General features: G+C 38.4%; 1 protein-coding gene across 1 annotated transcript; it reads right to left on the minus strand.

The window, feature by feature from the left end:
* Positions 1-4994: 4994 nt before the first annotated feature.
* INSC (INSC spindle orientation adaptor protein) lies at positions 4995-108846 on the minus strand. Its single transcript, XM_062608919.1, has 13 exons — positions 108789-108846; positions 102387-102480; positions 71186-71531; positions 70641-70693; positions 68917-69040; positions 66376-66489; positions 55122-55247; positions 26016-26187; positions 23155-23333; positions 11652-11718; positions 8628-8783; positions 7894-7970; positions 4995-5931 (listed from the first exon to the last, which is right to left on the minus strand). The coding sequence occupies exons 1-13, from the start codon at positions 108844-108846 to the stop codon at positions 5803-5805; spliced, it is 1695 nt and encodes a 564-aa protein (XP_062464903.1). The 3' UTR covers positions 4995-5802.
* Between the last annotated feature and the right edge of the window lie 35333 nt (positions 108847-144179).

Below are 144179 nucleotides of genomic sequence, written 5' to 3' on the forward strand. Positions count from 1 at the left end.
TTTACCAAGACATTGTAAATATCTTAACCCTTGTAGATACAAACATTATTTTAAACAGAACAGGCCAGACAAGTAACATTCAACAGAAATGATTCATGTACCAAACACACAATAAAATGAGAACAAATTTATACTATGAATGAAACATCTGGGACACTAATACCTGTAAGCACTTCTGAAGATGAAATTTGAACACACTGTCCAAAGTCAAAGGAATGTAAATTAAAGTTACAAATAATCACGCCGTTCACTGCACATTTGTCTAACATTTCTAATCTCATACAAATTCCAAAGGGTTCTGAAAAATTTAAATGAAACTACAACATTTCTGACAAGAATAACATTCAGTTTTCAGAATGATTCAGCTAATTATCTAACCTACATGCATCTCCATAGCTCAACGAGTCCACATATATGAATTGATATGTAAACGTATTACACATACTGTCCTGGGTTCAGCAGTAGCAGTCATTTTTCCCCTTCTTGGTAGCTGGTGCAGTGCAGTGTTTTGACTTTCAGCTCGGGAACAGAGCTGATAACAAGCGATGTTTTGGTTTGGCCAAGGACTTTGTGAGCCTCATGCTCTGCCAGGGAGGAGGGGGAGCCAGGAGGAAGCAGAGACAGGACACCTGACCCAAACTGACCAAAGAGGTATTCCATACCACAGCACGTCATGGCCAGGATGTGACTGGGAGTTAGCCGGAAGGGCTGGGAGACTGCAGGGTTGGAGGAGGTATCGGTCGGAGCTTGGTCGGGCTGAGGGGGGGCAAGTTATCGGTCGGCTGGTGCTGAGGTGTTGTATTCTCTTCCCTTGTTATTTCCTTTATCATTATTATCATTGGTGGTAGCAGTAGTGATTTGTGTTATACCTTAGTTACTAAACTGTTCTTATCTCAACCCGTGGGAGTTGCATTCTTTTCGATTCTCCTCTCCGTCCCTCCGAGAGCAGGGAGAGGGCAAGAAAGGGGGGGAAGTGAGCGAACGAATTACCTGACTGGGTTTAAACCACGACAGTTCTTTTTGGCGCCCAACGTGGGGCTCGAGGGGTTGAGATAACGACAGATCTGACCAGATTAATAGTCACTCATCACAATGACGATTTATTGGCTCTCAGAGTTGTTCTTATTGATCTCACAGCTTCAGAATGTTGTAACTTACGTAGAGCCGGTATTTGCTGTGTTAGTGTTTATCAAGTGTGGGGCCTGGGCTAAGGTTCTTGTCTCACTGTGCTTTATGGCAATGGCTTGTAATACGGGCGGGCTCCAGCAGCAGGGCGGGACGGACGTGGCCGTGGACTTGTACCTGGCCGTCCGGCTGCTCTTCACCGTCCTGGCCCTCGCCCTACTCTCCATCTTCGTGAGGCTGCGGGGAGCCGAGGGGGAGCGGCCCCGGGAGCCGGCGGCAGCCGAAGCGGCCCGGGAGAGCGGCCCCGGCGACCAAGCGGCGGCGGGAGCGGGGCCGGAGGCCGCGAGGGGACGGCTGCCGGTGGAGGAGGTCGGGGCGGTCGAGGAGCAGAAGGAAGCGGCTGCCGAGCAGCGGGAAAAGGCGGCGGAGGAGCCGAGCCCCGCGGAGGAGCCGAGCCCCGCGGCCGAGCCAAGCCCCGCGACGGCCGAGAGCGTTTCCCGGAAGCCGCCCGCCGAGCCCCAGGAGGATGCAGGAGACCACGCAGCATTTCCCAGCAAGGCAGAGGAGGAAGAGCTGGACTCAGGAAAAGAGAAGCTGGCGGTGGGAGAGCCGGCAAGCACAGCAGCTGCACCAGCCCCAGTGACAAGTACAGCAGCATCGTGTGAGAGTTCTGAAGGTTTTGAATGGCCTTTGGGTATCCTTGGGACCTGCCTGCTGATTGTGATGGGGATCAGCATGTTGGCACACACACAGACTGTGTTCTACCCACCACCATTTTGTCTGATCTCAGAAGTTAAGCAGAGTCAGGTTTGGGTCTTGTCTGGGGTTAGACGACGATATGGGGGGACCAAGAGATTTTCCCCAAGGCTGGACAGTCATGAGTGGCAGGGTGTGTGGGACAGTATGGGCAAGTATCTAGTCCACTGGGCCCCTCCAGTGCTTTGGAAGCATCGGAGATGGAAGGCAGCTGTATGGAGTCCCCAGCAACAAGCTGCAGAAACTGCTTAAGGGGACAGTGAGTTATTTTAAGCCTGGTGGGCCCATGGCACTTCAGGCCATCAGAGCAGAGATGCAACACAGAGATGGACTCATGATCGAGGGGTGGACTTAGCAATGGACACTATTGCCCAGGTTATTCACGAGTGTGAACACTGCACACAGTCTCTCCTGCTCTGGAAGACTGTTACAAGAGATGGAGCCTGATATCATGGACCAGATGGACTCAGCAGCTTTATAGGGACTGGTCCATGCACTAAGTTAAGAGTGCACTGAGATAAGAGTGATGGTATATTGAAAATGTGGGATCTGAGCATGACGTGAATGGTATGGAATAAGGGGTGGATAATGTCCTGGGTTCAGCAGTAGCAGTCATTTTTCCCCTTCTTGGTAGCTGGTGCAGTGCAGTGTTTTGACTTTCAGCTCGGGAACAGAGCTGATAACAAGCGATGTTTTGGTTTGGCCAAGGACTTTGTGAGCCTCATGCTCTGCCAGGGAGGAGGGGGAGCCAGGAGGAAGCAGAGACAGGACACCTGACCCAAACTGACCAAAGAGGTATTCCATACCACAGCACGTCATGGCCAGGATGTGACTGGGAGTTAGCCGGAAGGGCTGGGAGACTGCAGGGTTGGAGGAGGTATCGGTCGGAGCTTGGTCGGGCTGAGGGGGGCAAGTTATCGGTCGGCTGGTGCTGAGGTGTTGTATTCTCTTCCCTTGTTATTTCCTTTATCATTATTATCATTGGTGGTAGCAGTAGTGATCTGTGTTATACCTTAGTTACTAAACTGTTCTTATCTCAACCCGTGGGAGTTGCATTCTTTTCGATTCTCCTCTCCGTCCCTCCGAGAGCAGGGAGAGGGCAAGAAAGGGGGGGAAGTGAGCGAACGAATTACCTGACTGGGTTTAAACCACGACACATACTCTCTATCTTGCTTTACTAACTGTATATGTATATACACGGGGAGTACAAAGATCAATCCACCAAAAAACATACTTTAGTCAAAATCTTTTGTTATGAAATATTTTGGTTCGTATTACCTTGAAATCAAACATGTTTTTTCTGGCTTAAAATATTGTGTTGTCTTTTTAAAAAAAAAAATAGCTGAAATTTCATATTCAAAATTAACATAAATCCAGAATACATTCAAAAGTAATGAGAAAATAATATTTCAGTATTTTTAATACCTCTTTATTTCTAAGTTTATTAAGAGGAAAGGAAGTTCTCATAAACTTTAGCATATACAAAAATAAAGTGAATGCTCGGGTAATAACAGGTTTGAACTGGCTCTTCTCAAGATATATTTTTCTACTACAGATATAAGATCCACTTCAATGGATTTTGCTTCTGTAATGTGAACAGCCACATACATAATATGTCTGCTTGTAAATGGACAATGTGGGCCTAGAATTATGGCCATATGTTTACAGATTGAGAGTATCTGTAGTAAAATCAGCTGATGTTGATTCACATTATTCTAAATGAGAGCAAATTAAACTCATTCATTGCTACTGGCCTGCTCACTGAATATTTGACTGACCTGTTAGAAATGGTTTTATAATATTATGGGTCATAATGACATTTTCTTAACAGATACTTCAGTCCATTTTACATGTGTGAACATTTTTTTTAAATGAGATTTTAACTTTACATATTATGGGATAAAACCAGCCACATCTACAAATTCATATCTCTGGTGTTGCAGTTATCAGAACAAAGTTCAGTACAGCACATCCAAAACAGAATTGGATGTGTTGTATTCTATTAGCAATTATCAGACTATAGCATGATAGAAAGGGGGCCTTATTGAATTCATTTTTTTATGAGATTTATGCGTTCATTGTTTACACTTAGAATGTTGCTTTTACCATTTAAAGCCTCATGGTTCATACGTGTATTTTGGCTTAGTGAGGAAACTGTTAAAGTCCATCACTTAGTATAATATTTTTAAAGCTGTATAGTACCATATGTTTTAGCAATCACAGAAGTTTAAGGAGCTGTCTCAAAGTAAGCAAACAAAGCGGAATTAATCTCTGCTCTTAATACAAAATTACATCTGTGAAACATCTGAATCCGAGCTTATCTTTGAGTAACTGCTTATGACAGAGGTCATTTCTAATGGTTTAAAACTTCAGTCAAGATAGAGCTCACAGTTAAATGACAAGATCACAAGGAAGAAATGTTTAAGGCAGAAACTTCTTAACTCATATGTTCAAGGGGAGAATAAAGTAGCCACCATGTATCACCGGTTGAAGCAGGACAGATTTCTCAGACACAGAAAACGCAGAAGGCAATCACAGCTTAACAATTTCCTGGTGCCTTTCATCTAAACACCACTTAATACTAAACAGTAATGAATTAAGCTGGTTAGCATATCTACAAAGTAAGTACAGTAAAGAAGAAATGTACTTACGTTTTTGGCAGATGTCCTGGTACCCTAATGTTGACAATCATTTTAAGATCCAGAGCAACAGTTGCACGCTATCACAAAAAAAAAAAATACATATACTTTCCTAACCTAGAGTGCTTTGTGAGAAGCTGGAGGGAAAATACACTGAAATACTGCTGGTTGAGTAATTTTTAAGTTATACGGTTTTCTGAAAGAGGAATGTTCATGAAAAAAATAAATGTATTTTACAATCAATTCTATTCCTTCTGTTGATATACATTGGTAAAATCTCCATTTGTCAACTTTATGAGCTCCTGAAAGTCTCATTTCACAGTTTTAGAAATAAAGGACTAGTTAGAAAAACAGAAAAATGGAAATGCAAGTTGCAATTAATCTGTTCTGATTATTTAGTGTATGTATGCGCAACTCACAAAAGTAGTAGCTTGAATATTAAAAACATACTTGGACATACGTCCATTTCTTGTAAGGCTTGTAAAGAAGGAAAAATTATCAGCTTGTAATGAGTTTTAAGTCTTATGTGGATACCTTCACATTGATGATGTGTATTTGATTTCATAAAGATTTTTCTAGGATTCCCTTAATTTCTTTAGGAAATTTCAGTAAATGTAAACAAAAGAGTTGTCTGCAGGTGTGTATGCTCTAATGAAGCCCATCTTTACATGGTGTAAGAACGTCCTCTAACATCATTTCAAGCAAGTATGGAAAACTTTCTGACAAATTCTCTCAGCTAATCACAGTTACATATTTTCATAATTCTACTAAAAAATAACAACATTTAAGAACTGGACTTGGTCTGTAACATCCCCTTCATTTCAAAGTATATACCATCAGCTTGAATGATTATTTTAATTCTAATGCAGCAAATGCATGAGACTAAAGCATTTCTTAAGAAAAAAAACCTGCAAAATATTCCAAGGGTAGAAAAATATCAGCAACAAAAAGCTATTAGAAGCATTTATCATCAGAGAACCAAATTCTTGGCTTTGTTACCTTGATTCAACTATATTAAACAAGACAAGAACATTTTGTTAGATCTCAGCAATAAGATTTCTTGATGTGTCTTGGCAGGAAAATGAAATAACAAATTACTTTTGCAACTCACTGACACAAGTTCGTTCATTCTGTTTCTTTGCTCCTACAAACCACATGTTTATGGTTTTAAAATAAATAAGTCATAAATAACAACAGAACTAAAACTAAATAAGATCGTATATGTATTATCTCATTGTATACCTATCATCTTGATTATTTTTAAAATGTTTTTGGCTCACATTTATACAAAGCTCTCTTCCATATTTGTGCATAGCAAAAAGGAATCCACAAGTCTGGGCTTCACTAGCTGCTGAAAATCTGAATCTTCAAGTCCATCAGGACTCATAACTGCTAGTCTCCGTAAGGCTGCCTAAAAAACAAAATGACACAATTGCAATACTGCTAAGGTTTGACAAAGTCTTCATTAAAGGACTCCATATAATTATTTCTAAATAATTGCCAAGACTCAAAACTGAATGCTGCTAGTCTATAGACTCTTCTGATTTGTTGATCTCCCATTACAGTCTTCATCTGCAAGATTAATTTCCCCTCAAATACAGCTATTAAATGACAGTTCTTTTTGGGCACATTACTCTTAGAACAAAGCAGCAGGGACAGCATGGTGCCAAAGAACACAGAGGTGAGAGTCAGAGCACTTTGATTGTAAACCTATCTCCAGTCTGCTGCACATCTCATGCTGCCTCTTTGTATCTCAGCTCTCAGCTTTTGTCTTATTTATGAGAACTATAAGCCATCTGATTCAGAAAACATCTGCTGCTGAAGTTTTACGCAATGCCTGTAACAGAAATCTTTTAGATACTAGTTTAGTAGAAAGAAGCCATAAATTTCAAACCATTTGGGAACAAATAAAACTGCCAGTTGTTCTGATTATGAGGCTGCACAATAAAAATCACATTGATGTTACTATTATCTTCATAAAATCTCCCCTTCTAAGAAGGTTGCATTTTGTTGTTTTTCTTTTTTCTCACTGGTAAAAAATATACAACCATTAGATGCCTTCTAGGAACCTGACACGACACATGCAACTGAAAAGCAGGCTGGCTTTTCTCAAGAATAAAAATTGGCTTCTATTAGCAAGATCTGATAGTTGCAATCAGCTTATCTCTGTGCTGGTTGTCAGTGCAGCACTAACACAAGAGTTAATTATCTGCTTCAAAGAATACAAAAAGTAAACAACTAAGCTAAAAACACCAAATACTACAATCCCTCAGACTTTAGTAGCAACACTTATCAAAGCCTGAAGCAGCCAGTGTCCCAAGGGCAATGTTTGTGTCACATGTTTATCAGAAAGTGTCATCAGGTAGTTACCAAATACCAGGAGAAGCAGAACTGGTGACACAGGCAGGCAGGTAGCATCTCAAGTGACAGGCATAAATTCAAGGAATGTGCAGCAACAACTTCAATGAGACAGAAAAATCACAGCCTGGTTTGCTGCAATCACTCTGTGGCCTCTGCACAATTAACATGCCTTCTTGGCAGGTATGGAGAATAAACACAGCATTTCTTATGCTCCCATACTCTCTTCATCCTGAATGAATCCTACTTAAACAAGCAAAACTTTTCATGTGCTGGTACAAAGTCAGCAGTCAATCAAAGCTGCAATAACAAATTTGTACTTTTACATTAAAAATAAACAAGCACTGTCAAACAATATTCTTCAGTCTTCATTCATCAACGCCTATCTCCTAACCCTACATCACCCATGCCCACAGAACACTTTTGTCTTGCAAAATGCTAGATGAGATTACTCAACTCTGAGAGGTGACTGGGGCTCACAGTCCATACAGTGCAGAGCCAGCAGCTGGGATCTTTCTCTCAAGCACAGAAAGTGTTAACCTTTTGTTGGCTACTTCTTGGCTGAACACTATATTGTCTTGGAGGCTCGAATAGATAAAAAGGAGGATTGTAGTGAAAGCAAGACATGTCCTTTCCTCTACATGTCCTTTGGCCTCTACATATTTTCATCCATATGTGTGCATGCAGGTAAAGGGCTTGCTACCCCTGTGATTCAAGGCTTAATGCAGCAAACATATCATCATCAGAGAATGGAATTTAAGAATTACAGAAACATTGAATTCTGAAGTGTTCCAGTGCTCACTAATGTGAAGATGAAGCCATTTTTCCTTATGCGCTTAAATCTTCAATCAGAGGATAAGTAATTGACATCGTACAGGACTACACTTCAGGGCAAAATTAAGAGACACTAGTATGAATTCATTCCTGAAATACTTATGCCTTTTGAAATCTAAAGGACTGGGTTTTTTCTGCATTTTTCAGGATACGTATGAAATAAAAATTGAAATGTACCTACCAGACATGCCACTAAAACAGAATCACTGTTGTTTCTTTCGGTTGGTGATCTGCAAAGTTTAATTAGGCGAGGAATACCTGAGTGCACAAGAGTATCAGGAGAAATAATTTAGAAAACAAAGTCCTTATTTTGAGATGAAGTCTTGTTTTCTTTAGATGTTTCGTATATATCTTTCTTAGCAAATATGATATCTAATGCAAAGATGATACCTAAATACTCAAGGGACTGTCCACAGAGCTATGCAGTTCAGAGCAGACATAACTAATAGTTGTAATGTATAAATAAATACATACATTGTTTTTACCCACTATTGCTATTTCAGAGCGGAGGTTGTGACCTCCATTTCTTCCCTATGAAAAAACTCCAGCCAAAAGAATGTGTTCCTTCTTGTCAGGTTTATCACATCCGAACCTGCTGGGGTCCAAGTTTTCTGTCCACTAACGATGCTGCACAAGGGTTTAAATAAAGAAATGGAGTAGGCAGCACTATCAGTTGGCATAGTCTGCCACAGCTATGTGTTGGGTGGATGCTGCACCTCAGGTTTCTCTGGGAAATGAGCCAGAGGTTCATTTAGTGCGACCTCCTTAGTCACTCTCCGGACAGATTGTACAGTAATTTCTATTGCAGAAAGCGTACCAAAGGAAGCTAAAAATTAAAAAAAAAAAAAAGCTTCTCAATGACTGGCAGTTCCACCCTCTTTTTCAGTCTGCCATTAAGCTAGGAAACATCCTTACAGCTAAGTTTTACAGCTGCATCTGCCACTTCAGGATCTCGGCTGAGTCGTGCCAGTGTAACTGCAGATTTCTGCTGGACCCGCTCGCAAGCAGCAACTTCTGCTGAATTTCCTGAAGATGACTTTTCAAAGAGCATTTCTATTAAAAGTTGAACACCTAGAAGGATGTAAGAGCCATTGTTATCCTCTCTCCAACAAAAATACTCAGTTCAAAAAGGTAAAAGCAAAAAACAAGCTACGTAAAATACACACAAAATAAGGCATGACAAAAGCATATATATGGATGGTAATTTGGCCATCAGCATTCAGTCACATCTGCTCTGTGCATAAGTTTGCCTTCAGGAGGAAGTTACAGAATTCCTGGAACCAGAAAATGCACTAACTTCCCTCTTAACTTCTTGACTCTTCTACAATTTGGTATTTTAGATTTCACAAATTTATTTCAGTCAACTAAATGCAATTTTTTATTTACTTCTAAGCTAACCTGAAGGTAATCACTAACTTTAAAATATGTATGTTTCAGATGTTTACATGAAATTTTGAGTTGAATTAAAGGAAAGCAAAACTTTCTATTGCAGTTTATGCATATTTAAGCAAGCCTTCAAAAGTTCCTATCTCAGAATGTTTTAAGGGCATTTTAGGATGGAGAATCCTTTAATGAAGGAAATGATGACATTCTTCTTGGAGTTTACTGTGCAACTAACTCTTCACTTCAGAGGCCATAGTCATCTATGTCAAAATGGTTTCATTAACTTTCTGTTGCCTGTAGAAGTTGATATTCTTACTGTAGCACCACAAAAACAGGTGAAAATGTGATGATTTCTATTTTCTAGACTATTTAAAATGTAAGGAAAATTATGTGCTATTAGACTCCATATGCTATTAGGCATTCAGATTACTTCAGGTAGCATCAGAGGATTTTAACAATTAGAACATTTGCATACATAATTAAGAGAATTAGCATCAGAATCATGCAGCTAGATAATAATCAATCGACATACAAAAAACGTCAGAGTTGGGAAGAAAATATATCTAAACTCTCCAGGATTCAAGGGCCCTTCTCAGTTCGTGAATCTGGCTTCTGACCAGCATCTGATTACCGCAACATCAGGCAGAAACAAAAAGCCTTTCTACACAAGATGAGTGTCAACCCTTCTCAAAAGCCTGGAGGCAAATGCCTCTGTGTGAGCTTCCATTATAGAATGCATACACAAACTTTATTTCATCACACTGTGCTTGACAATTCATATGTACACCTCCACATAGTGCAGTATCTAGCATGAATTAGGCCTAGTTGGCAGAGCTGTTAGTATAATTTTATGAACTTCAATCAAGTTTCTGCCGTAGTAGAAATAAATATGATCACATACCTGTTCCCCCAGTAACAAAACATGTTTAGGTGTGCTCAAAGAAATAGCATTTATGGTTAACAAATAAATAATCTGTTAACCATAAAGGAGTGCAAAAGCTCCCAGGGCATGTCTGGATTGTGGGTATTAACAGCAAATCAGAAAACAACAGTACAAGTCAAACAGACTAACAGGGCATTCTCTACCCAATCCTACAATTACAGGCACCTAGGGTCTTGTCTGGGAAATGTTAGGGTCCTGCTAACAGTTTCTAGAAAATATTCTGGGTTAGGAAGTCCTACGTGCTTGCACCAAAAGGTCCGGGGCCCGCTCTTTAATGTCCAGGAACACAGGGAGCTTGGACCAGAGGCATTGCAGGAACCAACATGAGGACCTGAGCAGCCTCTCTCTGGGGCTGCCCATCCCTCCCATGTAACAAGGAGATCATATAAGAAATCACCATGCTAACCTGCCTTGCTCCTCCCCCTCACTGCACTGTCTTCTGCATGGGACAGGGAAGTCTGGTAATTTGCAAAATTACCTGTGATTAAATTTCTTCAGTATCCAGATCAATCCAACCTCAAGATTGTCACTTGGTTTCTAACTTCAACACCTATCCACCTTAACAAGGACATCAAATGCACACTACCTCTGTGCACACATGGATCACATCAAGCAAATTAGTTGTGCCTGATCCTTGAAGCCATATTTGTGCGCATAGACCTCAAAGTTTCCATTGAAATGCGGGAAGTTTCTAAATCCAATATTACGTGAGAATTGGCCAATTCTATTTCAAGACCCACATCTATGTAGATGCTTTCTGAAACCCTTTCTCACCTGTAATCAGCCATGTCTGAGATTCAAATGAATACAAACCATTCCTACCCAAACCTTAATTTAAAAAGTCTGGATGGGATATTCCTAGGACAGAAAAAGCAACATGTGAAGCTGCACTGTAAGTTAGAATCTCCTTCTCCTTCCCCAAGCTCCTCCACAAAAAACAAACAAACAAAAAAACCTAAAAACTGTCTTACAATATTTCTTGGCCATGAATTTGCTGTATTAATAAGGCAGTTATGTCTTCCTTTATCCCTATCCACAGATTTATCAATGTAACTTCTCAGACTTCTGGTGGACCTGTAACACCTAGGGTTTCTTTTTTTCAATATAACAAATTTGTCATAATATAATATTTAAAGAAGTGTGGAAAAAACCTGATAACATCTGCATAGTAATAAAAATATAATGTGTCAAAATTTATACTACTTCTAAATATGAAAAAAAGTGGCACAAAATGCAGGTATGCATGGCTCAGGATCAGATGACATCTTTCAATGTGTAAGAATTGCCAACTTATACAATGTCATTACCAGAACAAAGCTTGCTAAAACACTTTGTACTACCTTGCTTTATGTCTATGAATGTCACACACACAGAGAACATCAGCAGTATGGTCATACATACAAAGTTTTCTAAAGCAGTGGTAATTTATTTCAGTTACATAGAACTATCCCAAGCATTCATTTTGCATACTGCAGCAGTGTGTTATGTCCAGCAGAGATAGGATGCAAAACCACCTAATTAACGAAGCCTTTCTCCTTTGCCTTGTAACCACTACTTTCCCATCTACGCACATTCTCCACAAATACAGAATGTAATTCAGCTAAAATACATACCATTTCCTTGAATGATTTCTGAAGCACACTGGTCCAAGACAGACATGTTTGCCAAGATTGTTACCACCTGTTATTAAAAAGGGAAGAAAATATGAAGTATAGCCCAACAGTTCAGTAATATTAAATAGCACTGTGGCAGAAATGTGGCAAGCCCAATAAGATTGAAAAGCATTCTTGTAGGTCAACCATCTATTCCCACCTTTGTGATTTCTCAGGAGTCTTTATCTTACATATGACTGCTAACTGAAATCCAAACAAGAAAAGTAAAACCTCTTTTTCTCATGCTCCTATACTCGTGCATAGAAATCTGTCATATAGAGATCTACACAGCAGATTTGTTCGCTGGTCAAATTGTTAGAAAGAGGAAGGTAAAAATTTATAAATACCAACCAACTGAAAAAATATGGAGTCCTACAAAGAATTCAGCCAGGAGCTGCCCACCCTCAGGAAACAGTCCTGTAGTCACATTTCAGCTCGGGCGCAGCACAGCAAATGGCATATATTAGGAAGCATCAAGCTATTGCTAAGTTTCTGCTTCAGGGTTCAGCTGAAATGCTGAGATATCCTCACAACTGATTTGGAGTTTTGAGCTTTGATTAAAAGGAGAATTTAAGGAATATTTTTCCGTTCTATTGAAGCCTTAAGTTGTGTGTATGTCAAAGTATTGTCCCAAAATGAGATGGATTTAAAAATCCATTTATAACTTTTCTGAGCTAAGGCCAAAGCACATTTTGAGATCCTTATTTACAGAATTTCTTATCTAAAACTGCACTGTTTTCAAGACTAGGTGTAACTCAACCTGCTTACAGTCATGCAGCGAGCTGTTGACAGAGATAGGATCATGTGGAGCTGTTGGCTTTCAACCACCCATTTCCTTCATTGATATCATATACTTTCTCTCATACATCCTGCAAGACAGTCTTTTTAACTTTATCCTCCAAATAACTTGCTTTCTGCATGTAAAACACATCTCAGTATTAACAGCATATGTGAGGGACCAAATGATAAATGTTATAGAGCATTAGAAAACAAAATATAAATAATATTATTTCTTCAGAGGTTTTAATTTCTCTGTTCGAGTTAAGAAAAACTGACCAGCCTCAATGATCAATTTGAGACTGGTTATCAGCTTTTTAACAGCACAGTGTCAGTTCAAAAACAAGCAGACTTCTCAGACATAAGTAGGCATGAGATCAAACCACCATTCTGACCTCACTTTGCCATTTTAATAACAAGGATGACTCATTTTCATTGCTGTGACATAAAGGTCTTCCAGTTTGGAAGGTAGTGTTACAGTGTCATCTCTCTGAATAAATATACTTACTTAGGATGCAAATGAGTTGCTGAAACTCTACAGAGTGACAGGTAGAAATATGGTAACTCAGTGCATGTCTATGTATTTATTCCATATTAATTATTAGCTGTGTTTCAGGCAGAGTGTATATGTTTTCTCATTCTAAATTATATCCTGTTAATGAAAATTGCTTCCTCTATGCAGAATCTGTACCCCATGTGGCTCTCTAAGCCACAGATGAAGAATTCAATTAACCACAATTTGAATACATGCCAATTATTCCACTGCTTCAAGTTATTTTGTCTAATAAGTATTTTCATACATAAAAATATTTTGTGTGTGTCTTTTGACACCAAAAATATTTGAAGTTATATCTGTACTTCCTTTGCGTTGATTATGTGGCCCCTATATTTTGCAATGTATTTATGGACTAGCCTAACGGGTTTATATGCAACTTTCTCCAGAGGGGTTTATAAAAGACCCTTACCATCAATAATGATCAAGTTCCACCTATATTATCTTTTAGAAATCTTAATAGGACTTGAAAGGCAGTTAAAGCATAGATAGCTCTCTCAATATGGATACATTTTTCTTTCCTCAAAAAAAGTCACATTTTCCTGTGATTCAAACAAAGTAACATGAAATAGCAGAACCTAAACATGTAACAGACAAGCTGAACATGAGTTGTCTTTAAATGCTTTATTTCCCCTATACTTGCCTATTTTAAAATTCAGTATACATCTTCCATAAAAATTTCTTCTGCAATACAGACCAAAGTTTGAGGAAGTTTAATACTAAGGATGAACTCTCTAGAGGAAAACACAAACTTAAATGTAGATTCAATTTGCTTTGAAAAGTAACACTTCTGTGAGCACTGGTATTAATGAAGTCTCATTTCTCTTGGATTTAGAGTTGATCAAAAACCATAAACAGAACTTTTCCAGTGGCATCTCTCCCACAATAGATTTTTTTTTTTTTTGGTCTAATCATACCTAGGCTCATGATGCAGTTTTTATCTCTCTTTTCCCACTGTTTGGCTTCAAATTTCATAAAACCTTAAGTAGTCTCTCAAAAATAAGTGTAGTCCTGTTGAATCTGCAAACCAGTTCAGATGTTATTATGAGACATGGAGCCCACAGATACAGATGAAAGTGACCGCCTTAAGCCTCATTTCCACCAGGAAAATAGGTGAAAATTATTGGGAAAAAGACATTCCAAAGCCTCTTTTAGAATTTTAATGATTTTAAAACCATTGAGACACTTGAAAATATTTAACATGGAATCTCTCCCATTCAACTGCAGTATTTAGTGTCAATTTCTTTAATGCTTCAACTGTTCGAGACATCGCCTGTAAAAATTACACTCCAAGATTGTGAAGGACTGGCACCTTAGACAATTCAAGATTCTTGCAGGTTTTCTGAATTCCTAAACTATTCAATGAACTTGTAGTCAGCTCAATAAAAAAGAACATATTGTGAAGACAGGACACATGAGCTCTGATCATCTGCCAGTGCTATCATACCATGCAGAAAGTCTGTGCTGTAGCCACCCACAAGTTCCAGTACACTAGTGATATCTTGATATGTGGCATCTGCAGATGTACTATTAAGCAAAGACTGTCAGGGATTTTCCAGAGGAAAAAAAAAAAATACCAAAAAATGAAAGAAGTTGCTTCATCATATGTGGAATTTTTTAATGAAACAACTACATTACATTCTATTGTCAAAACTAATGAAGTATTTTTAGTGGACTGCCTTAGAAACTGTGTCTCAGGTGCTGCAAGGGCTGATCCCATTCAGCATAGTTCCCTGACTCAGTGCCTGGATGTCTGCTGAACAGATCTGTTCTGGAGCTAGATCTAGATCCATGGATCTCCAATATCTGTATTCTGTGAGAGCTCTTCGATAGACTAACCCAGGCCAGTGCACACTCTAGTCTCTGTCCTCCAGATCCATCAAAAATTGCAGGTGTTTCTCTATGTCAGGACTCTGATAAACGTGGTACCTGGTTTTCTGTGAGAACTGGCAGCCCTAAAACCACTGTAGTAATGTACACCATAGAAAAATAGACCTGATCAACAAATAATGAACTATATACATTTTTTGACACCAGATGAAAACCAAATTATTCAAAACAACCACAGGAATAGGCCTCTGGTGTTTATCCCTGTGTTCATCACCTACCTGATAACAATATGTGCTATGCACTATTTACCTAAACCACGTGGTAGTGAGTCACAGTAAAACACGAAATGCCAGGAAAAGAATTCTGACCAGTTTATGGTTTAGCACCTTTTGAAGAGGCACTAACTTATCAAAATAATAACATTCAGACGGTTCCACTGGGACTACTAAGATTTTTCACAAGACGAGGAGACAAAGTAGTTAACTTTCAGAATGTAAAAACCATACCCAAATTAAAGAAGCTTTAAAAGTTCACCTTTAAATCACCTGTTGGTACACAAAGTATGCAGATAGATTTGAGGGGAAAGCATCCCCCTTCAGATCCATAGGAAAATTCCCAGCTTAATAAACCTAAAAATAATCAAGCTATTTCACACTTTTCAAATGTCAGTACAAATTCATGTTGCTATTCTCACAGATGCCCTGGAAATTAATCTAAAACCTAACTAAAAATTTTTATTTTTATGGGCAATATAAGTAAACAGGTACCTCCTTGTAGTGATGTTATCATCCATTATTATAAAATTGGCAGCATTGATCTTGTTGGGTACTCCAGTAAACAAAATCTATTTTTATAACTTGGAAAGTGATTTTAGTTCCACATAGTTTGCTTTCACTCACCCAGCCTTTGAAACATACTGAATTTGTCAATGATGAACCTTCCTTTTCAGTTCTGTAGTCTGCTTTGCACTGAACCATAGGAATTTCAGTTGTCAAGAGTGATTTAAATTCAAGAAACCATGGTTAATTAAGAACCTTTAGAACAGTTTTGTTCAAAATCCCTAAAACAACAGTCAACTTGGGAATTCTCTTGCTAAAAAAAAAAATAAATTAAAAAATAAAGTGATCACTAACACTATAGTAAGGCTTTTCTTTCTAAACAAGTGATCACTAACACTGTAGTAAGGCTTTTCTTTCTAAACAACTGAGTAATGCTCACTAACCAGTCACAAAGGTACTGAACTTTTGTTGCAAAAGTTAAAACTGAATGAAAATGCTTTGTTATAAACTAAGATACATACACTGAGATTGTAAATCTCAAAAGCTTTATTTATCAAAGCGAAAGCACATAGGAAACAGAAGGCTTCTTTGGTAACTTTCCCTTAATGGGAGATTCAAGACTATGTAAAAGTGTTTCTCATTATTGTGAAACCAGCTACTCAGGAAGAAAGATGCAATAGGATTTGAAAGATGAAAGCACACATTTTAGCCAGTTAAAGGGGCTCCTGGAGGACAGGTTGGTGTCTGCAAAGCTGAAAGATGTGATGCTAGTATACCTTTATTGATAATACAGGCATACCGTTCAGTAGGCTTTCATTGACAGTTTCAACATAAATAGAAGGACATACATAAAATGAGACTTAGCAAGTAATTTAACTGAGTGGCAAAGTAGATCAATATAGAACTGCTAATTCTCTTAGTTAATTACTCCTTTAATGCTGATTCAATGCTAAGTAAAATTCTTTTTCTAAATATTATTAGAGTATTTTATAATTCATTCAAATAAATGACATAAGGATAAATCAGAGTGTGTCTGTAAAGCTCCCAAAAGGGCATCTGACAACTAATCGGAAGCAAGATGGAGCTTTTGTTTCTGAATGTAAATTCAAAACTTCTGAACTTCACAATTCGAGATCAATCCACACAGAAACAGCAAAAGAGCACATATCAACAGGTGTTTCTGTCACCTGATTGAAAGATGCAAACATCTCCATAAAATAATACTAACAGAGACAGAATCAGTTTGCTAAGTCTAGGTCTATTCTGGCACTGACAGGGAATGCTGAGGCTGAGAAGTGGAGACTACAACTAAAGGAATCTTCGGAATGGATGTCTTTACTACATTTTTATTTACTGTACTTCATATTGCTAATCTGGCTAAGAAATAGGCAGAAAAAACAGATTCCCTCATATTTTGTTTTGAAGAAGTATATAGGAAATGAATCCTGCATGGGTCTCCTCCCTCACTTCCAAGGACAGACTTTTCCGTCTTTCAGATGTAAAGTGGGGCAGGGGAAGAATAATTATCTATCAAACTTCCTTCACAGTATTAGAAAGCTTCTTAGATTTTGAAACTGACTCAATCAACCAAAGACACCTAAGACGTCTGGTCTCCCTATAGCCAAGCAATTCTGGCATAAACCAATGCACAGTCATAGGAAACAAGTCTAATTGGAACCAGGGTTTGAGTACGTGGGAGGAAACTTAATTACTACCATTTTAGAGGAGGCAGAAAGTGCAGAGAACTAGTAATTTCTGGTGCCTTCTGAGAAGAAATAGCTTTCTACTTGTGGAGGATAAATAAACAAGAAACTCTAATCTGTAGAAACACTGTTTACAAGCACACTTTCTCAGAACCAAGACCGAAATCACAGCCTTCACCTAGGAAGTGATTCTGCCTAGTTTTGGAAAAAAAGATCAGCAGCAAAACTTCGCAGCTGTTTGAAGTCTGCTCTCTCGTATCCTAAAGGACTGAAGACAAAAAGATGAAAAATGCAGCAAAATGCATACATAGTCATCTCTGACTTACAGCTTCATGATTGGTACAGCCTGCAATGAACTCTCTTGCTTATAGTTTCCGCAGTAAACAGCCCAGCACCAGCCTTGTTATACTGTGAATGTGGCAGGCAAGGGCAGAATATAACTGCAATTGTGCTGACAAAGGATTCCCCCCCCCCCCGCCGGTGAGACTTTACACTGAGTAAGTGCAATGTTTGCCCAACTTTACAGGTGATTAAACAAAAATGCAAGTTAAACTCCTTCTTCAAAATCAGAGCAGCAGCAATATTAGGAATTGATCCCAGGAATTAAAACCTCACCACACTAAGCTAGGAAAAAACAGCTGAGTTCTTCAACTCAGATGAGATTTTACTCTTCCAACAGACTCTCTTGCTTTGCTAGTTGGAGCACAATGTCTTACCCTGCATCAAATCTAAATGCAAAAGGCATAATTGTAACGAAACAGGCATTTTGTCTCAAAAAAATGTAGTATTGAAGAGAGAAAGTCAGTTTTGGACACCTGAGATGTAATGATCTATAACACTGACCACATTAATTCTAGTCAATACTGTTACTTGTAGTTTTATATTGTTCAAATGTATATGCAAAGACTGAGATAACCAGTTAAAGAGAAAGAAAGGACATCAAGGAAGTGATCACACATAAAATTAATTAGGATATAGATTATATAATGGCATGGTTAAAGTTCAGATACAGTCATGTGACTTTTGGCCTAATTTTCCTTTTCTGCATCTGTTACTGGGTGTCTTGTTTCTTGTTTAATTTCTTAAGCTTTTTTTAATAACTTACGTTATTTATCACATCTCTATCAGTTGAAAACATATTTTCTCAGTGTGATCTAGTCAATACTGGAAAGGATCGAATAATTTTAAGTGTATAGTTTTCCAACCACAGTTCACACTGAGAGGGAAGGCAATTCTAACCACACATTTAGCCATCATTATACTAACATCAGAGCTGGATATTAATGGAGACCTGTGGAAGAAAACTGAGCAGATCCCTTTATGACCTAGTTGTTCTTATGTAAAGGCTTTGTGTTGCATTTTTATCCGCAGTATGTAAATCTAAAAACTGTGTTGAATTGCAGAAAGGATGTGTGAGCATGCATTTGAACCGTTTGAGACTATCAGATATTACTTGCTGCTGATCTTGAAAATAATTTTCAAGAACTAGACAGGAAACTTAAGTCTACTGAAGTGAGACCTTTCAGGGGCAGACAGCCTGACTTTGCTCCTGACACTGGTTGCTCATGTAAAATGCTGTAAGTGATGGAGTCCCAGGGTGTCACAAGCATTTCTTCCCTGAGAAAGACCAGCTGATGATGACCCAGCAGTGGAAGGGATATCCCTCTTCCGATCCAACTGGGAGATGGAGTTCCTCATTTCACACTACTTTTGTTCCAAGAAGAGAGGTTTCAAAAGCACAAATGAGGACTTCTCATCAGCTACCTTTCCCCTGACCTGCAGTGACTTAGTCTAATACTTCTTGTCAGATGTAAGGAAGACAGGCACCTAACATGACCTGCACTGCTCAAACTCTACTTCAAGATTCCTGTTCTTTTTACCCATACTGTCTTCCCTACATATGGGAAAATTTGGACAGCAATTTAACAAAATGCAGTCAGAAATCCCACAGTCTTCATGACATCAAGCAGAGACAAAAAGCAGTTGGCAAGGAGTAATAAATTCCCCAGTATTCAAGAAACTCAGATTGAGAAGTAGTACTGCATGTACTTCTAAAAGACCCATTAATATTCTTCTCATTAAAAACATTGCTCTCAAAGTCTTTCACTGTGTATTAGGCAATATTTAAATATCAACACTTTTTTATGGTAAAGAAACATCTGTCTCTGCTCTCCTTTGACCCTACAATCTCCCATGTAAGACAAAAAAGGGGGGGAAAGCAAATGCCCTGAAAAAATGGAACAGCAGAGAAAAGGATGTGGAAACTTGAGGAATAATAGTATTAAGGGTTTCAAATCTTAAATGAGACAGAAAGTCTCAGCTTCAGAGCCTGCAAAAAATAAAGCAGCAAAAATTTCCATTTTCTCCTTCTGATTTAAAAGTTTTTCTCCACCTCTGACTTTTTTTGAAACATCATTTATTGATTTTAGACCTAGAAATGGATGTGTTCACTACACATTAATTCTTTGTCTGCCTGAATAACAGATCAGAAGCTATTAGGCTATACCTCCACAACTTCACAGGTGAGGTGAGAATACTAGCAACACTGAAGAGACAAGTGGGAATGCAGAGAGGAATATATTATTATACATAAACATACTGTGCAAAACCATACATATTTCATATTTTTCTATGTAGAGTCTAAGATGATGTTTAAAGTCAAGAAGGCCCTGAATAATAAGGGTTTTGGCTAAACGCTTGTTCTGACAGTGCTTAAACTCTACTAAGACGCCTGACTGTATATGTTACACTGCTGAATCTGAGCATGAACTCTTCTGAAAGGATACTTTGATGCTCCTTTTAAGTAGAAAACCCCAGGCTTATATACAGAAAATAAGTACTTGCAGCAACTAAAAAGAACACGGCACATTCATACCCATTTTGACCCCAAACTAGAGGCTATGTTGTTTGGAAATAATCACTTTATCTGATAACACTTACATAAAGTATTTGAATATAAAACTAAGCAATCTCAATGTAATACTGCTTGTTACAGAAGGAATACATGCTTCTATAAAAGGAAAAATTATTATCCTGTTTATAACTATGCGGAGCACTCAGTTCTAGATTTCTTACCTGACCTAATCTGACGCGCTGGGGAAATAAAAGAGGAAGGAGGTTGGTTTTCAGATAGTGAAGGAAGGAAAAGTTTGTTATCATTTGCTTACAAAAACTTTTCAAAAGTCAAATGCAGAACATTTTTAGATGTGCTTGAGCAGGAAAAGACTTTCTCCAGGCATCCAGCTCATAGGCAGAATGTTATTTATTTATACCATCATGGAGGGTGACAACTAGTCAGTGCTACCTGTCCTTAGAAAGACTGTAGAGAAGAGCATACTGTGACTTTAAGATGAGATAAAAATAGCACAATGGAAAACAAAATTCACTGCTTCTTTCTTGCATTTCAGCCATCTTTCACCCATTTTCAGTGAGCATGTTAATTTCCTTAAATCAGCAGAAATGCTAAAGCAGTAATGTATTTAGAAATACTGAGTAGTTTTCTATAAGATAATTGTGCTACTTAAAGCTCTGTATGAAAACCAGGGCATTGAAGATTTAGGGGTTCTTTTATAATATTTAATAATAATTAGACTGTATTTTATCATATTTGCTATGACTCTCCTTTCATTTTTTCACTATTTAGTATAGCTTCATCCCAATTAAACTGTTTTACTGCCCCGGAAGACTTGATCATTCAGGATGGACGTTAGTCCACAAAAATATATTCTACAGTGGTTGTATATTCCAAAACAAAACCTTGAATCAAAAATTTTCAAAAGCAAGTTAACTAATCTATGTCCTTAGGCAAATGTCTGCCTGCTGGCTGGGACATGACAATATATATAACAGAAAAAGTTAGTAACTCTGTTATGTACCTAAAAGGAATTAAAGTATATATATAAAAAGCTAAAATGGCAATTTAAAATACCCTTAATAAAATACAGCATTATAGTGTTGCTTTTCTCCCAAGCGGAAAGTTTTCTTCATTGCAACAACTAAGCACAGAGCAAATTAAAAAGCAATATATTTCATAAAACTGTCAGCATTGGCAAGTAGTGCCCCCTTTCACCGTATAACAACTATGCTTTTGAAATATGAGCACTCTACTGAAATGCACGCTTTTTCAGGAGCTCAAAGAAAGGCTTCTCTTAAGGCTGTTGTATTACCAAAACTGCCTGCCTAACAACACTGATGGCTCTTAAAGATAAGATGAGCAGCACTTAGATTCCACCTGAACATCTGGTGCCCAGTCACAGAAGACCAAATAAGATTTTATAGCCCCCAGTGCTGCAGAAATAACAAAGAGTCAGCTCAGAAAGTTACTGTAGACACCACAGAAAACATTATACCTTTCTGATCTAGTTTGTCATTCCAAGAAGGAATGTAAGTGGTTACTGGGGATGAAACCTTCTCAGTTCTTCAAAGGAAGCCATTCAGTTCTCTGTTCCTCTAGCTAATGAAATGTCCTACAAGCTGCAAAAGTCCTGGAACTAGTCTATTACCTAATGAAGTCATACATATTTCCTTAAATGTTTGCCTTCCTCATACAAAGAAGGAGCTTGGTTTGCTACCCACAGAGAAAATGGCAAACTCACAGCTGACAGCAGAATTAAGATGAGGGCATAAATGAATAACAAAATCAAAACTATGAGAGCATACAGGAGGAATAAGGGAAAGAACATGAAGAATTGTAAATACATAATAATGCTATACAACCATGTCAAACACTAAAGCTGATGTCCTTGACTTTGCCCAAAGAGCAATGTAGTAATTATGGCTTAACTCCGTATTTTCATAAAGGCTCCTGAGCTGGAAAAATACTGAGTGCTATTAATACAGACTAAAGCAGCCCTAGTAAGCCCTCCAGAACCAATAATCAGTTTTCAAGGTCCCGTGTGCCTTGATTTCCATGGCCTGGCTCCTGTTGGAGTACACACAGAGTTTTCTGTGGCAGTGAAGATCCCAGGTCTACCATAAATCATCTTCTGGCTATTTCAGATGTGGGAAGAGGATGGGCTTGTGAGGCCTGAATTAGGGAATTTTAGTTACATCCACAATGTCTCATAAACAAAAGCAGGTTAAGTGAGAAGACTATCAACCTCCATCCCTTAGTAATAACTACTGAAACACTCAAGCCTCATACCTGTTACACTGCCGAGGCTATCAAATAAGTAGTGCCTCTGCAGCACCCACTTGCATGACAGTACCTGAGAGGAACAAAAGAATTCCCTCTATCTATGCATTACCACACATGTGTCTATGAAAAAAAAATGGTGAAAAAGAAAGGGAAATGTAAAAGTAAATCAGCAGTATTTGCCAGTAAAACTTGCAAACAATTTACTATGCAGTGAAGACTTGATCCAAAGCCCACTGAGGTCACTGGGCTGAGGATCAGATTCTTAATTCAGCTTTTGGAGTTAATTCATCTTTGAACTGACAATTGTATGTTTAGGCTCCAGTCTCCATGTATATCTTATTTGCCTCAAAGTTCTGTCCAGTCAAGTTTTGAATACCTCTATCGGCAGAGATTCCATAGCCTCCTTGGGCCTCTGTGTCACTGTTTGGCCACCTTCATGATGAAAAAATATTCTAGTATCTTAGAAATATGGATATTTATTAAAAAAACATATTAAAAGCTTTCATATATCATAATTCTCATAACAAAAAGGAACAGAAGCAGATAATGAAAGAGCCATATATCGAAAAGAGCCAAGAACAGATTCATGAAAGCAACTTAGGTTTGACTATACCAAAACAGAGCTGAAACCTGTTGACTTTTACACAAATATGCTCAGACAGCATCCTGCTGAGGAACTGCTCACCTGATCTCGGGAATATGGGGTATCCACTATGTGTTTGTCTGAACATGCTGCAAGAAGAATCTTCATTGCATTTAACTGGAGCAATATTTCACAAGACATGGTATCAAAGAAAGTAATATTGGCAAGAGCTGCTGAGGCCAGCAGGAAAACTTCACCAGATGAGGCTTCCTGGCACAATTCTATGAATGCAAAAATGAATAAAAGTCATTGCTTCATTGCAAAAAGCATGGTTAGGTGTTTCAAGGCAACATTTAAGCATCTGCAACTTGTATGAGTAATCTTAGTATCTAAGACCAACTTCATAGTAATCAAGGTAAAAAAACAAAATAAAACAAACATCTTTATTTTGTCAATTATATAATATGATATAATCCTTTAGGTTGGAAAAGACCTTTAAGATCATCAAGTCCAGCTGTTAACCTAACACTGCCAAGTCCACCACTAAACCATGTCCCGAAGTACCACATCTAGAGGAGGTCTTTTAAATACCTCCAGGGATACTGAATCAACCACTTCCCTGAGAAGCCTTCCCAAACGCTTGACAACCCTTTTGGTGAAGGGTTTTTTCCTAATATCCAGCCTAAACCTCCCCTGGTATAACTTGAGGCAATTTCCTCTTGTTCAATTATTTATTACCTGGGAGAAGAGACTGACACCCATCTCACTACAAACTCCTTTCAGGTAGTTTGCAGAGAGTGATAAGGTCTTCCCTCAGCCTCCTCTTCTCCAGACTAAACAACCCTAGTTCCCTCAGCTGCTCCTTCCTTATAGAACTTGTTCTATAGAGCCTTCACCAGCTTCGTTGTCATTCTTTGGACATGCTTCAGCACTTGATGTCTCTTTTTTTAGTGAGGGGCTCAAAAACAAACACAGTGTTTGAGGTGCAGCCTCACCAGTGCCGAGTACAGGTGAATGATCACTTCCCTACTCCTGCCCGCTGCACTGTTTCTGATACAAGCCAGGATGCTATTAGCCTTCTTGGCCACCTGGGCATATGTCACACTCCAGGGTGTAATTAACATAATTAACATTATGCACTTTCATTTGAACCACAAAACCAGGGAAAAATGGTAAACATGAACTTAGAAACCAAGCATTTCTTACATTCATCTAATCAACGAGGTAGTCTACCTGGTATAGCATTCTACAGGGAATATTCCACTGAATGCTGTTCAACATAAAGCTTGCTATAAATAAATAATATGAAATACAGGATGCAGAAGGCTAACAGAAACTGATCCGTAAGAGAATAATTCTGCTATATACCCTATTCTTTAGAACAAGATAGGTATATATGTTGCCTACCTCTAAACCTATTTCTCTACAGATCATTCTGCACATTTTTCTGATTTAATACAAGTGCTGAAGAGACTGCTAACTTTCGATTCCTTGCACACATGTAATTTAACTAAGATCTGAATCACCTGATAATTGGATTTCAGCATGGTCTAAAAATTAGACATGTTGCAGTAATTCAATTACAGAGTTATAAATATCACAGGGAAACTGGTGTGTGTTTACTGAAACAGCTCTTCCAAAGTTATACATGTTCTATTCTTAATGCTTATATTTCTTGGGAAGAGTATATAAGCCTAAAGTCCCCATGGAACTTAAACAGTGACAGCTGGGGAAATGTTCCACCTGCTAGTATCTTCTGGATAGGCTGTTCAGATTGTCCCTTGACCATGGTACACAGAAATAACCTGGAAATTCCTCAGAAGTCAGGTTGGATGTCTCTAGCAGTCTAGCTACAGCAGAACCAAGCTCAGCACAAGTTAATTCCACCCACGGGATTCAGGGCAAGCTCAGGGCCGAACCTTCAACATTTGCTGCTGTACAGTCTGGTCATCAAGAAGAAATTGCTTCCTTGATTTCAGTACTAGCTCTGCATGGGCATATTGAAGAATATCTAAATAACTGTCAGATAATTCCCAGCCATCACTGGCACTACCATATTCTTTTCTTGTTCTATTAAAGAAAAAGAACCCAAACAAAACCAAAACCAAAAAACCAAACAAAACCAAATGAACAGAAAACCCAATAAAACCAAAAAAAAAACAACAAACAAAAAACCAATCCCAAAACAAAATCAACATACATGAAAATTGAAGTCCTGTAGTTTAACTGTAATCATTGGGCTCAGTAGAGAAATATTCAGATGTGTTGATCTATTATACATGAGAACTCAAACTCAATGACCCAAACTGTACTTTCTGACATAAAGCGCTGGGAAACTGAATTTCCAGATCAGAGAGAGGAAGACAGCACTTGACTGAAAGATTCTGAAATTTGAGAGAGATGCAGCCCTATGACAGAAATAAGAGTACTTGCTTTACAAAGTCATGAGAAATATCATCTTGTCATTCTGAAGTATCCTCACTGACCCAGGTTAAGGAAACGTTTGCCATTACCTTTGCCTGATTTTACCATGGATCAGAGGCCTAGACAAGAAAGATAGATCTGTTATTTTCTCATAACAATGCCCATAGATTATACTATACTGTAGTTTTCCTCTGAAGTATCATACGAACGTAGATGCAGTGGTGAGCTTGAGTTCTAGCATGTTTAGAAAATACAAGAAGCATAATGTTTAGCAACTTAGCTGAATTTCTTATGTGGCTCTTATGGTAGAATTTTATACAGTATTATTTTGATAAATATGCATTAATTCTATCCAAATACGGACTGGAGTAAAAAAACTATATAATAGCAGAATGTTCTGATTCAGAATTTAAAATGACTGAGTTATTTTATCTGTTAAGGAAAAAAGGGAAAACATAATTTAGGAAACATTTCTAAAAAGTCCTACCCCAGCATGTTATTTTGACTAAAAAGACACAGAAGTCCCATAAAGAACTTACTGACAAGTGCTGTTACAATTTCTTCCATATTTTCCAGGAAGCTGCTGAGATGTTGTGTGAAAGTGAGATGCGGAGAGGTGATTTGTGCAATTACTGCTGCTGCTTCTGCATGAGTAGCTTCAGAATGGCTGTTATCAGTAAGAATGTCAGTCAGGCACAGTATTCCATCAACCTATGGAAAAACAATAGGTATAAGTTGGAAATACTCCAGGAAATACTTTTGCAACTAAAGATGGGTTTGCAATTATTTTTTCTCGGTTGTGACTAAACTACTCAGTTTATTTTCAAAGATGACTTGAACTTGTTGGCATTTATGACATAAGTTTCAGTTTAGCAAATACAAATGAGTTCAGCATAGAAGTTTGTTGACCAGCAGTAAGCCTTGCATTTCCTTCCCCCTTAATGTTTCTTCTGAATTTATTTTGGTCAAACAAACAAGTATTTTCTGACAAACATCTCAAGTTAAACATGAATCCAAAAATATGCTCTGATAAGCAAATGCTGACTGCCAATACACCACAGCCTCATTTAAGCTCCTGTCTGAGTGTGTCCCACTGCAAAACTCAAGCCTGAGTGTGCGACAAGTTCTTCAAAGACTTTTTTTTTTTCATTTTTTTCTGAAACTCTCACAAAGTCAATGCAGGATCAAAAAAATACTGTCTGGGAGATACCCTGGCCAAACTGCACTTGATGAGCTTGCACAGCGCTCACATTAAAGCTAGGTCAATATATCCCTTGGTCACTTGGAAGAGAAACAGAAAAATAAGTAAAATCTACCTCAGTTTATGCTTTTAGAGTGTCTGAAGTGCTCTAAACTCATTCATTACACATTGTAGGCATGTATATCACATATGCACACCTTGCTCTGGATTATAGGAGACCCACTGACACAGTGAAAGACCACAGTAGAGCATAACCAAAGGCATAGTTTAAATTGCAAGAACATATCATCTGTTAACAACCACAACCAGAAAAGCAAGTTTCTCTGTAGGCAATGGCATAATCTGTAAACTTTCAAATTAACAGGACTGTGATTCACCCCTTGTTTAACATATCACTGAATGATTCATCGCATTGTCAAGCAGGCAGGTAGACATGCTTAGAGGAGACAAAACATGAAGTTTTATGTAATTAATTATGGATGTGCTTAAGTCAAATTCACATAAATGGACTAACTAAAATCTTTATATGAATAAAACTAATGTAACTATAGGGACAGTTTACAAATATGATCAGAGCTTTCACAAGCTTCACTGAGTACTTTAAAAACTGGACTTTATTTATTTATTTATTTGAATTTCTGAAAGTGTGGGGCCAATTGCCTTATATGTTGCTTGGACACTACAGATACAGAGGAGCTACAAAAGCTTGGCACTGAAATATACTGTTTCTGTCAAGTGAAAACAAGCCCACATTTGCATTGTACACTAACCAAGACTATTTCTTATGTTTGTTGTTCACTCTGCATTCTCCTTCTATTCAAAGCTTCCTCAAAACATGCATGTTAAATCCCACCCATTATCTCCAGAAAGGGTGTTTAGCAAATCTCTTATTCATGCTTTTGTTATTTATTAATACAGAATGTTGAGTTACCATAATTACTTACCCTGCAGTGGGCATGGATTAAATTATTTGATAAGTACTGACAGTTACTGTATTTTACAAGAAAAGCTCTCAGATCAATGGGAGCAAAAATTAACCTCTGGAAGATCATTCACTGGGATGCACTTTTTAACAGGCAATAGACTATATCATTGGAACCCTAATAACAGAGATAAATACAAAAGAAATTTTACCTCTATTTTTCCTCAGATTACAAATGGGATTTAGTGTAGAAGCTTAAGTACTGGCAAGAAGAGGAGGAATAAATTTTCAACACTTAACTTTTTCTTGACAAGCTTTCAACATTAATCTACCTACAAAAAAAAATATTTCCTCCTAGTTATGGCAGAATTCTACAGCTTGAAAGAGCAGATTCACATAATTCACTTGGCTTCGAGGTATATTAATAGATCTTGGTGTCAAGAATTAATATATGTCCTCACAAGATGATTTAGTAGCCAAAGTGTGCTAGACTATCATAGGCAAAACCCCCCACCTTTGCCACCTTGAAACCTCCCCAGATCACACCTTGTGTGGGGTCTGAAGGATGCTAATAACAACAGTCAGTATAAAAAGTTAAATATATTCCAAGGTATTCAAAAAATACTTCACTAGAAATTTCTTCCAAGATCTGGCAACAGGATACAGCATTCTTCACCTCAGAATTTACAGGCTAAAATTCATTTGGCCATATCCCACTCCATGACCTTGACAGAACTATTTTAGTGTAGTTTTATGATATTTCAGAACAAGTAATGTCTTATGAAAGACAGGTACAAGCACATGGTTAGATTTTTCCATTCACCACTGTTTGTTTGTATCTACACTATAAAATAAAGGCTTCTAACAATACAGGGTTGTACTCAACTTTTAAATCAGATATTTGGGGGTTTTTATTTGCCAACTAGCTTTCTTTTTTTTTTAAATTGTGAGTTGCTGAATTGTAAGTAGAAGTGGATATATGTTTATATTCAGCAGAAAGGTAAAATACATATCTTTTTCCTTGAAAGCCAGCACTAGTTACTTTCATTTGCATTCAGAATCATGTAAAATACTATCAAATTCAGGCTAAAATTTGCTCTGTACACTTTTGTCTGCATTCTTAAATATAGAAAATAAAATAATTCTATTTCGGCGGGCAACCCCATTTATAAGTATCTAGCAATAAATTTTAAAATTACAAGGGAACAATCTAATAAAAGCACTTTAACATCCAAAAAGAAATTGCTGCTCAAAGCATTTTTATAATTAGCTTTCACACTGAAAGGAGCTTTGGATGGCTGCCCTGTTTTCTGTTTAATTTTGGTGAAGTAATCAGCTAAAAGTCAAATGTGTTCATTACCTTGGCAATACAAAAGAACCAGTTAGCCAGATAATGAAAACAAATGAATTCCATGAATGCAACAAGATGCTGTGGAGACCTTGCATTTGAGGAATGGCATTCAGTAAATGCTTGATCACTAAAATTTCAATATTGATAACTGGAAAAATGCCAGGAATTTACATCCTTATGAGCATAGCCCTGTTACAGAAACTTAATCCAATGACAAATGTGAGAGCACTTTACTGCATAGATCAAGTCTTCTGAAAGGAAATAATTCCTTTTCTCTGCAACAGGAATGAATGAGGTCAGGGGCAGCCCTCTTCTTTCTTCAGGATGCCTGTTCTTAGGCATCCCTTAAAGGTACCAATACTGAACTTGAATGAACTGTATAAATTACTTCATGATTTTAAATGTTACACACAACAATCTTAAGTCTCTGCTTTCCACAAGAAGGTTCAAGGCAGGCTTTCCATGCCATGCTGGGAACCAAGACTCGTTGCCTGTTTAATAATGCCTGTCTTCATTTGTGTGGAAAGCTGCTGAAGGCCTTTTCTCATACTATGACTTTCTCTAACATTCCTGTTTGCCCACTTTTAACATTTGGATGATTTCTACGTGTTGGTAAATTTTCTCAGAGTTTTGTTTTGTTTTTTTTTGTTTGTTTGTTTGTTTGGGTTTTTTGTTTGTTTTTTTTTAATTCTCTTTATTGATTTCCCAAAGAGGGTAGAGGAGAATTTCAAAAGCAGAGGCTGCATCAAGCAGTCATGAATTGACAAATCAAGAGTTGTGCTTTTTTATTCTTTCATACCTGTATTAGCACCTCTAACTTGAAACTAGGACAGGTTAACTGTATAGGTGAAGACATGAACATTAGTAGACTAAATAGAAAATGCATAGCTAGATAAAAATCCAAACACATTAGGATTTATTGGATACGGAAGATGGAAACAGAGAAGGAAGGAAGGAAAAATTACCATATTCAGAAAATGTTTGAATCCCCTACTCAGCATTCTTTGAGCACAATCTACTTCACTCCCCAAACTGTCGCACAAATCATGGGGTCACTTCACTATTCTGCTACTCCATTGAAAATGTCATCCAGCAAAATCCGTATATTGATATTTTAATGACTTGTTACTCGTTAAATGAATTTCTGATCATCAAAGCTGAGGTATATCTTATGCCAACTTCTGTAACTTAGCCTGCAACTGTAGAAGGCCTGCAAGTCTCATTTAATTTCTATGTTGAAAGAAAGGAAAGGAAAAGATCAAATGTATACCTTGCACACAATTTTTCGTATTTGAACATTTTCCCTGCAAAGTGCTCTGCAGCTAAAAACTGCCTTAGCTCCACTGAGAACTTTGGTGATTTATACCAAATGAAGGTCTGGTCAGCTATTTTTAGAGTGAGATGGCATATTAATAGAGTGATGCCATTAAAATGTCCACAAATACTATTCCAAGTAATCAAAGCTACTGCAGCAATTTCATGGCAGCAGCAGTGACCAGTGAACAAAACTGTAATGATTTTTATAACTACTGCTGTACAACAGTGGCCATAGGACCTGATTTACGCGCCATATTGTATACCCTACAGAATAGTGTGGGGCTGGATAAAGGCTGAATGGTTCCCAAATCAGTAGCTTTAAAAGTGCTGGCAATAACCTTAGCTGTGTATCTAAATTGGCTGTGGGTGGGTGCTTTTTCCATGGCATCTTCAACTAAGGCTTCCCTTTTAAACTCCCCTCCAGAACATGGTCAAGCTAATGAAGAGGTATTTGTTTTGCTTTATGTTCTGCCATCAAGGGAAAGCGTAAAGATGATCAGATCTATATGTGAAGTACTGTTATATGGCATGGAAAAAAAAAAATCTCAACCTTCTCTCAAAAAAAAAAACACCAAAAAAACCACCTCCCCCCCAAAAAACAAAACAAAACAAAAAAAACCAACAGTTGGCTGTATCAGCTTGAAGGATGCACTAAATGTAGCAATGCCTGAGTACAACCTTGCAGCCTTGCTGCAGGAAGAAACAACCTGCAGAGCAAGATGAAATAACAAGTTCCTATTTCTAGGCTGACTGGGACTGAAAATATAAATAGTATGTAAACTTTTTCTCTTTATTAAACCTAGGGAAAGCAGTCAAACAGTTATTACACAGTGCATGTTCTTTGGCACTCAGTGATACTCTGACACTCTTGCAGATAAAAAGTATAACTGCTTGTCAAAGAGGTAGTAGAGAATAAGTCATTTTACAGAAAGGATAGAAAAAAATCAATAAGATCAAAATCTAGACTTGCCTCTTGTCTTCACTTCAAGGATTAAACGAATAGCTGGCTTTGAACTCCCTCAGTTTTGAGGAATGATATGAAGGGTAAGACAGTCTTTTAAAGTATTATTTCTATAGTTGATAAAAGAAACCAGGAACTGTACTGCTATTAGCCTATTAGCTCACATATTCCCACTCCCATAAATCACAGCTTACATTGCTTCAAACTACCCTCTACAGACATAGGTGAACCATGCAAGGATACGTTCAGCTTACCTGATCTCTTCACATGCCTTCAATTCTACAGGACAGTTGCTGAGTGGCTACAAAGGAGAAAAGACTGCAAAGGAATTCACTTGCAGTTATGTAGAAGCTATCTCTAGTACAGATCCTAACGCTCAACCACTCTTGGTGTTTGCAGAATTGGGATACATTAATGAAACAGAAGGAAAACTATTGAGCACAGATGAACCCAGTGGCTTGGGAAAAAAGGCATTTTCAATTACCTTTGTATTCAACATTCATTAACGTTCTCTTGTTCTGTCACAACTAAAATAGAATCACGATAATGACTGTGTTATCTGCAATCTCAGCAGCATATAAGAAGAGGGGAGAACTATTTGGGTTCACATATGATAAAGTTAGAGAGTAAATTCTTCAAGTTATGTGACACATGACAGAAGCCAAGGGTTTCTCAGATTCTTTTGCCCTATATTTTGGAGGGATGGATGTACTGACTTGGTTTTAAGTTGCAGGAATCTATTCCTATTTGTAGGATTTTCTTGACATCTTCATTACAACTTACAGAAAGTATATGCTTGTTTCTTTTAAATAATGGATAAGACTTTATATATTATATTTGGGGTCTGAATTTCATTAAAATGAAGCTACATGGACACAAGAAGGCCTCAGCAACAAGATGAGAGGAACTGTCATGTGTTATATAAGAATGCTGAACAAGATACTGGGTTCTGCAGTCTGAATTAGAGAAAGACCATACATTAGTAGCTTTTCCATAGCCCTGGGGGATCACAGTCTGAGAAAAAGAAAATAACACATCTCAACTATTCCTATAAACAAACAAGGGCTTCAGGCTTATGCATAGCAGGGCACTCCAGAAAATGAGATGTACTCACTAGTTTTAAATAAATAATGTCACACATTGCATTGCAGGAGGGCATATTCTCAAGTACCCGATGTCTGGTATTTAAAAACAAGAACACCCTTGCGATATGTTTGATTACTTTGCATCATTCAGTTTTTGGTGTGACACCATGGATTTTATTTTCAAGTGTCTATTCGTGTACCTCTTCACGAGGGGAAAAAAAGTCCTATGTACACCACATTTTTAGAGGACCCTTTTCATCTATTACAATAATGAGAAAGTGCCTCTGTGCAAAAAGAGCAACATGGAGGTCACAGCAAATCAGTCGTTATCAGCTAATCTAACTCTTCATAGTGTCTTTTTTCTCTCAGGAAAAGTCTCTGATAATCTTCCTGCTAGAATTCTGGATCTGTTTAAGTCAATACTTTCAAACCTTAAGACAATTATGCTAAATTTTAAAAAGAGTTTATCATTAATTATTACTGGAATTTCATGTACAACTTCTCTCATCAAATTAAAATTCTTGAACAGATCATTATACATGAAGTTATAAACAAACATAACCCTACCCTGTGCTTGAAGTATGACAATGAAACACCACAGCAGAAAGTAGAGTTACATTAGAAAGGCAGAGAGAGTGAATGACCAATGGAGATAGCACAGGATGTCATCTGGTTTGTTGTTATTTTAAATATGAAGTGGATTCTTATGAAAACAATTTTCCTGCAAATATTTCTCATTTCAACAGTATCACTTGGTTTAGCCTAAAAAATATCCAGTCTCTGAAATGCAGGGCCTCTGCAGTATTTGAACCACATGTATACTAATTAAACACCATTAACAGTAGGATGTTTATCTAATATCATGTATTAAATATATACAGCAAATTTTTCAGAAAAATATTTTTATTTCTAAATTCACATAATTGCCAAAACTGTCTCTGTGTTTCACCCACACTGTTCTTTCTAAAACTTTGTTGCTTTTAAGAAAAGCAATATAAGGCACCAAGCATTAATATAATTTTTTGCTGCATTCTTTACTTCACAATGGCTGTCCAATTATTTTAGTAAATCAATTTAAATAAATTACCTCCAGAACCAACTTTGTATGTGCCAGATTTTTATTGGCAGAGAAGTTTTACAAGCAAGTTATAGAGCTTTATGATAGCCATTTGTAATGAAAACACTCACAGCACTTTAGCTATAAAACTTTTAGTGAGCAGCTCAATAAGAGTCCATTGGTGTTGTAGTAACAACAGAAGAAATAGCTACCCTTATTCAAACAAGAATTTCAAAAAAGCAAAAAAATAGCAGTTTTCATCTGTTGAAAACTGATGGAACATTACTGGATGCAGCAGACACAAGCTATTTGGTTCTAAGATTCCACTCCTGACAAGAAAATCTCCTTGCATCTCCTACGAACATTGATATATTTCTATGACTGCTCTAGCAATAAAATAATTTCAGAATTGCTTTAAAACTAAGAAATTCAAGTTTAAGATCAGCTGTTTACATGGAATCTTTACGAGCAGAGGTCTACTACAAGCCATCAGGTAAAAAAAGATCTCAGAGGTTTTTCTGTCCATTAACACTTCCCAGTGCTGCTCCTTGGTCAAGTGTAGTTGCTATATTGGTTCCATATTAGAAAAAATAAGGACAATGGTAAGAGGCTGAGAAATGGAATATTTTTACAAGCTGAATCTTTATTTTTCTTCTACTCAATACTATTTGCTGCCTTACCAGGTCTCACCATAAATAAGCTTCCTTATCTAGAATAACAAACATATGTGTAAAGTTAAGCTAGTGTTTGAATGCTGCATTGAAGAAGACACAAAACCATAAATTTGGTTACACTTTCAGTAGAGACTATTTTTTCAGCAAGACAAGATATCTGCAACATGGTACTTTGAAAGAGGGGCAGTTCCAATCTGCATACCAAATCATATTTGCAAGTCATGCTTATTTTCATAAGCTGGTCTTTCATCAGAAAGTCATGTCAGAACTCACTGAAATTAAATTCATCTAAGGAGCAGACTCCAGCTTTGATAGCCTGGGATCCTCTCCAGGTATTCTAGATGGAAAATGTGTGAGCATTATGTTTATGGTGAAGATAAAACCGCAACTTGCCATATTTTCGCTAAAATGTTGCATAGATCTGTGAAAATAAGCATGTTGCTGAGGAAAGTTCCAAATACTGTTCTGATTCTGTCATCCAATTACTGCCCACTTTTCTAATATTGTTCCTAATCTGTGAGACAGTTTGTTCACTCAGAGATGTTTTAACGGAATTAACCCAACGATTCCTAAGTACTAGATATTGGACTTCCCCAATAACACTCAAGATTCACTTCACATAAGCAGTAAAAACCCCCATTTCATATTCCAAACCAACCCAGTCCTCCAGATCTGTAAAGCTAAGTCTGGGCTAGAAATTTCACATGATCAGGCTTCATTCTGCTACCTGCCAGTCCATAAATAACACAAGAGCCACTGCAGCTCAGTACAGGGCTTCCCCTGGCTTCAGGAGGGGTTTCCAAAATCAGGACATATTCTCTTCTGTTTCAGAAGGAAGCAGAGATAATGTCATAGAATATCTAAAAGAGATACTATAAAAGTGTGACAGCTGGAAAACAGAGGTCTAAACATGTCCTCCTGCTAAACATGTCACTCTGAGATCAGAACTACTGAATCTTTGTGGCCAAAGAACATAACTTTAGATGAAAGTACATCAAATTTCTAAAAAAAGTTCATATTCTTTTAAAGATCAAAGAGTCAGTCTCAGGGAAAGAAAATGCTGTTTTGAAGGACAGGTCCTTACTAGACACTAGGATGAAATAGTGGCTTACTGGATTCTCTCCTGAGACTTGTTTGCAAGGCACTCTCCCTTTACAACAGCACTAGCAAACAGAATAAATTGCATTTGCTTGGGAATATAATTTTACATTAATTCAAATCGTAAATAAAATAGTGAAATGGGAATACTTTTGCAATATTTCAGCTGACAACAAAGTTAAGAAATAACTGTGAACATGTTCATATTACGATTGGAAGCTGTTTCAGCCACCTTTGTACTGTGTCCAGCTTCACTGAGCAGCAGGTAGAGCCCTGGCCACATTCTTCTAACCCTTGGGGAAGCGTTCCAGTGAGACTGAGCTAGCACTGTAAGCAATGATAGTGATCACTAGGGAAAAGCCAGTGCAAAGTCTATGTTACATCACTCCCACTATTTTTAACCAGAGATGAATTCACCATATTTTTGAAATTTATTTTGACTAATGTCCGATGAAGAAAGTAAGCTATGCAAAACAAGACAATATAAATGAATTATGCTGAATTCAAAGCCAACAAGGATCCTGGGAGGAAAGAGAATAATTATAGAATCATATAATAGTTAGCACTGGAAACGACCTTAAGATCATCTAGTATGCGCAAATAACTTTGAAAAATAACCCACACATTTTATTCTTTGTTTTGTTCTAGATTAGTAGCTTCACAACAAAAAGTTCAGACCAATATCTCATACATGTTTTCTTTTGCTGTCTACATATAACTTACTGAGAAGAGATGTTCTAGTAAAGATCATTCAAAACTTAGTCTTGGACTGAGCCTCTGGTGTGCTAAGAACCACTGTCTCTCTCACTTTCCATGAACAAAGAACATGTACAAGCTTTGTCTCATAAAAATATGTGTTAAATGTGCCTTGCAATTCAGGCACATTAATCACATGACAAACTGAAGTCTTACCCTTCCCCAGTGAAGTTGGGAGCCATGAATAAAAGTCTTTCTACACGATCAAGACCTAGTTGAGCTAAGAACTGTTCCGTACCCCATATTATCCCAAATTTCAGGTCTTCATAGTTGTAAATACTCTTAGAGTGCCTAGATACTTAGATGTTCCACTCACAATTTCTGCTCTAAAATTCTGTTTAATAGCGCTGTTAAATTGAACAAGTGGGCTTTTCCAATATTTATAGAACTGTCAGCAACTTTTTGTATGTGTGTGCATACAATAGTTAGTATCATAGAGATTTGGTCTATGACTATGCTTTTCCCCAATATCCAAATCAAATAGCATTAATTTATTTCCATATTGCTCTACATCAAATAATTTCCATATTGTCAATAGCAAAGATAGCAACACCACCATTGAAGTACTCTAATTAAGTGCTTTCACTCAACAACTTCGAACAGTTCTTTCTGAAAGCCTATGGACAAAATTTTTCACAACAGTGTGAAATTTTCCTAACTCCGAGATCTATTCAGTATCAGTATATTTACTAGATGTGTACCTAACAGCTACATTACCATCCATATACACATGATATTGCCCTTGAATGTACACAAATTTTAAATTACTTTTCACCTTGCTTTTCTTTCCTGACACTGTTATGTCACTCTTTGAAGTTACAATCACTGGTTGACACTTTTAGAGTACAGCTTTTACGTTTAACAGTCAGATACAAAAGAGACCATGTATGCTTATAACAGCACTCAGACTTCAGCAGAGCAATGTAGAGGGGTTTTTTTTTAAGATTTTTGCTAAAATGCTTTTTAAACTGCTTTGTAAAGCATCTTTCATCATGCATCTGGGTAGCTCTAGAAACATACTTGCTTCTACTTAACTACTGATTTCCACTTGGATCTCCTCAGATCCAAAAATCCATTCACAGTGAACTCTGGATATTCGTTAGTCACATCACTGAGCAAATCTTTAGAGCAAGTTAGATCCAAACTACCTTCTAGATGGTCCTTGCCATAGCAGAAAGCTAAGGCTTCCCACTCCTTATGAACAAAGCCTGGAGGGTGTTACATTGTCAGGTCTGCTGCTAGCCCTTTTGGACTAGTGTTGCAGCTGCAACAGAGATATTGTCTCAGCTTTTATTGACACCTATGGCTTAGATTGTTAGGTGTCTTAATGAAGAGCACCATTAACAAGAGGTAAAACATAGACATCACTTCAAACCAAGATGAATGGCCAAGGTAAGTGCAAGACAGTACCTACCCTAAAGCTTGAAGCAGTTCAAAGGAAACTGCAATTGTATTTCTGTTCAGAACAGCAGGCCAGAAACCGTTTAAAAAAAAGGTCTAATCATTCATCTTTTAATGAGCTTGAACAACTGATCTTTCTTAATTCAATTGTAAATCTTAATTCATGTCACTTAAAAGGTCTTTGATTGTTACATCCTTTCCTGTCTCTATGTTATGTCTCTTTCCTGCTACTCTTAAATATCATTTACTGGTATAGGCTTACCCTGACTGCCTTCTTTTTAGGATTAGAAGTCAGCAGTCATAGCTTTCTTTAAAAATTAAAAGGGAAAAGGAAAGAAAAAAGCCAGTGTCATCTCTACTTAAAATTACTTCCTTTTCCATTACCACTTTCAGCAATTGACATACTTTGCGTCTTTTTTTTTCTTCCTTTTTTTTTCTGTGAGAAAAATCAATTGTAATTACATGAGTATGTCTCAATTACCTGTCCTTTTTCAGGATGAAAGTCTTCATCTGATTAATTGGACTTCTCTGTCCTAATGCCTTCTCCAATGCCCTAGGTGCCTTACCTTCTTCATGCATTTTGTGGCAAGTCCTTCATTTTGACTAGTTCATACAAGACAGAAATCCTTTTAGTAGAGAAGTGGTAAAACTATGGCAAAATTGGATGCAAGTATGTTATTTCACATTTAAAGGAGCTTGAGAGGAAGATGAACTGAAGAGGAATAGCACACAGGATTTTTTACTCAGAGTTACATCAATATCATTTGCAACACAACTTATGTGGCAAAGCCAGTAGAGTGAAGGTGTAGCATGTGCCATAATCTGACACAGCAGCAGAGAAGTACCATGGGCTGGGTAATTCAAACACTGCCAGTTCCCTGGGGCAAAATTCCTCAAAAATCTTCTTCTGAGTAAGGCAAAAGGCAATTTTTTACAGCCTTTAAACACACACAATAAATTCTTCTAACATGAGCAGGAAGTCAGGGGACATATGGCTTCATCTGGGAGTATTTCCTAGGTGAGACCCTGTGACTTGTAACCCAGTACTTCCAGGATACAGGATGAGATGGGAGCAATCTTTAGTGAGGGACAAAAAGTATCTTATGCCTTTTAATAATTTTGCTTAGAAGAGATAAGATATCTAGCTCAAAAATAAATTACTAATCTATTCTAGCAGCCTTCTCTTTTGTTAGAATTTCTGCCTCAATCGAGACAGTAGTATAACACCATCCTTGGATCAGCCAAGAAGTTCACATCACACATTTGAGGCAGTTTCTTACTCCTGAGTGACTTAATTTTGCTCTCACACCCTGTGCTATAAAACAAAAATAAAAATCTAGTTACCTACAGCCACATAAAGCTTGAATAAATACCATTGTAATGATGTTACCTCTTATCATTAAAATAAGCAGCCATTTCTCCAGAAATTGTGAGAGTATATCCTAAAGTGAATAGTAGCCTAATCAGCAGAAAGTCCTGGTGACTTATGGGATCACTTACAAAATACTGTAACAGTGACAGAGTATGTACTTAATAAGAAGCCTCTTCTGCCTAATGACTTTTTCACCCCTGAAAAAAACTCCAGTGTACAAACTGGTCTAACTTATCATTCTCCTTTCCTTAAACTCTTTTTTGCCTGCAAAGCAGCAATTACTTGAGCTTGCTTGAAGACCTAAAAAATTCCAGAATGGCCAAAATGCCAAAGCATCCAGGGTTTACAATGAAATGTTAATTGCAGACAAAAAAAAAAAGGCGGGGGGGGGGGAGAACAGAGAGAGAAAGGGATGACAGAGGGTGCTAAACCATTTAAAGTTGAAAAGTTTCTAGGAATTCAGATCATCATCCTCATTAAACACATTTTTCTGATAATATTAGGTACTGAGTAGACATGCAACCCGAAACTGAAATCTGAGCTCAATAACACTAGGTAGACAGGAATATTCTTTTAATTCATTCAATTCTTTCTGACACTGCAAGTCAGTCAGTTCCAAATCCCTGTTCACCACAACTATTTGTAATACATGACTCCAAAGAAAACAGTAAGAAGAGGATGACATACAGCCTAATTCCCCTTGGAGCAGCATGCTGACCAGCCTCATAGTAAATAACATATTCTTTAGAGAAATCTGCTATTCCATGCACATTGTAATATTCAAGAATGCCACATTATGGGGAGTTTGATCTGCTTACAGCTTATTAATATCCATTTACTTTTGGTGGGGCTGCTGTTAGCATTGCAATGATCATTACCTCAGGATTGCCAAGACCACCACAAAACCATATTGCTGAAGGGCTGATACTGTTACTATTCTAAAGTACTTTCAAGGCAGTAGGAGTAAAGAGCATTTTTCCTACACTCCCCAGAATGCTCTTGCATTAGATGTTGTTTAAGGCTTTGAAAATAATGCACCTAAAGCAGAAGGTCTATCCTGTAGGAAAAAGGCCCTCACAGTACCCAGAGTTTGCTGTGAATAGACAGATAAAAACTCAGCCTAAACTTTTCAATTTAAAAGCCCAGTTGAGAGGTAAAAGTTGTTGGTTTAGAGATGGCTTAGGGTGCACATAGACCTAACCTTCTTGAGTCTGTGCTTGCAGTCCTAAGTTCCGGGTAGATCTGGGCAAGACTCAACAGCAGCAAGGGAAACTTTGCTGTAATTCCAGCCTCCACTGGGTGCCACTATTGCATAACGCAATGTGTGGGTTATGCTGCGTGAGTCAACAAGTCGGCAAAAACGATTTTCAACTTGCATTTCACTCTTGAAGTTTTCAAACCACACTCAGGGTTATTGCTCATTTTTCATGTTTTTTAAAATGCCATATGATAATCTTTTTAGAGACAGAAATACAAGGAGGATTTAATTCCTCCTAGATCACTGCAGCTAAAAAGGCTCAAATACAGAAATGCTCAGGTTCTTTCCAGATTTTGTACTTGAATAACCTTTTAGCTCTGAGAGTGGATCTGCTCCTCCATGCTGACTGATAATCAACTTCTCATCCTATTTTGACCTACCTTTTTTAACCTCTAAAGGTACAATAACCATACAGCTATGCGAAACCTGATCTAGTAGATGTCCCTGATCACTGCAGGAGGGTTGGACTAGGTAAGTCCCTTCCAGCACAAACTATTCTATAATTCTATGATTCTCTGTCTAAAGTTCTTTGGTGACAGCTTAAATACCCCAAGAATAGAAACCTTACCACAAACCCGCAGGTGACCTGAAGAAAACTCAATGAATAATCTTAAACTGTGTGCACATCAGGATGGCAACACTGATAATACATTATCAGCCAACTTAAGGCAATTAAATGTTAGTTATATAGAATTAATACAATTTCCACTTGAAGGTCAGTGGATATCCACAACTTGCTAGATACCAATTTTCATTGTAGCGACTTAACCTGGAATCCAAAAATACTGAAGTTTAATATTAGGAATAAACTTACTTTTGAAAATTCTGGCCAGATATGTAGTCACCCTTAGTCTGTCTATTTCACATCACCCCTACTCTCAGATTATGTTTTGGATTTTCTTTTCCCAGGCCTCTGAGAAATAAATAAATAAACAAAGAAATAAATGCAATCAAAATTTCATTTCAGTCTTATCTAATGGTATATTTTGAGAGCTTACATTAAGTAACAATTTCTTACAGGCAAAAGGCTGTTATAAGGAGATTTCATGCTATTCTTCCATAGCAAAATCATTTGTCATACTACTCATTTGACAGAACTGACATAAACACAGTTGCTTCAAGTTGCTGAGGACATGGGAAGCAGTATCTCAGTGTTTATGAAGCCTACATTTAGAACTTTGGGCATTTCTTCTCACTTCTCTCAGCACTTGTCTGATAGACACTTGGCATTGATAAGTACAGAAATTTCTATAACCATTGATCTCTGAAAGGATTTTAGCTTTTTCCTAACAGAAATCCAAAATACTTTCCAAAAATTCTGCTATATTTCAACACAGGTTTTCCTTCAAACAGAAGCCTTGTGACTCTGCCAACAGTGGTTTTATTATCACAGAGATGGGCAAGAAGAGAGAACATGTAAACAGTTGTCTGGCAGTACAAAGGGGCAAAGTAGAACAAAGAAGATAGAGCAGGAATAGAAATAAATAGATTATATGACAAACCAGAGAAATCAACAGAAGTAAACAGCAAGCAGACTGAATCTTAATCTGACACACAGTTTTCTCACAGCCAGCTAGATCACTGGCACCATGCATCAAAACAGAACTATGGTGCAGGTCTGAAGGCAACAGACAAGCCCAATGCCTTGCAGTCTGGCCAGTCCCGCATTGCTGAGAAACTCACAAGTACTTGTTTGTGGCTAAGGAAAAACAAAACAATTCATTTCATAAACTAAACTGCTAAGTTCAAGAATTTCACCCAGGGCAGGAAATAGAAACATTTGCAAAACAAGTCTGAGGCAGAGGCAGCGTTTCACTTTGTCATACCAGCCCTGCTTTCTTAGCATGCAGGCTGTGGTTCGTCAGACATGGCAAACTGCAGGAATAACTATCACCCACGTAACTGCTCCCATTATGTCTACTTATTGAATCATATTAAAAACAACAACAAGATAAAACAACTATCTACCTGCTTTTTAAATTTTTACTTGGCTATTAGACATGTGTGCATGTGAACATAAAGGATACGTCACAGATGGGAAGAAGACCAGGCTTATAAATCAATTTGTGCTATCACAAAACTGGAAATTCCTTCTCTTTCCATTAACATCTGAACTGAATATTTCTCAGTAGAAGAAATGCCCAGCCCTACTTCCAGAAATCTAGAACATGTATATTTTTTCCTACCTCACCAAAGGCTAGAGAAACTCCCTGTTCACAGCCACCAGTACTTTCAACAGGCATCTTGTTCTGATTTCAGATTTCTTATAAGCAACAAGCAACAAGTAGTCAGGCTACCAGATGACATCAATCTCAGCATTGCTCTCTCATTTTACTTATATGCTAGGAATTGTTTTTTATTTTTTTCCTATTCTTTTAGATTTTATTATTTTCCCTTATTTCATAAACATTAATCAGGGACACTGGTTAGAAATAAAAGAACACTGGATGAATTTTATCTCAGCTAGACATAGCAAAATGGAGCATTATTTAATATAGATGAAGATTTGTGGATAATAGACTGAGCAGAGAATGTTTTCATCACATGTATGCGATGATGTCATCACATGCAGAACTTGCATGGCTCTATCTGCTCATCTTCATGTGATAAAGTCTCTGGTGGCACAGGACTTCAGCTTCAGGCTTAGGAGCAAGTAGCTCTGCATCACCTTGTCAAGCACTCCTTTCAGAAGGGGCTTCAGTTTCTGCTCTATGACGGTAGAGTCTCTGACTTATTGATACCTGTATGACAAATTTAAGCTTCCTGACAATGGTGTGCTTCCTTCTTTGCATTTTGTGCATGCGAGGGGCCTGGGACTGTATGCTGAAAATGAATGCTTTACTAGGATAGCAGAGATTGATGCTAAGAGCGTGGTATAAATGATGCCAGTATAGCTAGGTTTATTTTAAAGTGTCCATCAGAGATATACTTATTTCTCAGAAAATAACCCTCCTTTCTCTTTTACTTCTTCATTTTCACCTGCCTGGATCTGGAGGATGACAGCCTGTGTTAGCACAGAAAAACACACACAACAGGTTTATTACGGACAGGTTTATCACTAAGTAATGCAGCTATTACATGCTAACTGTCACCCTGCTGGGTAACAGTGCATGCTTTGACCTGTGTGCTTGGCATGAGCCAGAGGATATGGATGCAAAGATAGGCATGGAAGCTTAGCATAGAATCTGCAGAACCAAAGCCATTAAGATACAGCTCTCCTAATACTGAAGAAAGAGCTCCTCCTGAAGGCAAGAATACTGACCTGTGGTTCTAAGTTATCTGAACTTTCTATATGTTTGCATTGTATATGAGCAGATACCAGTAAGAACTCTGCCCATACCACTTTTTTTTCTCTCCTAAACAGATTGATTTACGTGCAGATTTCTCCATTATGAAATTTTCACCCATTTATTCCTTTCAGGCCTAATCAAAAGACTGGATTGGATACTGAAGTAGTCACTCCATCGCAGAAGGCTACTAGGCTGGTCAGGCAAGACTTGCCCTTGGTGAAGCCAACTTATTGGAGAACCTTTTGTGCACCTTTGTGAGAGCAAAGTGACAAAGATGAGCTCTTATGAAAACTGGAAAGACTTACTAGAAAGACTTCTAATGTCTTAATTTCAGCTGATGGACCCATAGGGATTCCTTCTGCAAATCATCTCAGGTGAAGTTCCTTGTTAGATCAAACTTTTATTTGAAATCTACAAGCTAGTGGAGTTAAAACCAGCTATGCACAAGGCCTGAGACAATCTTCAGGACTCCAGATAACTTCCAAATTAAAAAATAATACTAACAACTCAGCTCAAACTTCCAGTTTAGGTTTATACCAGCCCTGATTAATCTGTAGGTTTTATGTACCTGTCAATGCACAGTCTGGAGAGGAAAGCCTGATATTCTGTGACACGCAGCAAAGCATCTCTGAAAATTGAGACTGATTTTGCATATCTGTATGCCCTGATCCATACAAAAGCTTACTTATTCATTCCCAAGAGCTGCAGATGAATAAACTGAAAGCCCTCTGAAAAGGAAAAGCTCTAGACAATACTGGCAAGGGAAGGAGCAGCCAGTGAAAGAGCCGTTGTCTGGGAACTTAATGATAGGCAACAGAAGTTAAGATTCAGATAATATATGAGCAATGCTGTTAGATGTGTTTTTTTTTCAAAAACAGGATTATCATCTTAAATGGATGAGATTGTTTTTCCAACAGCTCTTTAAATGTTTTCAAAGGTGCTTTATGAAACATGAAAGTTTTAGTATAAATCAGGCAGAGTGCCAAATCTAAGTGGTTTCCTGCAAACAACCTAAGCAAAAAAAAACATTATACTGATGCACAAACATCACCTGCTGTTACTGTTTAACCTTCACTTTTTTTGAGAAATACAGAGAAATTTTGAGAAATACATACCATGGGTGAGCTTCAGCTGAGCCACATAGCAGCTGTTAGCTCAATACTAATGTGAGGTGAGAAAAAAGTTACACAATTAACTTCCTTTGGTTTTGTTAGGAGCACATGCAGGATACTTTACATGAGTAATTCAATACTTCCAGTCCTGACTTAAAACACATATCACAAGTAAAGGATACTGAGTTTCAGCTAATTAGTCAATGAACTTACACTGGGTTTGATTTCCTCTGTTGCTTTTTTACAATTAACTCTGGGGACAAACTCAGCTTCCGTAAGAGCTAGCATTTGGTCCATGTGACAGAGTCAACATATACCAAGACTAATAAAAAATCCTGAGATAGCTTTGTGTTTATGGTAATGCTGTTCAGGTGGAAAAATTAAACTATTAGTAACTCACTTAAACAAGCAAATCTACTGGTGGAAAGTTTAAGAGTGGCCACAGCTAGAACTGGTCAAAGCTGTTTTCATAAAAAAGTTTTGTGAATGTACTTTTTCCCTGTTTTGTAAGGTGTTTTCTCACTTTGTTGCAGTGATAGGTACTGGAAAGGAAGAAAGAAAAAAGAGGTTTTGAACCATGTATTTTGGCCATAATTTTAGCAACATTTGGTGAAAAGAAACAAAAACCACAAGCAAATGTATATGTATTAAATGAGATTTTGAAAAACACAAATTTATTTATGAGTTTCCCTCTCAGTAACGATATCCAGAGCTTGTGCATTTTGGGAGCACAGCTGGGACCAGGTTTGCAAAGATTCCTTAGTACCTGCAGCTAGAAAATTTTCCAGATAACACCTGCACTGAACACTGTGTCACAGCAGGCTCTTACAACTTCACTGTCTAAGCACGTGTGAACATTTATAAGTTCTGTGATGCAAGAGGCTTGTTAACTCCATATTGAACCAAAGGAAGGGTAGTAACATGAATGGGAATACAAGAATTATAAAAGTAGTTTTGGAAAAGAGCCAACATCTAAGTTGAGCATAAACTGAGGTTTATATATTTTGCTAGTTTGAACTATTATAAAAACAAACCCAAGGAAGTGGTCAAGATGAGAAGCTAATTCAGAATATAGATTTTCTTGTAAAGAGAAACAATTTTCTGCAGTGCTCTCAGGCCCCGACTTGTCACCCCAAAAGATGACCAATATTCATAACCAGATCAAAGTAAGCCAGTCACTCTGCCTAGAAGCCTCCATCTTGTTATTCTCTGGTACGATTTAGATCAGCTCATTTATGGATGAGTTAAAAAACTACAGCAGATCGATAAGCTATCCATTTCCAACTGGCATACCCTAAAGAAAAGAAATCTAAATCACCTGGCACCAGGAGAAGATTTTTTATTTTTGGTCATTCAGTATTTCTGTAAGTATAGTTTTATAATAGTGAGGAATTCTGTAGCTTCAGTTAGATGAATGAAGAAAGTATTTTCTCCTTTTGCTTTTCAGTAATGTGACTCTGTGAGAGCTCAGTGTTTCAAAATTAAATGTGTGTAAAGATTTTGAAAGTCAGTGTTATGCAAACAAGAATAGATAGACAAGGAGCCACACAGAGCACTAGAAAACTTCAAGTGTCATAGTTAATTCAAGCAAGAAAATAAAAGAGTCAGAAGCTTTAGAAAGGAAAATAATGCCAGTACTGAATTCTCAGGCTTCAAAGACATTTAAGTCCCTGGTTTTTAACCAAATCTATGTAGGTATGCTTTTCTTCAAAAAAGGAAAACAGTGGGGGCTTAGGCAAGCAGTAAACTCTTTGGACTTTTCTAATGAGTCACAAAAATCATCAGCAGCAATACTGAGTCATGAAGCCTGCAGCACAATGGGTCATTTGGAGTAGCATACCTAATTTCAGCAGAAATTCTGCAAGGGGGTTGCTGTCTCATGTGTCTGTCTCAATAAGTATTTTCGCATGTCTCTCCTCACACTTTCCTGTGCTACAGCTATGCTCTTTAATACATACAATATAAGCACATTCTGCATGTGTTTACGTATGGATACAAATGCAGATATGCTGTGCAAGTTTCCTGCTGAGGGAGAAGAAAAGAAGAATTATGAAAGCTACTCAGCTAACAAGTCTTTCTGTAAGGCTCTGTCTTTTCACTGTCTTTTTTATCTCTATCAGGGAATATCAAGAGGAATATTTGAGGTCCAAAATAGCTCTCTCCCTGCACTCTTTTTAAATGCTTCAATTGATTCTCATTAATCTCTGCCTTCAGCTTAGGAGCTGAGTAAGCTTCTTCTTTCATCTTAAAATTAAATTTGCTTGATAGATTATTAGTATTATTATTAGGTAGGGAAAACCCACCTGTCATTTGATGTGTTGGCTTCTGTTCTTTCAGATGTCATTCATGATCATTTGCTGCCCTGATCATTATCATCGCTTTAAGCAATATTTTAAATCATTACAAAAAAGTCATCATCTGGTGATTTCCAAATTATTTTTCATTTATAAAATTCTCTTAACATTCTGACTCCTGAAACATAAATTTAGAGCTATTTGGAGTGCTTTAAATAGAATACTTAGTCAAACATAAAATCAATAGATAGCATAAAATACCAACATAACTGACTGCAAAAACCTGTGTAAATTATATGGGAGCCAAACAAGTGCAGAGTGGTAACCTGGCACCTGCTCAAATTTTCAAAATTATGTTGGAGGGAATTGCAGCCTACAGACACTACTCCAATTTGATCTTGCACATTGAAGCACACACCTCAGTAACTTGACATAGTTTGAGGACATTCCTTTTCAGCTTTCAAAATCTATTTCAGTGAAACTTACCATTTTAAAACAAGAAAAAAAAAAAAAAAACAAACCAAAACCTGAGGAGTCTCTCTTCTGCACCTCAGCCAAAATAAAAGAAGTGTATAGAAAGGCAGAGCTGAGGGGATAGAAGAGAAATTGTTCCTCCTACAGTGACTGCATCATATAGGGGAACCGAAAGCCAAAGTACACCTAATACTATGAGCTCTCTGCGTGAACATTGCTCTGAAGCCATGAATGAAAAATACAACAGAGCAGTGATAAGATTTACCCTGAGCACATCACTGATAACATCTGAATGCCTCTGCAATGCCTCCTCCTGAGGTCTTACTGAAACAAAACACCACACCACCACCACCCCCAAAAAAAAAACAAACAGAAAAACAATCAGACCACTCCCCCTCAAGAAAAAAAAACAAAACTAACAAACCAACCAACAAACCAACCAAAACCCCAAACCCACAGAACAAATAAAACAGGGCTGCTTTGGTTGTTACAAAGATTTTGGACACGGACATATTATCCCAGGTCCATGCTTAGGCAATATGCCACTTTAAGCACAGGACAAAGGGTAGCAAAGCCTAAACCTGTGGGTGACAAGGAAGGATTTACACTGAAGGCAAAAGACTTAAAATGTTCATAGCTGGGTTAGAAGACAGCTTGTGCTTTTGTTAGCAATTTATAGACAGACTTAGTATGTCAACTCATAGTCTGCCTCTTGCACCCCTATTGAAAACACAAGGTTTACCAGAAAGGTGTCATACCTGTTTAATCTGACTGAACGTTTTGCTTTTTAACACAGCATATGTTCAGTGATCACCAAATGAATATTTACTCTGTGAAATTTATTATAGGCTGAATCCTGTCATGAACAGATCAGATGTGCATCCCTTTTGACATTTTTAAGAGGTAGTGGTTTTCTTGCTTAAGGTTAAGTGCACATGTATAACTTTGCAGAGTCTGTGCCAGGGCTGATACCTAAATGAGGATCTCCTGATAAACAGCAGAATCTGTGTCCTCCAAAGGCAGCTATTCACCAGCTCCTTCGCTAAGTCTCACATTGTCCTATGTTACCCGTATTATCGAAATGTTTATCTCTCTACACTTGCTGGCTCCTTTCTCTCTCTTCTAAAATCTATAATACAATTAAAATGAAACAAGGTTTGTAAGGAGACGTAATATCTTTTATTAGAGCAACTGATACATATCCCTTTAGACCATCAGGGCTACAACAACACAACCACTATGATTTAATTAGTCATTTAACAGAACTGGAATAATGGCAGTGACCTCACCCAGAGCATTTTGTGTATACTTTGATCTGGCAATATCCCATAATCCTGCACTAACATGTCTGTCTTTATTCAATTCCATGTCTCTTGAATAAGTCTATCAAAACAAACCACATTTTTCTCTTTGCATGGTAAAATAGGTACTACCATAAGGCAAACAAATTTTAATCTGCTTTGTAAGTGGCAGAAGGTTCCCAACAGACCAAATGATACTGCAGAGATTATCCATCATTGGTTTGGGGGTTTGGGGTTGTTTGTTGGTTTGGGTTTTTTGTTGTTGTTGTTTGGGGTTTTTTATTTGTTTGTTTGGGGGTTTTTGTTTCTTTGTAGGTTTAGGGTTTTTTTCCTGTTATTTTCTTTGTGGAGGGGCTGGGGGCAGAGGAAGGGAGAACCTGAGGGGTGTCAGGTGGGCTTTGTTGTTTGGGGTTTTTAAACGTGTTTTCATACTCATTTTTAGTATTTCATTAATATTTCCATGACTTCCACAGCATTTTGCCCTAGAATTGCAGCCTGTCACAACTGATACTGGTCAGATTCTGCAACAACCTAAGTCTTGCTACACTTGTCTGGGATTGTGCTGAAAAAAAGCTGCATTTACTAATACATAGCAGTGTAATCAGGAGGTAAAACCTGAAACACCACCTAATGTATATGAAGCCAGCAGCTGAGGAAGGGCAGCTCCTGCACTCTCAGATATGATTTAATGAATCTTGCAGGGGCTTTGACAGAAACGTAATTTGCCAAACCCAGCACATTTTTCACTGCCTATTAATTAAACAGCTTTACTGAGAAGTGTCCAGTAAATTAAAGAGCTGCAAGCCTAGAACTTCACATTATCTAATTGTACCACAAATACAGCTACTGAAACAGATTTGCCTGGTTATCAAAAAGGCTATGTGAAAAGCAGCATTCTAAAAGTGTTGCTCCACACATTATTCCCTTGTCTCCTTGTACATCTACATTCTTCTATGACCTACACAATTACTCAATGACAACATTGAGACACAGTTCCCAGTTACGACGACACCAAGTTTCATTGTGTTTTGCACTGCATGTCTAAAGTTGCCTGAATTAGTCTTTAAAAGGTTATCCTCCCCTCTCAAAATCCAGAACAAAAGAAATCTCTTTATCCATTCCTGCTTACCATTCAAAACTTCACAAGTGTGATTTCTAAGCCTGACTACAAACTGCCATGGAAGATGAGCCAAAACAATGTTCTCTGATGGAAAAAGGTGCATTATGCAAACCAGAGGAGTTGACTCTCCACCCAAAGGGCTGTAAAAGGAGCACATCACTTGAACTCTTTCCATGTAAATCATCTCACATGTTCTTATAGCACATAAGCCAATGTTCTGTGCTTTTAAGCATGCAGAAAGAAAGTTTCAAGTCTCTTTCCAGCTGTTTGGGAAGCTTCACAATTTTCCTGTCAACAAGCAGTACTTCAAGAAACAAACAAGGACAATCTTCTTCACAAAACAGTGTTGAGAATGTTTGTCAACATGACCCATGAAAAACTTGGAATGAATAACTTTACATGTGACTTGGTTTTGTGGAAGGTAAGGGCCCCCTTAACAACTTATCACTTTCCATGGTAGAAAGTTGTTTCATCATATAACAGGTACTATGAAAATAACCCCCCTCATTATTGTGGAGCACTCACGTGCTGTGACAATGAAATCCATGGGCCACCAGCTAACTTTTGTGTCCAGATTTTAGATGTGGTGACTCTCATACCAGGTCATTCAAGCTCTCATAATCAAAGCCTTCTCCATAATTCTCACCTCTGTGTCATACTGCAACTATACAAACTTTAGTGGTTTTAGTAGCTGAGATCTAAGGCAACACATTTAATCTGCAACAAAACTCAGTGAAGCTACATATAAGTTGTAGTTGCAGGTTCTGTAACAAACATTCTACTTAATTCTCACCAAAAGATTGTTTTTCAAATGTATCATTGACAGACTATATCTCTGCCATGCAGAAGTTATTATTGCATATAAGATAATGATTGCTGTTAAAAATCAGACTGTGTTCATCATGAACAATAGATTTAAGGTCACTCATGTTTAAAAAGTCTTTATGAAATTCATAGTTTCCCAACCACAAATATTGTACACTTTTAACCTGCTTCCTCCTTTCTCCAGATGCTTTTCCTGGAGTTAAGTAATTTGGTATAATACTTTTTAAATAAAGGATTCAAAGCAATTTCTAATCTCTACCTAGACAATTTTGCTTAAAGCTCAGCGAGGAAAGTTGTGTCATTTGTTAAAAAGAAGGTTTTATTAATGAAAATAACAACTACTGTCATCAGTCTTTCCAGAATATCTTCTCTTTATGCACTGATTCCAGGTGTCTTGCTTTCTGAAGTAGTTTAAACAGTGTATACATTGCACAGCATTAATATTTAGGCAGCTGCTAGAATATTTGTTTAAATCATTATGGTTTTGCGGCAGTTGAGCCTTAATCAAGGTCCCAGCTGACTTGCAGCTTTTTAATGTAATAATGTTACACATGCATGGTGAAAAATGCAGTGCATTGCACTATCTCTTTGCTATTTATGTCTGAACTAATTCTACACTTTTTTTTTACTGCAGCAAGAAGCTTGCCTCAGTGAAAATCACACAACTGAGCTTCAGTGTAGGGCAAAAATTGGAAAGCCATCTAGCACCAGCCAATAAAAAGCATTATATGGACTAATGACTAACCTGTAGCAGAGAAAGTGCCACAGTCTTTAATGTCAGCATATGTATAAGAGACCCTCTGTTCAGAGAGTTCTGCAAAACAAGGACCTAATGCAGCCTCCGGGAGGGAAAGGGCTCAAGAACTCCTTTAGGCAAACGATGTGCTAAAGTTGCGCAATTATTTCAAATACAACCCCCCTTTCCAGGCAAGGTTGCTTCATGTTGAAGACAATGTCTGTTAGATTGTCTTTACAATTAAAGCGTTTTTTAAGTACAATTATTCCAAATGTAATTAGCAGGATGTACATTATCAGACCATCAAGATTTTTTTTTAATTTAATCTTATTTTCACCTTAAGTTTCGTGCAATGCATGTTAACCTCTTCCAGCTCTTCCTACATGGGAAATGTTGCGGTGATTTAAGTTTTCAAAGTGCACTCATGAAGGTTCAGATATTCTTTGTTAAAGAAACCTCAACAAACAACTATGTTGAGAACCAGTCTCCTGCTACATCATTGTATTTCTGTCCTAAATCTCAGGGCTGAATACAAAACCAGGCCTGCATGTGCAGTACTAGCGTTGTTCTTCCGTTTTCCAGTCATGCTAATATTCCCCAAACTCCTTGCAGTTCTGGTTTTAGTGATTTTAGCTATTTTCCTGTATTATCTATTACCTCTATTATATATTATCTCTGCACAAACTCTGAAATGCCTAGACAGAGAATAACCATCCTTTATGATGCAGTGAGCTCAAGTGCCACAAGCCACAGATAATAAAGCTATCTTGGGAACAAGGACGGGCAGCTACAGTAATAATACAAAGGAGGAAAATTCTTGCTGCTTTTCCACAATCTCTCCACTCCTCTGTGAAGTGGGACTGGTCAGGCAGCTGAAACCAAAAAAAGTTCTCAAACCTGCAGGTGCCACAGTGGATTATGAAGTTAAATTGTACCCAGCAACTAGACATCTAAAACAGCTTGAAGCACCAAAATTACCTTGCGGAGCACAGCTTAGGTAGCGCAACATTTATTTACGCACCTGTTTCTTCACTATCTTTCTACTTTAATTGTATAATTTGTTACTGTTGAGATCCTGGAGTTCCGCAGTTCAGTATACAACAAAGTAGCAGTACCTTTTCAAGAGCCAGTAAAGTACTTGCAAGTGAAATAACAACTACTCTAAAACTGTCATTTTAACCAAGAGATTTTGCATTATTGTATACACAGCCAACTATATTCACCTAAAAGAGTAAAAGCTAGTCATTGCAATGACTACTTACTCATTGTAATTATAGCAAAGATCAGCTTGTTGGCGAAAAAGTAATAATGCTATTTTTAAGTGAGCTGGGAAGGGAGTGGTACATGTACATATTTAAAGATGTGTGGCTGGGAAGAGCAAGAATTATTTAAAAAAAAATTAAGAATCATATTTTTGCTCAAAATAGGCATTTTTTTACATCTTTAGAAATGAGCACTCAATTTTTATTTCCTTCATTAGTAAATGAGAACAGTATCTCCCTGTTGCAATCCAAAAAAATCGCTAAGACAAATGGTTTAAGCCCAGTATAACACCAGCCATGCTAAATTTGCACTAATTATAAAGAAAGTCCAACATTTAACTTTCTTAAAAACCCAAGAAAAACATGTTAAAGTACTCTCTACCCAGATTGCCTCTTATGAATTACTGGCTTCCTTGCTTGCTTTCTAAACAACCATCTATATTAACATAGATTTTCTTGTTGCTACTTTTATTGCTACTGAATTAGCAAGATAAAGAGCATTGGATAAATAAACAGTATTCCTGACATCTTTAGTAATTAAGCACTGCAATTGCCGTAGAAGGTATTCCACCCCTTTTAATTCATCTCCCAGACAAATATTCCATTAGAAAGAAGAGCTCTTACTGCTTTCTTTTAAGTGTTCTTTTAAATACTTTAATTGTTATGAAATCTAATTGAAAAATATGGAGGGGGCGGGGGGGGGAGGGTGGTTTTGTTGTGTTTTGTGGTTTGTTTATTGTTTTTTTTTTTTAATCTTGGATTGCCTAATCTGAATTGTTTGGAGGCCAAGCTTTATTTCTGTCATAAAACATCAAGTTCAAATTGCACTGACGTTTTAATGCACTAGGTGGCATAAAGATATTCACATTAGAGCAGATTAAATGCTTCACCACCACCCAGGATTTAGTTGGATAACAGAAGCTACCCTTTCTGTGAGACAAGAAGTTCTATGGTAATTTCTGTAATTATAGGGATGTTAATACTGTTAACTCTCTTTTTTTTTCTCTGCAAAAGTCCTTCAAATTTTGAAAGGGAAAAATTGTTCTTATGTAAAGATGACAATATATAAATAAATAATAAAAAAAAAAAAGGTACTTGTGGCATCAAAATACTGGTCACCTGTTCCATACACTTTCCATAGTTTCCCTATGGTCAGAATATCTTGTTGCTTCTAAATAGATATACAAAAAGAGTGAAAAGAGTACAGAGAATAGTAAAAGTCTCTTGTTTACTATCCTTCCTCAGCTCTATAAACTGGCATACCTGTGATGTCACCAGCTGAAAGACTATTTGGAGATTATTTAGCATGGTACTGATCTGTGTTGTTTAACTTCCATTAGCATTTAGAGGGACATTAACCTCCTTGCAGGGAAAATTTGTTTCTTTTGATATATGAAATATCCCATTCTCCCCCATCAGAAACTCAAGCATGTACTGGACCCATGGAACATATGGATCCTCAACAACAAAATTTTAGGCAAAGAGGTTAACAAAGTAATAACCAAATACTCCCATCAGATCTGTCTGCTCTGTTCAGGTGAGTAGGATTAACATCTCACCCCTCATGTTGCAGACTTAGGTTTTGCAAAGATGTGATTTAAGAATTGAAGGTCCAGCTGAACTGAACTACTGAAAGCAGTGGTAGGAATTTTAGTTAAAAATCCTTTAAACCATACTCCAATCCTGATTGTGACAAAGTTTACTTGTGACCAACATTAAAGTAAATAATTACATATGAGCTTGATAGTTATCACTTTTTCTATGACTCCTGTTTTGTCAGCTTTGATATGGGCCACATTAAATGCATGTTGATGCTGCCAGGAATTGGACCAGGTGAGCTGTATCAATCTTTTCCACTTCTAACTCTTAATTCCACTATTATAATGGACATAATGAAAGATACTTTTAGACTGATTCTGGTGTCAGTCTGGACCAGCATTATGTCAAAAATTTAAGTCATCTTCATTTACTGTAAGCTCAGAGACTTGCTTTTTTGCTGCAGATGTTGTGTCACGGTTTGCTTGAATTCTGGACAGTAAATTACACAATACTTCAATGTAAAGTGGCAGCAAAATCATTTATCTTAACTTGAAGAGGCCATTATTCAGCTGTAGAAGATGACTGTTTTATGAATACAAAGGATGAGATCATTATTTAGTGACCAGAACAGTTCCTTTTCCAAAACACAGCAGTTTGTGGCAAAAGTGAGGAAGGAATGGGGCCTAAGAAGATGATATAATTTTATCTGGATAATACTTTGATGTTTGCTGTCTCAGTTACAATTAGCTTTTCTGAAACTTGCTGCTAATTAGCAGGCTTTTTCTACTGGCTAACTGCTGGAGCCATTTTAGCTCTTTCTGTGCAATTTCAACTCTGGCAAATCACTGCAATTCCACAAGCAGGTGCCTTACTTGAGCATCAGGAAAGGATTTAAAGAGGTAAAAAGTTTTCTGTCTTTTAAGGTTTATTTAAAATATTGGAGTTTCTTAAAAAAAAAAAAAATCAGAAAAAAGCACTTTGGCATAGTCACTACTAACATGTTTACCTGTTTTATGAAGATTATCCCCACTTAGAAAGCTTAATTGTGCAAGAAACTGATTAAGATAATGCTGTTACTGCAACTAACTCTGTAAAGACTGAAGACGGTTCAGCACAGAAAAACTGAGCATAGTATGGAACACAGTATCAAACACCACCAACTATCAATTCCTAGAACTGATTAAAGACAGCTCTTCTCTATTTTACAATGCAGTCAGCAAAGAATTCCAAAGTGCCTACCTTTTCCAGCTGGTGCATCCCTTCCTCTACACAGCAAACAGATGCCAGTGTTCTCAGTGTCTGGGGATAAAGGCACCTGAAACAATCCTGGCGACAAATCTTAAAAAGAGCAACTACACCTCCTTCCTGCAGAGGAAAAACAAAAAAGTCAGAAAAGCAGCACTGAATATTTCTCTAGTATTAAAACAAGATGGGGACGGGGAGCAGATTCCTTTAGTAATTTATCCAAATTAGCTATCATTACAGCACCAACAAAGAGGATGTTAAGCTCACACAGAGAACTCAAGTTGATTATTGCTTATACACTAAGCAATGAAAAAGTAATATAGCCTCAGTGGGAGGTGTGCTTAAGTGATTGACTTTTACCAATCACAAGCACAATTAATGTAAACATGACATTCATGCAAAAATTACAAAGAATTATCAATAAGCAGCAATAAAAATGACACGTGATAGTACAACCATATGCTATTAGTTTAAAACAGTTTTTTGTTAGCATATATTTCACATTCCTCTACATTTCTGAACTGCATACAATGTTTACTTAATGATAAAATATGAAAGAGAAGCTCATATGGTTGGAGAGCTACTGAAAATAAGGTCAATATAGGTGTTCCTATACAGTACTATACAGTTACAATCTAGATCTTCACACTGTAACACATAAAATTTGGACTCCTAAACTTTTTTCTGTAACTACAACAATCATGACAAAGACTTGAGTATATATACATCCATAAAGTAGCTGTCCTTAATCATTTCCAACACGGGTTGTAAACATATATGTTAGCAAAGTTCACAATAAATAGATATCATTAAATACAGACAATATAAGCACTTCATGTGTTATTTGATTGGGCTTTTTATTGTTGTTCATTTCAGAATGTTATGCCATCAGGTAGACTACAGATGCCTTATATTATGTAAGATCAGACATATAATGAAGAGGAAAGAATTTAAAAAAAATAATGATAGATGAAAGATCTCAGACTAAAATATTAGGATGAGAGTAGTAAATTAAAAAGCTGAAATAATGGACCAAGTGTAATATATACCCTTCTTTTTAAGTCTGTTTCATTAGCCTCTATAAAAGTATTTTTCAGATTCACAGAAATAATCTTTTTCTCCTCAATCATTTGTGATATTTTAAAACTCAATAGGACATACCAATATAAAACCACTGGACTCCAATTTAGATTCCATTCACTTTTCAGAATTCTACTACATTTTTTTTGTGCAACAAAGCAGTAAAGAATAATAGAGCAAGCACAGTAATCTGTTCAGCTTAACAAAAAGTTATGCCAATTTATATGAAAATTAGAATTAAACAAAATTAATACCTCTATATATATTTTAAGATAGAAATTTTATATTATGTCTTTGCACATGTACATGCAATTTCTATGACGTCAGTGAAAGCAGTAGGCTTACTGAGGTTTGCTCAGAGTAGAATTTATTTCTGGAACTTTAAGAAGTGCACATGTATCTCTATACTGCTATATATAGCCTACCACAGAAAGGCATTCCTCAGACTTTAAAATCAAAGAGACAGTACACTAGCAAAAAAAAAAAAAAAAAAAATTGTTGTTTTTTTCTTCCACAAAAGAATATTGATGTTTCACCCAAGCAGTAATCATCTATGAAAAATACAGAAAATCAGCTATTACAGTGTTGTCCCCAAATCTAAAATAACTGGAGATTTTATTTATTTATTCTCAGTTTGAAAGTCCCCACAGATCAATGGAATCAGAGATTACTCAATACTCTGCTTTGGTAGTAACAAACAGAAGTTAATGCACAACACTAGTAATGCTCAAGTGATGTTGGCACATTTGCATTTGCTTAAAGCTTTCTGTATGACAAATGATGATCTGTTTTTGCCTCTGATGGACAGGAAGTGATTTATTACTGCATTTGTCAGTAGTAGATCTAAACTGTTTATTTTGTGCCCTGTGTGCCATTACAAAGCTGTAAAATACTGATCATGAGCAATGAACCTAGAGAGCTAAGTATGGAATATGGAGAAAATGCCAACTGATTCTCTGGCTTCTCAAAAAACTCCCCTCACTGGGATCTCTGCATTCCTCAGGATTTATTCACCTTTTTCAAGATTTGTCCCCTGTGTTTTCTACAATGATGACAAAACTATTCCTTCTGACAGGGCTACATGAATCAGTCAAATGGGTTAACAGTACCAATCAGACAAAGAAACATTAAGAACACCGAGCTTTGCCTGCTTTGGAGATTAACTTGATCCTTTCCAAAAGCTATCAAGGTGTCTAAGCATGCTTTTATTTATCCTTTACAGAATATTTGGCATTTCCAAGTTTTGACCAAATGACAGATTTACAGCTCTTGCTGTAATTCAAGTTTCATCTGGGACAGACTTCTCATACTCTGTGAAGCAGTATCTGAAAGAGAGGCGGGAGAAAAGGCATCCAACTCCAAACCATAATATTTTTCAGTTTTAATCTGAAATGATTCAAAGTACAATAAATTCTTATCAAGCCTTTCCTCATGATGGAGGACAATATTTGTAATAAGCTTGAAAGATGATCTCCAATGAAATCTTCATAGTAACTATTTTCTAGAAAAGGAAGTGACATAAAAGAATGCTAAAATATATTAAAAGCTTCTCATAGGAAGTGATCTCCTACACATACATATGCAACTCAAATAGTCAAACATTCTCCAAAGAATCATAGAATCATTAGGGTTGGAAAGGACCTTAAGATCATCTAGTTCCAACCCCCCTGCCGTGGGCAGGGACACCTTATGCTAAATCATATCACCCAAGGCCTTGTCCAACCTGGTCTTGAACACTGCCAGGGATGGAGCATTCACAACCTCCCTGGGCAACCCATTCCAGTGCCTCACCACCCTTACAGGAAAGAATTTCCTTCTTATATCCAACCTAAACTTCCCCTGTGTAAGTTTTAACCCGTTACCCTTTGTCCTATCACTACAGCCTCTAATGAACATCTCTCCAGCATCCCTATAGGTCCCCTTCAGATACTGGAAGGGTGTGATAAGCAGGCAAGATTATTATCATTATCTTCATTTTTGCCTCTTTTGGGAGGCTGTTATTGTAGCATCCTGTTCAATATTAGACTCTAATTGTCATCTGTGAAATGGATTTCTTTACAAAGACTTTTTTTCTTTATCACTCTATGTCCCAGTGTTTACTTATTGTAACTCTGGAAATGATTTTTACTGTCTCTTCCTGTTGTTACAAAGAGAAATCAATTTAGAACTAGTCTACATCAAGTCATGCTAATTTTCAACAGCTGTTCAAATCTACTAAAAAAAATACGATTTCTGGTTTTTAGTATCTTATGCTCTCAGAAAATGAAGGTAGGGTTTTAACAGCCAAGACTAATTTATAATTATATTAATTAATATGAAAGATCCTAGGATCAAAACCTAATAGATATAATGTAATAAAAAATACTTTTGTGAATAAATACCTGCAATCTACCTGGGAAAATGATACAGCAACTTAGTCACATTGTGTAATGCTTAAGTATGTGTTGTAAGCCTTAACAAGGAAGTATATTAGCAGTATTTGATACCAAGGGTAGGAAACTGAACTGCAAACAGAAGCCTAAAACTTTTCCCTAGTAGTTGCAACAAATGCTCTATCACAGTATCACAGTACCACAGTGTGTCTTTTCTCATTAAGGTCTCCAGCAGCACACCAATGCCATACACTCACCAGATAAATATGCCTGTAAAGGACAGAGGGCCATAGCACTATGAAAGCAAGGGCAAATAGGAAAAAAGGTGAGGATCTGTACATACTTTTCCATGATGTGAAGAGATAGCAATCCTGCACCACAAAACTGTGTTGCTCAGAGCCTTAGGGGAAGCAGGTTATTACTGAAACAAGAAAAAGCTAGAGGTGCAAACACTAATATTTAATTTTTTCTTTTTAATTTTATGGCAGTGAACACAATAAAAGGAATTGCAGAGCCACTGGAAACTTGTCAATTGCTTTGGCTGACTGTGAAGAAGTGGAAGAAATTTTTTTAAAGTGTTGTTCTTAATAATATTACCCAAACTTGTCAGCTCTTAAATAAACCCCAAACTTCTACCCCAGGAGTAAATATATTTTGGAATTAGCTTTTAATAAGGGGAAGTATGGTTTCTAGTGTACTTACCTTTCCACTATAGTTCACTGCCATTCTAAGCATGCTGAAAGCTGGCAGAAAATACATTGTTGGTGCAGTATGCATGAGGGGCATCAAACCCAGGTTAGTATTCAGTTAGCCAAAACAATACAAATCAGCCATGTACAAGTGTTTATCTTCTTGTTTACAAGGCAGCATTATCATGACCATAGTTTTGATGGTTTTAAATGTTTGTCAGTGTGTGTTTTCTTTAATGATTAGTGGGGGGGGGGGGGGTTAAGCTGTGTGCAAATCACAGTGTCACAGTATGCTAGAGATTGGAAGGGACCTCAAAAGATCATCTAGTCCAATCCCCCTGCCGGAGCAGGAACACCTAGATAATGTTGCACAGGAATGTGCCCAGGCGGGTTTTGAATGTCTCCAGGGAAGGAGACTCCACAACCTCCCTGGGCAGCCTGTTCCAGTGTTCCGTCACCCTCACTGAGAAGAAGTTTCTTCTCAAGTTTAAGTGGAACCTCTTGTGTTCCAGTTTGTACCCATTAACCCTTGTCCTATCATTGTTTGCCACTGAGTACAGCCTGGCTCCATCCTCGTGACACTCCCCCTTTATATATTTATATACACTAATAAGGTCACCCCTCAGTCTCCTCTTCTCCAAACTATAGAGACCCAGCTCCCTCAGTCTTTCCTCATAAGGGAGATGTTCCACTCCCTTAATCATCTTCGTTGCCCTGCGCTGGACCCCCTCCAGCAGCTCCCTGCCCTTCTTGAACTGAGGGGCCCAGAACTGGACACAATATTCCAGATGCGGTCTCACCAGGGCAGAGTAGAGGGGAAGGAGGACCTCTCTCGACCTACTAACCACCCCCCTTCTAATACACCCCAGGATGCCATCGGCCTTCTTGGCCACAAGGGCACAGTGTTGGCTCATGGTCATCCTGTCATCCACTAGGACCCCCAGGTCCCTCTCCCCTACACTGCTCTCTAACAGGTCGTTCCCCAGCCTGTACTGGAACCTGGGGTTGTTCCTGCCCAGATGCAGGACTCTACACTTTCCCTTGTTATATTTCATCAAGTTATTCCCTGCCCAACTCTCCAGCCTGTCCAGGTCTCACTGGATGGCAGCACAGCCTTCTGCCGTGTCAGCCACTCCTCCCAGCTTAGTGTCATCAGCAAACTTGCTGATAGTACACTCAATTCCCTCATCTAAATCAATGAATATATTAAATAATACCGGTCCCAGTGGTATTATTTAGACCCTTGAGGCACTCCACTAGTTACAGGCCTCCAACTAGACTCAGCCCCATAGACTACAACTCTCTGGCTTCTCTCCTTCAGCCAGTTCACAGTCCACCTCACTACCTGATCATCCAGACCACACTTCCTCAATTTAGCTGTGAGGATGCTGTGGGAGACTGTGTCAAATGCTTTGCTGAAGTCAAGGTAGACCACATCCACCGCTCTGCCATCATCCATCCACCGTGTTATTTCCTCATAAAAGGCTAAGAGATTGGTCAAGCATGATTCCCCCTTGGTGAAGCCATGTTGACTGCCCCTCATAACCCTCTTATCCTTGATATGCCTTAAGATGGCACCAAGGATAAGGTGTTCCATCACTTTCGCAGGGATGGAGGTGAGGCTGACCGGTCTATAGTTACCCGGGTCCTCCTTCTTGCCCTTTTTGAAGACTGGAGTGACATTTGCTTTCCTCCAGTCCTCAGGCACCTCTCCCGTTTCCCAAGACTTGGTAAAGATGATGTAGAGTGGTCTAGCGATGACTTCCGCCAGTTCCCTCAGCACCCGCGGGTGCATCCCATCTGGACCCATGGATTTATGGATGTCCAGATTGCTCAACTGGTCTCTAACCCATTCCTCATCGACTAAGGCAAACCGCCCCGTTGACCTGACTTCATCTAAGGTCTCAGGGGTACAGGGCTCTTCAGGACTGCCTGCAGCAGAGTAGACAGAGACAAAGAAGGCATTCAGTAACTCTGCCATCTCTGTATCTTCTGTCACCAGGGCACCCATCCCGTTCCTCAGTGGGCCTACATTGCCTCTGGTGTTAGTTTTATCTGCCATGTATTTGAAAAAGCTCTTTTTGCTGTCCTTGACCCTTCTCACCAGGTTTAATTCTAAGGAGGCCTTAGTCATCCTAGCTGCCTTCCTACATCCTCTAGCAGCAGCCTTATATTCCTCCCAAGTGGCCAGCCCCTCCTTCCATGACCTGTAAACTCTCCTCTTCCACTTGAGCATACCCAGCAATTCCCTATTTAGCCACACAGGTCTCCTGGACCTCTTCCTTGACTTCCTATGTGTCGGGATGCTCTGATCTTGAGCTTGGAAAAAGCAATCCTTGAATGCCAACCAACTATCTTGGGCCCCTTTACCTTCAAACAGCCTTGCCCATGGGATTTCCCCTAGCAATTGCTCGAAAAGGCCAAAGTTTGCCCTGCTAAAGTCCAGGGTTGCAATTCTACTTGGTATTCTACTAGTCCTACCACACAAGATCCTGAATTCCACCATCTCGTGGTCGCTGCAACCAAGGCAGCGCTCAACCCTTACTGCTTCGACCAGGACACCAGGGAGGTTAAAATCCCCCACGACGACCACGGCCTGTGACTGTGAGGCCGCTCTCAGCTGCCTGTAGAAGGCCTCATCAACTTCCTCACCCTGATCTGGTGGTCTGTAACAGACACCCACAACAGTATCGCCCCTGCCAGCCTGCCCCTTAATTCTCACCCACAGACTCTCAACTCGCTCGTCATCTGTCCCTGGACAGAACTCAGTGCATTGTAGTTGCTCCCGCACATAAAGAGCAACCCCACCACCCCTCCTGGCTGGCCTGTCTTTCCTGAAAAGGACATAGCCCTCCATGACTATATTCCAGTCATGTGAGCTGTCCCACCACGTCTCTGTAATTGCCACCAGATCATAGTCTCCTGACTTAACACAGGTTTCCAACTCCTCCTGCTTATTTCCCATGCTGCGCGCATTGGTGTACAGACATTCCAGGGAGCGAGCTGAGCACACCGATTTCACCCTAGGATTATAGGAGGCCTCCCAGTCTTCATCAATTCTGGAGCGCTGCCCCACTGGGGCAAGCCCAGCTACAACCCCATCCCCCTTTGAATCTAGTTTAAAGCTCTCCAAATGAGCCCTGCTAATTCGTGCCCCAGCATCCTTTTGCCTCTGTGAGATAAACCTTTCCCACTTGTCATTGTCCAGACTGGTGCCCCATAAAACCAGCTGTTATCAAAGAATCCAAAGCCCTGCCTGTAGCACCAGTCTCGAAGCCAGTCGTTTATGGACTGAATCTTCCCATTCCTTCCCACATCATCAGTGGAAGATGGAAGGAGTGAGAAGAAGATCACTTGAGCCCCAGACTCTTTCACCATCCGCCCCAAGGCCCTGTAGTCTTTCTTCATCCCCCTCAGACTGTGGGAAGCAGCTTCCCCCTCACCTGTCTGGAAGACCAGCAGTGGGTAGTAGTCTGTCGGGTGCACCAGGTTGGGGAGCGCCCTGGTGATATCCCTGATCCGGGCTCCAGGCAGACTACACACTTCCCTATGATGAGGGTCAACTCTGCATATTGGGCCCTCTGTTCCTCTCAGAAGGGAATCGCCTACTACAATGACCCTTCTTTCTTTCTTATCAGAGGCAGTCTTGAGGTGCAAAGTCGACCGCCTTTTCCTATGTGGCCTTGCAGGCTGGCCTTGCAGGCTGGCCTTGCTCCACATTCTCACCTACCTCTCCTTCAAGATCCAGGGCCTCAAACCTTACTGAGGGACACCTGGGGAAGCAGGGCAGGAAGGGAGGAGGGTTTCCCACGATGCCGAACTGGAACTCGCTTCCAACCCTCGTCGTCTTTTTGGTCCCCTACCTCTGCGCAACAGCTACAGGGCAGGGGCTGTCTCGGGCCATCGCCCTCTGTGTGAGAAGGCAGGGGGTCCTTCCCCCTTTGGGGGGTATCTCCCTGGAACTGTTCCAACTGGCATGCCAGGGAGTTACTCCACTTGGTTCTTTTCTCATATTCTCTTTTTGCTTTTAAAATTATCTAAACTGGTGGAGCTTTCATTATGCTGCCACCAATGTAGTTGCTTGCAGACAAACACCACGTATTTGGGTTCAAAACTCACAGCTCCCCATTGGTTATTCTATTAGTTCAGAATTCACCCTTTTTATTAGTATTATTATTAGGCTTTCTCCCTTCATTTCTTATTTACCATTGCTACTATTCATTTGTGTTAGAGAACTTAGTCTTCATAGTTCTGACAGCTCATGAGAACAACTAGCTGGCTGCCAGGGTGAGTTAGCAACATGACTTTCACAGAAGAAAAAAAAAGGAGAAAAGAGAATGCCTCCAGGTGGAATAAAATTATAGATTACTCTTCAGCGTAAGGGAAGCCTTATAAGCCTTTTTAAATTTTGTTAAGATACTAGCAGGCAATGAGAATGGAGGAGAGAGAATACTGAACCCTTTACCAAAATGTAAAGTGAGAAACCAGTTCCTATGATATTGTAGCTTTACAGTATTATCATGGTTCTTTTTTTGCATGTCTGAGATTTCTATAGTTTAGAGCTGTAATTTATAACATGGGACAGGAAAAAAGCTAACAACTGTGATCCACAAGATCATGCATTGTCAAAGACATCACTGTAAGACCCTCAAGGTTATGTGAAGAGATTTGTTGTGTTTTGCATTTACTGTAAATTAATATTCTGCTTCTCTGTCTAGATTTTACCAAAGATAAAATATCAACTCTGAAAGGAACTTCTGTACCTGTCAGAAGTTTTGTGATCTTTGCAAAATTTGAACCTATTCTCACGCCCTTAATGAGTGGGGCAGTTCCAGACTTCTCCCCTTCCATTACCCTGTACTTTCACTGTCATAGGTGATTACCCTACTGACTGAATTCAAAATTCTGGTCTGTTAAAATTCCCCAGCCACCTTGGTCACTGATGCAGGTAACTGGGGCAATACAGAGGATGAAAGATGATGATGAGTTGGGACAAATGTATTTCACTGAGGAAACAGAGGACAGGTGATGCAATCACCACTGTAATTTGGCAACCAAACACCACTTAATGTTCTTTGCCTAAGGGGATGCATTTCACCACTTGTAAATCTGCCACACATCCAGGTTTTAGCAGTAAATTAATTTGGTGGTTTATGTAAGATCAGACCTCACTTCTGCTAAATGAAACTGCTACAGAAGTCACACAATGATAAAAAGCACAAGACCAATTTTCCTCAATTTGCTAGTTCTGCACTTCCTCAATACTCAACATTTTAACTGTTTTCGAATACCACTGAGTGGAGCTCAAATACCAACTTAGAAAAAATTAAGCCTCTCATGTTGTCACCAGGATCCACTACACATTTCTGAATCTACCTCATTCACAGCCTTCAAAACAGACTGATACTGTTTACAGTGCAAATAGTCATCTAAAGGCAGATCAGAAGTAAAATGAATTAATGCATCTGGGCAGGAACAACCCCAGGTTCCAGTATAGGTTGGGGAACGACCTGTTAGAGAGCAGTGTAGGGGAGAGGGACCTGGGGGTCCTAGTGGATGACAGGATGACCATGAGCCAACACTGTGCCCTTGTGGCCAAGAAGGCCAATGGCATCCTGGGTGTATTAGGGGGGTGGTTAGTAGGTCGAGAGAGGTCCTCCTTCCCCTCTACTCTGCCCTGGTGAGACCGCATCTGGAATATTGTGTCCAGTTCTGGGCCCCTCAGTTCAAGAAGGACAGGGAGCTGCTGGAGAGAGTCCAGCGCAGGGCAACTAAGATGATTAAGGGAGTGGAGCATCTCCCTTATGAGGAAAGACTGAGGGAGCTGGGTCTCTATAGTTTGGAGAAGAGGAGACTGAGGGGTGACCTTATAAGTGTATATAAATATATAAAGGGGGAGTGTCACGAGGAGGATGGAGCCAGGCTGTACTCAGTGGCAAACAATGATAGGACAAGGGTTAATGGGTACAAACTGGAACACAAGAGGTTCCACTTAAACTTGAGAAGAAACTTCTTCTCAGTGAGGGTGACGGAACACTGGAACAGGCTGCCCAGGGAGGTTGTGGAGTCTCCTTCCCTGGAGACATTCAAAACCCGCCTGGGCACATTCCTGTGCAACATTATCTAGGTGTTCCTGCTCCGGCAGGGGGATTGGACTAGATGATCTTTTGAGGTCCCTTCCAATCTCTAGCATACTGTGATACTGTGGTACTGTGAAATGTAGCTGTTAAACCTCATCTCTGATCAGGACAAGGGACTGGCATACTATTCCACAAGCAGAAGTTCAGGAAAAGAAGCTTTTTTTCTTTCTGTATACACTGCAGTGTTGATTATCCTGTCCTCGACCTCACCTAGGGCCCTGCCTTTCTCACTTTTTCAAGATCCAACTGTCCCCAAAGGTGCAAACACTGCAGGGATTGCCACTTTCATTGATCCTGGAATGAATTATTCGTTTATACCAAGAGTTAGAATCAACTACTCTGTAAATGAGAACACACGCATTGCTGGAAGTAACTGTAATGAGGTCTCTCTGTAAAAGAAAACTAATGGATACAAAGTATTTCTAAAAGTACATTTTTAATAATATCTCTAGCCTTCTCTGTACACACAGCTGAAGAGGACTTGCACTTTCTCTGTGTAGTCAGCCATATACATGGCCAATTGTAAAGTTTCTCTCCACTTATGTGGCTGGAATTTAAAAAATACTGTCAGGAAGATAAAAAAAATGCCCAAAGATGCTGAAAGGTGTGGTAATACTTCAGGTGGCACAGAGATAACCACAGTTAACTCAATGTCCAGAAGTATGTTGAAGTATACCATCCTTCAGCAGTTGCTTACACAGGCATTGAGCTTCATTAAAATTTAGAGAGTTGCAGCCCTTTTTTTTTTTTAATCTAATAGGATAATTATGGTAATAAATGCTGTAGCAGCAAAGGAGGAAAAAATTTCTCAGAGTAAATTTTGTTCTTTTACCTGGATTATTTGTTCCTGAAATACAGAATTTCATCTTGTACTGTAAATTACAAAACACATAACCACTGCTATGTTAAGTAGAATAACCCACTTGTATTACTAGTTTACTTTTGATTAGTCCATATATCCCCTTACCTTAGCTATGATGCGGCACAGATGGGCACCTTCTTGGGTAAGGCTGAATAAACTGCTAATCGCCGATGCAGTGATGTACATACTATCTGACAATTCTATTTGTCTCAGCAGGTTCTGTGTGACAGAAGATTAAATAAACATGATTTACTTTTAGTGAAAACAGTTAGTGTCATATTTAAAGGTAAGATGTAGCAGAAAGTCTAGTTCATTTAGAACATATCATCTTGCTTCTCACCCAGAAAAAGGAAAAGGAAAAAAAAAACAAACCCTATGGTTAGGAGTCAGACTGATAACACTGTAATGCATTTTAGCATTGCATTTGAATAGATATAACCAAGAATAGTGATATTTAAAAATAAATATGAATAGAGAAAGAAAATTGGGGGGGGGGGGGGGCGGGGAGAGAACATTTAATAAAGAACTCTTCAGCTACTTAAGTAAGTTATTATTGGATATGTCCTAGGATTGAACTAAAATTTTCAGAAGGCAACGGATTCTCTTAGTGTAGAAGTGTATCACAAAGTGATACAAGAATTCCACCTTATTTATAAGGAATATTGTTATATCCTTTCTAACACTACTTTCTAAGGCTCTGGGTTCATCACTATTCTGTGATGAAAATGTCATTGACAAATACAGAGAAATCTCAGAGGAATATAGTTTATTTTTCCAATGTATGAAATAAGTTAAGTATTTTTATATTTGTAAATAGTTACCTCGCTTTTGTATGTGTGCCATTGCAACTCCACAGAAAAGCACAGCTGTCAAGAATATGAAGCTTATTTGACTTTTCTATTTCTGAGAGTACATACAATCATTAGAGGAAGCATTTATAATATTTACTAGGAGAAAGAAGGTAAACATTTTACGTTTAAACCAATTTTGAAAGAAGTGCAAGGAGGTGTCCCATATGTTACACTGTTACTTATACAAAATTCGATTAACTTTCCCTTTGGAGGCGGTATTCTTCCAACTTTAGAATTAGAAAAATGTTCCATAAAAGTCATAATTTATCAATTCACATGTTGATATGAACCTTTCTTGAATAGAATCCTGATGCACCAATTAATTAAAAAAAGCTCTTGAGTACAAAATTTAAGCTGAGAGTTCTGGCCTCTCGTGCAGGCACCTAGTCTGTTACACAGCAGCAAACTACCCGCAGATACATGCTTCTTAGCATGTGGGCATGTAGTTTGACTGAATGGCTCAGAAAACTGTTCTTCAAAATGTTTTCATTAATGATCTCTAATTTAAGTCTTCTGCCACACAAATACACATGAGATGATGCAGAGTAATTTCAGGTGTATCAGTAGGTGCCAAAGTGCCCAAAGACAGAAACGTTAGCAATGAAGAACTGCTTTTCAGACTAAGCATCAAAACAACCACAACCTACTCACTGATATGGAATACGCAAAATTATATACACACTTCAACTCATATGTAGCATTTCATGTAGTTCTCATAAATCCTAACCAAAAGCATTAATAAGTAGCTTGTTAGTTTGACTGTAATTCTGCAAGTGCATGCTGGAGGTTCTCACCTTTTGGTAATAACCTTTTAAAACTACAAGGACTGTTTTAAAGAACCACAACTTTTTGCTATCTTAATGCATCAAGGTATGTTAGAAATTAAGCAGTACCATGCATTAATTTTAGTTTATCATCACAGTGAATATTATTTAACTATTTCCTCTTCACTAAGACTCCTATTTCCTTTTTTTCTACAGAGACAACATAAAATTTCAGCATAGCAGCAGCTCTAAAATATGGAGAAATTGAGCATAGTTACTTTTGGGGTTTTATTTGAGCAAGATTACATGTTGCAAAGGGATTTCTAATGAGATCTCAAGAAAGAAACCAGTGTAAGACTGTAAATTGGTCAAACTTGCAAGTTGCTACTATTTCAAGAATGGTCAAATGGACAGCATTTCATGCATTTGTAGGTTAATTACTCAGCATACTTACGTACTTAAATCACCACCAGAAACTATACATCATGAGTGCAACGATACAGCACTGTTTTCCAGAAGGTTACACACAAAACCTGTACACAACACTTAGGCTCTAGGAAGTAGTGATATAAGGCATGCACTAGTTAAAACATGTGCTGTGAAAGTATACTTGCTATGTGTACATCTACTAAGAAGTTAGGCTTTTAATGAGAATCAGTAAGAGCAGGAGAGATTTTTTTCAAGGTTTCTATAAAAAAGTGGTGTCTCTATGGAAAGAAGAGAAATTGTGTCCAAAGGTCTTATTAACAAGACATTGTCCAGCAATTAGACGCTTTGCACTGAAGGCGACACATCAGGAAAAGTAAGTAACAATAAGCCACATGATCACTTTGTTTGGGATTTGAGGTTATTGGAGAATCTGAGAATACAAACACCTAAACCTCTTTGCAAGCTATTTGTATTACTGTTAAGTTTGCTGAAAATTGAGAGCTATAATTCTGATCCTGGTCTTAATGGATGCTTTCCTCTCAAGATGTGACACTTTTTAAATACTTTTTTAATTTTTTTTTTTTTTTTGGCTAAAAGCTAACCTGTGCCTCATGTGTTAACAACAGCTCTATCAACTGGCCAAAATGCTGAGCAACAGTAGTGAGCGTTTCATTAATACAAGACTTGATGGACTTCAGTATCTGTTCATCTTCAGTTTGTATGCACCTGAAAAGAAAGAGAAAGGAAATGGATGAAAGCAAAAAAATGCAACAGACAATTATTGTTTTACCAAGCTGAGCTCTGTGTTAATAATCAGGATATAATGAGAATTCAACTGTTCATGAGGACACTGTGACATTATACCAGACTTCAATCAAAGCTTTTTCTATAAATAGCAAATATACCAAAGACAACAGTGGATATGAATTAATAATTTTGGGATCACAATTTATTTCACAGACTGCAGGCCAAATTTTGCCACAGATGTTGTGCATTTATACTGGTATAATTCTGCTATTTTCCATCTATGCTAATAGTTACAGCCACTCTATGTTACCTGCATTTCAGATGAAGCTGTATATATCCATTTTTCATGATGAAAGAAGCGCTTTCAATAATTTTCATTTCTTTACTTCTTTGCCATAGTTTAACATAGCAAGGTAAGGACCAAAAATGGATGTGTGTCCAGGTAAGTAAAGTCCATTTAAATCTAAACAGCATACTCAAAAGTCAGATTTGTCCTTCTACGTGGAATGATTACATACAGCAGCTTTGTAGTGTTAGTGTAACTATTCTGTAAGCAGTGATACTTGGCTGTAACCAAATGAGATAAAGGTGGGAAACTTTATACAATTCAAATGAAATAACTTGTGCTTCCTCACAGAAATGCATTCATTTGAATTGTCAAAACATATTCCAACCAGGCAGGTCACTGTAACGGAAGATACAGTTTGATCAGGTTCTCTGCCTACACAGTAGATTAATTTTTAAGCTTTACCTGACTTTCACCCATCTATATGAACTTTTTGTCAAACAGACAAGGAAGGAGAGGTCTGATATGGGGCAAATACTAAAGATCAGAGCACTTATTAAAACAGTGTCTCTCATTGTAGTATATAAAAGTAACATCTGATCTGTGTGGGTTTGGCAAAAACTAGTAATGATCAAGAAAAGTTCTTTCCTGATAATTAGATGGTATCTCTCCCCCGATGATCTCCCAAGCAGAATGACTTGTACAGTGTTTAAAGTAAATCAAAAAAAGATTGAACTGTTCTGGAGGAAACAGGATAACTTATGTTAAGCAGAAGAAATACCATGAGAAGAGATTCTTATTTTCCAGTCTCGGCATTCTGGAGTGCACAGAGCTGAGTAAACCTACAACACCAGTTTAAAGGGATGTGCATATATTTCAGTTTGATTTACTAATACACGCATATGTGCATATGGGAACATGCATTATGATAGTCTTGCAATATAAGTTTTAACACCACCTGAAATCTTGGCTCCACAGAACTTCAAGGGAACTTTGTCACTGATATCATTAGAGACAGACATTCTCTGATGTCTAAAAGCCCTGAAAAAATGCACTTGCACGCAGCTCTGTGTCTATGCCAGATTCTTTGTGTAACAACACATCCCATCTTTCATTAGGATGCAGTTTAGATAAAAGTAACTCACTTCACCAACCAAAGACTAGCATTTAAAAAGCCTTTCACAGCTTCAGCAGTCTAGTTCAAACATTTGAGGGTGTTAGTGTGTTTGTACTTTTCATTAGAAATCCTACAACATAACAAAATTAATATTTGAACTAGAAAGTTTATATTACCTTTCTGTGAATGCTGTAAATTCTGAACACTTGTCTAATAAAAGTTTTTCAAACTGCAGAGAGAGAAAGACAAAGTGGTTTTGAAGCAATATCCATACACACAATTGCTTTTTAAATAAATAATGCTTGTTTATGATAGTTAGATGAAAACCCTACAGGAACATATTTCATATATAGACATCCTTTTTCTACTTTTCTGAATAAAACAAATAGAGATAAAAATGAAATTAACAAAAAAAAAAATTTCTACTTCTAAGTAAATGCCAAGAAACTCACAGATGGGGGCTCTAATTACTTTAGTCCAGTAGTCCTCAAAACCAAAATTTTTTCAACATTATTAACATTCAGAATCAGGCCTATAGGATCCAAAATGAGTTAAGAGTGTTTCCATTGCTGAAAAGCAATTAGAAAGTCTTAAACAAAGGACCAATATTGGTGTGTAAAGATTTCTTGCAGATTAAAGTAAGTTTTACTTATTGGAAATAAATAAATAAATAAATAAAATAATACACAGGACAAACATGTCATCAAGTAAGGCATCCTACCTGGTGCATTTCTTCTGAAGAATTCCTGGTGAATGCATTGTATTCATTTATCATTGAACGCACATGGCAGTTGACTCTCACTGTCATGCTGTGGACTCTTTGCCATCTTTTTTTCTCCAGCTTTTGAGAAATCCTTGTCAGCTCTGTGCTTATGATCCAAGCTCTTTTTAATAGCAGCTGCAAGTTATCACATGTACTATATTGTGAGGAAAGCATAAGTTCATTTTGTTCATCCTTCTCAATGCTGATTGGCTTGGACTGGAGAATACACATGCATTCACAGTCTGTCATCAACTTCAAATCCTCCATCCATCTCTGAACAGAGTCCACCTGAATTAAGTGCATGCTAGAAGGCAGAGAAAGAGAAAGAAGAACAAGGTAAAACAAAATAACCTTCAAATAACTACCAGCAATACCATAAAGTTGCATCCTCCCAGGTTGCAATTGATTGACAAAAGACAGCTAATAGAGCAAACAATTTGCTTGTAACACAGCAACACACTTAGTTTTCTATGCCAAACACAAGTTTTGATTTTCTAATCACCCTTACACCACATATTCTGCTATAAAATCACTTGTGAAAATCCATCGAGATTAGAGATAAACAGAAGTTTAGACTATACTTCTAGGGGAAATGTTTCTTGTACGTTCAGAGTTTGATATGATGATGAGTGAGCAAACCTATAGGTGTGGTTGATAGTTATGTATGGGACTGTGTTGTCAGGGTTTTTTACACTTTGCCTATTATGCACAACAGAGAAATTTTTACCTTGCAGCATCTCTCCAGAGCCCTTCCACCCACACTGACACAGCCAAACCAAGACAGTGAAAGCTACGGTCAGCAGCAATATCTGTTTCTGCTTTATCATAATCCCGTAAACCTCAGCTGCATTTTACTTTCCGACCTAGTCTTTTAGCTTCACACTTATTTTTCATTGCTCTCTGAACAATTTGCCCATCTGAATTCCAAAACATACATTTTGCTCTGCAGCAAATATGATGTGAACCAGTGAGGCTGAAAACACCCTTAATGAGTATATCCTGACACAGGGGCAATGGGCTTGCATTTTGTACCCTCCAGGTAATAAAAAGTGGTACCCAAGAGCAGCTGTACTGAGCTGTTCTGAGCTCAGCTTTGTGAGGAATCCCAAGTTCCCCAGAGCCTTGAGGTAGAGTTCCCCAGATTTTTTTCTTATAGTGAGGTGTCCAGATCCTAATAAAAAATCAACTGAATTCTCACCCCAACGATATACACATACAAAGCCAGGTTTTATTAAACATGGCTAGTGTTATTAATGTTGTATCTAATGCTATATAAAGGTCAGGTATAGGATCCTAGGTCAGACAGAGTTTACACAACTGCATTTATCCTTATATACCTTGTCTTTGCAGACAAACTATAGTTTCTACTTTAATTTAGCTCAGGGAATTTCCTAGTGGCAGCACCCTGATCCCTTTGACTCTCTGGACATTTGCTCTCTCTAAGGCCTGCCTGGCCTATTTCTGCCTCCTGCAGTCTCTCAGACCATCTGCACGAAATGTAGGCTCCCCATCTCATACTTTGACCCTCTCCTACCGCACCTACCAGTGGACCTCTGTTTCCCTTTGGAGAAGTGAGCTCCCCAAGGAAGGAGCGTCACCTCTGCCAAGGGATCCCATCTGACCCTTGCTTCCAAAACAACCACAGAACAGGCACTGTCTATTGTCTCCAGAAATCATCCATCCTTTTGTCTGGGGTTGTGTGTTTTTTTTTTTTTTCAGATTTAACAGCTCAGATATTTTCAGTTTACATTTCCACTCCCAAATCTTCACAGGAGACCAGTTCCTATGGTAAATAAATGCATACAAAAAAAAACCTTTAGCATCAACAGTAGACATAAGTATATATGTAAATACATGTATAAATCTAAGGGACATTTACATAGAGCTAAGGGGAAAAGACAAGTTATTGTTAAAAAGCCATCATATATATCCAAATTCTTTACATTTTCCTTAATGCAAAAGCTTAAAGTATTGTCAATTATTGTTGCTGAAATTAACCATGGTTGCAATGGTAATGACTGACTTTATCAATATCTGTGCCCCACTAGGCTCATTATATCCCCTCTCAATGCAACATCATTCATGGTAATAAAGCAAAGCGGGAGGCCAAGTGTTCAAAGTATCACTGCAAGTCTCCATGGCATAGTAGATGTTGATTTTTATAGGTCTAAAAAAGTTTCTGTGGAATTTATAAATGCAAGCATGACTAGCAAATGTAATATTTGCATACACACTTCCAAAAGGGGCACTTTACTCAGCAAGAATTTCAGATTTCTGATCTACAATTAATAAAATCTTTTTTTCTGAGTTTTCACCAGCCGAAAACTGTCTTAATTTCTAGCAAGTTTTCTTAATATGACATGAAATACTGCAAAACCTTAGTATCTTTTTCTCTAGTGGAAGGTGGATTGATAATAAAAGGATTACAAATAATTAGAGTTGAAAGGCGAAGAAGAAATAAAATAAGTGAAAACAAGAGAAACTCGCCTTGTTTTCATCTGTTCCTCCTAATGGAAAGTACAACTGTAGAATTTAGGCTGTTCTGTCATTTAAACTTAGTATACTTTAATGCACAACAATAGCAAATATAACACAATTCACCTCTTTTCAGACAGAATAACCATAGGAAAGTCTCCCTACTCACTACATCAGATTTTCTGACACATTATTCTTTAAAATATACATATATCACGTGAAATACGTAAATGATTCATTTTTATACACATCTCCTTGTGTTTAGATAAAATCTTCCTAAGCAGTCAACAGATGAGTTTGTAGATAAATTTTTTATAAATTAAGGAAAGCAAAAAGTGTGATCATTCCTAATTAGCTATTAAGAATCATATTCCAGACAGCATTTATGGAACTCCAAAAACAAGACGAAAATTTCCATTTTGTCTCCCATTACTGAAAAAGAAAAAAATCATCTATGCTTACAAAATAAAAACAGCTATAATGGGTCAGATTAAAAAAAAAGTATCTAGTCCATTATCCTGCTCCCAGTACGGCCATTAGGAGATGCATAAGGAAAGATTACAAGAGGCATGGCAAGAGCTGAGCAACTTCCCCTTCCCATCTTCTGGCAATTAGTGGTTTAGGAACTTCCTAAGCCAGCAGTTGTGTCTGAGCAGGATGTTTTTACAATCCATGAAACAAAAGTAGCCATTAAACCCTTTTAGAACTCAGTTAAACTTTCATCCCTTACATCTAGTTGCAGTGTCTCACATTATTTTTTTGTATGAAGAAGTGTTTCTTATTGTTTGTGTTAAACCTGCTGCCTGGAGATATTAACACAAGCCTTTTATTTCTTGTATGCTAAGAGATATCTAAATGGTAGTTGCATATTCACCATCTGTGTAAATCATTTTATTTTTTGTGTTCTCTTGGTTATCTTGTTTCCAAGGTATAGAAACTCAGTCTATTTAATCTGCCACCATACAGAAGTAATTCTACTCTTCCAGTCATCCACTTACTTTCCCCACCTGTTCAAAAAGTATTTTCCAGTCTTCCTATACCTTAAGATGTTGTCCTGGGTTCAGCAGTAGCAGTCATTTTTTCTCCTTCTTAGTAGCTGGTGCGGTGCTGTGTTTTTTGACTTTTGGCCTGGGAACAGCGCTGATAACACTGATGTTTTTAGTTACTGCTCAAATGTTTGCTCTGACCAAGGACTTTCTGAGCCTCATGCTCTGCCAGGGAGGAGGGGAAGCCGGGAGGAAGCAGAGACAGGACACCTGACTCAAACTAGCCAAAGAGGTATTCCATACCGCAGCACATCATGCCCAGGATGTAACTGAGAGTTACCTGGAAGGGCTAGTTCACTGCTCGGGCTGGGTATTGGCGCATGGTATTGTATACTCTTCCCTTGTTATTTCCTTTATCATTATTATTATTATTGGTGGTAGCAGTAGTGATTTGTGTTATACCTCAGTTACTGGACTGTTCTTATCTCAACCCGTGGGAGTTACATTCTTTCGATTCTCCTCCCTGTCCCTCCAGGAGTGGGGGTGGTGGGGAAGGAATGGAGGGAGTGAGAGAGCGATACTGCGTGGCTGACAGAGTTTAAACCACAACAGTTCTTTTGGCACCCAACGTGAGGCCCGAAGGGTTGAGATAACAACACATCTGACCAGAGTGTGTCTAATCGTATTGTGGGAAAGCATAGGAGATGGAAGGCAGCTATATGGAGTCCTTGACAACAAGTTGCAGAAACTGCTGAAGGAGAGGGTGAATCGAGTCAGTTTGCCGAGGTGAAAGCCATCCAGCTGGCCTTGGACATTGCTGAATGAGAAAAGTGGCCAGTACTTTTTATCTCTATACTGACTCATGGATGGTGGCAAATGCCCTGTGGGGGTGGTTGAAGCAATGGAAGCAGAGCAACTGGCAGTGCAGAGGTAAACCCATCTGGGCTGCTGCACTGTGGCAAGACATCATTGCCCAGGAGCAGAACCTGGTGGTGAAGGTACGCCATGTAGATGTTCATGTACTCAAGAGTCGGGCCACTGAGGAACACCAGAACAGCTATGTCCTGCTATGTAATACTTTTATAGCCCACCAACTAGATGTCTTCAGGTCACCAGCGACTGGCCCTGACTTCCCTCTGACCATCATCCCAACAAAGAATGAACTTTGATAGAACCAGGTAAGTTCTGCAGTAAAGGAATGATCAGCATCAGCAGGCAACGATCCAACTGCATGGCTGACAGAGTTCAAACTATGACAGATGTGATGGCAAGAAATTCATACAATATCCAAAATTCAGGTAAATTACAGATTTCTACATTGGAATTACATTTTCTGCACAGTACCAGTTTTCCAGCAATTTCCCAAATTAATTTTGTTTTGCTTAAGTGTTATACAGACAGCTTTCTTTTTTACCTTTCAAAAAATCTACTATTTTTATTACAGAATCTCTCATCAGTGATAATACATAATTTAAATTTCACTATTCTATATGTCAGATGAGAGATATTTTTCTTCAGTTCCCTTCCCCTCCTCTTATGCAGTACTTTACATTCATTAACGTACAGTTTCTTCCGACATGATTTAGCATAAGGTGTCCCTGCCCACGGCAGGGGGGTTGGAACTAGATGATCTTAAGGTCCTTTCCAACCCTAACGATTCTATGATTCTATGACATTTTACATTTCAGTGACTCAGTATTATGAGACTTTTTATGTTTGTTCATTATTTTAAATTAACCTGACCAGTTTTGCATTAGCAGAAAGTGTTGTTGTCCTGCTATTACAACTATTTTTCAGATCATTAAATACATTAATCAAGATTGGATTAAGTGTAAGGGATATCACTGGTGTGATTTTTCCCAGTTCTGTTTAATTGAGCAACAGTAGCTGAGTAACTGGCAGATCCTGATGTATATAGCTGGTAACTCCCCACAGTTAGAATTTCTGAATTTAGTACGTCATGTTATATTGACAAAAAAGCAATTTATCTATACTGTACACTATAAAAGGAGCATTTCATGTAAAACAGTAATAAAAATAACTCAGTGCAAAATAAAAATTAAAAGAAAGTCTCCAGCATTCCTTCAAAGTCATCCTATGTTAATTGAGGTTGTAAAATATTTGATGAAGTTTTCAAGAGCACTCAACTGAATTTGTATAACTAGAAATTTGAATACTCTGGATTCCAGTGCACTTCCCAAAACACACATAGTCTTAAAAATTGTGTTTTGACAACATCATTTAGTGTCAATGGCTCAGACCTATAGCACGTTAAAAGTATATTGCTTCAAAAGATGCTCATACTTTGTTTCCTTGGGCAGCCATTTCTGCATACATCACACAGTGGGCAAATTTCATCCTGGAGACTTACCTCCCATTTTTTACAGTAAGTAAAACTTTAATCTGCAAGAAATCTTTACAGAGGCATGTCATATTCAGAGTTCATTACCAGTATTTCTCTTCATTTTTTGGTATTTACTATCATCTTGTAAGCAGTCTAATGAATGACAAGATCTTTAGGATAGACAAGATGGATTGATATCTAGAGGATTGTGCTCTCTCATGTTGGTGTTACAGGAATACAAAAGTGAAAGATTAACAACTATATTGTTTGTTTGACTTTCAGCCTGGAGCTCCTTACATTCACTTCTTTCTTTAAATTGCAAATGTTATAATGAAAAAGAGTTATGCCTCCATTTTAGCACTGAGTTTCACTAAGTGCAGAAGTTTCATCTTTTATAACATTGTGTTGAAGTCTGAGCTGATCAATTCATGTGAATAATTCCAGTGGTCATATTTATAAAGTGTAAAGACTTCTGCTCAATGAAGTTATGTCTTCAAGCTTTCTTAGCCTTTTTATCCATTTTCACCTATTTTGACAGATTTATTGACAATAGCAATGGTAGTATTTAGTACAGCTTCCAGATAGGCCTACAGTGAAAGTCAATACCAAGTCTTACAACTGTGCTCAAATTCATTATTCTAATTACTGGTAGGTAATTAATTGGCAACAAACAACTTCTTGAATGGATTTAACCCTCTCCTTGAACATAAATCATCTCTAATTTTTTTCTGATTCATCTTTTGAAGATGGCACCCAATATACCCAGGGACAGTTCTACACCAATACAATGGACAGCAGAACTCAATTCTCTGTGGAAGGATTTAGTGAAGAACCATAGAGATGGCTCTTATTTATCTTCAAGTTGCTTTACACAGTAATAATTGTGCAAGAACCTTGTAGCTCCATTATATTGTATTTGCACTGAGTTTAGCACAAATTTATAGAGTGAGCTAGAGTGCTAGCTTAGAAGATAAAGAATAGCTTTAAGGTAACTGGAATCAGATTCATGATTTTTAAGCAAACACACTTGCTTTGTAGATAATTCCTAAGACAATAGAGGTCTATGAATATCTGGTATTTGTAACTGATGCAGCAAGCAATGTGTTCTTTTTTTCCCCTTGGTTTTACATTCTTCTTTTCCAGTAGAACACCAGCACTCCAACTTCACTAGGACAGAAGTTGGGTTTAGCATGGATTATTTAAACCTTTAGAAAACACTGATAAAAAGCAAATTAATTCCTAGTTTTTGAAAAAAAGTTAACAGGCTATATTAAAATGGTATTTTAATTTGCCTGACTTGAATGATTACTCAATCATTATACCTAAGTCTCCTGAAACATTTCTCAAAATAGCTTAAGGAGAGGTGCACTCTGGTCAGCTGGATATTCTGAAGCATATTGTGGAAGGCAGAACTCTTATTAGTCAGCATTGATCACCCTTCTATGCTTTAAAATTTCCATTTAATTTAGGAGTAGGTTTAAACCCCAAAGACATGCAGCAGAAGTAATAGAGGCATTACCACTATTTTCAGGAATCAAGCATGCCAATGGGCAGAATTAACTATTGCTAACAAAACCAGAACTATTCAAAGATGACAAGTAAAATACAAATGTATTACAATGGTGGTATTAACTTTTTTGCTGACTAGGGACATTTCAATATTGCTACTTTTCTAGTAACTGGTCTCTTCACCTGACCTGAAGCCAACAATGGCCTCTCCTTGCCACTTACTGAAACTTCAGCACCACCAGATTCAGTTTGGCATCTGCATGCTGGGATGATGGAGTTGCTCAAACCACCAGACGCCTCAAAATCAGTGCTACTATAGATAACATGTTAAAACCACAAATGGCTTGTGCCTTGTTAAGCATCCACCCAGCTTCTGGAAGGAGGTAAATGAAACCAGCCTACAAAACTTAGAACTAAACATTTGTGGTCAGGCTACAGCATTTTGTGAAAACTTATGCATTTGCCAATATAGAAACATCTTTAAGGAAAGTAAAAATACCATAAACAGTTGTAATGTATAAGGTGTGATGTGTAAATTAACTAGAGCTTCATCACACCTATTTAAAAGTCCACATAAATCATTTAGTGCTAAGTGCTGCACCAATGTTCTCAGATCTTTGTGTTTTTATGAGAAATCCTCACTGTAATGTTGCCACTCTAAAAGTGTCTGGAAATATTTTACCATCACAGACTTACTGGCACACGACAGAACATAAGGAAGACACGATAAAAAAAAAAAAACATACCAAAAAAAAAAACCCCACCACATGAAAAGCAACCATCAGAGACCAGTTAAGCTTTCTGATTAGCTTATGTAGAATCTCAGATAAACGTATATATTAATTTTATTTATATGGTTAGAGTGTAAGTAGAGCCAGGTGTTTTCCTCTGTTGACTAAAGGGATAGTCAGAAGGTGAAAGGACTAGTTCAAACCATTTTTATAGATTTTTAATTTTTGCCTGGTACATTACATTGCTAAAACAGTAGGTATCTTAACATGCACATAAGCTATTGAGTTCACAGAAGGTAAAGAGAGAAGCAAAAGAATACCATTTCCTGACAGAAAGGCAGAAAATGCCAAATACACCCTGTTATCAGCAAGTTAATGACAGTATAAGGCTGCTAATATGCCTGTTTACTGGCAAAGCTGAACAAACAGTATGTTAATGTCTATTATCACCAACTAAAATATGTCTATTGAATTTATATTTGCATAGTACTATTAATTCCTACTTGCAACGAACACTACTGCATTAGTAGCATCATTTTAAACTAGTAAACGGACTAAAATAGCACCTCATAGCAGCCTTCCAGTATCTGAAGTGGGGCTATAGAGGTGCTGGGGATGGACTATTCATTAGGGACTGTAGTGATAGGACAAGGGGTAATGGGTTACAACCTAAACAGGGGAAGTTTAGTTTGGATATAAGGAAGAAATTCTTCACTGTTAGGTTGTGAGGCACTGGAATGGGTTGCCCAGGGAAGTTGTGAATGCTCCATCCCTGGCAGTGTTCAAGGCCAGGTTGGACAAAGCCTTGGGTGGCATGGTGTCCTGGGTTCAGCAGTAGCAGTCATTTTTTCTCCTTCTCAGTAGCTGGTGCAGTGCTGTGTTTTTGACTTTTGGCCTGGGAACAGCGCTGATAACACTGATGTTTTTAGTTACTGCTCAAATGTTTACTCTGACCAAGGACTTTCTGAGCCTCATGCTCTGCCAGGGAGGAGGGAAAACTGGGAGGAAGCAGAAACAGGACACCTGACCCAAACTAGCCAAAGAGGTATTCCATACCACAGCACGTCATGCCTAGGATGTAACTGAGAGTTACCCGGAAGGGCTAGGGGACTGCGGGGCTGGACGAGGTATCGGTTGGTACTCGGTTGGGTGGGGTGGGGTGAGTTATCGGTCAGCTCCTGCTGAGGAGGTATTCTCTTCCCTTGTTATTTCCCTTATCATTATTATTATTGGTGGTAGCAGTAGTGATTTGTGTTATACCTTAGTTACTAAACTGTTCTTATCTCAACCAGTGGGAGTTGCATTCTTTTTGATTCTCCTCTCCATCCCTCTGGGAGTAGGGGGAGGGCAAGAAGGGGGGAAGTGAGTGAACGAGCTGCCTGACTGGTTTCAAACCACGACACATGGTTTAGTGTGAGGTGTCCCTGCCCATGGCAAGGGGGGGGGTGGAACTAGATGATCTTAAGGTCCTTTCCAGCCCTAACTGTTCTATGATTCTATAAATTTCCAAATCCAATTAGCTTGGTGAACCCTGTGATATTGGCATATTTAGACTTAGTAAACTGTTATGGACTGAGATCAGACTTGATGGACTTCATCCAATTTGATGAAACTACCAGACTTAGAAGCAGGCAATTTCAGCCACTCCGCTATTTGGACAATATTATTTAGGTGGGGAAAAAAAACTGCTCCCCCATTGACCCTGCTGCTTGAGAGTCCATGTTGAAGTGCGGTGTGTGACTGCCAATATAAATCCACTGTTCCTAGATCCCTTCACCCAAATGTGTTGGTATGAGTTACTGACATGCTTATATTTTTTTTAACCTCCATTTGACCGCTGGTGAAACTAGAAATGAAGGTGAACATCAAATCTGACAAGTGGAACTCTGTGATGGAGCACTTTAAAAAAAAGTATTGGCCTATTTCATTCTGTCTATGAGTAAGAGAGTCAGTTACTAACTGAAGGTCAGAGATAACACATTTACGGCAAGACACTGATTATCACCTAAACTCTGTTTTTCTCTAAGTTCATTTCAGCAGTAGTATGCACTCATCAACTACACTGGCTTGGATGTTCTCTGGGCTGAGATTTTTCACCTAGCCAAATCTGTCAAACTACAGGGCATTTCTGTGTTCTGCACAAAGAAAAACAAACTTATACATTGACCTAAAAAATAATCTGCTGACCAAACTTTGTGAAGGATATTGGTTCTTTTGTTCAGCATGTTACTTGATCATTTGTTCTGCAGTGAGTAAGCAGATTCCCTTAGTTCCCCAAGCAAATTCTCTGATGAGAGAGATGAAATAGCTATTTCCTTCATCTGAGGTTAGGTCCTGAAAAAAGAAACTATTCTGCAGTTCACAGACTAAAGCACTGCTGAAAAGGCAAGATCCCACCACTCCCATTCTCTTTGCAAATGACAGCCTGGGTCTTGCAAAACCGTGAAAGTTTTGTTGTTTTGGTTTTTTTTTTCCTGAAAATGAGGTAGCAGAGCTGGCAGGTCTTAGCTGTGGGCACAATGGCACAGTCCATGACTTCAACTCTATATAGTTCAACGCAAGCAGAACAGTATAGCCTGATGGAACATCACAAGGCAGATCTACTCAGAACACTTTTACTGCTTTCAAGCCCAACTTGCTAACTGCAGTATGTCAATGATCTTGAAGGGATGTTGCCGTCAACATAAATTTAAATTGCTAATTACTGAATACACACAAAGTTCTCACTCCCATAAATAGCCGGGTATGTTTCATGCATTGTGTGACAGAAAAGTCAACAAGGCCATCAGCAGGAGAGAATATGATCAAGATATTAATCCAAGTTGATCCCAGTTCATTGCTTCTTGATTCTCAAGCTACACTTGTAATTGCAGAGGACAATATTCCTCATAGCCTTATAAAAACAATATGCTGTAAGAGAGAAGTCCTTATACACGCTTAGGAGGGAGAAACAGAAATGAAAGAGAGGAGAAAAACAACACTGGAAATAATTTGGGGCCACAGACCATGGCAATGCTTATTCACAATCACAAGCGAGGACTAATTTGGAGACTAACATAAGAGTCCATGAAAACAGTGCCAGTGCCGCACTGAACATTTTTTTTTCTCTTCCTCTGAATCTGCTTTAATTTCTAGTTTAATAACAAACACTACAACTCTCTGCCATTTTCAAAGGAGTTATGACATGCATTATGAGCAGCACCATTAGCCTTTCACCCTTTACTATTTACTCATTTAAGGTCCTAACCCTACTGATTAAGTAAAGCCTGGATTGCCTAATGAGGGAAACAAGAACCATTTTACAGGGAGTTATGAGATCAGTACCACTTAGGAGACTACAGAAATCTGGGGACCCTCAGTCTCACCTATTGCATTGCAGTTCCAGCTAAAACTGTCTAAAAAGGGGTAAGAAAAGGTTAGCCTGATGTTGGCTTTTCTAAAATTCACGTTAGAACATTAATCTTTCAACAGAAAAGTTAAAAAGGTGAAAACTAGCAACTGTGTCACAATTACTAGAATGAGTTGGTAAAAATACCTAATAGGAGCATTCAAATAAGAAAGCTGTTTCTAATCAAACAAATTCAGTATTTATGTACATGCTTATATACTTCAGAGGACTGAAAATCAAATCTTATATCATCAAATCCACTCTCTGATACCAGAAGCAGTCATACCAGATGATTAGTTCCTAAATGGCTTAAAAAAAGATAATTCTAAAACTAATTTATTGTGGGCTCGAAAGTGTTCTATTAAGTGGCTATTTCAGAATTGTACTGCTCCAATGGTTAAGAGTTTCTTATTTCTAATCTAAAGTTTTTAAAAGCTAGTTCATTACCATTTTGATTCATCTTTCCTTTAAAATAAGAATTAATCTTCCAATGCATTTCTAGAAAGCAAACACATCTCCTCAGCTTCTGTTCTGCAAGACCTAACAAGAAAAAATGTTTAGGTTCCTTTTATGAAACTATGCCTCTTTCCACTGCCCCTGCCCTAAACAGCCTGATAGATCTGTAGCTGCTGAAAAATTAATTTTTTACTCAAAGACTTGGTATCATGCTTTAGAGTAAACGAAGTCTCACAGTAGCTTGAATAATGACATTAGTACACCCTATCTCCAAAAATATTTAACTTCATATAGTCTAGAATGATCTTGATGACTTCATCATCACATCTTACGGGCAAAAGCAGTCACAGTCATCTCATTATCAACTAGTATACATAGGTCCTTCCCCTAATTTTGTTTTCCATTGAGTGAGCTACAGATTGTTGCAGACGTTCTTGTTCTCATCCCCTAAATGCATAACCTTGAGATTTCAATTACTCATCCCTTCAGTACTTGAAGTCTACTTCTAATACCCTGCTTTCAAAAATAACCTTTGCCATTACCCTTTCCCATTTTACCCTTTGCCTAATAGCTACTGTTTTCAGTATTTACTGGTAAATTACTACATCTATAATCTCCACTGAATTTTTTTATTAAAATGGAAAATAGGGGAAACAAAGTTATTATTCAATACAATGCGTCTTTGGCAGGTTCATGTTTTGTCATCCCTTTTCCTGCTTAATGCCAAATCTTTTCCAACTCTTTACTGAATTTCTTCCTTTTCTTTTTCAGTTCTGTCTTATTCACCTTCTCTCACTCCTTAGATATAAGCACTGTTTTGCTACTTTCCAAGCTTTGATAGCAAGTTCAGCAACCTGAGTAATTTTCCTGCCTTTTGAAGACTGAGTTATGCTTTGCTTCTCCCTCAGATACATTTCTTTCTCTTTCCATGCGCTTGACAGTCAAAATTAGATGTTTAATGTTCCTGTCTGTACTAGAAATTAAGTCTTTGTTCAGTCAGGGTATTATGACAGTGTTTAACATCTACTCCTTACTAATTACATAAACATTTCTTCTTTTATTTCAATCTTCTCAGTTATTGAATTCAGAAGTATTCATATATATCAAATTGCTTTTCTGAAGAGAAGTCTTATTGGAAAAAGCATAACAGTATGCTAGACTAGAGTCTTAGATAGTCAAATCACCTCTTAAGAGGTTATTTAATAAACACAGACCTGCTATGTTAATCTGTCCACCTGACCCTTCCTTATACTCAAATTAGGGTACAACAACACACTTTGTGTGCATATGTATGTGTGCACATACACATATGACATTTCCTTCTCTACACACTGCATCCCTCCCAAAGAATGAAGAACACCTGAGGTAGAACAGTCTCATTAAAATATAAAATCCAAAGCAATTGGATTCCAAAACCTGAAAAAGACAAGAGTTCAGGAAGGTTCTTCAAAATGATGAATGAGGCAAGGAAACAACCACAGCCTGGTTTCCTGGTGAAAGTAAAGATGAGAGGGTTAGGAATCCTGTAGATTGCTTGCTCCTTGGAAATAATTCATTAGCGAGGACTTTTCACCTTACTGCTATTCACAGCAACTCCGGCAATCCCAGATGTAAAAGAGGAGCAAGGGAGAGAGCAAATCTTGCTGCCAAGAGCCCTATTGCACAGGTGTCAATCTCATCTTCAGAAAAGAGCAGGTGAAAAGAAATACATACCATGGAGGTTAGAATCAGGTGGCTTTTACAGGGACTGAGAAAATATTATAAGTAATGGTAAGAAGGGAAGACAGAATAAAAGATCTCTTCTTTTTCCACCTTCTTAGGGAGTAGAATGGAACAGCATATCTATTTATTCCTCTTCATTTAGCAAGAGCAGGGTTTGGGTCACTGTCAGTGAATCTGGAACAAATGAGTTATCCATGATTCATAAGGGGCTGCAGGCTCCATCTCCTGCAGTACATTAAAAACAGAACAATGATGTTTTCCAAACAAAAAAAAAACAAACTTCATTCTAATATGATTGCACAAAAAATAAGTCAATATTCATTCTTAATTATTTATTTACCATTAATAAACTCTTACTGGCTGTGAAAGTGACCTGGGAAACAGCTAATAGAAGGGAAAAAGTGTAGTGAACACCACTGTTTTTTGCAATAGTACATCCCAGTTTCACTGAATTAGCCTCTGGCACCAAACATAAATAAATGGGTATTTTATGTGAGTACAGTATTTTGCATTAAAAACAATTAAAGGATAAGTGGAACTAGGTTTTTGTCCTGCTGTAATGCTTTTTGATACCTCACAGTAGACCAAGCAAATTGGATGTGAAATCGTATCATAAATGGAAGCAAGAAACTGTTCCATAATATTAAGTCTATTATCACTACCAGCCTTAACTAATTTTTCTTCATACAAATTACTGTGGGACAACAGAACTTTACAAATAGAAATATGTGTCTGATAAACAAAAAAAAAATAAGTGGCTTATTCATTGGATAATCTCTTTTCCTTTGTCAGACTATTATGAGAGTAAAGTGTTCAGAGGAAGGGAAAAAGCTCTTAAAGTGTCTGATTAACAATCCTTTCCTGGTGCCATCATATAATCAGAAAATGAAATAACTTCCTTCACTGTATAGAGAAGCAAATACGAGTAGATCCAGTTTTCTATGTGATTTCTACTGTTCTACTGTTCTACTGTTTTCCAGAGTTCACGAATAAATCAATTTAGCTTAAGGATTTTCATCACTTCATAAAATTTTCAAAGCACATGCTCAACAGTTTCTCAAGGTCTACCAGTTCTCGAGCAGAATGCATTTTCTGTAGCTGCAACTAATACAAAAATTCAGGCAGGAATCTCAGTGCTAACTTGGCAGACTGTCAGCAAGCAGAAAGCTGTACAATTCAGATTTCACCCTTCACCTGACACCTGTTTCTGGAAAGACTTAAACAGTACCTAAAAACCCAGATCCTAAATCTGAACATTTGAAACAGGATCAAAACTGTACATTTGGGGCCATCTCTAACATAAAGAGAAACGGAGTTTCTCTCTCCAGTCCCCCCCTTGTGCAAAAGTTTCATTTAACTAAATTATTAGACTGGAGTTTATGCGTAAAAACCAAAGCAGCTGAATTTTCCTCCAGAATATTCCAGAAATTACTAATTTAAATAGATAAGCTCTTCAAAAGGCACTGACCAGTACCTCAATTCTCTGTTACCAATGAAACTGGTATAAATCACTACCACCACTACCAAACCAAAGAAAGTGCCCCTGCTTTCCTGCTTCTCACTACTGCTATGCACAAAAGGTGAAGACAACCCATTTCCAGTGGACAGCAGAAAAGAAACACCAATAAAGCTTGTCAAAGAAAGAGGCATTCGCAACAGTGTGAAGAGGGCAATATTATAAACAATAATAGCTCACTAGAATTTCCCATTACATTCAATTACATTTGATTACATTCAGTTCTCTATGTAAAAGGAGGGGGATAATAATCAATGCTACATGCTGCAAACTTTAACTGAATCAGTGAAAACAACATTAAATATATTCGGTCTGTATTTTGCCAGATCTGTACTGACAACAGAAATTATATTCTTACTATATTCTTATATCTTTGCTTTTCTCTTCCCTTTCCACCTTTTACCTACTTCCAGACCTTCCAGACATCTGACATGAACTCAGAAGTTTTGAAGACTTGAGATCCTCAAGACTACTTGGGTTGCGGAGGGATGGGACTGAATCCTTTTCCTGTATTCAGGAAATACCACTTTGTCTTAGTGCACACTTCATCTATTAAGTATATGGCTGGATTTTCTATTGAACAAAGCCTTACTGGAACTAATCTTTCCTGTACTTCACAACTGCCTGGAAAGATGGCAAGTGATAACAGGAGTGAAACTATGACAGGGCAATATGCCAATTAAATCATTACCTCACTTGTGTCCATATTGTATGTATATGCTCACTTGCAGAAACACATAGTTTAAATCAAATCCCATGATATTTCAGACAAAAAAAAAACAAACCAAAAAACAAACCAGACTAGATCCAGGGGACTACAAACCAAATATCAAAATGCCGTAACACATCAGATCTAGCAGTTGCCAGACATTTTCTGAAGAGGTGTTGTGTTTTCTTTCTTTTGTTTCTCTCTTTCCCTAATCATCCCTTTCTTTTGTCAGAAAAGTTTTACATACCAGACTTAACTTGAAGTCAATAAAGAGTACATATATGCAACCCATGCTAGTTAAAACCACAGCACCCGTGGGATGCTAACAGGACAAATATGACTCAGAACACAGAGCAATTCCTTTAACACATTTTAACTTCACATTCCATCTGCTAGCTCTTTGTTGTTCTAACATTAGTCTCATGCAATATATTCTGCTGGAAGCATTTGCCTAACAATATAGATTAAAAAAAATTAGGGCATTTATACTGAACTTTGGCCCACTTCAAGGGATATTTCTAGGCAATAGAAGCTACCTGAGAGATGTGAAGATCTCATTCTGCTGTTTTCAAATGCTTGATTGGAATAGAAAAGAAACATTATCTTTGCATAAATATTTTTGAAATCTGAAATATTCAAACGGAAAAAACTTTTCTCAGCCAACTGCGATCAGAATTCTTATCGGTTGCATGACTTCAGTTTTGAGAAAAACAAATGCAAAGATGTGATAAATGGTCCTACACCACCTATTTCCCTTCCATTTTATTCACAGACTCAAGCTGATGTGAAATAATCATCTTTTGCCTGCATATGGGATTCATTCAACTGTTTATCTTCATATTTCTTGAGAACACTGCAGAAGTGTTCATTTTGCTGCCTATTAGCAAAAGCTTCGACTATTTCTGGCATAAAAGAATGTAAAAATTCTAATGTCTTCTCTTACATAACCATAGCAAATTTTCTAATCTGTACCACATTTATCTGCTGAAAGTGCAAAAACTTGTCCTAATAAGATGCAGAGATGTATACAGACCTCTGATGATAATGGGCTGTTTTCACAGTTAAAGCTTTTTGAGATATAAAACATAACTAACCTCACTTCTAGTTATTAGTTTCTTCAGGATCTAATCTGAGAAGTCGTACTGCTGTACTCCAGCACAAGAGCTATTGGAGGCTATATATATGTTACAATAAAGCGAAGGTTAACATACCTGCAAAAACCATGTAAGATTTTTGTATTACCTTTGTGAAATTTTATGCACGTTCCAGCTTATCAGTTTGATCTTTCCTGATTCAATGTCTAGGTGAGAATATTTTCCAAGGGCATTTCTTCAGAATATAAAATGGATAATCAGGGTAGAGGCATATGAAAAGTATTGAGGGTGGCTTTACCTGTTCTTCATATGTGCTCCACTTAAGCATGCTTTTACAACACCACATCCATGTACAAACACACATCAAGGGAGATCCAGATGAGTAAGGGGAGAAAGAGTGACACCAAGTATATGAAAAGCTAATACAAATAGAGGGGTGACCTCCCCACATAGTTTTGGTTTTCTTTGTAGCCTTTGTAAGCAATTCCGAGAAAATCTCTAGTGTCATTGTCAAAAGCATCATGTATACAAAATAGAGCAGTGACACCAAAGCATTCCTTGAGATACAATGGGGGGACAGCATGAGAGAGAGTTGTAAAAGATAACAGTTATAAGCCTCAAAGAGAATGGATCATTCAAAAAATGCACACAAAAGATAGAAGTAGAGAGGACAAAGAGAATGGCAACAAGTTTTTGAAACATACGGGGCCCTTTCCATTTCTCCAAATGCAGTTTAAACATCTCCTGGAGACACAAGATCTTGCACAGATTTGCTAGAGGAACAAACTGAAGCAAAATTTTCTGTGCTATTACACTATGAATAGACTGTGTACTAAATGTATATTGTACATGTCCCCATGTTCCGTGAAATTAACAAGCAGATAGCCAAATGCTGTCCTACATTTTAATTGAAAAAAAACAGAACTGTGTGAAGAGCTTCTCTGTGTGTCCCACAAGCGCTCACACACACAGAGAGAAATTTAATTTGTAAACAAGGAGCAGTATCATTGCTAGATGCTGGAAAGTTCACAATGGTAATGGGACAAATGGCTTGAACTCACCTACCATTATGAAGCTTTATTTTCCAGTTCCTCATGAAGACATTGGGCCTGATTCATCCTACCTAGCACTAGCAAAGGCTGAGAGTGGATGCAACTGCAGTATAGATCTGACCCTACTGCAGACAAAGCAACTGTCAGTCTGCTTGAGATTTCAATTCCGTTACCATAGTCCTTATAGCACACACAGAGCAATGGTGATGCTCTGAGCCTGCAGACTTCTTACACCATGGTTTTCTGGCACATATACTCTTGGATGTTATACCGCACTTACAGTCCAATGAGGCTGGTGTTCTGCTGGCTTAATGACCCCCTGTGTGAAAAGTGTTCAGTGGGTAAGCTGTGGAGGATTGGCTGATGCAATACAAACTAAGGAGCTGTTGCAAATGACTAGCAAAGTCCCTGTTTCTCTTGTCACAGCAGACATTTAAATAAAAAAAAAAAATTCTGTGTTTTGGTTGTGGGATCAGTTGAAGAGGTGTTTAAATTGTTATTGAAGTGTTAATTTAAATAGTAAAAAATGCTGAAGTTGATCATCTATTGAGGAGCTTGCTTTTGCAGCAACTGGAACTAAAGTAGAATGGTGCTGAGTCTAACGCACACTTTGAAATATCACCCTCTTACAGTAGGGCAACTGTGCGCCAGTTTACTCAGTTGGACTGTCTTCACACTTTAGAAAGAAAAAGACACATTTTAAAAGTCACTGAGATCAACCTCTCACCCAGCAGCTGAGCACAGAGCACGTTGAGTGCAATGTCAGACCCTCAGAGAATAAAATGCTTGGGGAAAGAAGGGAGGGCAAAAAACAAAACAGAACAATCTTTTTCCTCTGGCAGTTCAGATGACACTGGACAAGAACTTTTTGCTCTGTAGCAGTTTCCAAAAGGTTGCTTTCAACAATCTTGCCATCAACTGAATAACCTCAGTCTACTTTGACACCTTTTCCTGGTTCTCCCCTTTTTCCTTTCATAATTTGCTCAGATTTCCCCTGTTTTGCTCTTACTTAATATCTATTCTCAGCTCAGTCTTGCTGCCATTCAAGTTAGTGAAAAAATATTACTATTAGCTTTAGCTGGACAGAATACTATGTTCTTAACAAATATTTCCTATATTTCCATTGTACACCTGGAATAACTTCAACAATAAGGTACTCAACAAAAGACCAGGTAAAAAAAAAAAAACCAAACCAAACCTGAAGCATCATGCAACATAACAAAAAGCTTTTTTATTTTTTCCTTTGAACACAAGTAAAACATTATGTATCCATAGTCTTTTAGGCATACGACCATAAATAACATATACATATACACAGACATATATGCTTCATCATATTCTCTAACACACTGTTAGAAACAAAAAGAATCAACTGGTACTGCTAACAATTGTATTTCAGTTTAATATTAAACTCCTGTAAGCATTTCACTCCATCATTCCAAATCCCTCAGGGCTAGTATGAACTCAGAAATCCAGCCTCTAACAGACAGTAGCAAATTTAATGAGACTAAAAATGGGGTCAGACCAGCACATTTCTTAAGATCATGATACTGAGTGTCAAAAAGAGAAAAAGGCAAAAAAAAAAATTTACAAAGTCATAGCATTGTTCTGCTGCCTTTATAAATTTGCTCATTACAGGTTACAGAACAACTGATTACAAGATCCTCCCACCATCCTCAGGCAGAAGTGAACCAGATTAAGAGAGACCAGACAATTAAACAAGGAAGAAATATTCAGGAAATGTGAACTGATGCAACAAATACTTTATTTAACACAGTATGACATTAGTATTTCTAAAATAAATAACTGAGAAGACAAGTCATAATAGGATCATTAAAATATCCTTAATGACGTTATCTATTTTTAAAAATCTGACTGTGGGAAAACACCTCTGAAATAACAAGGTATGGAAAATTAACCATTATTCTCTGTCATAGTGTCATGGTTTAAAACCAGTCAGACAGCTTGTTCACTCACTTTCCCCCCTTCTTTCCCTCCCCCTACTCCCGGAGGGACAGAGAGGAGAATCAAAAAGAATGCAACTCCCACAGGTTGAGGTAAGAACAGTTTAGTAACTAAGGTATAACACAAATCACTACTGCTACCACCAATAATAACAATGATAAAGGAAATAACAAGGGAAGAGAATACATCACCTCACCACCAGCCAACCAATAACCCCCCCCCAGCCCGACCAAGCACCAACCCATACCTCCTCCAACCCCGCAGTCTACCAGCCCTTCTGGCTAACTCCCAGTTACATCCTGGGCATGACACGCTGTGGTATGGAATACCTCTTTGGCTAGCTTGGGTCAGGTGTCCTGTCTCTGCTTCCTCCCGGCTTCCCCTCCTCCCTGGCAGAGCATGAGACTCACAAAGTCCTTGGTCAGGGTAAACATCACTTAGCAACAACCAACGTATCACCCACACTGTTGCCAGGCTGGAAGCCAAAACACAGCACTGCACCAGCTACCATGGAGAAACATGACTGCTACTGCTGAACCCAGGACACATAGATACAGTTATAAAGAGTTTAGTGAACTCACTTGCCAGGCAACACCACCATGAAAACAGTGAAAAGATAACATGTAAGGAAAAAGTTTTTGTGAACAGAAACACACTCTTCAAATTTTCTGAGAGCACCTGCTCGGTGATATTCAACATCACCAATCTGCAACAGTGCAATAGCATGATGTATACATCAGGCATAAAAAGACATAGCACATTCGGTGAATCTGCTCTCTTGAATAGGATCCCTTCATTGGGCTGATCTCTTTGAGTTGCATGAAGAGGTAGACCACTTGGTTCTCTTTTTTTTTACTACCTTGGTGTCACAGACATATCATAGTATTCTGATCCTGTCATGCTCTACTATTTCTTACGCTGTACTCATTTTTCCTGTTTAGCCATACAGTTGCTGGGAAAGGTTCATTCTATATACCACTTCCCCACAGTTAATACATAGGGTTTGAAAAGAGTACACTTGCAGTTCAGGCTTAGTGTTCTTTGATGGCAGAAAACTCACATAGACAATACAGAAGCCAAGAATGTGGCTTCTTCACCAGCTACCCGCAGCTGAAACAGTGTTATATAACATAACATTACTGCACAACAACTCAGTCAGAGGAGCTATTCAACTGCTAAGGTAGGTCTTAGGAGGTCTTTCCTAAGCCTTCGTGGCAAATAAAAAGACATCTAGATACTTTACTTCAGATTATGCCAAAACTTAACTGAAAACTGCTAATGATATAACAGGTGTAAAGTGTAAGTCATTATAATAACAGACAGGGAATGCTGAAATAGTATTCTGATTTTAAGGACTAAGATTACAATATCATTACTTTACAATTGAAAATTTCTATGAGCTTCTGATAGTACAGCAAATATATCCTAAACTTCCAGAAATCCATCTACACTACTAGCAGACTTCACAAAGCAGACAAGTATCAAATTGCAGTAAAACCATTTGGTAGACTAGAAGAAATCAAAATATTTGTGTCGATTAATGCATCGTTCACATTGCTAGATTCACAAACATAAAAGACGACTCCCATGTGCAATATAAAACCTTAAACACAGAAACAGCTAGCAAGACTCTTCTGAAAACAGAGCACAGACATCCAACAGGACTGTTAGAGTATTTGTAAACCTGATTAGCTTCTCTTCTGAAATGTGCTACAGAAAATCAAGTAAACAAAACAGACCACAAACAACACTGAATTCTTTGAAAAGGCTTTGCCTAGTACTAGGGAAGATTTGCAGACAAGCACGAACTATGGAGTCAAAGCCATAAGAAAAATGGTTAGAAGAGCTAACCACAGGGTGTAAAGTCGACAGGATTAGTAATTTGGTTCTACTGCTGTTATTTCAAAGACATTAACCCAAGGGTTCTTTCTGAAAAGGATACCAAGTCCCAGACACAAGGTACTCATTGGGCAGATGGGGACTGCTATTTCTGTAATACACAAAAAGAAAAGAGACTTTTCTGTAGACTCACACATTTCAAAAATAAGAATTCTGAAAACAATCAGCCAATTTTCTTCTATGACAGGCTATACCACCACTAGCTTGACCTCCTTCCATTGCTTTGTGTGTCACATGCTATGAAACATGCTACAAAACATGGTACTGACCCTGACAAGAGGGATTCAGGATGAATGACGGTGCTTGATCTAAGGGGAAATCCTGCCTCACCAATTTGGTGGCCTTCTATAATGGGGCTATGGAACTGAGGGACAGAGGTAGAGCAGTTGATGTCATCTACCTGGACTTGTGTAAAGCATTCGACACTGTCCCACACGACATCCTTGTCTCTAAATTGGAGAGACATCAATTTGATGGATGGACCACTTGGAGGACAAAGAACTGGCTGCACACAAAGAGCTGTCGTCAATGGCTCAATGTCCAGCTGGAGACAAGTAACGAGTGGTGTCCCTCAGGGATCGGTGTTGGGACCGGTCTTGTTTAACATCTTTGTCAGTGACATGGACAGTGGGATCGAGTGCGCCCTCAGCAAATTTGCCAATGACACCAAGCTGTGTGGTTAGGTTGATAGGCTGGAGGGAAGGAATGCCATCCAGAGGGAACTTGACACACTTGTGAGGTGGGCTGATGCCAGCCGCATGAAGTTTAACCATGCCAGGTGCAAGGTCGGAGCAATCCCAGGCACAGCTACAGGTTGGGAGGAGAAGAGATTCAGAGCAGCCCTGCAGAGAAGGACTTGGGGGTGTTGGTTGATGACAAAATGAACATGGGCCGGCAGTGTGCGCTTGCAGCCCAGAAAGCCAACCATATCCTGGGCTGCATCAAAAGAAGCGTGACCCGCAGGTCGAAGGAGGTGATTCTGCCCCTTTACTCTGCTCTTGTGAGACCTCACCTGGAGTATTGTGTGCAGTTCTGGTGTCCTCAACATAAAAAGGACATGGAACTGTTGGAACAAGCCCAGAGGAGGGCCATGAGGATGATCAGGGGACTGGAGCACCTCCCATATGAAGACAGGCTGAGGAAGTTGTGGCTGTTCAGCCTGGAGAAGAGAAGGCTGCATGGAGACCTCATAGCAGCCTTCCAGTACCTGAAGGGGGCCTATAGGGATGCTGGGGAGGGACTCTTCATTAGAGACTGTAGTGATAGGACAAGGAGTAACAGATTAAAACTTAAACAGGGGAAGTTTAGATTGGATATAAGAAGGAAATTCTTTCCTGTTAGGGTGGTGAGGCACTGGAATAGGTTGCCCAGGGAGACTGTGAATGCTCCATCCCTGGCAGTGTCCAAGACCAGGTTTTACAAGGCCTTGGATGATATGATTTACCTTAAGGTGTCCCTGCCCACAGCAGGGGGGTTGGAACTAGATGATCTTAAGGTCCTTTCCAACCCTAAAGATTCTATGATTCTATGATCATTTAAAGAAGTTCACAACTAAGAGCAAGTCACAAATATGAAATTACAGTGTTAATGAGAAAAGATCTAGTGAGACCAGTTGAACAGATTTTTAAAACTCATCCATTTTTTTGCATTTTAGTCACCATAACTTCACAGTTATAATGAACAAATTCAAATTTTCTTTGGGTTAAAAGCCAAAATTCTCTTCTGACTTCTAAAACTGAACATCAAACAGTTTACAGCATAGCTCTGGAAAGTAGTATAATATGTTTCTACAGGATGTTATAGAACTGAACATACAGTGATAAAACTATCATAATGAAAAGGTTCAGAAAAACCTTGCATTCTGGCAGAGGTGCGTTATTGTGGAAACTCCTTCCTTTCTTTTGTAGTACTCTCTATTCCTACAGGTTACTGCAAAAAGAGTTTTCTCAAAGGAAAAAGAAAAAAGAACAAAAAAGAAGAAAAAAAAATATTTTCAATTCCCCAGCAAATATTCCATTCTTAAGTGTTTTTTAAAAACTCTGAGAGCCATGTAAGCACACTGAACTTTGAACTCTGGAATTCTACAGCTCTAGCTCTTGTATTACAAATAACACAGTCTTTCTCTGAATGCTTTAAAAGAGATGTAACAAGAGTTCCCAGTATCTTCCAAATAAAAGGGATTTAGGGAAGGCAGGATTCAAACTAGCAAGGAAAGATTTATGTACAGCAAGTAGTCTAAAATACAAACTGAAAATACAGATGTTATTTACTACTTCACACAGAGTGTTTGTCAGACAGGAAGTCAAGTTTACAGATGTAGGTAGGAAACGCCAGAAATACAAAACAAGCTCTTGCTTGTTAGCAGCAGACACTGTAGGAAACCATGAAATAGAAAGCATTCAGCACTTAGAAGATGTCTAAAAAGTGAAACGACAATCACTGATTAGACGAAGCATTTAAGGCACTTGCACTTTAACATGTTTTATGAACTTAAGCACAGAGTTATGCACACTTACAAATAGATTGCTCATTCTTGAGGAGTCAAAATGTTATAAGAAAAAAGGAAAACAGAGGCACATCTTGTGAAGACAGGCACTAGTAACAAAAGGGGAAACAAATTGTAGAAGCCATGCAGATAAGAAGTACAAAGATTAAAAAAAAAAACAACAAAAAAAAAACAGAGATGGTTAAAAAAAGAATAGAGCAGAATGAGATAAAAGGGAATAACCTTTATTCAGGTTAGTTCACAGAAGTCACATTGCTAGGAACCATTCACTTGAGAGTTTGGGTTGATTTCTGTTGTTGTTGGTTTCGTTTGGGTTATATGTTTTGTGTTGTTTTGTTGTTTTGGGGTTTTTGTGTTTTTTTGGTTTTTTTTTCCTAACACCTCTTCCTTACTAGGAATATTTTTTCAAGTTTGGGGATTTTTGGTTTCGGTTTGTTTTGTTTTTTTTTTAATAGAAATTCAATTTCTATTATGAAAAAGTAATCCATTTTATACTTCCATATTTTTTATCTCATGTGTCCATATCTTCCATAAAGTTCTCCATGTTTGTAAATCCTGATTTGGCAGAGAAACAAGTAAATCTTGTTCTCTGCAATATCAAAATTTTTAGTTTCTTTCTTTTATTTCAAGTCTCAACTTTCAAATTTTGGCAAACATTATGTGTCAAAACATTAATTGATCCCAAACAAATAATTTTTCTTCCAGCTTCATAAAGGTTTTAGCATCATTTCAATCAATACCTCTTTCCCGACTGGACAAGCAGCAAAGCACTTAACAGAATTGTGAAAGAGAACATGATGCCCAGCATTTCATGGATGGAAGTATCCTATAGGTCTAGAGGTAGCCTTAGAAGTTTTGGTTTACTTAAAAACTGAAAGTTATTTTGAACAATTCATAGATTCATAGAATGGTTTGGATTGGAAGGGACCTTGAAGATCATCTAGTTCGAATCCCCCTGACATAGGCAGGGACACCTTCCACTAGACAGGTTGCTCAAAGCCCCCCAGGGATGGGGCAGCCACAGCTTCTCTGGTCAACTTGTTCCAGTGCCTTACCACCCTCACAGTCAAGAACTTTTTCTTAATATCTAGTTTAAATCTCTTTCAGATTAAAGCCATTCCACCATGTCCTATTCCTGTACTCCCTCATAAAAAGTCCTTCCTCTTCTTTCCACTAGGCTTCTTTTCCTCTTCTCAATGCTCCACCTGTATCTGTGCTTGGGTTTGCCCTGACACACATGCAGGACCTCACACTTGGCACTGCTGAAATTCATAAGGTTCACATGAGCCCACCTCTCAGCTTGTCAAGGTCCTTCTGGATATGAATTCATCCAGAATTCCCTGAAGTCTGTAACAAGATGGTATTTCAGTTCATATCATCTGCATAGAAAAAATAAAAGGCTTGGGTTCTCTCTCACTACAGATTCTTTAAATCTTTCAGTGTTTTCCTTGGACTTTGAAACCAATCAATATTTTTTTCTCTTTTACTGCAAGTCCTCACTCTATAACCCCACCCCAAATCATCCCCCTTTCTCCCTGGATCTAAGTGGACACACACATTGTAAATTTCCACATACCAATTTCATGTCTTTACATATAATCAGACAGGAAAATACAGTTGCGGAAAAGTATTTTCTCTCAGAACCAAGAAAAAGCGATCTCAAATTTTTATACCACAAAATTTGGTGGCTCCTCTACTTTAGCTTTCTGTACCTTACACTACTGTTAATTCTAGGGCCATCAATAGGTGTGTTGCTAAGCTTCTGTGTCAGCTATGTAGGTGGCTTCTCACACAGAAGAGAAGCACAGATTATTACTTTGGGAAAAAGTTTCAAATCTGAACTTTAAGAACATATTGATTTATGTGTATGACACTGGCAAACACCAACTCCCAGGTTTTGTTCTGAGTTTTGGGGGGTTTTTGGTTGGCTGGGGGAGAGGGGAGAGGAGTTTGTGTTTGCTTGATTCGGTTTGGTTTTTTTTCTCTCAGTAATTTCCATCTCTTACATAGTGTGCAGATCACACATAGTTGCTACAGCTTGTACAGCTCTTTTCACCAGAGTGTGCATACACAGTGAATAGATCTCCATGCAGATATGGAAAAACAGCACTGCGAGAAATAAAAAAAAAGCTTAGGACAAACAAAGTAGGTGAAAAAAAAAGAACAAAAAACCCAAAAGACATAATGGAATGAAGTCAGATTTCTTAGGAGATGATAGATACTCTAACAGATTCTTATTGACAGAGGGCACATAGATCTTGATTTATATAATGGGACACCTAAGCAGATCCTCTGGAAAATTTACAAGAACACCTGCCTGCAGATACATAGTACATTTGAAAGAGCAATATAAAGCTATAAATACTCATGGCATGACCTCATTCATATTGTTCTTTCATAGGACTCAGATCTTTAGTTCAACAAATAAAGGAAGAAAGTGACAAAAGGAGGAAGGACTGTCTTTTGGTTAAGAACTGGAAGACAGGAAACCTGGATACTATTTTTGCCACTTCCACAGAAATCCCTTATGGCAAACTTTTCCTGCATTGGGGTATCCAGTTGAGGAAGTGAGACTGAGAGATGAAATGTTACAAAAGACTTAACCACAAGTACCTAGATTTGAAAGGCTTGTCTACTTTCTCTGATTCATTACCTTCACCTGAAGGAGTGACAAAAATTCTCATCTATACCCCAATGATAATGCAAACTTATACCAGAAAACCACAAAATTATAGCACTGAAATCAGGGAAAAGGAACTATAGACACCTCTCTTGGGTTTATCTTCCTGGTCCTCATATTCAAAGTATTGACCTTTCATAAACAATCAACTCTCAAACATTTAAATAATCAGCACTGCCCTTTTAATGCGAGTTGAAATCATAACCACCAGTATCATCATTGATTTTTGAAGCTCTAAGGATGCCTAGACAATGTATTGAACAGTCCAGCAGCATTGCATTTCTGACGATCAGGAAGAAAAATTCACTCTGCCCCCCTGCCCGCTTCATTTCTGAGAGTACTCCCAAGACATACAGGCCAAATTTCAAGCTCTTTCATCAAGAGTAAGGTTTTGTGCTTGGTTTTTTGTTTAGTTGCTTGGTTTTCCTTGCTTGATTTGTTTTTGCTTAGGTTTGGGTTGTTGGTTTGTTTTCTGGGGGGGGGGGGGGGGGGGGGGGGGGGGTTTGATTGTGGCAGTTGTGGTACTTTTTACTTAATTTCCATAGAAACCTTTATTCCTCTTTAGAAAATGCCTCATCATACTGTATTTCTCACAATTGCCACACTGAATTTAACATGTAATCCAAGAAGCAAAAAACTGTGTCCTGTTTCACTTTGTTATGAGCACTTTTTATTTAGCTGAATAACTTCAGATTCAGCACCCCAAATGCTGAGTTTACAATCCAATCTAGAAAGTACAAGAAACCATGACTACAGTGAAAATCAACTGTGCAAATTACAATTTTATCTTAAAGAAAACAAAAAAGCCAAATAACTTTTATTATACAAGAGGAGGGGCAGGGACAGAAGAGAAACACAGCTTCTACATTGGCTTTACATCTGGAAAAATTCACCAGAAACATGGAAAAACAATACCAATAGAAAGATGTGAAGAAAGGGTCACAACATTTTTCAGAAGCTATACTGAAATAGCTGTACTGCAGAATGTGGATATATATGCATACCTAAGGAAAATATACACACTACACATGCTATAGCGAACTGGCCATCACTGACAGCAACATTATCTTTCATGGTCCTGCAAAGCGCTCTACACAGGACTACTGACATTTTTTGGAGAGTAACTAGATCAATTTGTTTTAGAAAACTGATTTCCAAGTGTTTTCTCTCCTGAGACACAAAACTATCACTGATTGTAAGTTCTTAACTCTTTGAAACAGGAAAATAAAGTTCCTATAACAGTAATTTGGTTGGATTTCTTTTCGCCTCCACCAGATACTGTGCAGTTTTAAATACTGTATCCATAGCAATCTAGTTGCCCATTAGAGAAATTAGGTCTCTCAGTACATTAGAAAACCACTAGAATAGTGACTCAGTACTCTAGAGGCTCTCCAGTACAAGCTGTGAATTCCCACAAAATCTGGGCATGAAGAAGAGCATAAACAACAACTCATGCAGCAGAGAGATTTGGCTTAAGGCTTCAGTTCTAATTTCCTTATACAGACAGGATAACTGTTGACTAGAATTGCTGCGGAAACACTTGGAATCAGTTTGTATACATATGGTACACTTTTCATTTGGAGACAGGTATTCTTTGGGGATATGTCTACTTCTGAAACAATCTAACCTAAACATGAAACAAGACATGGTTGTGATGCTGCACAGGACTAGAATCAGTTGGATTGGTGTTAACTTTTCCCTGTGACAGAACACAACAGTACATGCCTTCAAGTCCCTCTCACAAAAAGGAAGAGCATGAACTGTAATTCTGGGACAGACATACATTCTAGGCTTGGTTGCAGGATCAATGAAAATATATAATACCTGCATCTTGTATTTTGAAACTTGACATAACCCTTTTAAATTCCCTATAGGAACCATATCACACCTTTATGTAATCCAGAGAAACTTAATCTCACATAAATCCCATTTCTTTGGAAGTGCTATTATGTTGAGTGTTAAAAAGAATAATCAAGAGAAGCATTTCGTACAGTTCCTGGATTTTATTGATCTAGTCCACACTATGTCCTTTCTGAAAAAATCAGGGTAAAACCACATTTCCTCATTTTCAGTTCCAGCCTTCCCTGTGCCTTCACACCCGTGACCACTGACAAATTCAGTCTGCACATTCTGTTGCATGGGCTTTCTCTGAAACAACCCTCATCAAAAGGCAAAAGGATTCTCTTTCAAAACACATGGAGAAAATAAGAAGTTTATATTTTCTTGGGGGTGGGGAACTGTATTTCTTTATTTTTAAATTTTACCATACAGAATTGCCCTGATGAGCCAACCTGTTTGCCAGAATATAGTGCTTACTACATGGCACTTCTCCAGATCACTTCTTGTGCTAAGATACATCATAGTGCAGAGTGGATGTAAGGTGAAATGGTTTTGTTCACGTAGTATGGCAGAGTTCTGCTTCCCTGAATGTAGGAGAACTGACCTGAAGGCAGTTTTCTTTTCCAGAAATCTCTAGCTTACATAATACAGTGCTTTCAGTTCTGTGCTGCTAACTTTAAGAGCTGCATACTACTGCGCATTTCCAGTCTGCAGCTGACTTCCCCATTTTTTGTATTGGCACACAAAACTTGCCACCATCAACCCTTATCATTGACAGGACCTACTGCCTTTAGTTCTGTTTGCAGCTAGTTTTCTGCTACAGTAAGAGACTTCACTGGCCCTTTTGCCAACCTATATTCTTGGTATAGCAGTTGGCTTTAACAGTTTCTTTGACTTTTTACCCAGGATTCAGCTTCTGGAACCCAGTAGAAGCAAGCAATTAACCTGGATGTCTGGCACTTTATCTGACTATTGGATTAGCCTGAGCATTTCCACGGTAAAGTCATTAGTCTTTCTTCTCTATTATGTGCATCTGAAGTAATATTCCATAGCTCCATCCCATGAACAAAAATTAAACTCATAAGTATAATAGAACACCTCATTACTGTTTATTCTAGTCCACTCCATGCTTGGCTGTTCAGGACTTCTAGGACTCACTTATTTCCAAAGCAAGTTTTGGCTAGAATTTAATGAACAGTACCAGTTACAGTTATAGCTAGATCCTAATGAACAGTACCTTGGCACCTGGGATCCCAAAACTATGTTCCTCCACATAGCATTTCTTCCAGAAGGCAATACACTCATGCAGTCTTACTTTGACTGTGAGCTTAATGGCATTACCAAAGTATCTGCTAGAAGACTTGGGTAGGAAAAGGTGGAGAAATATAAAATACCTGATGAAGAAAAGCATCTCATTTTGAGACTGCATGTCAGCAGCCAGTTAATTACAATAAAATGTTACAACCTGACCTGGGAAAAGACTAGAAGAAAGACTGAAATTTAAATCCTTTTTATTTCTGCATTCAGTAGCTATACACCCCCCCCCAAAAAAAAAAAAAAAAAAAAAAAAAAAAAAAAAAAAAAAAAAAACAAAAACAAACAAAACAAACAACCCATAAGCAAGCAAAAATAAAATAAATTGAAAAAAAAAAGCCCAACCAAAAAAAACAACGCAACACAAAACCAGTTGTTCCACACATGAAGTCTGTAGTTCTATGAGAATGCAAAAGGTTATTGAATTATTTTTTTCTTTTCATGGAATGTCCATTTTGCTAAAGTGAAAATATACTATGCAGATACAGCTACTAGATGCCAACCAACAGCCAGATTTTTAAAAACAGTTGATTAGTAGAATCAACAATGTCTCTGGTCCCACCAGGGCACCAGAGACCGGAGAGATTATACTATAAACATCATATCACATACCATATTGTATACCTGAACCTGAAGAAAGTCATCCAGGTTAAAGAAATTTTTATTTATAGTGTTCAGCAGTTTTCACAGAGTACAGTAAGTTCCAGTGATTTCCATCATGACAGAGAACTGATCCAGTAAATAGAACCACATCTCTACTGCAAACATATCCATTTAAAATGATGGCTGCATATTCACTGTCACAATTTACCAGACTTCAGGTATGCAAATTTGCAAATGCCTAGAGAAATGCATTTCAGATTTCCACATTAAAAGTGAGGGTTTAAGCATATTTGGATCCTCAAAGGAAAGTGCAGCTGCAGCCTTAGAGACATTTAAGCACTCCAGCCTGGATGACAGAGTGCACCACTTACCGCTGAACTGGTAATGGAAGGGAATCTAAGTGGTCCTCAGCCTTAAATGCCATATTTATCCTGTTCTTACATGCACTTCTCCATAGGCTGGAATCTAGAAAGAAAGCAAACACTTGTTTAGTAAACATAGGGAAACTCAGGCCTCTTCAGTCCAGGGTGGCATGGCATTCTCCTACTGATCTGTGGAGCTCATTATAAACAATTCAAAAGCCTCTCCCTCAGGCTACCACACAATTCCAACAGATAACAAAGGCCATTAAGAACATAAGCAACACAGGGTCCACATATTCCTGAACTTCCTGGACTACTGCACAGATCATAGCCATCTGGGCTGAACATTTCTAAGTTATTATTTAGCATCATTTATTTTGAATTAACTTGGACTATTAGCATGATTGTAATTCTTCAGGTTATTGTGATAAAGACTGCAAGAGAAAGCAAGTGTATGCTCATGTGAATTCAGGATCATTTAGTACTACATTTAGAGAAAGGCCCTTGATGTCTAAGTCACTGAAGTATGGGGTCCTTCCATGTTAAACAAGTTTGGTTTTTTCTATCAGTTTGAAAAGCTCTATACATCTCTCCTCCATGTTTTTCCTTTCTACCTGGTAACTAAGAGACACATCCAAACACTATTGTCGGAGAAAGAGGCAAGAAAGGAGGAAGAAGCTCCTCATTTTCACACACACACATAAAAAGTGCCATCTCTCTCCCTCTACTTTTAATTTGTCTGTCTTACATTAGGGCCTTACTTACTATAGGTCAATGTATATTCTCAACACAAGCCAGGGAGGATTTATTCTACTGAGAAAGGTGAAGTCATTCCCACTCACCTACCTGGCCAGAGGGAAACTAATGTAATAATAGAATATATTTGAAGGAAAAAGATTAATCCATGACTCAAGAAGAACTAAGAGATGAATGAATGAATTTGGAGAAAGAGACAGGAAGAGTGGGAAAAATTCTGTTTTCGCAGATCCAGAGAAAAACCCAAGATCAGTGGCTCCCACTCTTGAAGAAAATACTTTACACAGGAAATTGATGCTGTTTGTGTCACCAGCAAGGCAGAATTTTTTGATGTAGCCACTACTGAAATTCTGTCATTTGGTTATTGTCTACATTCTGCAAGCTGAGTCAGCCAACATTTAAGATATTTGCCACCCTAAATTGTTCCTAATTTACACAAGCTGGTCCTCAGTGTCTCTCCCAGCAAACTGATCTCTTTGTTAATGTATGTTCTTGTCCTTTCTCCCTGCCCCGATCTCACAAACTGTCCTGAGTACATTAAAGTATTACAACCAAAGTTACGTATTCACATGCTCTGTCCACTGACACCTGCTTACTTCTGCAGTGGTGTTACCCTGAATCATCTTAGTCCATGCATCTTGTGAAGCAGTATATTGAAATCTGTGAGAAGAATCTGTTTAGATAAGAAAGGTGGTGTGCTACTGAATTCTCTGATTTAACAAGATGGCAGATATTTGATAGATTTTGCCTGAAAATTCATATGCCCAAGTACGAAGGTATTAGGATGTATCCTTCTGCTCCCATGACACATCAAGATCTGAAAAGCAAACTTACTGTTTTGATGTTTTTTTGAAAACATTATCATATGATGTGGAGATTTCATTAACAACTGGAATAAACAGGCTATCTTCATTTATTTTTACTATTAGATTTTTTTTGTCTTTATAAAAAACGCTTAAGATGGGCTACTTCCAATAATTATCATGATTACCACTGTTGGAGAAGATACCATTAATCAAAGATAAACACATCTGCATAAAATCTTAACCTCCAAGATGAAGTTTCCTCTCTTACATCCTAGTGTGTAAAGGACTGAGAAAACAGTCTTTCAGCCTGCAGAAGTACAAACTTCATTGACACTAGCTATCTTTTTCTGCTCAGCATCAGGCACAGGATTTACCTTTTTATGCTACCAACACAAAATCAACATTTTCCCTCTGGCAAGCACAAGCTACTTCACTATTAGCTCAGTTTACTAACAACTTCTATTCATACAAATCAAAACATCTGCTTGTACTCCATTACTTGTGACCAATGACAATGTACACAGACATTAATTATATTATTGCATGTCATTGTTCCCCATAAATTAGAAACCTGACAAAAATGCAGTTTTTTATACACTGCCTTCCCACAAAACACACATTTATATTATGGCCAAGAGCCTTTAAAACAAGATCAACTCCTACTTAGAGTCACTTACGCTCCAGGAACAATAACAAAATGCTGCACCAGTATCTTAACCAAACAGCTTACACCACAATTAGATATTAACCCAAATATTTAAGCCCATGGTTACTGTTGACAACATGATGAAATGCTCTTCCCAAGCACCTGGAAGTCTGCCAAGAGACAGAAAAGTTCCACACTAGCCCACCTAAACCCGTGACTACAAAGGAGGTTGGAGACCCAGTGGCTGATCTGGTAACAAGCTTCTGGTCATGTTCAGAATGGCTCCTGCATATGCTGGGAAATCATGGTGCTCAAGTGTGCAGACAGTGTTCAGTTTTCAGTGTTCTCATTCACCTTTCCCAGTAAGAAAAAGGCAACTGTATTTCCTAGTAAAGATCCTGACAGGACTGATGAACCCTTCTGTTTACTTAACTTTGCTTTTTATTTTATTAAAGGTCACAACACAGCGTTGAGTTCTAAACATTCCTAAAAGGAAGGTCTCCTAATATAACTGACTATTTAGGTTATTTCCTAAGCACCACCTCAAACCAAACAAAAAAGCTTTCAGAGTATCAAATATTTTGTCTTCCACAAAAACAAACAAACAAACAAAAAACCCAAACCAGAACAGGTTGTATGCGCTCAAGGTTACAAGATTGAGACATGTCTTAACCTTTTCCAGTAGCTGCTTCCTCACAGATGGTGGAAACAGCGTGACTGCAAGCAGAGCCACAGATCTGAAACAGTGCCTGAAGTCAGACACCTTGCTCCTAATGACCATTTGAAAGATGCTCCTCGGACTTAATTGCATAAAAACTTATATATACTCTTTGTTATATGCTACACACGTTTATACATGCACTCACATTTATGAAGTGTATACATACTAATAGCCGATGTCAGCAAAGTTGTCCAGGAGAAGTTCATGGTTATTTCCTCTGGCTTCAGTAGCCACTGATCAAGGTACACAGCTGATCAGAGATGCTGTCTAGGTAAACTTGTACAAAAAAATAATGCTACTTGTAGTTCACAATATTGGTCATTTTGGTACAAGCCTTAGTGACACTTAAGCTGAAAAAAGTCACTCTTGGACTATTATAAGGGGTTTTTTTAATATCTTACATAGAATTTTACATAAATTTTTGCACATAGACTTGTACTGCAATTATAGATAATGACTTATAATCGGTTTAACTCTTTTCATAGACAACCAGTGTGTGTATGTGGAATTAGAGATATTCAAGGCAATCCCAGGCACAGCTACACAGCTACAGGTTGGGCAAAGAAGAGATTCAGAGCAGCCCTGTGGAGAAGGACTGGGGAGTGTTGGTCGATGAGAAAATGAACATGAGCAGGCAGTGTGAGCTCACAGCCCAGAAAGCCAACCGTATCCTGGGCTGCATCAAAAGGAGTGTGACCAGCAGGTCAAAGGAGGTGATCCTGCCCCTCTACTCTGCTCTTGTGAGACCTCACTTGGAGTATTGTGTGCAGTTCTGGTGTCCTCAACATAAAAAGGACATGGAACTGTTGGAATAAGTCCAGAGGAGGGCCACGAGGATGATCAGGGGACTGGAGCACCTCCCGTATGAAGGCAGGCTGAGAAAGTTGGGGCTGTTCAGCCTGGAGAAGAGAAGGCTGCGTGGAGACCTCATAGCAGCCTTTCAGTATCTGAAGGGGGCCTATAGGGATGCTGGAGAGGGACTCTTCATTAGGGGCTGTAGTGATAGGACAAGGGGTAACGGGTTCAAACTTAAACAGGGGAAGTTTAGATTGGATAGCCTTTGATAATTAATAATCACCAGAATGAGAAGAACATGTTACCTATAAATAATATGGTTAACCTGAGAATAAGAAGTCATTAGCTAAAAGTCATTTCAGACTAGATATCACCTGATTAATATGAACAGCTCCTGTCTGTAGCACAGGACAATCTCTGTTCAGCCAAACAGTGCCTGTCCTTATTTTATAATTCTGGGAGTCTGGGAATTGTTAGTTATTATCCTCCTGGTACACAGAATAACTGTTAATGGAATATTACAAATCAAATTAAGAGCAAAATTCTGACAGCTTTTATGTGACAGGTCAGAAAGTAAATACATACACTCTGTCCTTCAGCAACACATCTGGTCCATCAGAAGTTTTTCACACTAACCATTTCAGGACTCAAGATCCCACTGCTGTTTCGCATTATAACAGGCTTATATAGGCATGAATTAATTACAGTAGTAAAAGCCAACTCAGAATTAAGATGGGTGTCACAAACCTAAGCAGATATAAAACCAGGAGTAAGAAATAATGAAGAGTTCTTAAAATGATGCATTTAAATGGGTTGTACTAGCATGGGATCACATACACAGATGTATGTACCACACTCCTAGAATGCAAAATTAAAACTAGATGAGAAAGAGGTGGGAACAGGCACTACCTGCATAATTCATTTTTGGTAGCTGCTGTTGCAGAACCAATAATCTAAAGGAAGCACTGCTGAGTAGTTTATGCCTTACACTTCAATTGCAAGCTGAATCCATTTTCACTTATACAGGGTTTTATTTTTAATGCATATTTCTTCCTATTTTTTCTCTCTATTTTCTGAAGTGAGAGGAGCTCATTTTAAACAAGTCTATCTTTGACAATATCCCTTTTTATATATCACAGAATGACAAAATGGTTTGGTTTGGAAGGGACCTTAAAAATCATCTAGTTCCAACCCCCTGCCATAGGCAGGAACATGTTCCACTAGACCGGGTTGCTTAAAACTCATACAACCTGGCCTTGAAAATATACATATATATAAATATATATATGTGTGTCTGTACTATATTACATAATATAAATACACATGCCATTTTAAAATATACATTCATGCAAACTGAAGTCTGTACTACTTTGGTATTCTTTTTTTCTCATCTTTGCCGTGCTGTACACAGCTATATCTTAGAAACATACAGGGGAGAAGGAAGAGAAGCAAATAAAAACCTGTCTCAGTTCAAATAGATCATCCTGAGACATAGAGATAAAAAACATTACTTTGTAAATATTAAGACAGAACAAGTGCAACATTTCTAACTGCAAATACTGGGTGGGAAGAGGGGAGGAAAAAAATATAAAAAAAATAAGAAAGATAGCTGAAGCCAGTCCTATTCATATGCATACAGAGTTTGATTCCTTCATTTACTTTATGGTTTTGGAGCCTTCAGAACATTCTCCTTGAATGTATACAATTTTTAATTTATAATAACCACAATGCAAAACACTGCTTTTAAAGCAAAGGATATTGGATAGCTCATTCAATTTCTTTGTTTTAGCAAGTGGATCATATGCAAACACACTAAGTAGAATATCTGCAATGCAAGCAGAAGATCTAATTGAACTGGGACAGGAAGCATAGACCCTGTTACCCAGGTAATCCAGTTTTCTCCATGACACAGATCAGGAATGTCATCACATGCATTACAGGTAGTGCTTTTGCTAAGGCATGGGTTTTCTTACAATGTATCTCTAGCAAGCTTTCCCATTTAGGTATAAAATTTCTGGAAAGATAGCATTTACATTATCACAAACTACAGTATGAAAATATTTAAGCAGGTAATAGAGAAGGGCATTACAGATTTTAATCTTTCTCCCCTTCCCCCTTAAAATTATTTTTGTCAAAAAGCCACTGGACTCAACACTTAGTTGACATCTTTTTTAAAAACAAAAATCTTATCAATGAAAGTCTTTAAAATCTCCCCTTCTGGAGGTGGCACACCAATTTAAATAGATGGCAGTATTATGGAAGCTAACTGATTAGTGGCCACATTTCTAGCAATTAGCATTTTAGAGGCAGTTTCACTGGAAAAGAATTTGCTTTTGAGGTTCAGGAACTGAATAATAGGTGGCAAGTTGGTGCACTCCAGAGCTATATTTTATCTTTTATGTGATACAGAATAATCACCATATAAAAATGTTTATTGGTGCTCAGAGCAGCATTAACGCAGCTTGCTACCCTGAAACGCTGAGAAGTACAGTTCCCTGTATTTACACTTCCCTTGGTTTCTGACAGGCTGCATAGTGCTTTCCCTCTCCCTTCTTAAAATAAACCAAGCAGCAAATTTAACGTCGCCTGCACCAACATAAATCTCAATTCAAATGCTCACAGTAGGGGCATCCCTGTTCCTGGTCACGACCTCTTGGTTCCAGAGGTGTTTCTGAAGAGAAACAGACAGGCTTTAGCTGTTTGATTTGCGTACTGGCTCTCCTCAATATGATTGCTCTCAGCCATGGCGGCACCTGCATCAACAACCCCTACGTGGTACAAGGGTTTTCCTCTTCGAGACACTCAGCAGCTGTCAGACCAAAAAACAAGTCCCTCCCCTCTCTACTGTGTATTAGGTTTTGTTTATTTTTCTCCGCACCAACTAGATACAAGACAGCAGCAGGGCACACACCAGCTGCAGGTCCGTTACCTCACAGGTGTGGCTCTGAGGGCCTGCGCACCACATGTGAGGGAACCCCCAGCTGCTGCCACCGGTTGGAACTGGTTCCAGACAGCCCTGAGGTAAGCCCAGCCAAAACTGCACTAACAGGGCAGCAGCCTTGGGGCTGAGCCCAGGAGGGGTCTGAAGCCTCCGCGAGGGGGGCTGAAAGGAGGCCGCAGCCACCCTGAGGAGAACTGTGAGGAAACAACTGCCGGCATCACCTCAGCCTCGCAGGTCTCCCTGAAAACAGTGGCTGCTGAGGACAGATTGGAAGCTCCATCATACTTCTGCCAGCACCTGTGTTATGGATCAGAGGTTTGTGTTGATTGCCCATAAATAAACTCAAGTGAAAAGCCTCTGATTTGGTCTGATTTCCTTTGACACCATAGCCGCATGCAAACAACATCCAGTCTAAGGGATTTCATCTTCTCAACAGGAGGTAGGATCTTCTGTCTTGCCAGTCTCTGTGTTAGATCAGAAATAAAAGGGCTGTTTTTTCAGCCATTATGTAGGGCACAAAAAGATAGATAGCGGAGATTGTTATACAAGCCTGTACAAGTGTAGACTATACTGCTCAGAAGTGCCAATAGAATATCAGGGTTTTTTCTTGTTTGTTAACTTGAGGCTTCTAAGTGTAATGAATCCTGGGCTGTAACTGCATTACTTCCCCTACAAAAATAAAAACAAAATCCAAAAGGAGCTTAAAATGAAAAGACAAATGAAAATCATCTCCCTATCTAGGCAGGAAATAGAGAAACAAGAAGTTGACTTACCCAAAGTTGAATGTGAGACAAGTACAAATTGAAACCAAATATTCCTAGTTCAATACTAGGAATACTAAATAAACACATCAAGAAGACAACAACATTGTTTTCTAACAACTTCAGAGAAGGGAAAAGAGTAAGGAGCTACACAAGTAGCTCAGTTGTTGCAAGGAAATACATTAATAATACCTTTGCACATGACTGTATATATCTCTTTACTGTAATGGAAGGATCTTATCTTTCTTAATACCCATTTCAGTCAGACAGGTAGTCTAAAAAACATCTTGACTTACACTGATATCCCTCTAAAGAACAAAAGAAAAAAAAAATCTGACATTTTAACAGAGATGAGCAAAATAATATTATTAATTCACGTCACAGCCCACACTAACTGAGTCTCTATTGGAAGTACCACAAGGCATTGAATGGTAAACAGTGGTGATATTTTCACAGTATTTGCCATTAAGGTTTTCATTTTACAGAGTTAATATCCAATTGCACCTTTTTTTGTCATGAATCTGAAGACCTTAAAACCAGCTTTAGGCCAACACAAACACATATTTACCTAGAAGTCAACATAAACACAAAAGGCTAAGAATAGGTGACTCTAGTCATTGAACATGCTCTCTATATGAATTACCAATAAACTTGCTACTTCTACCACTAACATCTCTCATATTTTTCCCCTTTCCTCTACATATTGGGGAAAAGAAAGAAAAGGACATCAGAGCACTATATAGAAAAGTTAGAGTGTAAGAAAGGAAATAAGTGATATCCAAACTATTGCCTGCTGGCAAGCCAACCCAACAGAATACAAGCACAGGATATCCATTTTATTGACAAGTATACAAGATGAGCCAACACACACCAAGGAAAATGTAAAGTAATCCTCTGATTCAGTGAAAATGGGAATTAGCAAGCTTCAGGGTTTGCCGCTTGCACTCCGTACAAGTTCAAAAACAATGTAGAGCAAAGAGCTTTGTGCTAGGCCTTGCATTTAAAATCCACCTATGCTGTAGAGTCAACACTACATCCTCCATCAGCTTATAGCAATACTAAGTAACTGAATCACAGAATGGTTTGGGTTGGAAAGGAAATTAAGATCATCTAGCTCCAATCCCCTGCCATGTGCAGGGACACTTTCCACTAAACCAAGTTGCTTAGGGCTCTGTCCAATCTGGCCTTGAACACTGCCAAGGATGAAGCATTCACAACTTCCTTGAGCTGCTGCTTGCAGTACCTTACCAGTCTCACAGTAAAGAATTTCTTTGTTATAGTTAACAGATCTCCCCTATTTTACATCGTAACTCTATTATACATTATCATTCCTATAAATATTGTAGCTCAATAGACCTGCGTAGTTTGATTTAAAAAGTGACAATCTACACGTCACAGTACTTTTACTTAGTAAAGCTCCAAATTTGGAAGGTTTAAAATTTATGGCCTGTATCTCCTTTCTCATTAGTAACTCCCAGATACACAGCAAGTTACTGGGGACCAGCAACTTTGCATCTGCCAGTTGAGCTACAGTACTGAGCTACAGTAACTGACTGTGCTTCTCAGCTGATGTTCAGTAGCATTTTACACAAAGGAACTAGCACGCAAGTTTTGAGTACACAACAAACTCCAGTCTGTTCCAGGACAGCTGTATTATTTGTTCTTATGATTTTCTAAAAAGAGATATCGAAGAAGATAATTTGTTTTTTAAACAGTACTAGTTTCAATGCAGAAAAAGGATAATGTTTTGATAAATATTTCTCATTATTATTGTGAGTTTTGGTAGCAGAAGTAGATACATACACCAGAATTAGTTGGAAGTAAAGGTCCTAGAGCCAACCTTTTGTATTAGCAGCCAAATTCAATTAATTCAATTAATTCAATTAATTCCTAATCACAGTGCTCAGATTCCAGACTTGATTTTTCCTCCCCACATCAAAACATAACTGTGACCATGGGTTTTTTTATCAGTTTTGGCTTCAGCCTTGCAGAACTTACTCATCAGTACCTCACTGAAAGTCAGACAGATACATGTTAGATTCACATTTGGAAAGCAGTCCATTCACACCCTTCCAATACAAGCCTGTGCACTACTAACTCTCCGGGCACATAGAATCATAGAATAGTTAGGGTTGGAAAGGACCTTAAGATCATCTAGTTCCAAGCCCCCTGCCATGGGCAGGGACATAAGACAAGTAAAACTCAAGGACATCTTTAATCATCAAAGTTCTCCATGAACTTCCATTCCCAGAAATCTGGTGTTGACCATTTCTTGTGCAAATGCACTAAGACTTACCAGAGCTCACCCATTGCCCTAAAAACGTCAATCTTCAGGCTTGTTTCTGTTGTTACTTCTGTTATGTGGGCTGTGAGGCAGACCATCTCCCACTTGCAAGAGTAGCCAAGTCAATTCTAAATATCTCCAGAGAGCTCACTTCACTATTAAAATAACAGCATTTTTCCAGCTACCACCTCTAGAGAGAATTTCACTTTTGCAAGTTTCATACATCTCAATTTTTCATGGTCAGCCTCAGAAAACTCTGCTCATCTATAAACAACCATCATCTTCCAATATCGCCAAATGCAGCCAAAGCCAATAACTGACCTCAGCAAGAGAACATAGATGTATGTGACCCCTCATGGGGACAGAGTGTATATTCCACCTGCAAATATGTTTTTTGTTACTTTCAGGGTGCCTAAGCTTAGAGATGCTATCAACTATCCAACATTTACATCAACTGGATCCAAAGAACCACCTGTGTTAATTACACTTATGTTATACCAGTAAATACTTGAGGGCCAGGCATGCCAAATAACTTGGAAGATATTGCCAATACCCATCTACTGATGTGCCTGTGCCTTGGCGTCCAAAAGGAAGGATCTGCCATCTGAGCAGTCAGGGAAACGCTCTGCCCCACCTTCAGTAGGGACGGCATGCGCATGCAAGTACACATTATTTGGACAACATTCAGCACAGAAGTTTCATGGGAACAACCCATGACCTCTCTCAGTCAGTGCTCAGGTGAAAGAACAGGATTCCTGACCTTACATACCACCTATATTCGTTACCACAACTTTAATGTTAAGTAGGTAACTTGAGGCCTGTGTACATGGGCCAGCTATGGTAGCTACTGTCAATATAGACCTTAGTGAAAAACTGTCCTCAAAAGCAGAATCAGAACTTCCACAGCAGTCCTGAAAAAACAAAATGTATTTATTTATTTGAAGAAGTAAGAGCTATGGCCAGCGGCACATGCATGCAAGCAAAAAGTGACATCCTAAAATTGGAGGAAAATATTTAAGTTCCTGCAATGGTAAATGTAAATCAGTTCTGAGACCCAGCCATCTAATTGTCCATTAAGATATCAAAAAACAGATTCTTCTTTTAATTTAATAGTCTTCTAAAAGAGAACCTAAGAAAATGCTAAGCATTACTCATGGAGGAACTACAGGACAGAGCTTTCAACTCATGACTCATTCAATAAAAGTGAAAGCCATTCATAAGCAGATTCTGAAAAGTTTCAAAGCAGAAGACGAATTTACCTATAAAAAAAAAAACAACAACAACAACAACAGAAAAAAAAAACATACATTTCAGTAAGAAGTGGAAAAAAATGGTTACTGGAAACATAGGGCAATGATTACAGCTAGTGAATGAAAATAAGGATATAATTCTGCTTTCCACAAGGTTTGTCACCAACTTCCTCCCAGCCAAGCAGCAAGTTATTTAACCTCTCCATATTCTGATATCAAATTCCATATCAAATTTTTCTGCTCTCCTCAGCACAGTGGCAGATTAAATTTGCAATAATGGGGGGTCGGGAAGGAAGGGTTTTTTTTTTATTTACAGCCCTTGAACCTTAACCTGATTTTAAAGTATCTGCCCGAATCTAATTCCAAGAAAATAAGAGTTCATATGTGTGAGTGGAATTCCTAGCGCACAGAAAAAAAAAAAAAAAAAAATTTAAAAAGTGAAATAGTTGACCACTGCCAGGAGATGACTAAGAACTCAGTAGGGAATAAAAGTGGAAAAATAGGTCAGGAACCTTAATGTTGTAGAATCCCTTGAAGATTAGAAGAATAAAACAGAGACAAATAAAAACTCAGAAGGGAAAGGCCTTTTTTGTAAAAGATGTGCCACTTGTTCCCACAAAGTCACTGAGACGCAGAAGCTGGTATCAGAGAATGTTGAGGTTGGAGGGACCTCAATAAACTTCAAGAAAAGAACATTCTTATGGATAATATGAGCTACCAAAATGACACTTAAAATAATTTTTAAATTAAGCCTGACACCTCAAGGCAGTTGCTACCTCTATTGAGTCATCCTCTTAGATGTCATTGAAAGTATGGCTTCCAATTTTAACTGAAAACCAACCTTTTCCAGGATAACAGGGAATTGAATGAAAGAACTAGATGGGGCCAGGAAGGGTCAATGAGAAGGACAGATGCATTGAAGCACCTGACAGACCTGACACTGACTTCAGCCAAAAACGTATTGTACATTTAGGAGTTAAGATTGACAGGCATCTTTCTAAAATTACATATACAAAATACCAATTTCTGGAAATAATTATCAGGTCATATACCCATAAAAGTCAAGAAAAGATATTTTATTACCTCTCATCTTACTTATTTACGGAATAGAGCCAATATTAGTCAGCACAAGTAGCTGCTTGCAAGCAAGAAGTCTTCAATCAGAGAGGAGGGAGGTAATTAAAACAAGGGAAATCCAAAACACAGTTCTACCTACTAATTATGTTATCTAAATAGTACTATTTTATTCATTAAAAATAAAGCTTTGAAACAAAGATACCATATTTTATGCGAGTTCTCGATTACCTTTCTGCCGAGGGAGCATGTAATTTACAAGAAAGAGAACTTAAAGCTTTAAGTGCCTCTGACTTAATTCAGCATGCTGTATTGATGGTTCCATTTAGATGATTCCATTTTAGGCCCCTCTAACGCATTAAAGGCATGACTTACTCACATCCATTTGGCTAATGATCCCCTACTGCTCTAAAGTAAATGACAGCTATTTACAGTAAATTATTCAATTAGATAGAGGGAAGTGCAGTATTCATTTTATATTGTTTGACACGGCAAAACAGAAGTGTGCAAGAAGGCAGGTGGGGCATTTTAATCTTTCAGAATCAATTGTTTAATCCACAGCAAGAGAATAAATATACTCCACAATACTTGTCAACATCAGATTTTTATTGTAAAAATTCTAAGAGAGACTGAAGTGTTGCAACTCCAGATAATACAATTCTACCCACTTCATAAGTAAGTCATCATACAATGCAAGGAATGCTGGTTACTAACATCTTCTAGAACTACTTTTTTTTAAGCAGGATTTCAAGTAACACAAAATGACATTTGTTTGATGGTTTTTTTTTAAACACACAATAAAAATACAACAAAAAAACAAAGAAAAAAACAACAGGAACCAAAAAAAAAATTGACACCAAGCAAGTATGAGCAGTTCTGATTCCCACTTATTTGCAATGGGATTTATACTACCAAGTGCCTACCCCACTTTCAGAAACAGGATTGCATCCCAAAAAAAATAAAGGACAAGCTGGAGAAGTGCAGGTTGGGGCTAAAACAGCTTAGAAGGGAGAAGCATGATCACATTCTGCAATAACTCAAACAGAGTCTTAGATTTAAAGAGCTATTCACATATTCCTCCATTTTTTTCTAGGGACTGAAGGGTGTGCTTTCATGCACGAACACACGTTAGAATCCCTGCTGCATACATGTTAGTGTGACCACCATACCTGGACGAAGGCTGACACCATGACTTTGATGTCCACTGTCAAACCCATGCCTCAAAAAACTAAATAAAGAAGTAGTTCTCTCCTTTTTATGGGTACAAACATGAAGTCCAAGGTGCAGGTAAGGCTAATTGTGCATCCAGAGCCTGCCTGTGACCATGCTTTGCAAAGTTCTCAGGCCTCCTAGTGTTTAATACAGAGAGGAAAAAGGAAGATGCAATTTGTCCAAGCTCCTGGCTAGGCCTGATTTTGGAGCATTTCTCTTTTCTGCAAGCCCAGAGTACCTCAAAATGAGTGCTGAGCGCCCCAAATAGAAGAACACTTTCCTCTGGCTAACCTGCCAATGCATTTAATTTTCTGCAGGCAGAGGGCCAAGTTCAGTCAGCACAGCTCCTGCTAAGTTTAATGCAAGTTGGACTTGCCTGTGCCAGCAAATGAAGTTTGCCAGGGGTCTGCAAGAAACACGCTACAGAAAATAAAACTGTAGCCAGTCTGTATTTGAATCATACATCCGACTGGAGAACTCAGGGGGCGGGGAGAGGGGGCGGGGAGGAGGGGGAGATTATTTTTTCTGGTTTCAGTTCTTCTAAAGCTTCTGCATAATGAAACCCTTCACACACTCAGTATGTATTCAATTCATTCACTTCATGAGCAAGGGTTCCAGACTGGCATTTTGTAGTCATGAATTTAGTCAAAAGGCCAGCTTACCAGAACTAGGCTATTAAGCACCAAATGACATTTAAATTCATATATACCCAAAAGTGCTGGACAGATTGTTCAGAAGACCTTCTACACATGTGGCTCCTGAATTCCTAAAGAAAGTTTGCATTTCAAAGGCTCCAGAGCCTATTTTCTGCAATTCAACACTTATTGTTTATTTTGCTAGCTACCTTCTCCCTCTTATGAAATTTTTATCTGAATAGCTATCTCTACCAGAACTAATTTTTTTTAAGCAAATTTTAGTCTGGATTCTCAGTGGCTGTAAGCTGTGGATGCTATGTCAATTTAATAGGCAAAGATTACGCCATTATTGTTTACATGAATTCAAAAATCCCCTCCCTTTGACATATCTTTTAGAGGCTATGGCAATACAAGTAGTAGTACAGTAATAGCAATACTCTGGTGTTTCAGTCTCCAGTGGCTATCTCTGCTTGACCTGCACCTCTTCATACAATGTCTCCCTTGTCTGCCATCCTGCTCTCAGACTAAACATACTTAAATCTGGTGCACAAGCAAGCAACTGGGACTTAACATTCTTTAAACATGCAATGATCCTCTGAAATGATCCACAGTTAATTTCCACTGAAAAATTACCTGCCTCAAAGGCACTGAATTAAACCAGATTGCAAGCCAATCCTTCATCTAGTAAGAAGAACAGTGAAAACACTTAGCATGGCACTTGAAATCAGCCAGAAAGCCCAAACTATAAGAAAACCAACACCCCAACACCACCCCCCCGCCAAAAAAAAACACCACCAAGTATAATGTGAATTTAGATTCACATTTTTAACAGCTTAATTCACTAAGATAGACTTCTCTACACCAAATAATTGACATTTATATTTTCCTAGTTCTGAAATCCCCCAGCCAGCCAAACAGGAAAGTTCAGAGCAACTGGGACATTCAAGATACACTGCCAGTAAAGCTGCTACACATCATAGATACACTGAGCAGTACTGAAAATTAACTATTGAGTGTATAGAATATTACACATTTCTGAACAGTTGTTCACAATAAAGCTGGAGTGGCTCCACTGGAGTGGCTCCACTGAAGCTGAAGAGGCAAGAGCCAGTGTTGCACTGCAGTTTTTCCCATAAGCTCTTCCCAGAGAAGCCCTTCCTTCCCAACACCAGGTTATGACGGACGCTTTAGCTGCCCATACAGTGGCCACTCACAGCAGCAGTGACAGCATGGCCAAGTTGGCCTAAAAATCTAGCTAATACCGCTGCCAAGAAAATATAAGAGCAACTATTGGAAGGAATGACTTGGCTGATGGTTGAGGCCCTTGACATCATCTTATTTCAGATGGTACAGACAAGAATGTTGAGGCCCAGAGACTCGCAATTCCCATGTCCTCATCCCCATTTACTGCCAATCACTGCTTTCCCAGGCAAGAGTACCGTACCTATTGGGAACAAGTTTCTCCAAAGCAAGGACATTAACCGCTTCAACTGGACTTGATTTAAAAGTATTATTTACAGAGCACAGAAATACCCTTGCTGAGAGGCAGACCATGCTAAAATTATACCAAAACAGAGTGCAATTTCCTTCCAACTTATGCAGGTGCACTACATTTTCTTTCATATTACAATTAACAGACATTATGGGTCAGGTGCACACATCAGCTAGAAAATGGCATGATGATTATTTAGCCCAGCCCTGCTGACATAACATCAAGCTTTGCCTAGTTTTAAGGCTTCCTCCCCCACCCTCAAAACCCTTGACATTGTTTTCTAGCTATGGTAATACTTATATAAATAAAATAATGGGCAATATTTACACAAGAGATATTGAGTATATCTCCCTATAATGGCCTCTCTCCCCAGTTTCATAATTTGTAAGTTTAAATTTTTACAAAATATACACAGAGTAGTTTTAATTAAATCAAGCACAAGGTAGAACAATTCCCTGAGGCTTTCCAGGTCTCCCACAATGCCAGCAGCTGTTTAAAACATCTCTGCAGAAATGGAAGTCCAGCAATTTTTCTTCTTTTTTTTTTTATTATTTCCTTTCTCAGCAGCCAGAGGTCATCTTCTCACAAGTCCTATGAATGCTCTCCCAAGTCACACGCGTAGGAGCCAGAAATGAGAGGAGAGCAGCAAGAGCACTCAAACACACAAAAGATTTAAGAAAAAAATAGATATGAGAAAGATTTGCTCTAGGGAGGCACTTGCACTGGAAAGGACTATGACCTGGTCTGAAAAATAAGCACCCACCATGAAAAAGTCTGATTACATCCTTTGTTTTTAGCTTAGCAAATCGGTCTGTGCTGGAGACAGCAAGTCCCTGGCATGAGGCAATTCTTCAGCAATAATGAGATTTTATATTTTTCACTCATGCATCTTTCAAAACCAGACAAATCATGTTGGATACATTTTTCTTTTGTAAATCAACACAACTTAGCTCTTCTAAAATTCCTCTTACTTTTCCTTCATTTAATGATTTCTCCAGAAGTGCTTAAAATCGATGACATTGAGAACTAAATTACAAAATCTGGTGTATGAAGACTCAAATTCCTATAAATAGACGAATATCCCATTTTCCAGGATTCCAATCAGCTTCTGCTTTTTATTTCATCCTTATTAGGTGGCAATCTTCAGGGCATTTTACGACTGGTGAATATTCATGCCTGCTTTTTCCTTTAAAGAAAACCTATTGATTGACTGATTTTATAACTCACAAAGTGCAGGTCCCAGGAGAAAAAAAAAAAAAATAAAGTGGATATAAAAATATCAAGGTTTATATCTGGTGAGGTAGAAGGATAGCAGAATTTCAACAGCAGATCTCTGCCTGAGACTACTGTAAAGCTCTGCACCTCAGTGATCATACATTGGTGTCTATTAGCGTTGGCCGCATTCTAACATTTGCAGAGAAATCCAGCTCCAGCTTTTTTCTACCTCATGTTCACAGATGATCGACATTTTCTCAGGATGAGAGAGACCGATAACATGTTCATATTAAACTGCTACTGTAACTCAGGACTAGCAAGAAGGTCTCTGCCAGTTACAGAAAGCAGGGTGAATAGAGCTCTGCATGTAACAAGACTCTTCTGTCTGGGTTTTGTATCCCACTCTGCTGCTGGCAATTGCCCCTCTGACCTCTTCCAGCTGTCAAACCCACTCACTAACACTGCAACAGGACCAGTAAGAGTAGCATCTGGCTTGTGTCTGCCCAGACACCACAGCAGCTGTGTCAGGGAACTGAGCAGTACTGGGTCCCATCTGATGGCATTATCAGGAGCCCTGTCTAACACACAATTATCAAAGCATACACTTACCTGTTCAGTTATGAGTTCATGAAAATATGAAATCAAAACAGACCATTTGTTCATACCCATATTCCTTTGAGTACCTTATATAAAAAGTGAGATGAAAAGCTACCACACAACACACCTAAAGTAATCTTAATTCAACTGCACTTTGGTAAATAGCCTAGACAGCAGCAAGACTTTTTTCCCCTTTCTTTGGCAAACATGTCCCACTTTCTACTTTTTTCCAGGACCCACATCCACCTATTCAACTATAATGTTGGTATCAGCATTTATAGTTTTCATATGGTTAGCATTCCTAAGGAAACCGCTTCCTCAGTGTAGACAGTACGTTTTGTTATTTTCCTATTAGTCTGGATTTGGCAGAATACTTCTAAAGTGTGGGAGCAGAAGGAAGAGAGACAGCAACGGATAGAAACCCAACCTACGAAAATCAAAGCTAAGGGTGTTTCTTAAGACGCAGTAGAACAAATACACAAAATCACCACAAAATTCTGTTTCAAGCTCACTTTCTTCTCTCAGTACAGCTATCACAACTGTTCAGATCTTTTCTGGTGGGATTACATGTAAATGTGTAAGCATTGTGTGTAGAAGTACTAAAGCAGATGGAGCACTATTACTATTTGGCTAGGTGCATCTAGCTCTGCTTTCGTGGGAAGCACAGTGCCCTGGAGAGAACACCTGCACTTTCCTTGGTATTACACAACCTTCTCAGTATCAGCAGAAAGCTCCAACCACTTACGTAAATGCAGCCTCGAGCACAAACTACACCTTGGTGTAGTACATATCATTGTGGGTAGCTAACAGAAGCAGCAAAAGACACCAAAGCCTCCAGCACAGATAAGATATTCTTCAATTTTCATGTACATTTTGTTCTAAATAGCTTAGAAACAAACCCAAACTAAAACCTGTTCCAACAGTCAATGAGTAAAATTATGGTTTCAATACTAAGTTTTGAAACAGCATTTCCAAGATCAAATATATGTAAACTCTTCAGGCTCTGAGACAAAGACTAGCATTAAATACCGTGGCCTTTAAGAAAATATAACCGCAGTCCTCAGCTCACCCTGGTATTACTGGCTACAGTTTCCCAGAAGTGGGCTTTTGCCTACCTGAACACTTTACAGGTCAATGCATTAAACTGATACTGACAGACACGAGTCTGAGAAACTCAAGAGCACACATTTCAGTCTGCCATTGCTGTGGCAGGGACTGACATCAGCCATTGCAACTGCTTGCTCCAACACATGATACCAGAATGATTTTTTTGACACATAATAAATACTGCCTTCAAAAAAAAAAAAACAGCCACCCACCCTGAAATATCTCACCTGGCCCGTAATAAACAGAAGTCAAAAAAAGAAATACCAAAAGGTCAGTCCACTACTGGTACAATCAGTGCCTTCAAACTCCCTTGCATTTGGGCTGAAAAGAATGTTTAAGTAGTATACGCAATATGCTTAACAGTATGGTTTCTTTATATGAAGAAAGCTGACATTTGCAAGTTAGTCAGACCTTGATCTTTAAGAAGAATTTGACCTAGTTCTAATGCTTCCTGTGTTTGATGCTTTGAAGAGGCTTGCTTTCCCTATTGCAATGCCTGGGAAAATATATAACCCAGCCAGCCCTCAAACATTGCTCGCAATACTATTTTCTAATAGTTTCTTTCTGTAAAGAGAAAAGTTCTTGCATACATACTTTCTACTTGTTCAATCTGTTGGTGGCACACCAGCTATTTTCTGAAGCGATCAATAGGCCATTCAATTCTAGTGAACAGTTTTTAGGCATCTCTTTTCTTCTCCAAATGAAAGATCTCATAGAACAGACCATGAAGAACAAAATCTCTCAAGACATGAGATTTTCAAATAAAAAAATATAACAAGATTCAGAAATCTTTTCTAAATATGATGAATACTAATTTTCTGGGTCAAATAATGGATTCCAGGATAACACAAACACACATCTGACATGAGCTGTAAAATTTATTTTCTGAAGCAAAATATAAAGTTGAAAAATAGATTCATTAGGAGCATAACCAACATCAAATCAACAGCTTCTGTTTTACTGGAGGATACCCTGAATGCCAACAGGAGATGTCAAACATGGAACAGTGCCAGGTTTCACCAGCTGAAAATATGGCTCAGCCCCCTTGCCACAGAGTTAGAATCTAGGAATACTATGTTATGAACCATAACACATTTCCAGCTATCGCACTTTCTCCAAAAATTTTATACTCCACCCTAAAGTAGGCAATGAACTATAATTCAGCATATGCAATGCAACAAACAACCCCTGGGGAAACACAGCATCGCAGGGTACCCTACACAGAAAACTCAGTTGTAAATGCTGTGCTTCCTTTCCCCATACACTGGTCTTAATCTTGCAGCATAGGGCCAGCAAGAAGAAATGAAAAGCTGCTTTTCTGCAAGATCAGAGCACAAGCTGAAAATGCATGTTTCAGATAATCCTCTATAGGATATATAATTTAAATGAAAGTATTAAGAATTTATCAGCACCAAGCTAGTTAAAGGAAAATAATCATTTTGTTATCACTACTAACTAGAATATATAAATAATAATTTTTAAATCAAAACAGCTTTAAGAGATGTCACATAAAGCCAGAAAATATTTAACTGCTCTTCCGAAAGTTTTGCAACTTTATCCACAATTTTTAGAAACTATTTACTGTGATCCATGTACTAGAAAGTACTCAATCACATAAAGCATTCAACTAATAAATCAATTGACATTTCATGATTAGTAAACCACCATATTAATTACTACCATAATTAAAAGTCTGACTTAAAGAAAATGAAAATTGGATATTCTTGTCACTATGAACAAAGACAACATTCATTTCTAGTCCAAGACTGAGATTTGGGTTCTTGTGTTCACCTCATTTTGAAACAGTTACAAGCATGTTTAAATCCATGAAATATAAAAGTAATCAGATGACCCAAACAGTGAATAAGAAGAAATCCTTCCCTTTAAAAGCATAAACACAAAGATGCTCACATTAAGGCTAAAAGTAGTTTTCAAAAGTATAAATCAAGAACAACAAAGAAGCCAGCATACTAATGCAATATAGATGTCAAGTTCAATTTGTTTTTCACAGCATAGTACTTAGACATGACATTTACTTTTCTGTCTTTTAATTCAGCTTAACAAACAAACAGACATTTATCCTACAAGCCACTTTTCAAGTTATCTATAGGGCTGTTAAATGCATTTCTGCCCACTACAGGTTTGCAGAGTGAAGAGCAGTAAATGCTTTAGCACATTGCATGGGCACATTGTATCTCTATACTGCATTCAGCACAGACACACTTCTAAAAGAAAAAAAAAACAAAACCTGTATATTGCTGAAGAGATTGCTACATCTTCCACACACTCCTGCTTCAGTAACCTCAAAAAAGACAAACTAGCAGAACTAATGACATTTACCATCATTGAATTAATGGACTTATGAGGAAGGGGATGGATGGTGCATGGCTGTACTTATTTTACAGCTCTTGTGAATGCTAGTCTACCTACCAGCTTGGATACCACTGGAATATCAGATATTATGCCCCATCCCTCAATGTGTTTAAGACAAAGCTCATCGAGGTTTTGAGCAGCCTGGTCTAGTGGAAGGCATTCCTGCCTATGACAGGAGGATTGGAAATACGTGATTGTAAAGGTAGTTTCCAACCCAAATCATTCTATGATTCTATGAATATTAAACCAGAGTCTTGGCCAGCAGTTGTTACAATGCTGAAAGTAGACACAATTCCCTTTACTTCCACTGGAGCAAGGAATAAAAGCTGAGATCATGTTTTGCTACCAAACGGAAGGTTTAGAAGAGAAATGAAGGGGCCAATTCAGCCCTTTTGAAAATCTACACAACCGCAAGATAAGTCAGGTCTGTGATGTAATAGAGGCAACTAGTATAATCTGGGGGCAAACTTATTTGGTATTATTTTGGAATTACAAGATCACATCCATCCAGCTAAAGGACCAGCAGTAACGGTTCTCATTTCCAAAAGATCAGCACTTATTTGTTAAAAAGATATATACATTTTTTAATTAAGTAAAATTATTCCTGAAATCATATCCACTTTGGTTTCTTCCTTGGCCCAGCTTTCAGTACTGGAAACTGCTGAAGTCCCTCTATCTCTGTCAAACAGACTCATTAGCTGGGAAGACAAACTACTTAAAGCTGGGACAAGATGCTTCTGCCTGAACAGTTTCCCTCTGCACTGAAAAACTGCTCCATTTTGCCTCCCTTCAGGCCAAAGGAGACCCTCAATCAATGTGTAAAAATCTGTTTTAGAAGAACAGGAAACCTGCAAACTACAACAGCACAAACTGGGCAAAAGCATTCCAGCTCCTGCTGCCTGAATCGCAACAGCTCTCCCAGCTATGGTTCAGCATTCCTCTCATCAGCCAGAAGGAACATGTGCTGTTCTCTGCTGGAAAGTCATTTGATGGTTATTAGCATTTAATTCAGCTAGTTTATGCTAAAAAATAATACCTTTTGAAAAATTCATTGCATACGGTATTTGCCATTTAGCCTCCCAATTCCTTCTTCAACAATATATAAAAACAGTATGAAGAAACATTACAAAAGAGAAAGGTATCGTCACCGAAGAGACACAGAGGGGCATGTAACGCAATCATGAAACATAAGCAGAATCAGGCTCAATAGCACTCATTTTCTAGTATAACTAATACATAATTTATGATGGTTTGCTGTCAGCTGTGAGTTCTTACCTGAACACGTTTTGTTTCAAAGGAAAAGCACGAGCTCAGCTGTTATTAGATGTTCCTTTTCTTTGCCTTCATGCTAAGTGCAAATACACCTTTCAAATTCGCCTCTTTTTTTGCAGGACAGAATGCAAATAATTTCTTCTCTGTAATGACTTATTTGACAAGATTGCAATTCCCTCTATGGACAGTGTCAAAGCTCTGGAAGAGGAGTATTTTCTGTTGATTTTCATTTTGAGGGATGTGGTGGGTTTTGTTCAGGGTTCTTTTGTTTGGATTATTTTATTATTATTATTTTTTGCCTTTCCCCCCTCTGCAGTCTCTTTGTACATGCTTGGATATCTAATAGCAAGAAAACACAGAATCTTAAATATTATAAAAACAAGTACAAAAGAACAACCAAAAGGGAAAGAGCAGACCTCTGCTATATAATTTAAGGAAAAGCTACAAATTCAAATATAAATTCATGCTTTAACTTACACTGCTTAATGTGCAAAGATATCCAGGGTCCCAGAGCTGCCAGGATCCCAGTCCAGCAAAGTACTTATGGATGTTCATAGGAACCAAAATGAAAAAGCTCACGTTTACAACCTGACACCTGCTTAAGTGTTTTGCTACATTAGGGCCAGCAACCTCAGTGCTTCTCAGCTAAGCTGCTTTTGAATCTTCACTGTCTTTGTTTTTTGCCTTTAACTTCTCCAAACACCCTATGGTTTTGAGCATGGGCCATCTGAGGCTTGCCTCAGCACAGCTGCTGTTTCTCCATTAAAATGCATAAATAAAAGTGGTTTCTAAGCCTTTGACATGGCTCTTCAAGAAATTAAAAGAGAAACCTGGTACAGAAATTTTCAGAAAGACCAGTACTGAAAAAAACATGCTCCCCATGCAATTACTTAGACTCAAAACATTGCTTTTAATGTGTCACAGGGAATGCCTATCTTAAGGGCTATTTGGATGCAGCTCCCACAATAGTTCATTTGGAAGTGACACCTTCTTCTGGACCGTCTTCGGTTTCTGGTTAGAACACTAGTCTGATTCTGGCCCTGTGTCTCACACAGCCCAGTGAGTTACACCCTGATTCAGCAAAATGCATGTCTAGCCAGGAAGTTATAGAGCATATGCTTAAGGAAAATTTATTTCACTAAGATCTGAGCATGTTCTTTGTTAAATAAAGCAAGTTTCTTTTTTGTTGTACTAGAGACTTACATTATGTTTTACCAAAAGAAAAAATTAAACAGCAGAGGGCTATTCTCCCGTTTTACTTGGCTTTCTGTCCTGCCTATTTAGTCAGTAAGCTTTACCAAAATGAAACTTCCTTGGGTTTTTCCTTCATATTTAGCACAGTCAGATGGCTTTCAGTACAAGCTTCTCAGTGCTGTTACATGGTCCACCTTCACACTGAGTGTATACAGTAGGTTCCTTACTGATGTTTAGCTTTGAAACATGTTCTTAAAGACATTAATGCTTGGGCTTGGGGGTTTGTTTGCTGTACAGCATCTGAAAGTTTTGGTTTTCCCTTCAAGCTTCAAGAAGGCAATTACTGCAGTGTATTATCTAGCAAGGTGCTCTTGCTGAGCTGATACAGAAATGTACCTCCCCTGAGTTGCTTCAGCACAGTTATGCTTTTGACATGATGGCACTTGGACAGAAGCTGTGTCCTCCAATCACTCTAGATCAGAAATAATCACATTTGTCTCATCATTTCTTGCTTTACACTATTCTTTCATCTTCCAGTGGCCTCAACAAATCTAGTGCCTAGTTGCCAGATTTGACAGATATGCAAGACGCTCAGAAACCTGTATTTTCTGGACTGGATGATAACTCATCAAGTTCAAAAATTTAATAGCTCTGAAAAAAAAAATTCAGTCTATTTTATCCTCCATTGTGTGAACATAACTCTCAGTTAAAGACCATTAGGGTAAATTGAGTAACTCTAAAATAGAAAAATTTGGCCAATACTTTCTTTTAGACAAATTAAGTATACACATATTATAGTTGGAAACCTATTTAAAGTGATAAAATATGAGACACAGTAATATGCTGTACAGACTTCCACAGACTTTCATGCTAGAAACAAAATGTGTAGTAAGCAAGTCTTTAGATGTGTGTTGAAATGAAGAAACAGTGCCAGAAATACATAGTTGTAGGCAAATGATGGTCTTGCAAAGGATAATATATATTCATGCAGAAAAAGTAGCACAAGAGTAGAGAGGATATTGTGAATAAGTTGTACACAGGACAATGATATCACAACTCAAACTCAGATAAAAATTAGTTGTTTAGAAAAAACAAGGGATGGCAAATTAAGGCTGCTTTTGGTTATATGCAAGTTTGCCTCATTCTCTGCCAATACTCCAGTAAGTCCCTGCGCATACTCTAGTTTTTGGTAACAAGGGATGATGCAAGGGCTACATGACTGTGAGAAGGACAATGTTTTAACACATGAAGCATCAGCACACTGGGGATGCCACAGCATGGTGGCTGACAAGCATCTGCCTTCTCATCATTCAGCCTCTCATCCACTGAAATACTGTCCTATACATAAATTAGTTCCACAAATAGGTATTTTGAACGTCAAAAAACAAAACTTGCTCTATCAGTAGAAAGCCAGGTTACTAGGAAAACAAAAACAACATGGAAATATATAAAATTGTCTCCCTCAGTTTAAACAAAACAAAAGATAACAAAAAAAAATAAGCTAAATGGGTTAGCAATTAGCATAAATCTTCCTGAATACACAAGCATGTCTCTGACATCAGCTGACTGACAGACACCACCAGAAATTCCCAGGTTCTAGTGCCAAACACAGGTATTAATCTTTACCTTGTAACAAAACTCCCAAACCCACACAGGACAGATTTCCAAGTATAAAGTAGTAATTCACTGTGCACAGAATGTCTGATGAACTTCCATCAATTTAGGACCCCCAACACTCAGTAAGACCAATAACATATGAAATACTCCAAAATTGTTGGTCATGTGCATGTTATCAGTAAGGCTGGAAACACAAGTGTAGCTCTACCACACACACAGCAGCTCCAGCACTTTGGAAGTGATATCAGTACATCAGATGCAGTCACAGTGCTTAAAATGCAATAGTCCAAAACTTCCTGGGAGCTTCAGACTTAGTGCAAGTGCACAGAACAGAACAAGTACATGCATGTGGCCATGAAATCTCAGATTGACATATATTATTCCCATTTAACTACCAACAAGAAATGTCATCTTCAAATGAGGGACAGCATTTCCACTGTAGCAACCAGCCCTGCAATGCTCAAAGAGAACTTTGTCCCACGCTCACATCCCAAAGGAGCGATAAGGGCTTTCCAGAATAAATAACAATGGTCCACTATTGTGAACTTTATTTACCAAGTGAACCTACTGAGTTCTTGTCAGCACAAGCACTTCTTTTCATCACCAAAGGTTTGTCAGACCAGAGAACATAATTTTGACACTGAAACATAAAAAAAAAAAAAAAGGAAAAAGAAAAAGAAAACCAAACAAACCATACCTTGCATTTGATCTATTTATACTACAGCTCGCTATTTCTAGTGGCACTTTAAAGTCTGTTTTACTCTTCTGCAATAGCACTGTAATAAGCTACACCTGTGTACAGTGAGACCTAACAGTTCTTATAGCAGTACCTTAAGCTTTCTTTTAGCAATACCTTTTCTTTTTAATACTATAAACAAGGACTGCAATATACCTATACTGATCAACACTGTATTATGACAGATTCCTGACAATACTGACTTGCCTTGAAGTTCAGCCAACTGCACAGCATTCAAACAGTTGAACTGAAGTCCTTTTCTAAGATGCATCACTTTTTTCAGAAGAATACTTTATTGTGGACCATAAACATATCAAAAGTTCTCTCACTGATTGCTTTTATTTTAATGTATTTGTGTAGAGGTTTTGATCCATTTGCACAGTATTTGAGGTATATATTGCAAAATAGTACTCATTTTCTGAGGAGGGACTGCGCACAACTACAGCTCAATCAGAGCCACAGCTAGCTTCTCTTTGTTCTTGGTAGGAGAATGGGCAAAGCTACTTTTTTTGGCTAGATAAAGGTAATTCCCCCTCCTGCTTAGCAGACTTCATAAACAGAGAACAGGAGGCAGAGAGGGCCTTTGCTGACTCCATGCACACTCTGTGCTTGTACAGAAAGGCAGTAACTGATTTTATTAGTAACTGCCTTGGAAGCTGCTGGTCTTCCTGGTACCACACTCGCCTTCTCAGAGGAGATTAGCATAGAATTGATACACCAGACACTTTTGTGTTGTGCATCAAGCATAAAACCTTTCAGATGGCTCTATGAGAGCTTTTAAGTACCCAAGAGATTAAAGAGATTAGACATACATACAGAACTTGTTTCACACATAGTTAAATTTCTACTACAGACCCTTTTCATTATTTTATCAGCAAATTTAGCTATTAACTTGCCATCCACCAAAATTTTATAAACATATTAAGAAACCACTTCAAGTTTAGCTAAATTCACGTGAACATATTTATCATTTATCATTAACTGCATAAATGAATTTACAGAGCAATTAATTTCAATCTCTCACACCATTCAAGGCAACACTAAACCCATTTTAAAATATAAGTTTGAGATTGTGTCTTGGTCTTTTCTCATTAGTACTACAGGCACGCAGAGCACTAACACACTATTTAAACCACTACTCAGGCAAAACAAGTCAGCTTGTACAAGTCCTACATGGGTGGCTGCCTCATTTGATTTATTACAGCAGAAGCCATGTAAAACGCTTGTGTGTGGTCTTTGGGAGAGGTGGGTTTTGGTACCTGTGGTGCTGCTGTGGAAAGGGGTTGTAGCTCCTCCCCCCCCCCCCAGGTGAGACACAAACATGAACAAAGCCACAGAATACACTAGGACAAACATAAATAGATCATGAACACATCAGATACGGGAAAGCAGATTGAACCCAAGACAGGCATGTCCCAAACTTCAAAGGACTTTGAGGAGGAGAAAAGACTTTCTATATTAGATGGGCTGCCAAACAATGGTCACAGCCAGGCTTCAGGATTTTATTTACCTGATGCTTTTAGTCAATTGTTCCCCAAAACAACTCTACAGTTAAACAATAAGCACATCCAATTCTACCCTTTGTGAGGAGTAAAGTAAGTGTTTACCAGCTGTCCTGAAGCCATGACAGGCTCAGTCATGAGGAACAAAAAAGAAAAACGGAAGCTCTTGACCATCCCAGTACATCAAGCTATCAAAGTGTTTGAGCATGGTCATTATTACATCTCTGTTAACAAAAAAAAAAAAAGATCAGAACAAAAACCAATCGTCACCTTGTACTACAACTGTATAACAACCTATTAATCAAAATCCCTGTGCAAAGTTCAACTCTGACCAAGAACAATTATCTCAACAAATTAGCCCTGCAAGAGTAGAAGGCTGTGAGACACAAAAGGCTGTACCATAGCTGTACCACACAGCTTTTGGAAAAAAAAAAAAAAAAAAGACTGACGTAACTTTTCAACTTCCCTAGTTAATTCAACAGTAAAAGGGAGAAGAATTTATAAACTTCTTGCATAGGTTGTTATTGCATCTATTTTTTCAGCAGTTCTTACACATCCAAATCCATCTGTAAATACCCCGCAGTCTCCAGAACACTGAAGCCGTCAGGAACCCAGAGTATCAGAGATCAGACAATGACAAAACCCCCATCTTCCCACTTGTAGTGTGTCATATACAGATTGCGTATTTCCTGAAAAAAATAAATAGCAAACCCCTGAAAAAAAGCTAAGATAGGGATTTATTCTTGCTTTGAGTTTGAACTCTACAAATTCCAGGAAGCCAAAGAGCAAATCAGAACAAAAATACCAACACAGCACAATTTTCCCAGGTTTGGCACTGCCAATTGCTGGTTTAGCAATTCCTGTAGGAAGTGGTCTCCTTGCACAACATTTTTAATTTCAGTGTTTGAGACTATTGCTTACTTAGAAAAATATATTGGTCCTTCTTGACTCCTGGGCCCCATTCTCATGTATGGCTATGACTAAATAAGACTTGGGTATTCACTAACTTTTATTTGCTACAATTTACCTCATATTTATCTTCCTACACATATGTAGGAAGCACTTATAAATGAATAGCTGATGTGAAGTCTTCCTAGGAAAGGTATTGCAGTATGTCCAATGAACAAATTGTGCCTTCAGACACTTATGAAAATTTGGTTTCATAAGAATAGCTATCACAGAAACCCCAAATATACGTTTCCCTACACTCTCCACACCACTGTCTGATGCACCACAGCCATTTCCTCTTTCTGAAGATGCACATAATTGTGGTATCTTAAATAATGCAGTAAGCACAGAGAAATGGTAAATTTTGAAATGGAAAAAGGATAGTTTGCACAGTAATTGCAAGCTATCAGAAATGCCAGAGTTACTTAACCACAAGACAGAACAGAGGCTGGCCCCATTTTGAGGCCATTTAAGCTCCACTGCAATCAAAATAAAAATAAAAAGCCTTTGTCACAAATGTACTTTTTCATTTTTACTGGAAATCATAAAGCAGCTCAGCCTCAGTGAATCAGAGATTGAGCCAGCCAAACTACAGCTCTCCGCTCTGTGAAGACTCTGGTCTGTGTCTCCCTGGACAGCTGGCACTTTGAGGAGGGAAAAGGAAAAAATATAGAGGGAAAAAAAAAAAAAGGAAACAGCACCAACTCAAAATTTTCTTGCCCAAAGTAGCAGTGACAGCCAGGTCAAAGGGAAGCAGGCATTGCTTTACAGAGACCTGGAGCCATTACAGAGTTTGTCTGGCATCTAAAATATGATCTCATCTCCACTGATGGGCACTGTGTTTATGGAATCAGATCCATAACAAGTAATTAATAGATTGATTTGGCACATAAAGTCACACTTAATTATTTCTCAAAAATCTAGTTATAATTACTTATATTTAGTATACATAATAACTAATAAAACACTTCAGTTAGTACAACCCAAAGGCTAAAAGAATACTTATACAGCACTGTGATGGGTCACTTCCTTCCTTCCCACAGCATTATGCCCTCTTTAGTAATATAATTCCCTCTTCCACATCCCCATCTCATTTTCTTCAAAACAATTACCCCTGTGCCCATTCCTTTAATGAATTTTAGAGATGCCTTGACTGGGAGTAGGGAGAGAAAAACCAAAGTATTTTAAATTGAGAAAAGCTCTAGACAACTTGAATACATTTTTAACACAGGAAATTTGAGGCAGTGTGAAAAACTCTTTACATATTATCTTTTTTATAAGAACTGTTCTCCCCTGGTTAGTTCCCTGGTCTAATTATTCAAATTAAAAATGAGTTCTACCTCCTTACTCTTTTGCACCCCTTCTCTCTGACACAGTGTATTTGCTTTCAAAAGGAACTGGGAATTTTGAGCCTTTTCTGTACCTGGCGTTCTAGCTGTTACAGAAGCCTTTCGTTAGGAGATTATATAAATGGTACCTAAAGCAATAATGATGCAAAACAATATTCTAGGGGAACAATTTATTCATGTGGTAAGAATTGCCTTGTTTATTTTCCATAGAAATAGGTCTGATCAATGTTTCTATTTTCAAAGCCCATTAAACTGTAGTTTGCCTTTGGCAAATAGTACAGAGATTCACAGTGCTAAACAATATTTTTGTTTATGATAGGTTTTATTTACAACAATTTTATGACATAGCTTCTTGTGCTCAGGTTTTGACAATGCCAAATAAAATTTTGCCGAAAATAGAAACAAACAACATGACTGAGATGAATAATTCCACCTTCCTAGCTGTGTCCAGAAAAAATGCAATATTTTAGAGATAAGCTGAAATTACCTCATACAGCATAAGGTGGAAGAGCTCCCAGTCAGGATCATAAAGGCAGAAACTCTGAAGGAGAACTCAAAGTACAGGGACCCTGATTAACCCAAACTCTTCCACCATCTGTCCTTTAGGGACAATTGCCAGCCTCATGGTGGTAATAGCTCCAAAATCTGCCACCAGGTGTTTGTGAAATAACTTCACTCTAGGAAAATGCACGCTTTATGAGCACCTTGTTTAGATGGCATGTTTATCCATGGAAACCCCCAAGAAACTAAGAGAAGAAACAGAATGTTTTCTAATTGAACAATATTATCTACATCATGTCTGTCACAAGGTAAGTTTTGAGCATGAAGGAGGTTTTGATGAGAGATGGAATAACAGAGCACCAGCCCATGATCTCTAGCACTGCTCTTGAACACTACAGGGTGAGTACCTGTCATTTCCCTTACAAACTATGATTGAAAAGAGACCAAAATAGAATTTATGTTTTGCAGTTTATTAATAGGACTGCTTTTAGAACATGATTTATAGGAGTATGAAATCCTGGGTTTTTCCACCTCTAGAACATGGCTCTTAAGTTTTCTTCGTCTTAAAATAATGTCCCAAAGACAACCAAACTAAGCTACTTTGTAAAAAAAGTAAACTCTTCTCTTTTGCTTATTAGCACAGTAACAAAGTACACAATCCTTAGCACCTAGAAAGCAGCCTTCCACCTTTGGCTTTAGTTTGGAGAAGGAACTGTGCTGTAACGAGAGCCTCTAATGTGACAACCAGCATATTTCTGTAAAGCTTCATTGAGCCTCATCTGAATTGTCAGCATTAAGATAGAGATGGTGGTTCAATTTCCACTCTTCATCATGGAGGGAGAGCAGAGGATTCAGAAAAATTAGAAATTTACATTATCAAATTGAGAAAAGTGACATCTCGGTCCTCCATATTTTGCATATTTGTCTTTTTTTTTTTGTGTAGCAGTGGCACATTTACAGCTTCAATCAAACTGTTTCACCATTTTTATACTTTATTATAAACAAACAACACTAACAGGTTGGCAAAGGGCTTCATAGTATTCCTGGCCATTTCCAACATAACGTCTTTCTGCTTTCACATCTGTCAAAACAATCACCATGATGCTCAGACCAAAACAAAGACTATTTTTGTCACCTTGCCACTTTTCAACACCAAAACACTTACCAATGCTACAGTTCACTGTTACATCATTTTGGACCTATCTGTAGTACCCAGACGCATTTCACTGTTGGCCTCACTGCAACATGTGTTAGGTCCTGCAGTGTATTATAAAAATAATTGTCCAAATCTAAACTTTTGCTAGAGCTGAACAGATCCAACATTAGAAAATCTTCCTGTACACAGCTATTATGAAGGTCTCAGTGGGAATTCATGCACTTTCTGGATTACCAGATAGCTGGGGCTTGGAGGCATTTTAGAGACAGAAAGAGAAAGCAGATTTGAGGGGACTTAAAGGAAGTGGAGGAAAGTACAGATTTGTACATTCGGGAGAATACTAACTAAGTGCTTACTAAGGAAGATACAGTATTTGATGTCTGACTGAAATGAACTCTCATAGGGCTTAAATGTATTAATCCCAACACACACTTAGGAACACAATTTTATACCCATGGTATGAGCCAAGATCCTGGTTTTGACGTTGGGCTTTTTCTTTGGTTTGAGTTGTTGGTTGGCTTTTTTCTGGGGGGGGAGGGGAGGTGTTCGAGGATGTGGAAGAGCTTTCTGGTTTGGCTTTTGCTATTTTATTGGGGTACTCCATTCCCTCTTTCCGCTCCTCCACCCCCAAAAAAGGCAAGCATGTAAAAAATGACCCTGCCTGTAGCTATCCCTAGCTATAAAACCTCAGTTGTAGCTTGTAAATACAAATGTATGTTCACACATGTAGTACACAATCACAAATACCAACAGCTTGACTTTCAAAGTCAAACATATTCAGGAGGTTCAAAATTGTCTTGCCAAATTCTATATCTCACAGCCAGTTAACTGCTTCTCCATTTGTAGAGGACCCCAGAATAGGAATGAAAGCTTACAGGACACTTTCCCAAATAGCATGTTTAAGATTTATCCAAGTTTCAGAGACATTATTAATTTCAAAATGATACTTTGGATTAAAAAAGTGATTTGTGTTACTTTGTCAAATCACCTGATGTTGCTTGTCCACCTAGTTGGGATTCCATTTTGTTTTATTTTCTCATGGTAACCACTACCAGGATTCCTACTTCTTTGTACAGATGTTGCCTCTGCAGCAGGGCACTCGGGACCATCATATTTAGTGTTGGGTGCCTACAAACATCACTTTTCTGAGGAACACAGCTAGACAAGGGAAACACAATCTTAGTTACTAAGCCAGTTAAACCTTAACACACAGAACAGAGAAAGGTAATTCTCCAGCCAGAAAAGCTTTCTCACAACTGCTTGTAGAAAGCCGAATTTGAATGATGAGTATAAGGTGGGGTTCCAGCCAAGAAAGTTGCAAATATTTTAAATTAGACAATTTGAGGATGCTGACGTTTTACATCTGCTCCTCTGGGGTATTTTTGTAATGCCCTAAACCCAGATCTAGACCATTAATTGCTAAGGAGACCTATATTTTTACTAATTCATATATGGAGACTATAAGTAGTAAAACCTCTGTGTCAAGGACAAAATTCTGCAACAGCTTCACTGTATGTAAAATGTGGTATGTCATACTGTATGGGCTTCTTGCTCTAGGACAGAGACTGTCACAGGAAGCTCTAAATAATACAAAGTTAAGAGAAAAGTTTGAGTTCATAAACCACAATTTGTTTAAACTTTAGCAAGTGTTCAGTTGCCCAGTTCTAGTAGTCCTGGAAAAAAATGAATGAACTCTCTGCAAAGCTGCAGACAGGTGCCTTCTACCAACACAAGGAAACATTGCATTTGCCTAACTAGTGACTGTGTTCACATCCACAAGGAGCGGCATGGACCAAATTTTACCAAAGTTTTAACCATCTTTTGAATTGTGTTTCTTATTTCCCTAATAAAACAGCAAGGAATTACACCAATTACTTGCCCTCATTCCCACGATGGCACTTAACCATAAAAGAATCTTCTTTGTTTCTCTAGGTTTATTTTCAAATAATAAATGCTGAAACATATCAATTGCTCATGCATTTTACAAACTGGTTATCTGTTGTTGTTTTGGTGTATGTTTGTTCAGTTATACACTTAAATACACACTTTTATTTACATGAATTCAACCCTAGATCTCTTGAAAATAAAGCTATCCCTTTTTCTTTTTTTTAATATACCAATTTTGGCTCATCATCCACCTGTGCTTCCCACCTGGGCAGTGGCTTGGACAGACAATTATTCTGCGGGCTCCAGTTCCACTTGAAAAACCACAAACTTGAGCCATTGTTGAGAAAGTCAATTATTCAAAGCTGTGCAGCTTAATGGCCACAAAGTACTGCGCTTAGGGTGAGGTTTCACCATGGCAAATTCACCCATCCATGCAAGCAAATTACAGTCTTAAAAGCACATCTATCAGATACATCCAAGAGGACCTTCAGCACAGAATCTAGAAAACTGAACCAACAAAACCAGAACCATTTCTTTGCCGTTAAGGGATGCTGACTGCAGGGCAAGGCCAAGCACAGGTCTCTGGATTTGAAGTTTTCAGGCTTTTCCTGACACATGGAGAGATACATGTGTAGAAGGCAGAAATGTATCTGTCATACATACACAGTTTCAAAGCTCAGTCTGACTGAGCTTTGAACAGTATACTGGAGATACAACTAGATTTAAATATCTCAAAAGCGTTCTCACAGATATCTCTTTCAGTTACTGCAAACACTTAGTTTAGAGCTCACATTAGAGTGCTAACAAAGAAAGATTTTGGCCCTGAATCTCCAGCCTATACAGATCTCAAGACAAAGACAAACTAAATGCCCAGAGAAACAAGAGACAAGCTCCCCTCTCTACTTCCACAGCCAGCAAGGAGAAAAGCTGATCTCTAGGATAAAGCTAATGTAGTCTCACATAACATGCCCTTAGCAGCTTGCTGTCCCTTAGCTTCCTCTGGCAAAGGCTCCTACAGTAAACCAGTGATTCAGGAGAAGTTTGCAGAGCTCATGGAGGATTGCCCATAGGGAAGAGAGAGCCCACAGGGCATTTCTGCACTGCTGTGGAGATACCTCCAAACAATATTGAGCAAGAAAAATCTCAGCTGCCCTGAGAGCTGAGCACCCAGTGCCCTCAGAAGCATCACCAAGGAGTCTTCCTCACTTTACATGAGAGGAGCAGCTAGTTTCATACAGGTTTACACCAGAGCCAAAGGGTGATGGTTCATCACCATCATCATCATGTAGCTCCACATAGAGGCTTGGTTCCAGCTTAAAAAAGAACCCAAAAAAAAAAAAACAAACATCACCGCAGAGTGAAATCCACAGAAACAACCTCCAGTTTCAGAGAAAAAAAAAATGGCCGTCCTCATACTGAAGCTGCCACTTTCTTTTCCTAGCTCAAAATGCTCTTCACCATGATGGTTGGTCAGTGACGTGCACTGATTTCCTGTTTGTCAAACATCATTTAAAAACAGCACTCCATAAGCTGGTGAAGTCAAAGCCCAAACACAAGCTTCTGTGTGAAAAACACAGAAAAAAATGAATACTCCCATCACCACACACCCTCAGATACTTTCCAAGCTTATTAGTGTAAATCTAACCCACCTGTGCGAGCTGGTAGAGAAACACAGGCTGCATTTGTCAGCACAAAACAGCACTGGAAGGGGAACAAATAAATAAACACAACAGAAGCTAGGACAAAGAAAAGCTGTTCTGTTTGCAATCAAGTAAATGGCAGAAGTCCCAACAAGAAGCAATGTTGTACCCTGCATTGGCAGTGAAGAGCTCAGTGCAATAATCTTACTTTCCCCGCACCTTCCTATGAAGTTTGTTAAAGAAATTCCAAATGCATTCCTTACACAACGTATCCCTTATCTTCTTAATGGAAACAAAAGAAAATTCCCTGCCACCAGACCCTGCGCTGTAACACTGATCGTATTTCAGTATAACTGATAAATAAAGTCTTACATAACCGTCTTCATTCAAGACACTTAAATCTGCAGCTTTAAATCCACTTTACACACTTCCAGTCACATAAATGTAAAACACTTTCCCCTAGAAGAAAACTAAGGATGGTAGAAAAGGCCATGTATTCTACTGGTCCATTTAACAAATGAAACACTTTCTGTTTGGTGTAAAGTGAGAGCCAGCTCATTAGATCTGACAGTGATCCTCCCAAGAGGATTTCAGTGAGCGAGTCTCACAGGTGAAGGTCAAAGCAGCAAAGGAATTAAATGAAGAGAGGAAGGAAGCAGCTTCTTCTTAAGGGCAGAAATCAGCTAGCAAAAAAGCTGTTCCTGATGCGGCCCTTCCTGGTTAGAAATGCTCTGCTCTAGGGAAATGCTTCTAAGACACTTTTTGAATTTAGGTTTTTATACCTGACCACCAGCTCCCTGTGCTGCAGGTACAGCCCCAGTGCAGCTCTTTCCTGCAGCTAGGACTCCATGAATGCAGTTTGTGCCATGTCACTGCCTGAGAAGGATAATTAACATGGGATGATCCACTTTTAAGACAGACACAGCCATGCTGTCTCAGTGAGTTTTAACTCCCCCACCAGGCATGCACAGCTGGCTGCAGAGAGCTGAACAAGTTGTCTGGCTGCCCTTAGCAGACCTTCAACACCACAGGGGAGCTGAGAGTTTAGCCAAGAGAGGATCAGTTGTCACAAAGGTTTTTCTATCACTCCTGCTTTTGTTTTCCTGGGTCCAGTAAGGCCCACAGCCTCCCTGCGGCACTGGGACCTTGGCAGCCGCTGCCCCACAGCAGGAGATGGAGAAGGAAGTTTGCATCCCCATAAGCACAGAACTGGTGACAGAGGGTGTAGGTCTGGTGCATGGCTCTGGAAAGCAAAGGGGATTTGAGCCCTGGCAGTGTAGGAAGTCCTGCCTTAGGTGAGGTTTGTTGTCCACTTGTGACAAACTCCTAAGGGAAGATGGAGCACATCGTGCCTGGATGGTCTGATTTTTGTTTCTTTTCTGTTTGCTCCACTGTGAAAATAAAGCAACACATTTTTACTAACCCTGACTCCAGTGGAAGGAAAAGCAGCATATCTACATTCCAGCTAATGCATATAGTTAAACCGAGGATGTAGGCGCTGGTGCACCGAACCTGGGCAACTCAACAGCCTGGCACAGAGAACACGGGATGGCTCTTGGCCACCTCGCACTGTGCCCAGCTCCAGGGCAAGCCAGGTTTGACTTCCAAAATCTGTGGATGCTTTGACTGGGAAAATAGCAAATTACTTTGGTGTGAGCCATTCCTCAGGGTCCCCCTCAACCAGTGTGTTTGTGACACCTTCCACACTGTAAGAGAGCAGAAGAGCAGCTGAAAGCACTAAGCCCAACCTCAGCCAGCACAGTCCCCTCTGGAAACCTCTTACTGTGAATATTTCATCCCCCTTCCAGCACTGGTTTGAACTCCTTCCAACCAAGAACTCAAAAAGCATCTGAGCAAGCAGTTTCTGGCTGTCAGTGACCCATCACCTTCTGGGCATTCTGGATTTTCCTAACGATTCTTGGAGGCAGTGAGGTGCATTTGGGTTTGCAGGGAGAGGTCTCTAAATGAAATCTGACCAGAGTGCCAGCATCTCTGGTTGTAATCTCGGCGCTCTCCTGGCACATTTGTATGATACAAAGTCACAATTATATTTTTCTTCTAAGCTTTCACTTAGTTAAAACGACAAGGGTTTCTGTTGGCCAGAGACAAATTAGCATGGCTCCACTGACTACATTAGGGCTCTACCAGGGTACACAGTAGGGGGATGTGAGCATATGAAAGCAGCATTTCTCTAGAAGTAGCTTTTCACTGGTGTGTGCTAGGTCTGACAAAAAAAAATTCTCAGTAACTCTATTTATTGAAATTTTGATGAGTTGGAATTCTGATATCACAAATTAGCATGTGCAGCTCCATGTAAGAGAGCAATCAGGACCACAGAAGCCAGACTATTGTCACTTGATCTAACTGGGAATGAAGGCCCAAAAATAAGAATTTTAGAGAGCAAGTTTTCAATTTCTGAAATACATCATGAAAGTAATTTTGTCTATTGAACACTGCTGTCACTTTTCAGAGCTAGGAATAGTATACAAAGGGCACTTGACCTTTTTCCTTCTAAACATAAAGAGAAAGAAGTTAAATGGGTTACTGGCTGTTTCCTCTGCAGTCAGGGGGGACATGATGCTCATTTAGGCCACCAGACATGGCACTGAGGTCCATGTGACCCCATGGGAGCTCACACAAGAATGCTCCCAACCATTTCTGGCTGTGCCACATGTTTTTCCCACATGACCGGAGAGCTGGGCAGGTTTACTTTCACAAGATGTTCTAAATCTGCCAGATGAATGAGTGACACAGAGCAGGTGTATTATCCCCATGACTCAGCAAAATGAGAATCAAAAATCCAACTTTCTGACCCCCAGTCCTCCTTCAAGCCACTCTTGGTAGATTCATTTGAGTGGGTTTGCCAGACTGTTAGTTTTCTATTTGGCAACACCTCTTTCTTATGCTAACAAGATCAATACAAGAGTGTCTGATGGAAGGATGTGAAAGGTATTCTCAGAAATATGCACATAGAAAGACAGGATCTGAGAAGTGTGGCTTAGCCATGAAGGTTCACAGACTCCCACATCTTTCCATCTGATCTTCTCCAGTTGCAATCAACAGTTTCAGTCCTGACACTCTGGGTAACACATCTCCGTGGAAGACCCAGGGGAAGACGTGTATGTAATCAAAAACATTCCTTGGCTTCACACAATTTCGGTGAAATACTGAAGAAAGCCCCTTGCATACTATTCATACTTAATATAGAGCACCTACTCAAATAATCATGTTGAGGTAGAAATAATAACTAATGATAACTAATGAACTAACAACCAGTTCTAATCTTTCAAAGGTCACAAGCCTGCAAAAATGTTTTCAATGCATTTTCAAGTATGAGCCTACCCAAACCCAGTGGATCTCTTTCATTCTCCTGGGTTCCCAGCATAAGGTACTTTCTCTCCTGTGGAGCTTCACTTGCAGTAGAGGACTTCCCAGGACTTTTTCTTTTGACTCTGAGGTCTGCAGATTGAGCATCTTCCATGACATCACCTGCTCACCGCTACCTCCCACTCTATTGATCTCTGCAGAGGAAGAGTTGGAGTCCAGAAAACAACTGAGCTACTTGACTTGCAACTAAGCACAACCCAGTTAGAATCCAATTAGAAAAGCTATGGCTACTCCCCGCTTGAGAGGGGAAAGGGAGAGAGGAAGAGAAGGCGGAAGGGACAGAGGGAGGAAGGCAGGGAGGGAGTAAAAGAGGGAGGCAGGCAAAGAGGGAAGCATGCAAGGAGGGAGAAGCAAAGAAGAAATCTCCTTGCTTAAGATATAAGGAAATCAATATCTAATCCCAGTTTAAGTTTTTCCTTTTGCATTTAACAGAAGTTCACTCCATTGGGTCCTCTGTGCAGCTCTCCCAATCCAGTCTAGCTTTCACCTGATGACCTACGTTATCCAAACCAATCACGAAGAGAGCACGTGTACTCATGGTCTGAATTTCTTTTTAGACAGTACTCTGACACTCTCAGGGACCCCTACAAAGGGCTACCAGGCCCCCTGCACCACAAGGCATTTCAATATGGACCAGGGCCACTCATTTTACAGCCCATTAAAACCAAATAGTCATCTGGGGAGATGACTGAAGAATGAAGAATGGAATTAATTGGGCCAGGTACACAGGAGGCAAAAGAAAGTTGGCACGCAGTCACTTGTGCTACTCTAGCTGATTACACTGGTAGTAAACCTTGCACTGTGAGACCACATTTGCTTTCTAGGCCCAAGAAAAATATGTGCTTCCTCCTGTGTTCGTTAAGTCAGTATGAAGACCGGTACGCAACTCCTACAAAACAAAAAAAAGGGAGCTTTCCATGGCTGTGCCATCCTGTATGTGCCTCTCCAGAAATTTACTTCAAGTCCATTTTATTTCCTTTTTCATCACCAGAACTCTGTGCCAAAACTGACTCAGTAAGTACTTGGCATTCAAAAACAAACAAAAAAAAGGTGAATGGGGAAAACCCACATCTGCACAGAATGATGGTTGTAAAGAGAGCAAGAGTCATGTCAGTGTCCTTTGGAAAAACAATTTATATAGGACAACGGATGACTGTCAATAAATATTAATACTCTTTATTAGATATTGCATATCTTAATTCCATTTCCCTTAATGCTTTATTACACATTTTACCTTGTACAACACTGATGGAGTTTTAAAGCTACCTCAAAGAGTACAAGGGTGCATAAAAGAAGCAAAGAAATATTTTGATTTCCTCTTTACCAAAGAGAAGGAAACAAACTAGTGAGGACAGTAAAGTGTTAAAAATGTATAATCTATTTTTCAGTCTTCCAAGTATCCTACCTACCTACAGTTATACAGACCTACGAGATCCATGAAGTATTTCATTTTTGTAACCTCCTACAGGTGCAGCACAATTTCAGCCTCCAACACAGTGTACAGATTTCTGGGTGAGATTTTCAGCAAACAAATTAAAACCAAACTGTCCAGGACTGCAATATGAAACTGCAAAGATTTCTGAAGTGAATATTATGCTTTTGTGTCAACCAATTCCAGTAAGACTCATCTTACCATTTACCTGTATGCATAAATCTATAAAATATGAAAACCTGGATAGGAGGCTTTTTACACAATTTATATAATGAAAATTAAGATAGATCTTATGTTACTCTAGCATCTGTCAGCTTTTAAACCACATGCTTCATTTAGTTAAAGAGAAGAGGGAAAGAAAAAGCAGAGGATGAAAAGGTTTTGATGAAAATGGCCCTGTTTTAGGAGGAACCTGGCAGAACTGTCTTTACACTGCCAACACACTTCCACACTCCATCTGGATGTAAACCACTTTAAACAAAAAGCATAGATACAACATTACAGCTTTTTTTTTCAGTCTGTCTGTAGAAACTGCCACATATGCAACTGAGAAAAAATATCTAATCCAGTAATAGCTTTTCCTTTCCAAGAGGAAAAATTTGCATCAGTATATGCAAGTTTTAGAAATACAGAAATAAGTGCCTAAAGGCTGAGCTACATTCATTTTCCACAGACTTCAGAGATAGGATCATTGACATAAAAATGAAGATATGGTTAAAAATAAAGTAATGACACAAAAATACACAGTAAGATACAGAAACACAAGTCTTGAAAAACAGAAAAAAGAACTCTGAAAAACTGTTACCACATACACATTCATCTCCCTTTTTTACATTCAAAGCATATGAAAGCTCCACTCCAAAATGCATTGACAGAAAAAGTTGTTCAGCTGCCTAAATATCACATTTAACACACTCACTGCTCTTACAGGCTGTTGGTATGGATTCAGTCTCACAGGCAGCTCAGAAGAATGTGAACAAATAATATCACTGATAACAATTACAATTTATTCTCATTTTCATTCTGTATATACCAACAAATACGCTTTTTCTGCTTTTTCAACGGAAGCAGCCCGTTACCTGCTGTGCATTCTAAGCTCCCATCCACATTCCCCAGGAAACGGATAACATGCCGTGCAGCAGTGAGGAGGGCTCTCTTGGATGTAAAATAATTCAGAACTTACTCAAGTAAATTCTCCCTACTGCATTCACAGGCTGAGCTATATGCTAACTGTATTTATTCACCACTGAAAGACTATATGTTGCAGTTAGAACCCTGGTGAATACTCAGCATTTAAGTATTCTACTTAGCCACACAAAGGGGTTTTATTCTTTTTCCACAGCTGTACGCAAAAGAATAAAGTGCCATTTTAAATCAAACCTCCTGAAGTTACTACTTACCAGCTTGTGATTATACATTCAGTAAGCCAAATGAGCTGAAAAATTTTGTTGCAGAAGACAAAAGTTACAAAAAAGCTGGCAAACTTAACAAAAATGAAGGGAAACTAGCAGAAATCCTCGCTTCATTCATCTATTTAAATGTTCCTGAAGACTGAAAAGGACCTCAAAGAAAGTGCTCTCAGCAAAGACTACATCCTCTTGTCAGTCAAACCCTGCATAGTTTCAGCTAGGCATCCATCCAAAAAGACATGGAATTATTCTATTTTTGTCTCCCAGTGCAAGTGGAAACATTTTCACAGATTTGCAGTGAGGACTTCAATTTTTGTAGTGGTCAGCTAGTAAAGGAATGTAATTAAAGACCCTGTAAAAAAGTAAGGCTGTCCACAAAAGCGGAACTGGATAAATCTGGAGATAAATAACAATTCCATTAGAATACAGTCTGATATAGAAGCATGATAAAAACTTTCAACAATGTTAGAAATCCAGATGTGGTTTACTGGAAGAAAGTTGTAAAAAACTTTTCTGTTTTTTTTTACCAGGATTGCTGTCAGGAGCAATGGGACACCACACTTTCAACAAATGTAGGCTTATCTCTTTTAATGAAATAATTCTAGTAAAAAAAAACTTCAATGATATTATGTGGAAAGCTAAATGTTTCTCTTACCACCCATGTTATGTCTGGTATGTTACTGTTTTTATTCAACACAGGTGTTTCCTTACATGTACTTTGCATTTTGCCTATTGCTGACTTCTAAAATAAACCTTCTAAACCTCTGACTTTGTAAAGTATGAAAACACCTTGGAAATTATACATTTCACTTCTGTTGCATTTAATATTTACTCTTACAATACCACTAAGAATGTATGGTCATTTCCCGAGTACATTCAGTCTGGAAGCTGACACTGAAACTCATTGGAACTCAAAGTACATCTGCAATGATCCCTTGAGCTCTCCAGTTTGAGACAGTCCTCATAAGGGAAGCTTTTAGTTCAACTCTCCAAAACTCTGTCACCATCCAGGAGACTGAACTTCTGTCTCTGCTGCCTTCTCCTCTCTGCTCCAGCTTCCTCACCCACTGTCCCTTTCATGTTTGCTCATTATTCTGCTCCCAGCAA

This window comes from Pezoporus occidentalis, unplaced genomic scaffold (genome assembly GCF_034315485.1).
Source record: "Pezoporus occidentalis ecotype Australia unplaced genomic scaffold, CSIRO_AGI_Poc_V1 ctg131, whole genome shotgun sequence".
NCBI lineage: Eukaryota > Metazoa > Chordata > Aves > Psittaciformes > Psittacidae > Pezoporus > Pezoporus occidentalis.

Excerpts from the sequence above, each read along its gene's own strand:
- INSC (XM_062608919.1), bottom strand. The coding sequence starts at position 108,846 with ATGGCTGAGAGCAATCATATTGAGGAGAGCCAGTACGCAAATCAAACA. Across the intron at positions 69,041-70,640 it reads TTTACAGCATTCACAGAAAG|GTGCATACAAACTGAAGATG; the intron begins GTAATATAAACT and ends CTTTCTTTTCAG. Across the intron at positions 5,932-7,893 it reads CTGTTTTAGTGGCATGTCTG|GCAGCCTTACGGAGACTAGC; the intron begins GTAGGTACATTT and ends TTTGTTTTTTAG.